The sequence below is a fragment of the Pristis pectinata genome, chromosome 1, assembly GCF_009764475.1.
Source record: "Pristis pectinata isolate sPriPec2 chromosome 1, sPriPec2.1.pri, whole genome shotgun sequence".
NCBI classification, from domain to species: domain Eukaryota; kingdom Metazoa; phylum Chordata; class Chondrichthyes; order Rhinopristiformes; family Pristidae; genus Pristis; species Pristis pectinata.
In genome coordinates this window covers 47,073,455-47,185,954 of record NC_067405.1, presented here as the reverse complement: position 1 = coordinate 47,185,954, position 112,500 = coordinate 47,073,455, and the positions used below count along the sequence as shown (strand labels likewise).

Genomic DNA, 112,500 nt, shown 5'->3' with positions numbered 1-112,500 from the left:
CTTTATCAAGCAAACTGCGGTTTTGTTTCAAAAGGAATTCTGTTCTTTGAGCAGATTTCGTTAAAACGATTCAATTAGTTATCAAACAGTTTAATTGCATTGAATGACATATTTCCCATGACTTCTTAAATTGCATTGCCAGCTTGTTTCATAAAATATTTCCCTTTACTGCCAATAATAAAAAATAAAGAACAACATTCTCCGAAATTCACAAAGTGATTGTTTTGCTTAAGATGAACCAGATTTCCTAAGTGTCAAGAACAATTTGTTGCTATCGTTCACAATGATAAGTAATGCAGATCAACCGGTTTTCTTTCTCATTTGGGCGTTCCCTCAATTTCTGCCTCAACCTAATGTCCTTTTCACCTAACAAGGAAACATATGGGAACTTTGTGTATTTCAAGGTCATTTAAAACATTTCGTTTAGGTCAAAAAGTTTGTAAGTTATTTTCTTGTACAAGTAAATATATCAACCGTTTGTAAATAAATGCTTTGGTTTCATGTAAGTTACCTCATTGTAGATAAAGAGCATAATAAATTAAAATAGCTTGTGTAAATGAGCATTTATTGACAAATTCAAAGTTTAAAAGAAAACTTTCTTCTCAAACATCGCTAAATTTTGCCAACCCATGAGGGATCCATTGCTACCTATTCTTCTAGTGGAATCCTATTTGCAATTAATCTGAAGGTAAATGTTTAAGTACATCTGCCTCATCTAAAATAAAATATTAAGTACAGGCGTTAAGTGAATAAAAGTACATCTGTGGGAAACTTAACTATCAAAAAGCAACATTCATGATGACGCTATAGCTGGAATAACATCCAAGCGTGTATTTTCATATCAATTGAAACAGAAAAGTTATTAGGAACCAATAATGTATGAACTTTACATGGGTTGTGACATTAAAGCTGGGCAAACGTTTCATTTGGTACTAAAAATAACTTAAAATCGACTATCCCATTGAAAATGTTCAAAGAGTTGGAACTATTGTTAAAAATATTAAGACTTTCAACCAAATATTTCAACATAACAATTTGAACAAATTCGACAATGATAACCAAGCCGAATTAAAATAACTTTCAATTATTTATCGTTGACTTTCCAACAACTCGGTCAATGAAGTAACAATGGCGAAATTGTTATTTCAAAACAATATTCAATTGACCATTGTAGGTTGAAAATGCAATTAAGGACCAACATACATAGTTGATTTTAGAACTACAATGCTTTTACAGCTGGCATCAGACATTCGCTCTCTGCATTTAGGTAGTGAATTTGACTTCTTTCCTCTGTGCCTTACCCTCACTCCTGCGCTTTGTGTCTCTCACTTAGTCCAAACCCACTTGCGTCACGTGGGCAATAGCGTGCGGGTGAAAGGTCAGGGCGCTCTGGCTGGTGGCGCGCTGTGCGGTTGGCAGCGCTGCTGTTGGCGGTGGAGGAAGCCGCTTGCAGTTCCAGGTGAGTGCATTACAGCAGCGGACGGGTTCTTTTGGCCTGATTCCTTAGGCTCGGCTGAATGAATGGTAGTTATTATGGAGGACCGGGGTGTGTCTCATGCGGCCTGGGACTTTACGGGTGACGCGTCTGCAGGAAGGTAGGCCTGAACTGAGAGATTCTCCTTTTCGGGTAGGGCCTGGCGCTGCTGCAGGCGTTGCAGGAGAGAGGGTGCTGGTAATGTGAACGTTGCTCTGGCTTGTGCCGGCCTGAATATTGGTGCAAAGTGCAAGAGCCTCTAGGCCTGTAGATGCTTTCCATTAAAATCTCTTGCTTTTGGTCTGTGGCTGGCAAAGATGATTGAGGCCCGTTTTGTGCTTGTAGATTGATGCAAGCAGTTTTCGTGAATGCACTGCACCGTTAGGAATTTTTGTTAATTGTCAGTTTCATTTTGTTTCAGATTAACGGCAAGTAAACTATAAAGACATTAAACCCTCAGGCGATTCTAAACTACTGCATGACAATTTTTGAGATGCGAGTTTTTCTAACGTTCACGCCAGATTTTAATCTCTCAATCAACACTACTACAACAATGCCATTTATCTCACTGATGTTTATCTGACCTGGGTGATTTTTTTTAAATTGCCTGCAGTGTTGCTGTTCTAGGAGAATGCTCCAAAAGCACTTAATTGGCTTGAATTAACTTGAGCTACTTTGAGTTCGCAAAAAGAACTATATAAATCAATGTTTGTTCTTTATGGTCTGAAAAAAAATGGGGTAACATTTAAGTCTATCCATTACATTTTGCTAATATAATGTACTTATTTGACAGCATTGTATTAACTGAGGTTTAATTTCCAGCACTTCAGAGCTTTTAAAAACTAACTTTCAGAATGTGGTGGCTAAAACTGTAATGTTATGTGGACTTTATAGGTATGCATTGCGTTTGATAGATGAATTTGCTAATTTTACAGGTTGAGTTACTTGTGTATCCTGATAAATTGATCAGATTATCCAAATCACAGTCAACTTGAGTAAACCAAAATGGGAGTAATGCTTTCTTGTTGGAGGGTAAGTGAGCAATTTTGTTATGGTTCAAATTATGTAAGATCTACAAGTTTTAAAACAAACTCTGGGTTATGTGATTTTCAGTCTAAATATCTAATGGTTTTGGAAAGTGATATATGTGGCAAAGTTGCAGATGTAATGGATCTGTAGTGGATGTTAAATTGTTTGTTAGTGTTTAATTCTTTTGCCTTATTAAAGCCAACATTATTACAACTTTTAAGAAAGAAAGTCAAGAGTGCTGAAATTATAATTTTTCCACAGCAGGAAAAATTCTTGCCTATAACCTCTTAAAGTGATTACTTTCCCTTGTCAAGAGGAACTAATATTCTTTAGATTGTCTGGAAAAATTAGCTTTCAAGTTAATCTAGTGAGTCCTTCTGGAACTTCATTGCAGTTTCAGACCATTGTGCAGAACAACTGACATGATCTCCATTTCCTGTTAAATCCAGGAAAAAATCAGGAGAGGGTTGGGAGAAATCTGTGGCTGTACATGATTTTCATTGATTTGAAGACCTTTCATTCTGTCTCTTGAGGCCCTGTGGAAGGTGCTGGCCAAATACCAATGCCCCCCAAAATTTATTAAGGTCTTAAGGTTTTTTCACGATGGATGATTGCTACCATTCTCTATATTGATTGGAGGGCAGACATCATACAAATTGGGGTTTAAAAGAAAAAGGGTGGTGTTAACTTCCCAACCCTTTTCTCCATCTTCCTAGTACTCATTTTTGCCATCATTAAAGACTGTGTCCCTACTTGAATTGAGGATGGATTGAGACTCTTCAGCCACTTGTCTCCAAATAAAAACCTGAATTTCCAAAGCAAACATCACTGATCTTCAAAAGGTTGACAATTTTGCCATCTTTCCATACACTGAAGATGACTCCTGTTTACACTGGACTCTTTTTGCATGGACGTGCCTTACCTTGGGATTCTCACTTAACGTTGTGAAGACCAAAGTGTTCTGTTGGCCTGCCTTGGGCCTTGCATGTGACCTGTCATAAATCATCATTGAGGCATTGATCTTGGGAGACAATTAGCACTTTGATAGTCATCTTAAAAGTGCTAACATCAAATTCAGCATGGGTTTCAATGCACAAATGGTTCCTCTGGATAAGTACTCTGCATTTTGACTTTGACCTGCAGAAGGAAATCAAGATCCAGGTTTACAATGTAGTCATGAAACCTACAATCTGTGAATGTGAAACCTGACGGATCTTCTGACAGTAATTTGGTGGTGCCTCACCAGACCTTTAATGATACTTCCAGAATATCCCATGCATCGTGGGAAAATTGCCACACTAATGGCAGCATTCTCACTGAAACCAGTGTTACCGACCATGATCCTCGCATATTAACTTCACTGGACTGCGCATTGTTTGTGAATGCCAGCTTTTCATTTCCCCAAAAGTGCTCTTTACTCCCTGTTCAGTGTCAGTGATCCCAATGGTGGTAAGCAGAAATGCTAAAAGGATGCACTGTAAGTGCATCACATGAAAACATGTGCAGGCATCAAAACCCAAGTCATTTGGCATCAATGGTGCCATCATGCAGAGGGACACTTCAGGAAGAATGCTGTCTTTGAAGCTGAAAAGTGAGAGAGAAGACAGGACAAGAAAGAACTCTGTGCCATTGGGGAGCTGACCTGTGAGGAAATGTCAATACCTTTTCTTGGTCAATTTGTTACTCTAACATCAGACTCCTGAGTCATCTCCGAACCTATAGGTAAATTTGCTGTTGAGATCGTCCTTGAATTGAGTTTCCTGACAAAGGCCTTGTAACAAAATCTAAAAGGTTAAAATTGTTATTGCTGCCAGGAATTCTCAGAAATATTCTGAATGCTATTTACAGATTTGCATTTTGAGGAATCTGATAAATGGGGCTTTTTTATGCTAAAGTGCGTTATGACTCTATATCAATTGTAGACTTGTTCTTGGGACCTGCGGTTCCCAAACATTAAAAATGGATTGAGATTTGCTCCTTTAAGTAGTAATTTTAACATTAAGCTTACTTTTAAGAAAAAAAAAGGCACTAATTTTACTTTAGGACGAAAGAGCTGACCTGAAATTCAGCATTTTAAGAAAAAAAAGTCCCATGGAGTTAAAATGGGTCACGGGTATAAAGAGACTGAGGTTTTGTAAAAGTGATTGCCTGAAGAAATTGATTTTTATGTCAGATCTATGGTAAGTTTGGCAAGCTATCTGTAGCAGAGATCAAAATGAAACTTCCCTACTGGAGGGAGGAGCCTCTGTGTTGTACATAGCAAGAAGCTAATCCATTAAAGGTCAGTGCTTTCTTGCACGGTTTATTTCCCCTAGAAGTTGCAGCAGTGATTCAATATGATCTTGTTTTGTTCTAAAGAGTAGCTTAGTTGAAGGTTAATGGATGAAACTTCATGATGGTTTGTTTGCAGCTTGCAACCCTTTTTGGAGATCTGGAGTCTGTGAACATATCTCTGCACATTGGCTTGATGTATTTGAAGCAATTACAATATAGTAGCATTGCAGTTGAGTGATAACAGCACTCTGATATAGCCTAGCAATCTACTAAGTTGTATCAAATACATTACATTAAAACAGAATTGGAATACAATTGAAAAGCATCAATGTCTGCACTGGATTTGGAAAAGGCAGTGTTACTCCCAACTTTGCAAAGCCTTCCTCATAAAGCTTCTAGTGACTAATGTCTAAATTGGAAGACTTGTCCCAGAGACCATTCAAACAACAGCTTGGCAGAGTTGTACTTCACAAAATCATTTCTGTTAGCAAACAATCTATCATAGTCTTGTGTACAATACAGACTTACCAGCAGAGGCATCCCAGCAATATACAGATAGGAAGAACTAGCAATGGGGCCTTCCAACATTTGTTGTGAAGCTTGATTGCATCAGGCTGATCACTGGTAAAGACACAAAGTGCCGGAGGAACTCAGCAGGTCAGGCAGCATCCATGGAGAGAAATAAACTGTCAACATTTTGGGCCGAGACCCTTCATCACGACCAGAAAGGAAGAGGGCAGAAGCCAGAATAAGAAGGTAGGGGGAGAAGCACATGCAGGCAGGTGATTGGTGAGTCCAGGTGAGAGGAGGAAGGTAGGTGGGTGTTCTGCCCTCTTCCTTTCCAGTCCCGATGAAGGGTCTCGGCCCAAAATGTCAACTGTTTATTTCCTCCATAGATGTTGCCTGACCTGCTGAGTTCCTCCAGCACTTCTTGTGTATTGCTCCAGATTCTAGCATCTGCACAATTTCTTGTGTCACCGGTAAAGAACCCTTCTTCTGATTACTCCTGAAATTTCCTACCCAAAAATTCTCCAAGATTGCCTTCACTAGAAGATATTCTGCAGTTCAAGAAGGCAGCTTGCCACCACATCTGAAAGGTCTAGAGCAGTCAGCTGTGGGCCACAGATGTTGCCTTTCATCATAATCCTTAAAAGAACAGATCTGATTTAGATCTAGAAAATAATTTCCCTAAAAAAAATTTAACTTAAAAGCTTGAAATTTCTAAAGCTAATTGATCTGTTACCGTGATAGAAATATTGTAAGTTAAATACAGACTATTGCAGCACAGAAATCCTTGGTCACTCTTCTGTCTTCACCAACATTCAACTTTCTTTTTGCAATACCTTCCGGTACAATATCAGGAGGTGCAATACCTGTCTCTTTATCTTTTCTCTTCCTGCTATAGAGGTTTCCAAATTCTCCTTGCAGGTGAAGCAGCAATTTGCATGCACTTCCAATTTAGCATACTACATTTGTTACCTGGAATGTAGTCTCCTCTGCATTGGAGAAACCAAGTGTAGATTGGATGACTGATCTGCTGAACACCTCCACTCTTTTCACAAAGATGATCCTGAGCATCCAACTTTATGTCACTTTAATTCTGTCTCTGTGTGAGACCCACTGATTTCTGCCTTTAGGCCATCTTTATATATTGTTCCAGTGAAGCCCATTGTTAGCTTGAGGAACAGCATCTCATCTGACTAGGTACAATATAGCCATCAGAACTGCCTTGTTGTGATAAAAAGACCATCCATTTGTAATAATAACTCAGTTTCCCCCTCCACACCCCCCCCCCACTGATCCTGCTAGACCCAATGGGCAGTTCTAGCATTTTGTTTGTTTTCATTTTTCTAGCATCTGCTATGCTTGTCTTTTTGCAACTATTCCTCGTGTCTCCATGTATTTCACTTTCAACTTATCTAATCCTTTTTTGTGGTTACCATTGAAACAATTCACTGCCCTATTAAAATGTACATTTTAAAGTGCAGCCACTCATTATATAAAGTTTCTTTTTCACATCATCTGAGCTTCTTTTACGAATATCCTTCTATGCGTAGATTTTGATTTCCATCCCATCATGTATTGGAAAGCATTTTACCTTGTGTAATCCATAAAGTATGATTTTAATACTTACCTAATTTTTGTTTGGCCTGTTAATTAGGACATTAGCCTAAATGACCTAGGGTCCTCCATTTTATCCTTAAAAAAAAACAAATGTAGTCATTATCCTTGGTTCCATTTTAGGAAATTTAGCCACCTTTGTCCTTTCCAAAATCTAGGTCCATAATTGACTTAAGTACTTCTAGTTAAAATTGACCTAGACACTTTTGTCCTTCTGTACCTCTATTTATATCTTGGTGCCAGTCGAAGCTGACGTACATTTCTAGCCTTTAAATTTAATTGCACAAAAAATTGAAAAATATCTTGTTTTGGTGATTGATGTTTTCCTTGGCCTCTGCAACACTGACCACTGCAGTATGTGACCTTCGCACGTTCATTTCTGAGATGAAGTGCACCTCTTTCTGTGCAACATGTAGACATCAGCAGATGTGTCAGTCAGATAGGTAATTCATTTTCATTATTGCTGTTTTTTGGAATATAATGTGATATGAAACATTTTTGGTGGCAGGAGAATTTACATTTGATCACATTGTAAGCTTGCAGGTAAACTAACCAGCTAAAATCTCCCCTTGAACTTCCACTCTCTGTCCTTCTCCATCCATTAACCATGTCACAACATTCCATCTACAGATCCTCATTTTTCCCTTAGTGTCTCTGTTATCTCCTTTCGTGGCTTCTTAGCATGTCCATTAAATTTCTCTCCTACTCCTTTTGACCCTATTCCTTCTACGCTGACCATCCAACTTCCTTATTTGTCTCCCATGTAACAGAACATAGAACAGTACAGCACAGAACAAGGCCCTTTGGCCCACAATATTGTGCCAACATAGCTTCCTACAGAATGCCCATATCCCTCCATCTTCCTCTCATTCATGTGCCCATCCAAGCCCCTCTTAAAAGCCCCCAATGAGTTTGCCTCCAGCATCCTTAGGCAATGCATTCCAGGCATCCACCACTCTGAGTAAAAACAAAAACTTATCCCTTGCATCTCTTCTGCAACTACCCCCTCTCACCTTAAATGCCTGCCCTCTAGTATTGGATCGCTCAATAATGGGGGGGGGGGGGGGGAGAGAGAGAGAGAATATTGCTTGGCCACCCTATATATAGAACATAGAACAGTACAGCACAATACAGGCCCTTTGGCCCACCATGTTGTGCTGACCTTTAAACCTCACCTAAGACTATCTAACCCCTTCCTCCTGCATATCCCTTTATTTTAAATTCCTCCATATGCTTATCTAGCAATCTCTTGAATTTGACAATGTACCTGCCTCCACCACTGCCCCAAGCAGTGCATGCCATGCCCCAACCACTCTCTGCTTAAAAAAAACCTTCATCTGATATCTCCCTTGAACCTCCCACCCGTTACTTTAAAGCCATGCCCTCTTGTATTGAGCATTGGTGCCCAAAAGATGCTGGCTGTCCACTCTATCTATTCCTCTTAATATCTTGTATACCTCTATCAGGTCTCCTCTCATCCTCCTCCTTTCCAAAGAGTAAAGCCCTAGCTCCCTTAACCCCTCCTCATAATGCATACTCTCTAAACCAGGCAGCATCCTGGTAAATCTTCTCTGCACCCTTTCCAACACTTCTACATCCTTCTTATAATGAGCCGACCAAAACTGGACACAGTACTTAAGTGTGGTCGAACCAGAGCTCTATAGAGCTGCATCATTGCCTCATAGCTCTTAAACTCGATCCCTTGACTTATGAAAGCTAACACCCCATAAGCTTTCTTAACTACCCTGTCCACCTGTGAGGCAGCTTTCAGGGATCTGTGGCTATGGACACCCATATCCCTTTGCTCCTCCACATTACCAAGAATCCTTCCATTAACTTTGTACTCTGCCTTGGAGTTTGTCCTTCCAAAGTGTACCACCTCACACTTCTCCGGATTGAAGTCCATCTGAACTTCATTAATAAAAATCATGAAAAGCAGAGGTCCCAGAACCGATCCTTGTGGGACACCGCTAGTCACAGCCCTCCAACCTGAATGCACTCCCTCCACCACAACCCTCTACTTTCTACAGGCAAGCCAATTCTGAATCCACACAGCCAAGCTTCCCTGGATCCCATGCCCTCTGACCTTCTGAAGAAGCCTACCATGTGGAACCTTGTCAAATGCCTTACTAAAATCCATGTAGACCACATTTACTGCACTACCCTCATCAATCTGTCTGGTCACCTCCTCAAAGAACACTACCAGGCTTGTGAGACATGATCTGCCCTTCACAAAACTATGCTGGCTGTCCCTGATCAGATTCTCTAAATGCCCATAGATCCTATCTCTAAGAATCCTTTCCAACAGCTTGCCCATTACAGACATAAGGCTCACTGGTCTATAATTCCTTGGACTATCCCTACTACCTTTTTTGAATAAGGGGATAACATTTGACAACCTTCAATCCTCCAGTACTATTCCCATGGACAACAAGGACTCAAAGATCCTAGCCAAAGGCTCAGCAATCTCCTCCCTCGCAGAGCAGCCTGCGGAGTATTCCGTCAGGCCCCAGGGACTTATCTGTCCTAATATTTTCTAACAACTTCAACACATCCTCTGTCTTGACAGCAACATGCTCTAGAACATTAACCTTACTTACACTGTCCTCAGTGTCATCAAGGCCCCTTCTCCTTGGTGAATACTGAAGAGAAGTATTCATTGAGGACCTCACCCACTTCCACAGCTTCCAGGCACATTTTCCCACCTTTATCCCTAATCGGTCCTACCTTTACTCATGTCATCCTTCTGTTCTTCACATAAATAAAAAATGTCTTGGGTTTTCCTTAACCCTACTCACCAAAGCCTTTTCATGTCCCCTTCTTGCTCTCCTCAGCCCCTTCTTAAGTTCCTTCCTTGCTACCCTATGTTTCTCAAGAGACCTATCTGATCCTTGCTGCCTAAACCTTATGTATGCTGCCGCCTTCCTCCTAACTAGTTGTTCCACCCCTCTTGTCAACCATGGTTCCTTCACCCTGCCATTTTTTCTCTGTCTCACCGGGACAAATTTATCCCAAACATCCTGCAAGAGATCCCTGAACAATGACCACATCTCCATAGTACATTTCCCTTCAAAAATGTCATCCCAATTCAGTTGCAAGTTCTAGCCTTATAGTCTCATAATTTGCCCTTCCCCAATTAAATATTTTCCTGTCCTTGTCCTTGACAATGCTAAATGTTAGGGAGCAGTGGTCACTGTCCCCCAAATGCTCACCCACTGAGAGAGTTATCACCTGACCTGGTTCATTACCTAATACTAGATCTAATATGGCATTCCCTCTAGTTGGCCTGTCAACATACTGTGACAGGAATCTGTCCTGGACACACTTAAACTCTGCCCCATCTAAACCTTTGGTACTAAGCAGGTGCCAATCAATATTTGGGAAGTTGAAGTCTCCCATGATAACAACCCTGTTATTTTTGCACTTCTCCAAAATCTGCCTCCCAATCTGCTCCTCAGTATCCTTGCTGCTACCAGGGGGCCTATAGAATACTCCCAGTAGAGTAACTGCTTTCTTGTTCCTAACTTCCACCCATACTGACTCTAGAGAGGATCCTGCTACATTATCCACCCTTTCTGCAGCTGTAATAGTATCCCTGACCAGTAATGCCACCCCTCATCCTCTTCTTTCCCCTCCTGCCCCCCCCCATCCCTTTTAAAACACTGAAATGTGGGAATATTCAGTATCCATTCCTACCCTGGTGATAGCCAAGTCTCTGCAAGAGCAACAATATCATAGCTCCATGTATTTATCCAAGCTCTCAGTTCATCACCCTTATTCCTGATGCTTCTTGCATTGAAGTAAATGCACTTTAGCCCACCCACCTTACTACTTTTATACCGTATACTCTGCTTCTCCTTCCTCAATGCCCCTCTATGTTAGATCTGGCTTCACTTCATGCACTTCTTCCACTGACCTATCCCTCCGGTTCCCATCCCTCTTGCAAATTAGTTTAAACCCTCCCTAACCACACTAGCAAACCTGCCTGCAAGGATATTGGTCCTCCTCGAGTTCAGGTGTAACCCATCCAATCTGTACAGGTCCCACCTTCCCCAGAAGAGATCCCAATGATTCAAAAATCTAAAACCTTGCCCCCTGCACCAACTCCTCAGCCATGCATTTATCTGCCATCTCCTCCTATTCTTACCTTCACTATCACGTGGCACTGGCAGCAATCCTGAGATTGCTACCCCTGAGATCCTGTTCTTCAGCCTTCTGCCTAGTTCCCTAAACTCACTTTTCAGGACCTCATCCCTCTTTCTACCTATGTTGTAGGTACCAACATGTACCATGACTTCTGGCTGCTTTCCCTCCTGCACAAGAATGCTGTGGACCTGATCAGAGACATCCTGGACCCTGGCACCTGGAGGCAACATACCATCCGGGATTCTCGCTCATGTCCACAGAACCTCCTGTCTGTTCCCCTGACTATCGCTATAGTCACTATCACTATTGCCCTCCTCTTCTCCCTTCCCTTCTGAGCAGCAGGACCAGTCCCAGTGCCAGAGACCTGGCTACTGCCACTCGATCCCTGTAGGTCATCCCCCTCAACAGTATCCAAAGCAGAATACCTGTTTTTGAGGGAAACAGCCTCTGGGGTCCTCTGCTCTGTCTGCCTGTTCCCTTTCTCTTTCTCTCCCCTGACAGTCACCCATCTATCTGCCTCCTGGACCCTAGAAGTACCTGCTCTGAGGGTGGGGTGACTGCCTCCCAATGCACGCATCTGCATAACTCTCTCCCTCCCTGATGCTTTGCAGTGTTTCAAGCTGCGACTCCAGCTCATCAATTCTGAGCCAAAGTTCCTCCAGCCTCAAGCACTTGCTGCAGATGTGGTCACTGTGCACCACAGCAGGGTCCACTAGCTCCCACATCATGCAGCTGCAGCACATTGCCTTGCCCTCCATCTGAACTATTTTTACCTAGGTGTGGTCTACTTAAAAGTTATAACAATAAACCTTACCTTTACTTACCAGCTACTCACCAGTGTTGTTGCAGATGGCCTCCGCCTCTTGGTGCCAAAGCCACTCACTCTAACTCTGTCCACCCTGACAATGGCTGCTTGAAAATGGCTGCTCCACTTGACAATACCTCCTTTTTACTGGCCCTTCTAAATTAGCCCGGACCTGTGAGGGACCCACTGCTCCTTCGTCTCTCAGCACCTGATGCCCCTCATAATTTTATCCACTTCAAACAGATCACACCTCTGCCACTCCAGAGAAGAGCCCAAGATTGTCCAGCCTCTCCTTATAGCACATGCCCTCTAATCCAGGCAGCATCCTAGTAAAACTCCTCTGCACTCTCTCTAAAGCCTCTATCCTTCCTATAGTGAGGTGAGCAGAATTGCATGCAATACTCTATAGAACTCTGGTTAAGCTGCATTTAGAGATGCATCATAACTTCTTGACTCCTATACTCGATACCTCGATTAATGAAAGCAAGCATTCCATAAGCCACCTTAACCACCCTATCTACCTGTGTAGCCCCTTTCACTGAGTCATGGATTTGCACCCCAAGGTGTCTCTGCTCTTCAACACTGTTAAGAGTCTTGCCCCTTAAGAGTGTACTGCCTCTTGACATTAGCCCCCACCAAGATGCAACACCTCACATTTATCTGGGTTTAACCCCATCTGCCATTTCTCTGCCCACATCTGCAACTGATCTATATCACACTGTATCTGTTGCCAGTCTTCTACACTATTCACAACTCCAGCAATCTTGATATCGTCTGCAAACCTGCTAACCCACCCATTGACATACTCATCCAGATCATTTATGTACATCACAAACAGCAGAGGTCCCAGTACAGATCCCTGCAGAACACCACTACTCACAGGCCTCCAGCCCAAATAAGTCCCTTCAACCAGCACCCTCTGTCTTCTGTGGGCAAGCCAGTTCTGGATCCACACAGCCAATTCTCTACTGACCCCATGCATCTGAACTTTCTTGATTAACCTATTATGTGGGACCTTGGCAAATGCCTTTCTGAAGTCCATATAGATGACATCTACAGCTCTACCTTCATCAATCTTTCTCGTCACCTTGTCAAAAAACTCAACCAGGTTAGTAAGACATGACTTGTCCTGCACAAAGCCATGCTGGCTTTCCCTAATCAAGTCATTAGATTCCAGATGCTTGTATGTCCTATCTCTCCGAATTTTCTCCAGCAATTTCCCTACAATATGATTTTGTTTTAGTCTCTGGTATTATCATCTTTCAAAATCTGGAATCATTATCTTTCATTGCAAAACAAAATCCTTTCTCACCGAGGGCAAAAACTCAAATTGGGATCATGTATGATGCAAAGTTGCAAAGAGGCTCCTTTGTTTTCAGACCTTTGACGAGAGGAACTGAGTTGATGGTTCTGCTCATTCAGTGGTCTGACATTTTGGAGATGATAGTGGGATCATGAGAATTGGTGATGAAGGAAAGTCAGGATGCATATGGTATCTGATGAATTGCTTACAGATTTGTCCCTGTAGGTTATAGCATATTGAGCGCCATCAATCCTTTGGGGACACCAGAGGTAATGGTGCAGATACAGAAAGAGATGTCATTGTACCCTCCCTTCTTGCTGGCAGCAGTCTAATGTTTGCAACCTTGGTGTCAGTTCACTCCCAATACGAGCTTCAGACTATATAGCTGTTACTAAGACCATCTATATACTTATATCATCTGTTCTTGGTTCATTATTGAAATTCTCGTTCATGCCCTTGCTTACTGTTCATTGATACCCTTTCACATCTCTCCAGTCTACTTTATTTTTCAATCTGCAACTGGGGTTTAGATAAAACTCTGCTGACATTACCCTAACGTGCACTCTGTACTGTTCACCCATCGTACTTTATCTCCCAGGTGATGCAATATCTTTATTTAAAATCCTAATTATAAATTCCTTCATGGCTCTGTGCCAACAACTCTGCTTTCAGCTTCTGCAGTAAATGAGTCTGCCTTTTTAAGGTGATGTGTTACCACAAAGAAACTTATTAAGGAATTTTGTGTTTGAATTGTATATGAACACAGAGATTTGCCAACATAGTAGAAATAAATTTGGCACATTCAGATTGGCAGACTAGAACAAGTGGTGCTAGAGCTCAAGACAATCTTTTGACATTGTATGGGGTTCAGGTGAGATGACAGCCAAAATAACCTAAATACCAGTTCCGAAGTGGCATAAGGATATATTTCCATGGATGCTATTTTCACTCTGTTGATTTCTTGGGTGAGAATTTTGCAGTGTGGGTTAAGGTGAAGTAGAATGAGCCTAAACTCACTCCACTTGGAAGTGGTATTAATCGGATATAAACCATTTTGAGGGCAATGACAGGATAGTTGTTGAAAGGCTACTTTCTCCAGCTGGAAGTAAAGAATGTGGAGGTGGGGAGGGAGGATTTGAGGAAAGTGGGTCACAGTCTCCATATGAGCATCAGCCATTTAGGCAATCTCTTCATGCGTTGTTATGAATCTTTTGGATTTTTGTGCCCAAGAGAGCTGTGGATGTTATTGAGTAAATTCAAGGCAGAGATGACAGGACATCAAGGGATTGCAGGATTGTGCAGGAAATAGATAACATAAAGGACGAGATGTGATATTGAATGGTGGAGCTTGTTCAAGGGGCTGCTTGTCCTACTCCTGCCTATATTTAAAGCTTTGTCAAAAAAAAGTGGGTTTTTTTAATCTCATTTTCTGTAATGCCTCCCTGGGTGTCAAATTTTGTTTGATAATGTTTTGCTGCTGCACCACAAGGCATTTTACCATGTTAAGCTGCTATATGAATATCACATTACAAAGAAAAGTAAAAAGAGGAGTAGGTCATCCAGCCCCTCAGGCCTGCTATGCCGTTCAACGAGGTCATGATTGATCTTCTACTCGATGCCACTTTCCTGTCCTTTATATCCCTTGATTCCTTTAATACCCAGAAATCTATCAATTTTTTCATTTGAATACAATCAATGACTGAACTTCCAGAGCATGCGGAAATAGAACATTCCAAAGAATTGCCATTTTGTTTGAAGTAAATAAATATCTCTTGAACCTAAATGGTCTGCCCCTTATTTCCAGATTGTGACTCCTAGCTCTCAACTCCTCAGCAAGGAAAAACATATTCCTGCATCTGCCCTCTTGAACTGACTTAAGAGTTTTGTATGTTTCAAGGAATTCATATCTCATTAACACCAGTGACTAGAAGCCTGGCCTCTCCTTGTATGATAGAGCTGCCATTTTGTTTTGTTTAGAGCTAATCTGGTAAATCTTCACTGCCCCCCCCGACCTCGCTCTCGCTTGCAAGTATATCCTGACTTGGGAAAAGAGACCAAGACTGCACGTGGTTTCACAAAAGCCCTACGTTACTGTTGTAAGATATCCTTGCCCTTGTACTCCAATCTTCTTGCAATAAAAACCAATGTGCCATTTGCCTTCCTTTCTTGCTGCACCTGTACATTTTTGCTGAGTGTATAACCCTACACTTTTCTACATTGTAGTCCATCTACCAAGTTGTTGCCCACTTACTTGGCCTGCCATTATCCCCTTGAAGCCTATTTGCATTGCATTTCAACTTGGAAATGTATTAAATCTCTTCAGCCAGTCCTTGAGTATGAGTAGTTGTGGTCCAAACATGGATCCTTGCAGCACCCCGATAGTCACAGCCTGCCAACCTGAGAAGTGCCTGTTTATTCCTACTGTTTTGTTACCCAGCTCTTAATCCATGCTGGTGTACTTTCCCAATTCCAGTGTGCTCTAACATTGTTCCCCAGTCTCTTGTGTGGGAGCTTTTCTTAAAAAAAATAATAATTCTGAAAATCCAAATAATACCACATTGATTCCTCCTCACTTACTCTAGTAGATGCATAGTCAAAAAGCTAAAATGGATGAGCCAAATGATAATTACCTTTTATATAAATCTGTGCTTCTGCTCAATTATATTTTCTAAATGTCTAGATATCACATTGTTTATAATAGATCCTAGCACCTTCCAGCTGCTGTTGTCAGGCTAACAGGTTGGTAATTCCCTGTTCTCTTAAATAATGGTGTAACATTTGCTACTCCAATCTGCAGGAGCCATTTCAGAATTTATAGAATTTTGGAAATGACAACTGCAACATTCATTTTAACTGCAGTCACCTCTTTCAAAATTCTGAGATATGGATCATCAGGTCCTGAGATTTATCAAGTTTCATGTTCATTTAACTTCAGTAGTTTTTTTTAACCTATGGTTATTTTCCTATATAGGTTTCTTTGTCATGCTTTGCTAAATTCTATTACACTCCCAATCTGCAGGCTTGATGCTTTTTCTGGCAACTTTTAAGCCTTTTCCTTGGGGTTAGTCCTATCTGTAAGTTCTCTTGTTATCCATGGTTGGACCACTTTTCCCTGTTGTATTTCTGGGCCTTTAGCGTAGTGGAGCTGAGCAGGTAAATGAATATATTTATTATTTATATTTTCTGTCACAACAAAACTTTTATTTTACTTTAATTTTTCTGCAACTGTGTTGCTTGTATGTTGAAATTTATTTACCTACCCCTTTTGTCCCAAGACTGGCTGATGTGTTAGAAAAAAGCATTTTTACAAAATGTACCTTTCACTAACTGTTCATTGGTTATTACCTATGTAGCATGTTTGCCCACAATAAAACTAAAATTTCCAACAGAATTCAATGATGACTCTTGGCCTTACTACTTGAGCCTGAGCAGTGACGTAAAATTATGGAAATTCACAGCAAAGGAGGTCATTTGGCCTCTTGTGTACATGGTAAAGAACAACTATTTGGCCTAATCATACTTCCCATCTCTTGGTTCATAGATATGCCAATTACAGCACTTCAAGTGCACATCCCAGTTGTTGCCTTCATAGGGCATGAAGACTTCTGGCTCTCCCAGCCTTTCTGGTAGAAAGTTTCAGACCCTCGCAACCCTCTCTGGTGAAAGCATTTCTCCCCATCTCAATTTCTACCTCTTCTGTTAAGATACTGTGTTTCTGCTTCTGAAACTTTGCCCTTTGGTCTCTTGCAGCTGTTCCAACTGTGGTATTTGGAAGAGCCATCTCATCTTTTTCTCAATAGAGCCTGCACAATATTCCTTTTTATATATTTCCAAGCTCCTTATAAATTTTGCTTGAATTGCTTCCAAACTTTTTACTCTAGATGGATTGTACTGTATGTATTAAGAAAACAAAACTGCTTGTTTGCCCTCTGTTTTCTTTGCCAATTTACTTAAAAATTTGTCCATTTATTACATAGCCTTCAACCAGTGGGAATAGTTTCTCATTTATTCTTGCTACAGAAAAAATGCAATTTTGACCATCTCCCTGTAAAATCCTCATAGCAGATGCATTTCAGAACTTGCCAAAGTTGTTGTTGTTGTGTAAGCCTTGATTGGGTTATCTTTTGAAGGTAACTTGACTCCTGAGCCTGACTTGAGCACCTCCGGCATGATTATTCTCAACACTGGTGCCCCATAAGGCTGTGTCCTTAGCCCCCTACTCTACTCCCTATACTCCCATGACTGTGTGGCCAGATTCTGCTCTATAAGTTTGCAGGTGATGCCACCATAGTGGGCAGTATCTCAAATAACCATGAGTCAAAGTAGAGGAAGGATATAGAGAGCTTGGTAACATGGTGTCATGTCAGCAAAATAAGAGCTGGTCATTGACTTCAGGAAAGGGGGCGGTGCACATGCTCCTGTCTGCGTCAACGATGCTGAGGTCGAGAGGTTGGGAGCTTCAAGTTCCTAGGAGTGAGCATGACCAATAGCCTGTCTTAGTCCAACCATATAGATGCTCACCAGCGCCTCTACTTCCTCAGGAGGCGAAAGAAATTTGGCATGTCCCCCTTTTTGATTTTTATCAATGCACCATAGAAGGCATCCTATCTGGATGCATCACGGGGCTTGGTATGGTAAGTGCTCTGCCCATGACCACAAGAAACTGCAGAGAGTTGTTGACACAGCTCAGCATATCATGGAAACTAGCCTCCCCTCCATGGACCCTGTCGATACCTCTCGCTGCCTCTGTAAAGAAGCCAGAATAATCAAAAACCCCACCCACCCTAGACATTCTCTCTTCTCCCTTCTTCCATCGGGCAGAAGATACAAAAGCCTGAAAGCACGTACCACCAGGCTCAAGGACAGCTTCTATCCCACTGTTATGAGACTATTCAATGGTTCCCTAGTACGATAAGATGGACTCTTGGCCTCATAATCTACCTTGATATGACCATGCACCTTTATTGTCTACCTGCACTGCACTTTCTCTGTAGCTGTTACACTTTATTCTGCATTCTGTATTGTTCTACCTTGTACTACCTCAATGCACTATGTAATGAATTAATCTGTTTGAACAGTATGCAAGACAAGTTTTTCACTGTACCTCAGTACATGTAACAATAATAAACCAATTCCAATTCGTGTCTGAAAACATGATCACAGAAAAGGTTACCAGATGTGTTTTTTCTCTTGTAGGGGGCAAGGAGGCCTTTTGTCGGCACAATTAACAGCCTTTAATTGAAGGTTAATTTAATGCATGGAGTCCAAATTGATGTTTTCTTGGTCAACGTGGCTTGGCTTTTTACTGATCAGCTGGTACCCATGTTGAAATTGGGTAGTTTGTCTTGCAACTAAATCATTTATTTAGATTGTGAATATAAGGTTTCACTATAATATGAAGCTGTGTTGATGCACTGTTATGTAAAAATATTTAAACCTGCATTTGTTTATGAAGTAGTGCAAAACTCCAGTTTTATCCATATTGCACAGAAGACCACTAAATAATTGAATTGATGCAGGCAAACTCTTAGACATTAGTCCAAAAAAGTTGTGGGATTTTGAAGGATGCAGAAAAAGATTTGATATTAAATGTTACAAGTGCTATAATTCTGGATTAAAATTGCTAACTAATGTGATCCCTGTGTTATGGGGGTGGGTGGTTGCGTTCATGGAAAATGGACTGTATCATGATTTTTCTGTAGTGCGAAGCCTTGTTGTCTGTGCAGGCGTACAGAAATGTCAGTTGAAGAAAAATTTGTTTTGATTTATGTGCTCTTATCACATAAATTCCATGAGTGAATTTTATTCTGTATCTCAATTTGAGTAGTGATTTGTCAGTTCTGTGGGAATTTGAGCCTAAATACTGTGTTTTGCTGAGGATAGGGATATTTGCATCATGTTATTTATAATTCATTTCTCTTTTTGTCATTTTGCCCCACGTATTTCCAATTTGAATTCCATTGTTTGCACTCAAAAATAGTAACCTATGTAAACATGTCACATATTCTCATGGCGTGAGAACGTAATTAAAGTTGTGTTTTGAATTTTGATTCTAACTTTGTGCATAGATATTTAAAGTCAAAGTATTAAAGTGCACCCCAAGTTAATGGGTAGCTATTTGATGTAAGAATGACCATGTACTGGAATGTTTAATAATGCTGGCATTTTTACAAGTGGTTGATCACAAGACAAGGGAGCAGAAGTAGGCCATTTGGCCCATCGAGTCTGCTCCAAAGAAAAGGGGGGTAAAAAAGAAAAGGAATGAGAAATGGGGGGGGGACAATGGGAAAAAAACTATTCTAACCCCAATTTCCAGCCTTATCCCCATATCCCTTGATACCTTGATTAATTGGATATCTATCTATCTCTTCCTTAAACGGCTCCAGTGATCTAGCCTCCACTGCTGTACGTGGCAAGGAATTCCATAAATTCACTACCCTCTGGCTAAAGAAATTTCTCCTCATCTCTGTTTTAAACCTGTACCCTCTAATTCTAAGATTGTGCCCTCTGGTCCTGGACTCACTCACCAAGGGAAACAGCTTGGCCACATCTACTCTGTCCAGTCCTTTCAACATCTTAAATGTTTCTGAGGTCCCCTCTCATTCTTCTATACTCCAGTGAGTACAGTCCAAGAGCCAACAAATGCTCATCATATGTAAGCCCTTTCATTCTGGGAATCATCCTCTTAAATCTCCTCTGAACCCACTCTAACATCAGCACATCCTTCCTAAGATATAAGGCCCAAAACTGTACACAGTATTCCAAATGAGGCCTCACTAGTGCCCCATAGAGCCTCATCAACACTTCCTTACTTTTATACACTATACCTTTCGAAATGAATGCCAACATAGCATTCGCTTTCCTTATTGCCAATCCGACCTGGTGGTTAACCTTTAGGGCATCCTGCACGAGTACCCCCAACTTCTCTATCCATGTTTTCATACTTGTTGTGTTTATGTTACAGTCATAATCCATAATTTGATACCAACACAATGATCCATTTTTAATGTTCCATTCTCAGCAAGCTGCTTGGGCAAATAACAAGATGCGAAAGGAGGAAGGATTTGCTGCATAATTTAAATTTGAGAAATGTTATTACTTCATGTTATTGGGTATTTTCTTTGTGGAGATACTCAACAGGTCAGGCAGCATTGGTGGTGAAGAATTAATGTTTGGGCTGATGAGCTTTCATTGGACTTGGCAGGTCAAGTACCATAATGTATTTTCATAAATGTTTTTATTTCAGATTTTCAGCATGCACTATATTTTTCTTGTGTTCTGTTGGTGTGACTAGTTTTTCAACAAACATCAAAAAACAATACATTCATATACAGTAAAACTGGTAATCCAGCACCCTTAGCACTTTGGTGGCTGACTTCCTGATTTTTTTTTTCCAAACTGTTGGATTTACTCCTAATAATACCCAGAACTTTCACTTTTTTTGCATGTTACATCATATAATCAATTTTCTAGTGCACAGTGAGTTTAAAAGGAGCTGAAAATATACAAGCACCCTGACTCTTACCTGTGTCCCATATTCCTGGGTCCAGCTGCACACCCAGCCTGTGGTCTCAGCCACATTCCAGATCCCTGGTTCTGGTTGCGCTCTGAACCCCTGGACCACATTCTAGACTACTGAGTGAGCTAGGTGCCGAATTATAAGGATTTCTGAACAATTGGATGCTGGATTATCAGAGTTTTACTTTAATATCATAAATACAAAATAAATCCATGCAAATGTTCTGTGGGAAATGTCTTAGAGTGGTGGCAGTTATATTTTGGATTTTAGTTCTATAGATTTTCTTTTTCTTGCAGAATTTAAGTTCTTTGTGGCAGCATGGACAATTTTTCTGAGTGCATATGTACACTTTTCCACTTTGTCTTGTGATGGTAAACATGGTGTTAATAAAAGTTGAATATACGCCCTAAATCAAGAATTAACATCCATAAACAATACTTGCTGCTTTTAAATTGTGTTAACTTAATTATCCTGGAAGGTATGGATATGATGTCCTTTTCATTTGTGCAGTATACTATTCATTTTATAAAGCTTGTTGTATTATTATTACATATCAAAATTACCTAGTTAACATCCATGTACATTCTTGATTCTATTCCATCACAAAAATATTAATATCTTTATTCATTGGGTGACTTGCCTTCAAATCCAAACCAACTGCTGAGGGGTCCCGCCTAGTGTAAAAGGAGCATAAACTTTTATAGTAATGAACTATATAAATAGCGTATTTATCTTTTGGACACATTTGTAGGAACATATTTTTGTATTTCTTTTGGATACAATTGTATGAATATGTGCTTTTGTATTTTTACATATCTTTTTTTTATCTTTAATGCAGGCAAAGCCTTCCACTGTAGAAATATTGGAAAAAATTGACAAGGTACAATCTTTCATTTTATCATTTTTTAATGTAAATGGTACAGTGGTGATGTAGTGGTTACTAACTGACAAGCAATCCAAATCCTGGAATTCAAATCTCAACCAGCAGCTCTAGAATTTGCATTCGGTCAATAATCTGGAATTAAAATAAAATTAAGTAATGATGTCCACAAAAATAGTGGATTGTCATCCAAAAGAAACCACATCCAGTTCACTGATATTCTTCCAGGGAGGTAATTTTCCATCCTTGCCCAGTCTAGCTCAAGTGTGATTGCAGACCTATCAATATGGTTGACTCTGAAATGGCTTAGCAAGCCAATCAATTCAAAGGCAATTGGGGTTGGTCAATATATGTCCTTGCAGTGAAGCCCACATCTTGGTTTCATTGTTGTTTTGATTTTGTGACTCGCAATAAGTTATGAAACTGAATTTAGTAAACCTGTTATGGGTTAATAGTAGAAAATATGAAAGTTACTCTTTGTCATTTAAAACTGTGCTCATTTGCTTTTGGTCTTCAGGCCTATTTGAGTAGAGCAGCAAGTGATTAGCTTGTGAAATATCACAAAGTTCACAAATGAAATGTCGCTGATAGGTTATGATATGGATATAAAATTAGTCCAACTCAGTCCAGTGGACTGTCAGATCATCCATTCACCAAAGTATACCAGACAATATTGCTTCGTATCTCCACTTTGAGTTTGGAGATTGTGCTGAAATCAATCATTCTTTTATTTGGGTTCTCTTTTAAAAACCATTTCTTCAAAAGTGCTTGGGGAGAGAAAATTTTGGGTTTTCACCAAAAATTGTTTATGTATAGAAAACAAGACAAATAAGATTTTAGGTGACATTATGCAAATAAGAAAAGCTTTTGAGTTTTATTGTTCTATACTATTGTTTAGACCCACCTTATCAATTATTAAGACATTAATGCTCTTGAACACAATTTAAAAAAAAATAAAATGGAGAGTAGTCAAACTTCAAACAATGTTGAAAAGAAGCTTTGGTGAAGCAACGAAATTTAGCTTGCTGGATTTGCAGTTGTTTTAGTGCTAATGAAGTTAGGTTGCAGAAACAGCTGATATTATAATAGAAGAGATTGCCATTTAACAAGTGTAAAAAAAAAAGGCTTCAGCTTCATCTATTTATAATTTGCGGTGGAGCATCCACAAATCCTAGGAAATATTGGGAGGAAACCTCAAGTAATTATGAAGAACTCTGAATGTAGCTAAACCTGAGATGCAGTTACTAGAGAAAGTAGGAAAGCCCACATGTGTTATTTTTTAAAAAAATGTGTATCTATATAATTATACATGCATGCATAATCAGTGGATCTAAATGTCTTTGTGTTTACCTACTGGATTGTGATTAGTAGTACTAAGTGGGGATGACAGAAAATGATTTTGTGGTTGGTTTGGTGATCTTTGGGTATTTGGTAACTTGTTTAGTGAATCAAGCTGGTTTTTGGTGGTGAGAAGTAGGCTGTGATAGAAATTGAAAGTGAGGATAAGAATTTTACAGTGAAAACCTTGGTGAAAGGGAAACAGTATATTTCTACAGATAAGGATAATGGCTAAGCAGGATTTGGTGTTGTTTGAAATGCAAGCAAACAGAGTTTGGGTTAATGGAAAATGAGAGTTAGCCAGGAAGAATTAGTTGGCTCTGTGGGTAACAAAAGAACGAGTGAGGTTTACAGTAACAAGTATGCTGACACAGAGAGCCCATGTCTTGGGGTTCTTTGGAGTGGATGTTTAACTTGGGATCTAAGACCACAGGGTTGAAGACAATATGGCCCAGGATTATGGCTAGGGAAGAGCAGTTGGGGAGGGAACAGAGTTTTGACAAGAACTCAAAATTATAACTCTGGTCTTCCCATTGTTTGAGCTCACCAGAACTGGAAGCTGGAAAATAATTGGAATAGAAGTAGTTAAGGTCAAAATAGGTGCTTCTGAAATTAAACAGACTGTTGTAACTCTATGATTAGAATCTTGATGTCATATCTTTGTGGGACTAATTTGTGATTGGTAATAAGGGCTAATACTAGATCTTTGGGGACTGGAGTAAACAGTAAGCAGAAAGAGAATAATTGAAAGAAATTCTTTGGAACAGGCTGATAGCAAAAGGTGGAACCAGGTTAATATAGCTCCACTCAGCTGGACAAAGGAGGATAATAGTATGATTAATTGTCAAATGTCAGTGAGACATCAAGAACAATGAGTAGTGGTTGTGGAATGAGGTTAGAGGAAGTAATTTGTCTTGACTGTGGGTTCTTTTAAGTGCTGTGGTGGGGCCAAAAACCTGATTGCATAGGTTGCAATAATGGGCATTGATTTAGGAGGTGACATTTTCAAGAACTTTAGAGAGCCAGGAATGTTGGAGATGCCCTACTGTGCTTCCAAATTGTAGCCTTGAGTTTTTTTTTAAATAGAAAAATGAAGGGGTGGAGCAGAACCAGAGGAGAGGAAACCACTTATTTGTGAGAGTACAGAAGTTAGGTGATCAATTGCTTATGGACTCTGAGAAGAGAGTGCAGTATGATACATGAGAGAGAGAAAAGAATTTGTACCTTGGACACAAACCTTGATGGAAATTTGGAAGGATAAAGGGAAGGAAGAATATGATTAAAACCAGCTGAACAATATCAATTATAGTAATAATCAAGACCATAAGCTTCTTACACTTGTGTGGAGGCAAGGGAGACTAGTTCCTGATAGTGAAGAAAAGAAACTTGATTATTTTTTTTCCATTCTGGGATATCCCAAGAGTAGTGAGCAGCTTTGCCAGATAGGAGAGGGGCTTGACGTGGTCCTGCCAGACCTGATGATGAATGACTAAAACATTTGTGTGTTGTTTAAATTGAGGTCTACACTCAGTGGCTTAATGTGTGGATAGATCAGTTTGCCCTTGACACCTTGCCCAAGAAGAGGGAATACAAACTAGAAAAATATCCAGAAATTTAAAGAAAAATGGATTAAATCATAGAATTTTTTTTGTCCTTCCCCTGTATTCTTCCACACCCTCACTCATGCCCTCAATGTGCTGGTCAATAATATAAGCAAAATAATTACTTGCTGTATTGAAGAACCCCGTTGGGAATTCAACATGAACTCTTGCAACTTTGCTACTGTTTAAAGAAAGTGGTAGGGAAATTTGTTATGGGTGGGGAGGAAGGAGTGGATAAAGATGAATGAAAGTGCACAAGGAAGAAGAAAATGAACATGCATGAGCTGCATGTTACTGTGGTATGAAAGGTTGAAAATGATGAAACCAGGAAGGGGAAAGAATCACCAGAATGAGGTTGCAACATTGAATTTTCAGTTTTCGATAAGCTATTTGTTAGGTCCTCTTTTGCAGATGAGGGGGCAATATGTACTTGAGGGAATTTGAAATACATTGGAACAGAAAATAGTTCCTTTAATCAACTCTAAAATAAAATTTGTGTAACTTTTAATTTTGATGCACCTCCATTTACAATTATTATTTTAGATAGTATACCGTTTCCATTTTCTCTAATTTAAGAATGCTGCAATCACAACTGTGGTAACAGTCCTTTCTTTTCTATTTGCATCCTTTATCATGCCCATCTTCATCCAATGTCTGCTGTCTAGCCAAGTGAATTTACTTGTTCTATTTTTATTTATCAAATTATTGTGTAGGAATTGTCTGCAATAGTTTTTTTTATTCTACTCCTGTACTACTACTATGAGCTCTCCAATGATTTACTCGATGGTTCTTTATTGCTTAAAAGCATGCTAACCTTCGGCAGCATCTTCCAAAGATGCTTCAGGTTTCACACGTACACTGATGATCCCATCTCTATCTCACCTCTACCACTCTGGATCACTCTAATATCTCAGATTTGTCATGCTGATTATCTGTTAGTGTTGAGTGAGTAGATATTTGTTAAAACTAACTATAGGAAGACTGAAGTTATTGTTTTTTGGTCCTTGCCAGAAATGTAGCCCCCGGCCTTCATTCCCATTCCAGGAAATCATATAAAGCTAAGTCAGACTGCTTGTGTTTTGTTTTGTAGAGCTTTGTTTTACTTGCATGTTTGCTCCATGAAGGCAGATTACTTCCACTAATGTTATAATCAGTTACTGACTTGTGTTTTGCTAGAACCGTCATCCATATCTTATCTCTAGAATGGGCTATTACAATGCTCGCCTGGCCAACCTCGCATCTTCCACCCTGTATAAAATTGTGTTCATTCAAACCTTTGCAGCTTGGACCTGGGCTTGCAACAAGGCTCATTTAATAATCGTGCCTGTGCATGCCGATCTATGCTTGGACAGCTCATCAATTTTAAAATCTTCATCTTTATGTCAATCCACTCCATGTTTATGTCCCAGACCGTCTCAATTACTTCCAGCTTTGCAAGCTACCTAGATATCTCTGATCCTCTAATTTTGTCCCCTTGGGCGTGCTTAATTTTACTTGCTCTACAACTGATGGCCTAAGCTGTCTCAGACTGATGCTCTATAATTTTATTTCTAAAGTGTACTCCACGTTCCTTTTCCATTCGTGCCCCACTCCCACCTCCCTGGATTCCCTATTTTCCCCCTTGCATCATAGATGTAAGTTTTAATTTAATTAAAACAACAAATATATTTTTGAAAAGTTAGATTGCCAGATGTTGTGATGTAGAATATTTTAAGTGTGCATTGGAAAAATTACAAGAGATTATCTTTTATTAGGAAAATTTCAGTACATTTGACAGGGAGTGGTGGGACTGCTCAAGTCTAATAGTACTTTTGGCACCAACAAAGATGTCAATTAGTACCTCTTTGTATATTACACTTTGATCCAGTCATCTGGAACAAACATTTTGGTGCATATTATGTTGAGTACAATAAACTGAATTTAGTTGTTTCTATTTATAGGAAATAAATACATTAGAAGAATTCAAGGAAAAGAATCAAAGACTTCAAAAGATCTGGGTTGGAAGACTGGTACTCTATTCATCCACTCTCTATATCGTAGCCTTTATAATTGTGTACTTATGGTGTTTTCCGGAAGAATGGACTGCACGACTAACCTTGGCACTTCCAGGATTTTTATTTCCTTTATTGTAAGTAATTATTGTTGGTTCAAATAGTTTGAAGAAAGGCATCTTGATTGTCTCTTTTGTTTTTATTGGTGCAACTTAAAATGATGTATAGTTAGAAAGGATGTTGTATTACACTAATGCTCAAGCCCATAAATGAATACCTGTTAATTGAATAGCTCATTGCATAAATTAAAGCATAGTTTTCAAAAAAAAAACAAACTAGGTTTAAGTAAATTGAAATGTTACTATCTGCAGCTGGGTCATTACATTCTTGCTGTTGGTCTCTTTCAAATCATAGTTGCCCAGATCATTTAAGATGATTACATAAGACTACTGCATTCAGTCAAGGCATTGTTGAACTTGTAAAAAAAAATCATTGCAATATTCTTTGTCTTATGCCAGCTAATTTAATTTTCTGGAAAGCTTATCACATGGTTCCTGTATCGAGGCTTCTCATCACTGTTATTTACATGGTTCTACACACTTGTAAATGCTTATATAATTAAGTTTGAACTATTTTTCTGAACAAGGTTATGTCAAATCAGTTTGGGTTTTGTCAGAGGAACTCTGCTCCAGATGTCATAATGGCCTTTATCCAAATAGGGACAAAAAAGCAGAGTGTGACTGCCCTTTAAGGCAGGGTTTATTGAGTGAGCTGCCAAGGAGGACAAATAAAACTGTAGATAGTGGGAATTGGGGAATTCCCTCCATTAGCTGAAGTTCTAACTGAAAAAGGGAAGATGATTGCTGAAGGCCAATCATTACAGCTACATGAGCTGCTTTGGGCCCACTTTTCTTCAGTTGCCTCCTCCTAAACCTTTCCTCTGTAATGTGACCAGTAATGGTACAATTTTCTGTTGATTGCAATGTTTGGTTCTAGTTTTAGTTCTACAGGGACTGAAGCAAGAGCTGAACAATGTTTCAGATCTGACCAGATGTGTGAGGCAACATTTGCTGCACACAGGTGCCAAGCAATTATAATCCCAACCACCTCTCCTTGATAGTTATAATTGTCGTCAACATCCTGGTGATCACCATTTGATGATTTAACAATCAGCTACACCAATATTATACCACATGTGCAGGTCAGGGCTCTGTATTTTGAAGGAAGTGACTCATTTCTTTGCTCTCCAGAACCCTTCCAATATCTACAAGATACAAGGCACTGTTGTGATGAAATACTTTCCATTGAATTTGGTTCTAACAACAGTCAGTTTGATATTATTTTGGGCAATCTTATTGGTAGCCCATCCACCACCTTAAATATTCATTCTCTCCAGTATTAGGAAAAAAACTGCAGTGTGTGCCATTTACAAATGCAGCAACTTCAAGGTATTTTTTTTGCTTTAGCACTTTCCATACTTGAACTCTGCAGTTACAGAAAGAAAAGACGGCAAGTGCATGGGAACCCAACCAGTGCCAAGTTTTCCTACAAATTGAACCATTATGATTTGAGTATTTTGTTTTCATTTCTACTGCGCAAACTCCTGGAATAACACAACTGGAGTACCTTTATCGTATAGTGGTTCAGGAAGATTCCTCAGCATCACCTTTTTAAGGTTAATTAGTGATGAGCAATAAATTTTGAATGCTTTCAGATATTCCCATATGTTGTGAATAAATCAAAACGCAAACATCTAAGATTTAGATTTGACAGAGCAGACTATTTCACTTAATGTATCTGGTACAATGGACCTTTTTTTTGAAGTAGTGTAGAGGCAAGCTTGTATTTTGTAATCCAAGTGAATTTAACATTTTCTTTAAATCACCACGGACTGCAGAATGTTTTTTTTCTTATTTAGTTTTCAAAAGAATCTTTCCTGCAAGGCATCTCTAATCTTTTATATTTGGAAGTAAAGCAAGGTCTTGTTTTAATCCAAGGTCTTGTTTTTATCTAAGCTCTTTATTGTAAGGTATTATAACTGTTAGCAATTTTGTTGTTTAGGTTTATTATATACATAAATAGTGAATGTATTGGACAGTAACCAGAATTCTCCCCAGTGACAACTATTTTCATCAACCTTCCAAGATGTGGCAATTTACTATTTATTCCTTCTCTCTACTTCAGTCTGAGGTTCTGAGAAATATGTGCCTTCCACGGGTTTAATAGCAGCATCTACTGCTCGCCACTAGCTACATTTCTTTGGAGTAAGAATTGATATTTCTCATGTATGGGTAACTATGAATTTATTGAATTAATCTTGACCTTGGAATAATGACATTTTCTGTCTTGTATAAAGAGTGAGGATTGAGGATGATCTAGGTAGATATATAACTTGCCATGTGTACCCTCTGGTTTAAAGTTTTTGATCCATTTCCATGAGTGTGCCAAACACTAGAACACGTGGCTCTCAGTGCAAAGCATGAATTATATCTTCAGTATTTGAATAAGCCTTATTCATTCAGTTTGAGAAATCTTCTTTTGTTTTTGGATAAATGTAAGTGATTGGATAATTATGACATCCAGAAAATCTTTTGGTCTTGACCATTTGCCCTGTTATGAGCACACACTTTAAGAGGAATAGGTTGTTTCAACCATTGAGCCTGCTCTGCCAATCATTAACATCATGGTTGATATTGTAATTTCAATGCCCCATTCCTGCCCATCCGCACTAATCTTTCATGCCCTTGCTTATCAAGAATCCATCTAACTCTACCTTAATGTTCAAAACTACTTCCACCACCCTTTGAAAAAGAGCGTCCCAGAGTCTTAAGACATTCAGAGGAAAAAAAAATTACCTTGTCTGTCTTTAACAGATGGCCCCTTTAAACTGCTAATGCATTAAAAATTTTTAAATGGGACCATTAACACAGTACTCCCAATGTGGTCTCATGAATGTCCTATGTTCCTAACATTCCTACTTCTGTATTCATTTCCTCTTTCAATAAACAATTACTAATTGTATTTGCTCATGAACCTGCTTGCAAATAATGCTCCAGGACACCCTGCAAATAATGCATCTCTGCATCACAGCTCTGTAAACTTTCACCATTTTGATATTTTTATTTTTCCTGCCAAATTGGGCAATTTCACATTTTTCTTATGTTATACTCTTTATCAGAACGTTACAAGTTTGCTTAACGTATTGTATCTCTTTATGGCCTCCTTGCATCTTTTTCACATCTTTATGTCATCAGCAGATTTAGCATCCATAGCTTTGCTGCATTTATCCAAATCGTTTAGCACCCATAACTTCGCTGCCTTTATCCAAATTGTAAAGATTGAGGACTCAGGATTGATTCCTATTGCACACCATTTTTGTACATTGCCAAGCAGAAACAGACTAGCTTATGCCTACTGTTTCTGATTAGCCAATCTGTCTTCTCTCCATGCCTGTACATTGGAGCTTTTATTTTCTGTTATGGCTTTGTCAGACACCTTTTGGAAAGTGCTGTATGGTGCATCTATGGGTTCCCCTTTATCCACAGCACATTCACTGCTTCAAAAAAAAACTCCAATAAATTGGGCAAACGTGCTTTCCCTTGTACAAACTGATTTTTTTTCTTACTTTGAATTTATCCAAGTAGCCTACTATAATGTCTAATAACTCCTTTAAATGTTTATGCAATAACAGATGTTAAACTAACTGGCTCCCCCTTTTTTGAAAAAAATAGATACATTTATTAATTTGCAATCTAGTAGTAGCTTTGCTGAATCTGGGGACTTTGGGGAAAATTAGAACTAAATCATCAACAATCTCACCAAATTATTTTCCCTCATTTCCCCATTCTAATAATGGATCTTTGACCTGAAATATCAACTGTTTCTCTTTCCACAGATGCTGCCTGGTCTGCTGAGTGTTTCCAGCATTTTCTGTTTTCATTGAGTTGCCAGTATCTGCAGTTTATTTGTCTTTAAAAAAAGGATCTTCTTAGTTGATATAAGACCCCAGAATGAAGTTCATCAGGACCAGTGACTTGTCAGCTTGTAGCTTCAATTAGATACTGTTCAATCTAATGTTTCTTCCAGAAGATTCTGCCCATTTAAATTAATAGGAAAATTCCTTTATTATATCCCAGTGAGTTACAAGATCCTTTTGTTTAAATTTGTTTTTTTATGCCTGATCTTTTCCACCCCATTTGTATGCATGTCTCACACAGCTTGTGTTTATTTTTAGGGTCTGGTTGATAAGAAAAGTTTTGATTTGGTTATTTTGCAGAAGAACTGAAAAGAACAGTGAGTTTTGTTTTTGCATCTTGGAATATACAGTCCTTTTAAAATGCAACATTTTTAGCACTAGATTTGCCATGAAAACTATGATTAACTGTTAACATTTCACTACAGGTGAAGCCCTAGAAGATTTAAAAATACAAAAGAAGAAGATAGTAAGTAACACTAAAATGATTTTCTATTCTTGAATCTTCCTTTGAAACCATGTCACTTTAGAGTCACTTGCTGTCCTGGTTATCAACTTAGGGTGATTATACGTAGAAAGCCACCAGATGGTTTATAAGCCAGTAATGGTAAATTTTCTTGTTAATCTCTGTTAACAGGGTATAAACTGTAACCTAAGCAATGTTTTGGCATATAGTGTGTGTGTGTCGATTAGTATATCGAGAATTTAACTGGTTCTTGACTGCTTTTTTTTAAAAAAAAAATTGCTTGCCAGATTTAAACAGCAATGGTCCTGCTATTAGGCTGATAATCAACATGTTCCCACACATTAGGTTATCCTGAAGATATCATCAACCATGATTGTCCACAAAGAAAATAAATCAATTTAACACTAAAGCAAGATAAGTGGGAGAAAAAGTGGAGTAAATTTGCCATTTTTAAAAGCAAAGAAATTGTAGTGCAAGATTAATACTTTTTGAATAGAATTTTTTACTATTAGATTTTGTCTTTCATTTGAATGAGAAATTTGGGGGTATTGTGATTAAAAGTGAGTAACCATGGGAGAAAAAGCTAAGCGTTTAACTGAACGATTGATCATATATTGGATTGATCTCTCAGTAGTTTTATAGTGGATGACATATATGTACTTGTGGTTCCACTTGTCACATTGTTTGTAATTTCAGTTTACTTAAATGGAAAAATGTTGTTATAATGAACATTGTTAGAGTTGCATTTGTCACCCGCTTGCACGCAAGTGCCCAGCTGTTGTGTTTATCTTGTAAATTGCAAAATCTGTTTCAAATACTGCAAGAATGACTGAATATTCTGTTTTAGTGGAATTATTTTGTTGGATTGATTCACTTAGTACTTGGATACTGGTCTCATAAAACTACCAAGCCCAATTAGGTCATGGATATTACCAGTGCAATAGCTCTGCTTAGATTGTAGATAGTTAGATTCATGAAACAGGCCCTTCAGCTCAACTTGTCCACGCCAACAATATGCCTATCTAAGCTAATCCCACGTCTGCATTTGGTCCATATCCCTCTAAATCTTTCCTATCTAGGCACCTGTCCAAATGTCTTTTAAATTTTGTAATTGTACCTGCCTCTATCACCACCTCTGGTAGCTCATTCCATTTACTGACCACCCTCTGTGGGGAAAAATCTTGCCCCTTGAATCCCCTTTAAATTCTTCTCCCTCACCTTCAAGCTATGCCCTTTAGTTTTAGACTCCTACCCTGGGAAAAATACTGTGACTATCTACTCTATCTATGCCCCACATAATTTTACAAATATCAAAGGTCATCCCTCAGTTTCCCCTTCACCAGGGAAAACAGTCCCAGCAAAATCCAATCACTCCTTGTAACTCAAGCCCTCCAATTCAGCCAATATTCCTGTCAATCTTGTCTGCACCCTCCCTAGCTTAATCATATCTTTCCTGTAGCATGGTGATTAGAACTGAACACAATACTCCATATGCAGCCTTAGCAACAGTTTGTGCAGCTGTAACATAACGTACCAACTCCTATACTCAGTGCCTTGGCCAATGAAAGCAAGCATGCCATATGCCTCCTTCACCACTGCGTGCTTGTGTCACCACTTTTAGCAAACTATGCACTTAAAGATCTCACTATTCAATAACACTCCCAAGGGCCCTTCCATTCATTGTTAGCCCTGGCCTGGGGTGCCTTCCCAAAATGCATCACTTTGCACTTGAGTTAAATTCCATCTGCCATTCTCTTGTCCACTTTACCAGTTGATCTAGATCATTTTTGTTACCTTGGACAACCTTCTTCACTGTCCACTATACCACCAATTTTGGTGTCACCTGCCAAGTTTCTATTCATGCTACCTACATTACCTTCCAAATCATTAATGTATATGAAAAATAAAGGACCTACCACTGATCTTTGCAGCATTGCACTGGTTACAAGTCTCTGATCTGAAAAGCAGCCCTCCACTACCACCCTCTGCCTCTTACCACCAAGACAATTTTGTATCCAATTGGTTCTCTCACCCTGGATCCCATGTATTCTGACCTTCTGGACTAGCCTCCATGTAGAACCATGTCAAAGGCCTTGCTAAAGTCCTTGTAGACAACGTCCACAGCTTTGTCCTTCTCACTGCTTTTGGTCACCTCAGCTGACTGCACTTAGTTTGAGGTTGGCTTTGATAGTTCAAGAGGGAAAGAGGTATGGTTCTGGGGACATTCGTGAAACTCCAGGGTTAGGTGATTGAAAGTGAGACTTCAGCAAGACTTTGAAAGAGGTAATTTTGTCAATCTTCACTGTTTAGTTGGAGCATGGTATTTACAGGATTAACCGAAGGCGTGAAGAACTTCAAGGCCACTGAGGAAAATGCCTCTCACAGTTATTGAGATTAATGCAAAATCAAGGTGGGATTTAAAGGCAAGGATAAGGGTGCAGGATGATTCATCTGAGCCTGGAGGTGAGGCCCAAATTTGATGCAGACTGTATTGTTTTTGGATGAATTGTAGTTTTGTGGAGACGAAGCTGGAAGGAGAGTGTAGGCAAAGCAGAGATTAGAGAGGAATGAAATGGGGGGGGGGAGGTGGAGAAAGCTGTAGAAATGAAAAATTAATGTGGGAAATGGTTCAGTTGAGATGGCAGGCAAATTAAACAATGGTTGTGGCAGATGTCAAAACAGCAGAAGTGTATCAGAAGGTGAAGCAGTTGATGGAGTGGAAAGCAAAGATGAAAAAGATTTTTTTTGTCCTTGATTTCCGATCCATCCTTTGCTCCATCATTATGAGAGAGGGAGGTTAACTGTTTGAAAGTCGAGCAAAATTGTATAAGTTTGATGTGGTCGAGCATGGTTACTTGGGGTACAAGTAAAGACCTGATTTTCATAAGTGGCCTGATTGAACTTGGCGAAGCAATGGAGGGGGAAAAGAAGGGACACTCATTTGGCATTCCTGCTCTGTAGTTATTTTTGCAGAGGTTTGGTGGAGTGTCAAAGATGAGTCTTCACAATTTGGATGCATTTTGCAATAACTGAGTCAACCCAGTAACCAACTGAGCCAAGGTGAAATTAAATCTTGTCTGCACTGAAATGGCAGCATTTGGAGCACTGCTGAGTTGGGAAACACAATTGACCACATGGTCATTCTTGTAAGATTGTCTATTAATGGATATTAGGCAAGGATAAGATTCAGTTGTGATTGTGATCTTTTGGAAGGAGAATACCCTGCCAGCATTCATCATTGGGTAATCAAGTGGATTATATCCATTTGCATTCAAGCTTCTGGGAACCATACCTTAACAGGTGGTAGTTAGGACAAGAGGACAGAAACTGACGATATATATGCCATTTTTATAGTTTCCAGTTGCTTGCCAGATACTGTACTGAGTGAAATGTTGAGGTTTCTAAAATATATGAAAATATGTATTTCTATTGCAAGTCTTTCATGCCTCTGGCATATACTGTTTAATAAAAAAATTGTTTTTGGATGAATTAATTTGGGTTTACTTTGGATGTAATACTGAATATTAAAGCTAAACTGGAGAGAGTAGTCCATAGATTTAAAAAAAAATGATTGGAAGCAGAATCGAATGGTGTTTGTGAACCAATGTACAGAATTAACATGGAGCAGATCCAATAACAAAGTGAAGATTTTTTAAAATCTAACAGCAGATTACTCTCTAGAAAAGAAAACTTTTGTTTATTTAATTCCTGTTAAAAATGTTGGCAAACTCAATTTCCCATCAAGTACTTTTCAGTAACTGAATGGCAGAACACTGGGTCAAATTTACAATTATTTTGTACAGCATTGCTTTAAGGTCATATGAGGTTGACTATCTCTGATGGAGCCCTGTAATTATTATAGAATTGTCCGGAAGAATAGAAGCAATGCTGGAAGTTCTGATTCTATGGTACAGATGTACCAAATTCGATCCACCACACACGTGCATTGAAATTTAAAATTCACATACATTTTTATATCTAGTGTCTCATCAATGATATTTTAGAAGGCGCTTATCTGCTTTGATGTAGTGTGCTGCCAGTGCCTCCCATCTGTCTTTCTGCCTAAATAGAGTCCTTTCTGCTTTGTACGAGGCCCATTAACAGATGTTCTATTCCTTTCTCTACATCAGTTTTATATTTTGTCGGTTCTTTGGGACATGTATATGCCCCTAAACTAATTCCAATCAGCATAAATTGAAGTAGATCAAACTGAATTTGTTCGGTTTTCAAACAGTTGATTCTGGCCCTGATTCGTGCAGGAACGGGTGTATTTTTAATTTGTTAATTTTGTCTTGCCTTACAAGAAAATTGCAGATTTCTCTCCACACTGATGCTTTGAGATTAACAGTAGAGCAAATGAGATATTGGCCCTTGTATGTCATTAAAGGAAATTTCATTGCTCCTTTTTGCCTTTATTGAGCTTTTGCAGCGCTTTGCACCAAGCTAATTGCTTCTGCTAATAAATAATCTAAAATCAATGCTGACAGCGGTTAATTGGCACACAGACTTTATTTCTTAAAGCACTCTGCTAATGACCTTCTTTAAATTAATAGCATTAAGTGCTATGAGGAAATAAATCTGAGGAATTGCCTGTCATTTACTGTCATGTCTAATAACTTTCAATAATGACTGCTGATAGATTTTTGTACATTCCATTATTGAAGTAGGTGCATGTAATTATTCTCCTCATTATATTTAAACAATTAGCAATATTTGGCATTTCTTTGCTATAAAGCCTTTAACTACAATTAACAAGCTTCTAGCTTTAGGAATATTTTGCTTCTTTGCATTTCTCTTGCAGATTCCTGTAAGTGAATGGTTTGCTCTTCTATCGCGGGGGAAAAAAAAAGTTACACATGGTGATTTTTTTTTCCCTGTGGGTTTGTACAAATTCCACTATTTACATTTTTGTCAAGTTATTTCAGTTTAGCTATTTAATTTTCATATTGTCAACTTCTCAAAGATTGGCTTCAAAAGTAGGTGATGTGGATGCAAATTTTGAAACCACTCCATTGTGCCTCCAGTGGTGTTTCATGTGGTATGGCCCACTTTTAAGCAGCTGATGTTAGACTGCTGTCTCGTTATTCCCAGCATTGGTATTAAATTCTCCCCACTGCTGGGCAGATTGCTAAGTGGTCGCTGTTAACACTGGAAATGTTGCATATCAAATTTGAGCACTGTTTGGTCCCATAAACTGTATGATCGCATTAACTATGGATTATGATAATTGGGTTTAGCAATGTTGGCTACAAGTCAAACTTTGGCATGGATACCAGGGACGAGGCTGTAGGTTCTTTTACTTCCACCTTAAGGATCAAAGACTTTTGCTTCAACATCTCAGTTGAAAAATGACACATCTGAAATTGCAGCAATCCTTGTTAAGTAAATTGGAGTTTCAGCCTGCTCTAAAATTTGGAGTGGTCGTTAAACCCAATTTTGTGATTCGGAGATGACAATGCTGTCAACAGAACCAGAACTGACACAAGTGGAATCCAAAATCGCAGAGATTTGAAGGTGGCTCTTAACCTAATTCTGTCTCTTGTGCCTAACAATACCCTCGCACCCATCCAGTTCTCGTAGCACACTGGATGCGGCTGGGAACCAGAAAGAAGCCCACACAGTCGCAGGAGAGAACAGGCAAATTACACACAAACAGCACCCTAGATCAGGATTGAACCCAGATCATTGGAGCTTTGTGAAGCAGCACTAACTGCTGCAACACCATGATGCCCCATTCATAAAACATTACCTTGCAGATTAATAATTTTCTAATTTTTTCCACTTAACACTAAATCTTGTATAGCCTTTTCCTTTGTGTTCCAAGGTAAATTGGAACTGGTCAGCACTGAAAGAGTGATGGTTGCTGCTGACCTCTGAAACTCGTTGAAAAGATTCAATGGATGCCATAGGATGTTTTGCTTTTTTTTAAAAACACCATTTGCTACGTGTTGTGTTTTTTTTTGAAGTATTTGGCATCCAGCAACTTTTGCTGCTAAGTTTGTTGAACAACCAGCATCGTATAAGATACTTATTAGCCACATGTACATCAAAACACAGTGAAATGCATCTTTTTACATACTGGGAATGTGCTGGGAGTAGCCCGCAAGTGTTGCCAATCTTTCAGCGCCAATCTTCCAGTGCCAACATAGCGTGTCCACCGCTCCTAACCTGTACGTCTTTGGAATGTGGGAGGAAACCGGAGCACTCGGAGGAAACCCACGCAGACACAGAACGTACAAACTCTTTACAGACAGTGGCGGGAATTGAAGCCTGGTCACCGGCACTGTAATAGCGTTACACTAACCGCTATCGTGTAAAGAAAAAGTGACCTCCAATTTATTAAGTATTTTATAAAGCTAAAGAAAATCTGGAACTTACTTGTGGATTTAAGTAAAACAAAATGAAAATATTACAAATGATTTATTTTAACTTTCGACAAATTTTGAAATAATTATTCTACTGTTCACATTTGCTCTAGCTTTTTGAAGTTGTTCAGTAATATTTAAAAGCTTGGTTACATCTCTAAGAATATTTTCTATTTCTTTTTAAAAAAAAGGAAAATATTTAACAAGTTGATGTTTGTGTCAAATTAATAATTATTGTTGATTTCCTTGACAAACACTCCAAAGGTAGGCCATGTGGTAGAGTACACTATAACAGCAGTTCCTGGATTTCTGCATTTTGCTGCATATTTGCCAGTGCCATGTTTACAGTTTGATGAATGATGAGGGTTTTTCATTCTTTATCAGTTGCAAATTCTAGGTCATTGATTTTACCTCTTGATGATATGCTTTTCTGTCTGAAAATTGAGGTCTTTCTATAAATCCATGGATTCTACTTAATTTTCCCTCCTCTCCATATGCTATATATCTAGTGCTGTTCCTTGGTTCCAACTTTGTTTCCATTGTTTAATCACTCTTGTGGAAATGTGTTGTTTCTAATTCCACCATTGCGTCCTTCAACAATATTGCTACTCATACAATTAATTCTTCATTCAGTTCCCCATAGTGTATTGTATTTTGTGTACAGCACTCAAATTTGGGAGACTGTATCCATATTACCCACGTGCACTTGTGTTATTATCTCATCTTTTAATCTGATTTTGTTACATATTAGTAACAATTTAATCATCTGAATTGTGCTGTCTGATAGCTAGTGGTTCCAAGGGAAAACTTGGCACATCAGCCATTTGTGCTTCAGTGTGCCTTAGACATGCTGATGGTCAAATACAGTATATATCATTCTGTCCACTGAGCCCAGGGGTGGAGCAGTGACATGCTGGAGAGAGAATCTGAATGTACTGTGTACCCAGCACTCACTTTCCCAACGAAGTCCAACCCCTGGGTGGGGGGGGACTGAAGCTGAGTGTTTTGCTATTGTAATGTTTTTAATTATTTGTTTCAGTGTGCCTTTTTAAACATTTTTTTAAATCATTTAAACCCATGTGAACTTATCAGAAATTTTAAAAACTATTTGAAAAATCCTTGGACAGCTGAACCGTTGAAAGCTGTCAGGCTGTTCCAGAGCAGAGCCTTGGGATAGGGTGCTTGAGGTTTTTATGCAACTTAGAGCCCACTTTCCTTGCCAGTGACCTATTGAGTGTGAGGTGTCAGTTCATTTGGCTGTCTGCATCTGCAAAAGTGAAAAGTTAATATTGGGGACTGTGAAAAGCAGGTCTGAGGAGCAGGCTGGGTCCTGGGCAATCCAGCCAACTATGTTTATTTTCATCCTTTGGTTTTGATCCCCCGGGTTTGAGGGTGGCTTGCTTCCACACTAGTTCTGTGGGCTCTGGGTGACTCAGTACTATGTGGGACCCACGGACTCCGCAACAGGTGAGACAGCTGTTGCTTGACCAGTTGTTTGGAGTGTTGTGTGCTATTTCCACAGTTTACACTTGGTCTGCATGTGCCCACTATAGAGGTGACAGTGATTTCCCAGATGCTCTATTTTGAGCTGTCAAGGGCCAGTGATTCCCAAGAACCATTTTTTCAAATAGTTGAGGAATGTCCTTCCATCGTGAGAATTTGTTGCTGTAACAGAACATGGAGTAGAACACCGTTTGGGTGCCTGGTGCAGGTCATGTGGCTTGCCCACTGGACCTAGTTGAGCATGATCCAAGTCTGTGCTGGGGAAATTGGCCTGGGTGATGCTGCTGACATGGTTCACCTATCCTGCTGGTGCTTTGAGGTGCCTAGTGTAGGTTAACTTTGCCTCCAAAGCACATGAGAGAGAGTGTGTGTTTGTGTCTGGGGGTGTGGGGAGTTGGTGGAGGGGGTGTTGGTCAGTGTAACATAGTAGGTTACGAACTTGGTGCTGGGTTTGAGATCTCATTCTTCGTACTGTCTCTTCCTTAGTTGGCTAAAGTCTATGGAGGCCTTTGAGAGATGGTTCTCAAAATATGGAAAAGTAATCCACCTCTTCCAGAGTCGTCACATCAATCTTGATTATTGTGAAGCAGATGGGTTCAAAAAAAAATCTTTACTACTGGCCATTTGGTGTAAGGCCTGGCCATTTGGTGTAAGGCCTAGCCATTTGTGTGCTTCAGTGAAAGAACAGACAGTGGTTTGCAGCTCTCCCTCTGAGAGTGCATTCTGAATGTGCATGAGAAGTACTTTCTGCATGCTGTAAATCAATGACTGGGGATGTGGTGATCTTGGTGGGAAGTGGTAGCAGCAAAGGTTAAACTGTTTCCCATTTGGTCTATAAATTAACTGCACTCCAGCAAGGAGCTTGCTTGAAGGTTGGTGCAGTGAGGCTGATTTGCTCCAACTTTCCTCCCAAAGATACAGCATTGCTTGACTCCAGTCTGCAGTGGGATTGAGTCTATGATGGATGTGTTGGTTAGGATCATCATTTGCATGTCATTGTGAAGCAGATGTAGAGTGGTAATGAACAGGCATTTTCTTGTTTCGTATAGTATTTTCTGTTCCCTAAGGGCTCTTTATCTTTTTGTAGAATAACTTGCGTATTTTCAGGGTAATTGTATCAAAGCTTCAAATTTCTTTATTAAAGATAGCAAAATAAACTTGGTTAAAATATGCGTGGTAAAATATGGTTGTATACTCATGCCTTTGTTGACTTTCAAATTCTTATAACCACTTTAAATTGCTGGCACTCTTCATGAAAACTGGAGAGAATGTCCTTAAAACTACAACAAAGATTTAACATTTTTTTGCAATTTTGAAGTTGTGACACTTTTACATTTCTTAAATCTATGTTCAAAGCAGTGCTGGAAACATTACAGAAGTGTTTCATAAATTGAAATGCAAAAGAATTTTGAAGTTTGCAGTAGATAATGCGTCAGAGCTTCAATTATGTATTCAATATGCATTGTGAAATCTTTGACGTGATGATATAAAACATTGTTTACCTTCAGTTATTAATATGTGGTGATTGAAACCATGTTCTGTAATATTTGATACAAGTATAAGACTATTATGTTATTCATTGGAAGTGTCTTCATGATTTATTCTATTACTTGCATTTGAAAATCACTGTCATGCCAGTTTGATACTAACCAATTATTTTACATTGGATAGAGGCAATGAAACTCAACGGAGAACCTTCTCAGTGTACTTGATGCCCATAAAAAAGAGGTGGCGACAGTTGAGATCCTTGCCACATCTTTTCTATGGGCATCAAGTACACCAAAGGCCTTATTGCTGCCCTCAATTCAACACATTTTACATGACTCAGCTGCACACTGAATAAAGTTACTGAAGTTGAGCTTTTAATTTGTATATATTAAAAAATATTGATTGTGGGGTGTACCAGTAAGAAGTGACATGGTTATTGTCGCTATATATTACATTGTAACCGTGAGAGAGTTTCCAGTGAAGACCCTGTTATGCTTTTTCCCCTTGAATCTTGTCATTTGCAGTTTGTCAATGCTAAAACTGCAAGAGAAATTTTATGATCAAAATGTATACTTCACTAATGTATGTTTCTAATGCATGTTTCTAAATAGCTTGAGGAGGTCATGGAAAAGGAGACATACAAGAATGCCAAACTAATCTTGGAGAGGTTTGACCCAGAATCCAAGAAAGCTAAAGTAAGTCTTTAAAACTAAACACTTCTGTAAATGGAACTCGAGAATTGGAAATAAGTGTATTTTTATCTTTAGGACTTGTTCAGCAAGGATACAAATAATAACTTCATGTTCTGATGATTCTGTTCAATGTATTTATTGTAAATTTAAGTGCAATCAAATATATTAAAATGAATTGATAGGTAAAATGGAAGTTTTGTGAAATTTCAAATTGCCCTACGAGTTTTAGAAGAGATTTTCTGTTTCTGCTGGGATATATTGGACTAGCCCAATATATTCAAAATGAGCCATTACCAATTTTTTTTCTAAAGTTTTATCAAGTGCTTTCTGAAAATCTATTAACACAACTTTATGACATTCCCTTTACCTATTTAATTGATAAAATCAAAAACTGGTTGAATTTGTCAGATGCAACTTTTTAATACATCTATGCTGACTGTCTTTCATTAACCGTTGCTCATTAATTTTATCTTCAATTGTTTATTTTGAAAGTTTACCCATTAAAAAAAAGTTATTATTTTTTGAACACTGGTGCTACATTGGCTACTTCCATGGCATAATTTGCATACTCAAGTGAGATTAAATAATTGTGGGCCAAACTTGTGCTATATCTATCTGAATTCATTCAGGTGCCTGGAGTTCATGTCTCCTGGGGTCACTGACCTGCCCACTTGTGGGCTGTTACTTTCTCCAATTATTTGAACCTATTTCAAGTGCATCTGGAATTCTCTAAAATAATGGTTTAATATGCAAGTCAATAATCAATTTTCTAGTCTGTCAAATATTAACATGATAAATTTTTGCATTATCTATAGAGAACTATGATTTGCCTTATTGCTTTATCCTAGTGTTTTTCTTAATTTTATTTGTGCTTTTCTCATTTCACATTGATATGTCATTTTAGATTTGCTGACTTTATTCACGGAACTTGATTCTTTGATCTCTTTTCATTTTCATAGCAATGTATTTATTGCATTTTGGCCACCATTTTTAAAAAAAAATCCTACTGCTGATTAATCAGTTGTTAACTTTCTGGCCAGTTAATTTTGGGCAGATCCTGGCTTATCTTTACTCTTTTCTTGCCAAGAATATCTGTATTTTAACACATTATCTTGTATTCAATCCAACTAATCACGTAACTATTTCTAATCTTTTTCTTTTTAAGTTGTTTGCCTAAATTTATTTCTCAGAACTAAATCTGGATGTACTCGTTTTCTATTTCTGAAGTAAATTGATCTAGGAAGTAGTCTCCATTACATTCGTAAGAATGCTTCCCATTTGGCTACACACCTTGTGCATTATCTTTTACTTTACTTTTTTTTCTTGTAGCTAATGTCACTTATCATTGGCTTACTCTCTCGCATCTCTCCTCTGTTTCATCTGCATTTCAAGGCAATCTATAATGCACATTGGAAATTATGCCATTTTATTTCCTATTTATTAGCACATCTTTCATATTACTGTGTTCTAGCACAATTCTTTCCTTTCCAGCTCTTCTGTGGTTCTTCTGACATCCATACTAAGCAAGATGATTTAACCATGTAGTTGCATTGCTGCCAGTTATTCTTTTTAAATCCTTCAGTTCTGCATACTTGTGGCACCTAATGCTGATTCCAAGTTTTTTCAGTACTCTTCCAGCAATGGTAATCTCTTGCTGTCTTGTCTTTATTTTAGCCTTTTTTGTATTAACATCACTACAGTGTACTCCATTGTTAGTTGTGGCTTTGCCTTGTACTTTCTTTCACTGATCCTCTCAACCTTTCTGGTTTTGATATCCCCTATTAAGGCAAAAAGGATTTCAGTTGCCTTTCCCTTAATAAATTAGTTTAAATCCGGCCTCTGCTCTATTTACACTCTAAGGATATCGATGCATGTTCATTTTAACTGGAGCCATCCTTCCTCCCTTCGAAAGTGGTTCCATTGTTTGAGAGATCCAAATACTTTCCTATGGCATCCTTAAAAGTGATGTTGCAAGTAGAGTCTACTGGTAATGAAGAAAATGGACATTTGAAAATGATGGCATAGGCTGATTTTTAGAACAGTACAGCATAATACAGGCCCTTCGGCCCAGAACGTTGTGCCGAATTATTTACAGGGCACATTTTGGGTGGACCATTTTGTCCTGGTTGTTAGGCTTGGGTGTTTGGCAAGTGTGCCTATCAAGAAAAGCAGTACATATTCCAAAAGTCCTGATCTGCCTCGTAGATGGTTGAAAGGCCTCAGTGAGTCAGGAGTTTTTACATTAAAGAACCCAACCTTTTCAGTGGTGTTAAGATAGCTGATTTGCGGTTTTGATCTTTAGTATTCTCCAGATTTTTTAATCATTTATGGGATATTTACATTTCTGGGAAAGCCTGCATTTATTGTTCATTGTTAATGACCTTGAGGAAATGGGGTGTGACTTATTGTAGAACTGTTGCAGTTCTGCTGATTGTGCTTTCACTGCTAGTGGGTGGGGAGCCCCAAGATTAGGATTTAGTGATGAAAGAACAGCAAAAATCAAGATAATCTGTGCTTTGCAACGAGACTTGAAGGCATTTGTGTTCCCAAGTATCTTCTGCCCATGACTGCAGAGCTCACAAGCTTGGAGGCTGCTATTGAAGATTAACAGCAGTCACTTTCTAGGTGATGTGTCCTGCTAAAGGTGGAACGATTAAACAATAAGTGTGCTGAATGGGGTGCCAGTCAAGCATGCAACTTTGTCATGGATGATGTCAAGCTGCTTGAGTGCATTGGTATTGGTTTATTATTGCTATGTGCACTGAGATACAGTGAAACACTGTGCCATCCAGGTAGGTTGTGCCATGCACAAGTACATCAAGGTAAGAAAAAGAAAACAATCAGAATATAGTGTTGCAGCTATTGGGAAAGTGCAGTGCAGGTAAAGTGCAAGGGCCGCATCGAGGTAGGTTGGGAGATCAAGAATTCATCTTTAGTATATGAGACGTCCATTCAAAAGCTTGAGAACAGTGGGATAGGAATTGTCCTCGAGTCTGGTGGTCTGTGCTTTTGTATTTTCTGCCCAATGGGAGAGGGGAGAAGAGAGTGACTAGGGTGGGAGGGGTCCTTCATTATGTTGGCTGCTTTCCCAAGGCAGTGGGAAGTGTATTCGGTCAATGGAGGGGAGGCTGGTTTTCATGATGGACTGGACTGAATTCACAACTCTGCAATTTCTTGCGGTCTTGGGTAGTGCAGTTGCCGTACCAAGCTGTGATGATAAAGGGCTTAGAATGCAGCCTTGCAGGACACTGATGTTAAGGATAATAGTGTAGGAAGTGTTGTTGCCTATCCTTTCTGATTGTGGTCTGTTGGTCAGGGAGTCAAGGATCCAGTTGCAGAGGGGGATGCTGAGTGTGGTGTAGGAGTTTATTTGGAATTGTGGCCTTGAAGGCAGAGCTATAGTCAATAAATAAGAGTCTGAAGTAGGTGTCTTTATTATCCAGATGTTTCAGAGATGAGTGTAGGGCCAGGGAGATGTCATGTGCCATGGACCTACTTCAGTGGGCGAATTGCAGTGGGTCGAGGCTGTCTGGGAGGCTGGAGTTAATGTGTGCCATGCCAGTCTCTCGAAGCACTTGATGGTGGACATCAGAGCCACGGGGTGGTAATCATTGTTTTTCTTTGGCACTGGGATGAAAGTGGTCTTAAAACAGATGGGAACTTCAAATTGGAGTCAGGAGAGGTTAAAGATGTCTGTGAATACTCCTGCCATCTGATCAGCACAGATTCTGAGGACATAGCCAGGGATTCCATCTGGTCCAGTCATTTTCTGCGGGTTCACTCTCTGAAGGCCGATCTGATGCCTGTGATGGTGACCATGGGTACAAATGGATCAAAGGCTGTTGGGGCGGGTGACGTCACTTCACTTGCCTTCTGTTCATAACAGCATAGAATGCATTGAGGGATGTGTTCTTGCCGAGCTTTGTCTTGTAGCCCATTGCAGCATGCAAGCCCTGCCACAATCGACAGGTGTTTGTGTAGCTAGTCTGGGACTTTGGTATTGTCTCTTGGCATCCCTGATGGCTTTGTGAAGGTAGTACCTAGATTTCCTGTGTAGGTCAGGAGCACCCAACTTGAACACCTCAAACCTGGACTTCATTAGGGAAAGGACCATTTAGTTCATCCATGGTTTCCAGTTGGGGAACACTCGAATTGACATCAGAGTGTTGTTTGAGGTGCACTCATCCAGGCAAATAGAGATTATTGCATCAAACATTTGATTTGTGGATAGTAGGATAGTGGAAAGTCTTTGGGATGTCAAGAGGTAAGTCAGCTGTGACCGATTATCCAGCCTCTAACCTGTGCCTATAACCTTAGTATTTATGTGGCTGTTGCAACTGAACATCTAGTGAATGGTGATTGCCCATTCCCACCAAGGTGCTAATGGTAGGGAACTCAGTGATGATAATGCCATTGAATATCAATGTTGGAGGGTTGGACTCCTTTGTCAGAAGTATTCTGGCATTGACACAAATGCTCCATGCCAATTATCAGTCCATGTCTGAATGGTGATACTGCCATTATCTGTCAAAGGATGTAGTTTCCTTCTGTCTTGTTAGAGACAGGCACAGAGGGAGTGAATGTTACTTTCCATGTTACTTAGGATCAGCCTAAGTCTTGATATTTTTTTAGCAATCAACTTGAAGGTCTCTGCTGCTTTATTGAGGAATCCCAAATGGAACTGAAAACTATAGTCTTCAGCCATTGATGAATGCTTCTCTCAACTAATATGTTGAAGTTTCCTTTAAATTTTGCTGAATCTGCAGAATTCCCAACAGACTAATCAGATAAAAATGATAATATCTTCACCTGTTGTCTTAAATTGTTTGGTTGGACTCTATTTTGTCCCAGGTGTTCCTTAACTATTAGTTGCCAAAACGAGTCTTGGTCACTCACCTTTAAGACAATGCATCGGCATAATCTCTCTTCCCCATTTTTAGTTGTGAATTTTGTGTTCTGGCAACAACGTTCTACCTTAGGCACATTCTTGCTTTTCTGTTATTGTCTGTGTTGTAGATGTCAAGATTAATACATCTGGTGCACAATTCTGGAAGTTTGAGGATCTTCTGCCTGGTTTTAATTTGCTTATTTCTTCAGTAGCTGATTACCCACTCATCTTTTCTCACTTCACTGTTGAATGACCTCTCTGTAGGTTATTAACTCCCCAACCTACATTTTGCGTAGAATACATGGTTGTTTTATGAACTTGGCTAAGTTCCACTTGAGACAGTCCTCTAGCACTTGATACTGTTACGTACAGCAACAAAAGAAACACCGAGTCATGTATAAGTGTTAAAAACCATTTTATTAACTGCTTATGACAATAAGAAAAATAAAAGTTAAAATGTTTAAAGTAAAAATGTTAGATATTAAACATTAACCCCCAAAACTAAGCTCTGTGTATGTGGCAAATTCCCAAACTCCAAGTCCAGGAATAGTTCTCAAAGTTCAGTTCAGCAAGCCACAAAGTGAGATGTGAGCACAGGCTTTGCAAAACCACCATTGACTGAAGAGAAAATGTAGAGAAAATAGAGACATTACGAAATCCAAATGTTCCACGATGGAACCCATATGACACCTCAGTCACTGATGATCTTCACTGCTTTGTTCTGAAGTATCTGCCACCCTGAAAAGCATTCGAATTGTGGCCGTCCACACAAATACCTGTTTCCTTCTACAGGACTCCACCACACTATTCCAAAAATTCATATGTGGATTGTCGTGACAGACACAGTTATTGTTTTTCATCCACCGATACAGAGACCAGCAGACAGTGTCTCTCTTCCTCCTCTCTCTTTCTGACTCTGACTGAACCAAAACGTCAGCACGTCGGATAACGCCACACGCACACAGGCATATGTACACGCACACATGTACTATGTCTTAAAGGGACATTCACCAAATAGCAACCTAATCCTTAACAATACTCAGTATGATGTACTGCATTTTGTTGACCTAGGGTGGTTTATGTTGTGTACACACCATGGGCCATCATTTTGATCACACCTGAAGACAGGTGGGTTCATTTTTTTCTGAACCTGTAACTTCATTTAAAGACTAAAATTTCTGCTTCAGTAACTGACTTTCTTGAGTTCTCTTGCCTCTTCGATCAAAAAATGAAAAGTAATTTATGTCTGTATGAATAGTTGGGGATGGGGGCAAAGTAATCCATTAACAAAGATTGGGTCAATTTTGTTTAGTGCATTCATACGCCAATTATACAATTATTAAGCAAAGATATCATTCACTGTGGCACAGTCCCTGGAAACCCTTTTAAACATGAAATATGAGAATAAAAGTATAGAAGGCCAATCAAATGTAATTAGAAATATTGCATTGCATTAATAGTCATGTCTTTGAATGTGTGTGCATTAAACTTAAATTTCATTTATACAACTGCTGAACTACTTGCAGAAATGTAATAAAATTGCAAATGCTAGAAATCAGAAATAAAAAAAAATGGATGAGTTGAAGTTCCAGAACAAGTGAGAGAATATTGGTAAAAGAAAACATCCATTCAGTAAATTTAATAGAATAATTAATCCACAGCATAGGTCTCCTATGCATAGACTATGGCCAAAGGGCCAGATTTGGCCTGCATCAACACTTGAGCTGTCTCAATGTGATATTTGCCTAGGTACATTTTGTGAAAAGCAAGACAGATCCAATCTGATAAATTACCATCCAATCAGTCTACTTGTAATGTGATGGAGGGTGTTTTTGACAGACCTGTTAAGAGGCGATGACTCCCCAATAATCCCCCTGCAACAACTTAAATTCTTACAGGGCTTCTCTGGGTGCATTCAGGGAGGGTGTATTTTGCATCTAGAACCAGGGATCTCAGTCTCAGAATGAATAGTTAATTTGTTTAGAACTGAGATGAGGAGATCTCTCTTCATTTAGAGGGTGGTGAATCTTTGCATTTGTGGAGGCCTAGCTGAGAATTCATTTAAAACTGAGATTGATGGGTTTCTGGATATTAAATTATTTGGAAATAATTCCCATTTTCCTGTGCTGAGCTAGAAGATCAGCCATGACTTTTGGCAAAGCAGGCTTGAATGGACAGATGGCCCTCTTCTGCTAATTTGATGGTTCTTAACCTGTTCACTGATGTCCAGTTCAGGGTTTCATCAGGACCAATTGACTCCAGACCTCATCACACCTTTGGTCCTTATGTGGACGAAAGAGCTGAATTTCAGAGGTGAGGTGAGTAACTACCCTTGATGTAAAGGCGTTAAGGAGCCCTGGTAACAAAACTCAATGGGCATCAAAGGTAAAACACTCCCATTGTTGGGTTTACATCTTGTATAAATGAAGATGGTTGTAGTTGGCAATTAGTTATCCAGGTTATTGAAGCATGTGAAGATGGTTGGGACTGAGATGCTATCCAAAAACTTGTATATTGTTCTCTTGGGGCCGGACAGTCACTTTCACCTTGCCCTTAACTCAACTGTTTGGTCCAGGGCTGTGATGAGGCATGTGTGTTCTTCATGAAATCTAAATGTGGCATTAGTGAGCAAGTTATTGGGAGTAAATGCAGCCAAAGGCCCTACAGAAGACAATTTCCTTCACTCTGCTGCTGATTTTAGGGTAGACTGGATGGTATTTAGCCAGATTTGGATGTGTTGTGCTTTTTGTGATCAGGAGGTACCTGGGCAGTTTTCAGTACTGTTGGGTAGATGTCAGTGTTGCAACTGTGCTGTAACTAGAAATGCAGCTAGTTTTAGAGAACGAGTCCTCAGTGCTTTAGCCAGATGTCCTTGCTGGAGAAGGACAGAAGAGAATTTTGGCAATGAATGCAGCTTTATGGAAGGAAAAGCACCAATCTGGAAGAAGATTGACAGCTCAAAATCTCCAGTAGCTGACCATTTTATCTAACTCTGAAGTGGGCCTCAACCACCTTTTAAGACCCAAGTCAGCATTCTTGTGGTTATTGAATGTGCAGTAGAACTTTCCACGAGTGACAACCAGCAAGTGCTAACATCAATGTCCGAATGCAGCAGCCTGTGTTTACCAATTCTACCCATGTTTGCAAATGCCAGCAAACTGACTCAACTTCTACCATGTCTTCTGCTTCAACCTGAAGGTGGCTGTCAGAAGTTTTAATGTCCTTTTTTTAAAAAAAAATCATATGACCTTTTTAATTTGGCACATGACTATAAATATTTTTTTAAAAATACATTCCCAAGAAAATTCATTCTGTTACAATAACATTTATGTTTACTTGCCCTAAGATGCAAGGATTTTTAACAATGGTTCAGCTGTTTTCTGGTACTAGTCTATACTTGTAGGAATTTAATTGAATATCAGCTGATATTCCAGGTGTCTGGAGTACTGGTCTGGGAATTTAATCACTGCACCATCATTCCTTGGCCTTGCCTTGGGTCATATGTGAAAGGCCTCATCCATGCCCTTATTACCATTAAACTTTGACGATTCCAACGTGCTCCTGGCTAGCCTCCCTTGTTTTACCCTTCATAAATTTGAGGTCATTTGAAACATTTCTGTCTTTGTTCTAACACTCTTAATAGTCTCTTAATAGTCTCTCGCACTATCACTGACCTCATCACCTCCAGAGACCTCCCCTCTAATGCCTCCAACCTCCTAGTTCCCCTACCCTGCACTGTCTGTTTCTACCTCCTACCCAAGATCCACAAACCCAACTGTCCCAGTATGCCCACTGAACTAGTGTCCTCGTATCTTGACTCCATTTTGTTCCCCCTTGGTCCAGTCCCTTCCCACCTACGTCCATGCCCTCCATCACTTCAATTTTCAGTTCCTCCACCCTGACTGCCTCTTTTTCACTCTGGATGTAGAGTTCCTGTACACTTCCATCCCCTATTAGGAAGGCCTTGATGCTCTCTGCTTCTTTCTTGACAATAGACCCAACCAGTTCCCCTCCATCGCCACCCTCCGCTGTCTGGCTGAACTGGTGCTCGCCTTCAACAACTTTTGGCTCCTCCCACTTCCACCAAGCTAAAGGTGTAGCTATGGGCCCCAGCTATGCCTGCCTCCTTTCGTCAGCTATGTGGAACAGTCCACGTTCCAAGCCTACACTGGTAACACTCCCCAACTCTTTCTCTTATTACATTGATGACTGCCTTGAGGCTGCTTCCTGTACCCGTGCTGAGCTCATCAATTTCATCAACTTTGCTTCCAACTTCCACCCTGCCCTCAAATTTACGTGGTCCATCTCTGACGCCTCTCTCCTTTTTCTGGATCTCTTGTCTCCATCTCCGGAGACAGATTAACCACTGACATCTTTTACAAACCCACTGACTTTCACTTCTTACCTTGACTTTCCCTCTTCCCATCCTGTCACTAGCAAGGATGCTATCCCCTTCTCCCAGTTCCTCTGCCTCTGCCGCATCTGTTCCCGTGATGAGGCTTTCCACTTTCATCTGAGATTTGTCCTCTTCCAGTAAATGGGGTTTCCCTTCCCTTCCACCATCAATGCTGCCCTCACCCACATCATTTCCCACATGTCTGCCTTCACCCCACCCCCACCCCTGACATAGCAGGGACAGGGTTCCCCTTGTCCTCATCTACCACTCCACAAGCCTCCACATCCAACACGTCATTCTCCGCAGCTTCTGCCACCTCCAACGGGATTCCACCACCAGGCACATCTCCCCATCCTGCTTTCCACAGGGATCATTCTCTGTGCAACTCACTTGTCCCTCCCCACTGATGACCCTCCTGGCACTTATCCCTGCAACTGCACTAAGTGCTATACCTGTCCCTACACCTCTCTCACCACCATTCAGGGCCCCCACAGTCCTTCCAGGTGAGGCAGCGCTTCACCTGTGAGTCCAAGGGTGTCACTTATTGCTCCTGGTGCAGCCTCCAACATCAGTAAGATCCAATGCAGATTGGGTAACCGCTTCATTGAGCACCTTTGCTCCATCAGCCGCAAAAGCAAGGATCTCCCAGTGGCCACCCACTTCAATTCCACTTCATACTGACATGTCTCTCCATGGCCTCTTACTGCCATGTTGAGGCCAGACACGGGTTGGAGGAAAAGCACCTCGTATTCCGCCTTGGTAGTCTCCAACCTGATGGCCTCAACATTGAGTTTTCTCTAACTTCCAGTAACCCCTCCCTCCTCTTCCCCCGCCCCCTCTTTATTCGCCCTCCTTACCCCCCCCCCCCCCCGTCTTCCCTCATTCCTGTGACCCCTTCCCCTTCCCCTGCCCTCATGACCTGACCATCTATTCCCCACCTTCCCTTTATTCCATGGTCCATTGCCCTAGCCTACCAGATTGCTTCTTTAGCCCTTTGCCTCTTCTACCTATCACCTCTCAGCTTCTTGCATCCACCCCCCCCCCCCCCCCCCCCCCCCCGCCCTTCTCACCTGGACTCGCCTGCATTCACTGTCACCTGCTTACATGTGCTCCTCCCCCTCCCCCTCCCCCGACCTTCCCATTTTGCCCTCTTTCTTTCCAGTCCTGATGAAGGGTCTTGACCTGAAACGTCAACTGTTTATTTCTCTCTGTAGATGCTGCCTGACCTGCTGAGTTCCTCCAGCACTTTTTGTGTGTGTTGCTCTGGATTCCAACAGCTACAGAATCTCTTGTGTCCAACACTTACCAGACCCCTTCATCTGTTACTTCCCAGTTAAGCAACACTCCATTCCTTGCCTTGTTTTCACATCCCTTCCCTATCTCCTGCAATCTGCAAACATTTAAAATAGATCCCCCATCCAATTCTGGTCTCTTGAGTATTTCAGAATTTAATTGCCCCATTATTCATAATTATGCTGTCGGTCTATAATTTACTTCTTTGATCTGATGTATAGGGCTACGGTTATCTTTTGATCAATTAGATATGAAATTATTTATTAATCTCTGTAGCCTGCTGCTTTTAATCAGTGTATAGTTAACAATGCAAGGTAAGAACTTGTGTGTACCTCATTTCTTACTGCTTCTACCACTATTTTGAAGTAGAACTGATCACTTGGTTGTTATTGGTCAAGGCTGAGAATCATCATCCCTTTACAGCTCTGATGCTGATAGCTCATACTATTTCATGGATGAACTAATAGATCAATTCTTCGCCTGTCCAATTTAGCACAATACAGCAATGTGTATTGCCATAGTGTGTGGGTATCTGAACAGTGCTTATCACTTCCAGCATTTCGCTGGGGATTGATGAGTTTGCCACAGGCTGTGTCACACCATTGAATGACTGGTTTGTGGGGCATCTCTTCCAATGCTAGCACCTGCTGGTGAGATTTTTATAAGAAGTTTGCAGGGTTGATAAGGCTGAGATTTGCCTTGACAACCCTGATGGGATGAATAGGTTTTTGCCAATAGATCCATCTGATTTTTGTTTTGGAACTGGGTGGCTTGTTTGACCATTTCAGAGTCAACCTTGTGGCATGGTACTGGAGTCAAATGAAGACCAGAATCTGTATGGGTGTCAGGCTTGCTTCCATGAAGAAAGAACATAAGTAAGCTCCTATATTTCTGTGACAATTTTCTGTTCTAATACTAGCCCACGAAATTGCCAATGACAAAAAAAATTAAGCTTGCAATGAATTATGCCCATTGTAGAATACCCTGAACATCTTAGACTAGGTGATCTTTTAGTGGTGAGTTAAGTTACAATTACAGCACAACAAATTATTTGCCCTAAAAAGCTAATTTTATGCATCTGAATTGTTTTCATAGTTGAAGATTTCAATATTTTTTTGTGTGATGTCTTTTTTTTAAAAGATGTTCTAGTCTCTGTTTCATACTTTGCATGTTTGAATAGTTAGTTGAAAATGCATTGATGCATTGTGGTTTCCTGTCTGAGATTTTCTCAATGTGATTTGCTACTAATCCAGCTTGAACATCAGACTTGCAGGATGCCAGGGATCCCAATAAATTGAAATGTGGCAGCAAAAATCCTCAGATAAAGGAACATGTTACCACAAAAATAGCTAGATCTTTGTGTGGATCTTTATTCCTGGTTAGTGAAAGTGCTGTTGCTTTAATACTGACTACAACAGTGTCAAACGTTGCAATTGTTTGATTAGATGTATCTTGATAACTGCATGCAGTTCCATTTGCCAATGTACATCTATAAAGGTGTCAGTAATAACCAAAATAAAAATGTAAGTAGTCAGAAGAGTGATGGATATGGTGATAATGGACCACAACTTTTAAACTAATAATGAGGGTTGCATCAATCAGTTCTGTTCTGATAATTTATGATTCTAAATACAATACTTCCTGCTTCAGGATAATAGACTTGTGTTATGATCATCTCAATGATAAGATGTGTAACAAAATGAATTACTTTTGGGGTACTTCAGCAATGTAATGAAATGAAAGACTTCTATATCAACAGTATCTCAAAAACAATGGTGGTAATACTTTTGGGGGTAATGATAATGGAAACAATGGGGGTAAATTTCATATCTTGTCCATCACTACAGATATTTTGATTTAAATAATTCAGATGAAGATGCAATTATGGAAGTTTCAGTATATGCGTCAACTCATTTAATTGTCTGAGCACCACTGTGTTGGTGGTGGAGGAAATATCTGGGATGGCTGGCATGCCAATCAATTGTGCTGCTGTGTCATGGATAGTGTCAAGCTGCTGAAGGGTTGTTGGCATTGCATCCGTCTAGGCAAGTGGAAAGTATTCGAAAGAAAGTCAAAAGTAGAGTTTATTGTCACATGCACAGATGCAATGAAAAACTAACTTACAGCAGCATCACAAGCACATTAGAGACAGAACATTCACAAGAAAAACATAAATTAAACATAAATTATACAAGAGTACAATTAGGACCAAAAAAATATAAAGTTCCTTGTTGTGCAAAGTGGTCATGGTGTTGCTATACAGAGATAGTGATCAGGGTTGTGCAGGTTGGTTAAAGGGAAGTAGCTGTTCTTGAACTTGGGTGTGGGACTTCTGTACCCCTTGCCCAATGGTGACTGCAAGAAGATGGCTTGGCCCGAATGGTGGGGATCTTTGGATTTCTTGAGGCAGCACCTCATAGGTACTAATGGTGGGGAGGGATGTGCCCGTGGTGGGAACTCAGCCCAATACGACTCTCTGCAGTCAGGGTGCTTTCAACAGTACATCTGTAGAAGTTTGTTAGTGTTCAGTGACATGTCAAAGTTCATTAACCTTCTAAGAAAGTAAAGACGCTGATGTGCCACCTTTGTGATTGCATCTGTGTGCTGGGCCCAGGACAGCTCATCTGATATGTTAATGCCCAGGAATTTAAAGCTGCCAGCCCTCTCAAGTGCTGATCCACCAGTGTAGACTGGTGCATGTTCACCCTCCTTCTCCATATTAAAGTCAACAATCAGTTCTTTAGTTTTATTGACATTAAGCAAGAGGTGGTTGTTGTAGCACCACTCAGCCAGGTTTGCTATCTCGCTCCTGTATGCTGACTCATCCCCACCAGTGATTTTGTCCAATGATAGTGGTGCCGTCAGTGAATTTGTATATGACATTGGAGCTGTGCTTAGCCATACAGTCTTATGGATAGGGTGTAGAGCAGGTAAAGCATGCAGCCTTGAGGTGCACTGGTGTGATGATCAGTGAGGAGGAGATGTTATAACCAATCTTCACTGATTGAAGACCACTGATGAGGAAGTTGAGGATCCAGTTGCCAGGAGAGGTACAGAGGCCTAGAAGTTTGATGATAAGTTTGGATGGGATAATTGTGTTGAGCAGCCTGATGTAGCTGTTCCTGTTGTCCAGATGGTTCAGAGCACAGTGAAGAGCCAGAGAAATCGCATCTGCTGTTGACCTGTTGTGGCAGTAGGCAAATTGAAGCAGATCCAGATCATCTGAGGCAGGAGTTGATTTGTGCCAAAACCAACCTTTCAAAGCACTTCATTAAGGTTAATGTAAGCGATACTGGACAGTAGTCATTGAGACAGGTCGCCATACTCCTCTTGGGCACGAGTACAATAGGTGCCTTTTTTGAAGCAGGTGGGAACCTCAAACTGCTGAAGCAAGAGGGTGAATATGTCCGTAAATACTCCAGCCAGTTGGTCCGCACAGATTTTTATTATTCGGCCAGGTACACCGTCAGGACCAGATACCTTTCATGTATTCATCTTAAAGGACGCCCAGATGTTGGTCATGGAGACTGAGATTATAGGGTGATCTGGAAATGTGGGGGCTCATGGGTATGTCATGGTTCTCTCCTATCAAAGTATGCATAAAAGGAATTGAGCTAATTTGAGAGTGATGGATCCTTGCCACTTGTGCTTCCTAATCTCGCCTTGTAGAAAGTTGTATTGTGCAAGCCCTGCTACAGCTGTCCGGTGTTCATCAGTGATTACAGTTTAGTCTGAAATTGCCTCTTTGCAATTACAGTGGCCTTCCAGAGGTTGTACCTGGACTTGTATGACTCTGGGTCGCCAGCCCTAAATGCCAAAGATCTAGCCCTCAGCAGGTTACAAATCTCCTGGCCCATCTGCGGCTTCTGGTTGAGGAAGACTTGGAATGTTTTTGTGGGTACACACTTATCCATGTATGTCCTTAAGTTGGTGATGACTGTGATGTATTCACTTGGGTCTGCTGATGAATCCTTGAATATGGTCTGGACCGGTCCAGTCCACCAGCTTGAAGCAATCCCAAATTCATTCCTCTGCCTCTCCCTTCCAGCTCTTTGTAGTCCTCTTCACCGGTGCTGCACTCTTCAGTTTCTGTCTACACAGGCAGAAATGGCAAAGCCCAACCAGCTGGTCACATTTACCAAAGTATGGGTGAGGGATGGAGCTGTAGGTGTTCTTGATGTTGGTATAGCAGTGGTTGAGTGTGTTGGGTCCTCAAGTGTTGCAGGTGATGTGTTGTTGATAGTTAGGCAGAGACTTCTTCAAGCTAGCCTGATTCAAGTCTTCGCCATGCTGTGACAGGCATCAGTGTACACTGGTTTGTTCTTGATTATGCTGTTTAGTTCCCCAAGTGCTAGCTTGATGTCTGCCTGAAGTGAGATGCAAACTACTTTCAGGATGATGGCAAAGAACTCTTGGTAGGTAGAATGGTCAGCACTTCACTGCCAGATGCTCCAGATCGGGGGGAAGCAGGAATGCCAAGACTGCCACGTCCCTGCAGCATGACAAGTTTATCATGAAGATGCCACACCTTTTCCCTTGTCTGATGTTGTAGTCTGGTCCATGCTGTGGATTGAAAAATCCTCTGGCTGGAGGTGCCATGTCAGAGTTGAGGGTGAGCCATGTCTCTGAAACAGTACACAGCAGTCTCTTTTGTCCTTCTGATAAAGCAATCTTGCTCTTCTATCTTGTGTTCCAACATTGGCCAGAAGGGTGCTAGGGAGGTGGGGTCTCGTACTCCTTTGCTTCAGTCTAACCTGAAGTTCTGGCTGGCAACTTTGTTTTCTGGCACAGTGGAGGCCTCCCTGATGTTTCCAGGTGCTGTGCTTGCTTTCTGGGTGGTCTTCTGAGTCTGTCTAGCATTTGTAAGATCACTAGTGCATTTAAATGGCTTAAAAACATTTTTTTTTACTTCAGTAGTTTCCACTGTAGTTTTCAGTTTTAAAAGGTCAGATCTTGAGGATATAGCTATATTCCTGTTAGCTGCCAGCAAATGTCTTCTCTCCAGTGCCATCTTTTGACACTTTTGATCAAGTTTTTAACTTGTGCCTTGTTGATAGTGGAAAGCCCTTGGGGTTTCAGGAGGAGTGTCAATTGCCACAGGATACCCAGCCTCTGAACTGTTCTTGTAGCCAAGATATGCAGCTGGTCCAGTCCAGACTGATAACCCAAGGATAGTGATGGTGGGGGACTTAGTGATGGAATGCCATTGAATGCCAAATGTAGGTGGTTGGACTCTTTGTTGGAGATGTTCGAAGTTTCTCCATTTCCATGGCGCAAATTTTACTCACCATTGAACATGCCTGAATGTTGTCGTGTACAGGCATGGGCTGCTTCATTTGCCAAGGGATTACAAATAGAATTGGATGTAATGGGGTTATTAGTGAACAGCTCCACTTCTGACCTGGTGGTGCATAAGTTTTATTGCTGAAGCAGCTCAAGTCTGTGCCTTGAAGTCTTTAATTACTTTCACAATGTTTGCTTTTTGTAGACTTGGATTAATGGAAATATCTCAAACGCTGAAGAAGTTGATTTTAGTCCAAGGGAATAATGCATTGGTTTAGTGTAATCTTTTAACTTGAATCCAATTCAAGTTGTATTCTAATTGTATATCAGGAACAAGAGGGCAGTTGGGAACAAAAGGGGTAAACAGTGTGTGGAGCTAGGTGATGTGAGTGAGGTCCTAAATGAAAACATTCCTGCCTTCACCAAGGAGAACAATGAAGGTAGTGAGTTCAGGGATGGGTAAGTGGATAATCTGGAGCAGATCAGTATTAAGGAGGAGATGTTAGATGTCATTGGCATGTAAGGGTTAATAAATCCATAGGGCCAGATGAGAGCTATCCCAGGATGCTATGGGAAGAAAGGAAGGATATAGCTGGGGCCCTGATGGAGATTTTTTTGCGTCTTTGTTCGCCATAGGTGAAGTGCCAAGAGACTGAAGGGTAGCTAATGTTGTTCCTTTAAGAAGGACAGCTGGGATAAGCTAGGTATGCCTGTGATAGGGAAGTTATTGGAGAAAATCCTAAGGGATAGCATTTGTATACATTTTGGAAAGGCAGGGAGATAACGTGGCTTTGTACAGGAGAAATCCTGCTTCACTAATTTGATTGAGTCTTTTGAGGTAACTGAGAAGATTGAAGACCGGGTGATAGATGTTGTGGGTGCAGAATTTAGAAAGGCATTTTACAAAGTGCCACATGGTAGGTTGATCCAGAAGGTAAAGTCACATGAGATCCAAGGCAAGCTGGCTAATGGATCCAAAATTAGCTTGGTGATGGAAGGCGAAGGGTTGTGCAGGAAGGATGCTATTCTGATTGGAAGTCTGTGACCAGTGGTATAGGGAATATGAATGTAGGGGGTATGACTAGTAAGTTTTTGTGGATGGCAAAAGTTGGTGGTGTTGTGGATAGTGAGGAAAGTTGTCCAAGTCTACAGCAGGATATAGGTCAGATGGAAAGTTGAATCGAACGTTGACAGTTGAAATTTAATCCCAACATGTGCAAAGTGAGGCATTTTGGGAAATATAACAGAGAACATAGAACAGTACAGCAGAGGAACAGGCCCTTTGGCCCATGATGTCCATGCTGACTGTGATGCCAACTCAAACTGCGCGGCTGCCTACATGTGGTCTATATCCCTCAATTCCCTGTCTATTTACCTGCCTACAAGCTTCTAAAACATTGCTACTGTATCTGCTTCCACCACCTTCCCTGGTTGTGTGATCCACGCACTTACCATTTGTCTTGTAAATATCCTTTAAACTTTCCCCCTCTCACCTTGACATTTCCATCCTAGGAAAAGGCTCTGACCATCTATCCTGTCCATGCCTCTCATAATTTTATACTTAGATCGGGTTGCCCCCTTGACTTCTGACATCCCAGAGAAAACATTCCAAGTTATCCATCCTCTCCTTGTAGCTAATGGTCTCCAATTTAGGCAACATCTTAGTGAAGCATAGGGCATATACAGTAAAATTTAGGGTATTAAGGAATATTCATGAACCAAGGGACCTTGGGGTTCAAGTTCCCACTTCCCTGAAAGTGGCAACACTAGTTGATAGGGTGATTGAGGGGTGGGGGTGGGGAAGCACAGGTCATGTATAGAATATAAAAGTTGCAGCATAATGCTTCAACTTTACAAGATGTTGGTTAGACCACAAGACCCCCACACAACAATTCAGGAACAGCTTCTCCCCCTGTTATCAGATTTCTGAACAGTCCTTGAATGCTACCTCATTATTCCTTTATTTTGCACTATTTAATTTGTAATTTATAGTAATTTTTAATGTGATTGCACTGTACTGCTGCTGCAAAACAACAAATTTCATGTCATTTCCCATAGTAGAGGTATTTAAAAACAAAAGGCATAGGGTGAAGATAAAAGGAAGGAGATTTAAAGGGGATTTAAGGATAAGAGTGGTCGATATCTGGAACTCGATGCCAGAGGAGGTGGTGGAATTGGCTACAATCACTACATTGAAGAGACATTTGAACATGCACGTAAATAGGCAAGGCATAGAGGGATATGGATCCAGCTTGGGCAAATGGGATTGGTGTAGATGGGCAAATAGTCGGCATGGATATGGTGAGCTGAAGGACCTGTTTCTGTGTTCTTTAATTAAATATTCTCCTCTTTGGATACATCACCTAATATTGGTAATTTTGATCCGTCCTAAAGTGTTGGAAGTAATATTGCAAGCCTAATTTTGTAAACAATATTTTGGTATTTTATCGTTATAGGAACTTGATCAGTTGACTTCTGGGATGCCAGCTACTCCGAAACCTGGTCAAGGTAAGCTCTAATGTTTAATGATATGCAGTATATTTTTTAAATAAATCAATGAACATCACCTTGTGATAATGAAGTGTAAGAAGTATATTACTGTTTCAAATGAGGCATTAAGTTGGAAAATACTTTTTTTTTCCCTTGAACACTTCCACATAAGTTTTGCAGCTTGCAAATGTCATCTCCTCCTCTCTGCCCTCCCCCCACCCAAGACCTCACCTGATCACAAATACTAATTTATTTTGCCAAATGATTATAAAAGGACAGCTTCATTCCTGCCTCATTTCTTTTGCTGAAACCCTCCTCCATGTCTGTATTGTCTCCAGGTTTGACTATACCAATATGAATTTGTGTAAATTCTAACTTGCCGTCCTGTCAGTTACATTCAGTTTTAAAATTCCTATCACTTTTTTCTTCCCAAATCCTTCCAGGGTCTTCCCTCCTGCTGAGCTTTCAAAGCTCCTCAGGCCCTATAATCTGTTCTGTGCTCTTCCAATTTTGCTGTCCCCAATTTCATTTGCCCATCCATTGTCTGCTGTACCTTCCTATGTCTTTGTGTCTGGATATCCTTACCCAAACAACTCTTCTTTTCTACCTCTTTGTCATGAACATTTTTAAAATAAAACTGCCAAGTTGAACAATTATCCATATATTTTCCTAAGCATCTTAATGCCAATTGTATTTTGATAACACTTGTGATGCACTTTTGGAATTTTGCATTAATATAAATGCAATTAATTACTGTTAAAACATTGTATTTGGGCACAGTGCTATTGCTGACTTTGTTTAAGCAACAAGGTCCCAAAAGCAGTATAAAAAAAAAGTTAACTTTAGGGAGTGTTATTCTTGTTTCTCTCAATGATTATCCACTGTGCAGCAATTCTGGATAACATTCTGTGTTTGTTGCAAACAGTTGGATATAGCAAATTGGAATTTCTAGCATGCTACCTTTTGGTGGGAAGTTAGCTTCCTCATTTTCTTGGAAGTCCTTGTCACTGTTCTCCACTTACGGATTACCAATATTAGGTACAACTACATTTTAAATGAAAAGCACAAGACTTGTATAAGGAAGCCAACTAGCACTTTGGAGTACTTAATCTAACAAAAGTTGAGGAATCAAGGGAGGAAAATTGGGAATACACCAAAATGGTGCCCTTGATTACAACATGAACGGCAGCTAGGTAGCTGGATGTCCCCATTATGTTGCTATGTGAAAGATGCTCAAAAGCCTAAGACAACCAGGTAATTCATTTAATCATTCTCAATTTAAATTACATAGCATTAAAATTGTTGTTCCTGTATTGAGGTAAGGAAATAAGTCAACAGCTAGGCCTTGGGTGACAAATCCCAAGTCCCAGCTCCTGATGGCCCTGTGAAGGATCTCCTATGTTGAAGACCTATCAATGGATTTTAAATACCTCCTGATGATCAGGAACATTAAAGCATTTCAAATAATTAAGTAATTAAAATAAATTTGGCTAGTTGAAATGAAAAACACAAAGTTGGAGTAAAATAAAGAAACTACTTGCCTACCCTTTTTTTAAAAAATTTGGCTACCTTCTTTAAGTCGGTGTGAAGCTGAGGGGCCAGATATGAAGTACAGCCAGCTCCTGAAGCCTGGTAGTTTGTGTTCTGCTGCTGGCTTTTGTAAGTAGCAGAGCAGAAGGTCAGATGAGCTAGCCTCAGTGGTATGATATCCTTTAGTAGTTCTCTTTGCTATTACCAGCCGGAGGTATGTGTGTTTCATCCCAAGTTTTTCAGTCCTAATCAAGTTTTGTTTGTCTAAAACATCATTAAATGCAACTTGGATGCTTTTTTCATTCTTATCATTGCCTAAGTAAAATATTTGCCTGACTTAAACTCTTTAATTATCTTTGCAAACATTCAGTTATTTTTAAAAATTAAAATCTAATCATTAAGAATGGATTATCATAATTAAACTTTATTTCGGTTCTTTGTTTTGCAATTTATTCTCCCCAACATGCACAACTCCAGGTAGGTTACCTCCTTTCACGCTTCTGCTGACATCTGGTTATGTTGGCAGGATGGTGGAAAATTTGTATAAAGACAAGTTTGTTTATTCTCTATCCCTTTCTGAGTAGCATAACCTATCCTCTGCTCAGCTAACAATGATTGTAGTAATTGAAAATTCACAGAATAGAGATTGAATCCAAGGCTTTGATCCTTCTAGATGTTCATTTAGATACCTTTCAACCAACCAGTTAAGTAGAGATGAGCCTTCTCCAAAATGAACTGTCATTTACTCAGCAAACAGTAATGCAAACTAAGTTTGTTTAAGAATTCATTTGAAATGCCTTCATGAGCTCCTGTTCATTGAACTTGTGACTAAATCGTAGCATCTCCTAAAGAAAAGTGGAATTCCTAGAGTGGTTGATAGCTGCACAATACAAATTGTGGGGGGGAAAAATCAATCCCAGTCACTGACAGCAGTGTGGTTTCCTGGATTGATTGGAAGGATTGGCCAGTCATTGCTGTTTGACCAGGGATGGTGATGTCACTGTAAAGCAGCAGTAACCTTTTGTGGTCTGATGATCTTCAGAATATTTGTTCACTCTGAATCAGAAATAATTCAATTCTGTTGGTGTTTCCTTCTGTCTTGGACAATTGGTTGCACATTTATTGTAAGACCAGTTTCTTTTTTTGCTCTGACAGTAGCTACCAGAGACTGCTGAAATGGTTTGCCTGGGGAGCATGAATTTACTTCAGTGAAGTATATGTAGACGCTTCTCTTAATTTCTAACTTCCATTGTTTTCATACCTAGAAAATCTTTCAAATGAGCTGAGAGTTTTTCAAAACATAAAATATATAATAGGATTTGAAAGAATATTAAAATTTGAAAATGTGGACAAAACTTTTTTTTAAAGCAGCATTAACATTTTTATTTTGTATTCAGCTCCCTCTGGGTTTGCTTTCATTTAGTAAGAAAAATCCTTTTAATATTCTCAATGGCTGCTTTATTCACTCAAATGTTCACTAGTCTCAATGTCTTGAAATGGCAGTAGAAAAGGTGCTGGCTTTAAAATCCTCTGGCTTATTTTTGAATCTCTCAGTGGCCTCTCCTCTTCCACAAACTTCATCCAGCACTACAGTTCTACAAGAATTCTGCAATTTTTCCCCTATCTCTTGTCATCTGTCCACCCTACTTCCTTCACCCCACTATTGACACATTTAACTGTCCATCTTGTATATCCCTGAAGCAGACATCTTTACCTTCCCATGTCATGTCAATACTTGCACCATTTTGCACAATTTACATGTTGTGAATTTAATCCAGGGTTTTGAGAGAAAAAAAATTAAATATGCTATCACAGCATGATGGCAAACCAGGAATATTGAAAGCAGTTCAACTTTTCATCTAAAGTAAATTAAGCAGATTGGAACAGTCGTAGAATACTGAATTTCATTTAGTACAGCAAATGAATCAAATACATTGGTGAAATATTCTTGGGTGCTTCACAGGAGCATTAGTTTGCATCCTTCCATATGTTGAGATGGATATATTGGTTTCAAGCTTCGAGGCCATTTCAACTGTATTTCGACTAAATTAGGCAATTCTGGTTAGCTACTAGAAGTATAATTGGCTAAGGATGCAGGATGATCTTTGGTTCTATGGCCCTGCTTACTACGCCTGCTATGTCACTGCTGAAATCACTTGATTGTCATGTTGCTACATCCCTACCACAGCCAGCGTTACCATTTGCTTCTATCATCAGCTGTAGTTTCCTACTTGTCATTGGTTTTCATAACCCAACCAAAATCCTTAAAATGAAGCTGTGTGACTTGGGAGAAAGCCGAGATGATTCATCTATTTGGCACCCTGGCTGAGCATGTTTGTGAACGATTCAGTCTTGTCTTTACCCCCTCATGCTGGGCCCTGCCATTGAGGATGGGGATGTTCTCATTAGCTGTTTAATTGCCTGTCACTTCTTGAATGGATGTGGTAGCATTGTAGAGCTTTGATCTATTCATTCACCGTGAAATTGCTTAGCTTGATTCTGCTGCCTTGGAGCTTCACTAGGCTGGCAACTCCATTTTTGGGTTTGCCAGATGCCACAATTGGCTTCTAAACTCAAGTGTTGAGCCATAGTTGATCCCTTGGCAATGGTAGGCAGGAGATTTACCAACCCTTGAGTTTGCTGCTGGTCCACATCATCACATCGGTGCCCAGATTTGAGCTGCCTTATCTTCTGAATCTCTCTCATCTATGCTATTTCACTGTTATACAGCAAAATACTAAATGCTGACAATCTTAGTTTGTTAACCTCAGGATATTTGTTATTTCTCCATACCTGTTTTATTAATCAGTGTAAACTGGTGGCTGCCTTTCCCATGAGCATATTAAATTATCCATCAAGAGAAATGTTGACTGTGCAATTGAACCAAAGAAGCAAAATTTGGGGAGACAAAGACTGCAGATGCTGGAATTCTGGAGCAATATACAAAAAATGCTGGAGGAACTCAGCAGGTCAGGCAGTATCTCTGGAGGGAAATGGACAGTCAACGTTTTGGGCTGAAACCCTTCGTCAGGACTTGAAAGGAAAAGGGCAGAAGCTGAATGGGGGGAGGGACACAAGCTAGCAGGTAATGGGTGAATCCAGGTGAGAGGGGGAAGATAGGAAAGGGGGAGTGGAAATGATTTGAGGAGTTGGGAAGTGATGGGTGGAAGAAGCAAAGGGGTGAAGAAGATGGATCTGGTGGAGGACGAAGTGTCTGAGAGGTCCGTGGCAGGTCGTGGAGAGTGATGCCCAGAGCTGTGGGAGAGAAAGAGACAGGGCAGCAAGTATCTGTGCACAGAGGTGAAGGTAGTGCGTAGAATACGACAGGACATGCAGTCACTGGAAAGCAAGTATCTGGGATCCTTGCTGGGGCCAAACTGGCCTGCCAGCTCATGTTCTTTTTTTTTTCTCCTCTTTCCCCCCCCACCCACCCGCATCCTTTTTATTCTGGTTTCTGCCCTCTTTCCATTCCTGCTGAAAGATCTCTACCTGAATTGTCAACTGTTCATTTCCCTCTATAGGTGCTGCCTGATCTACTGAGTTGCTCCAGCAATTTTTTTTTTGTGTTGCTCCAGATTTCCAGCATCTGCAGCCTTTCTTGTGTCTCCACTTTGCTGCTCCACTGCAAAGTCTCTTTGCAGTATGCATACCCTGAAAAAGTTTTCATCCTCTCTTTTGGGAGATCTGTGAGACCCTCTCACTGCTTCATCTCCCCCCCCGGAGATCTCTGCTGCTGTTCGACCATGTGCTCATACAGACTTGCTTCCACAGCCACGTGTCCTTGGGCACGTCTCTGCTGCCATCTTGTGCCACATGGCTTCCAGCTATGTTTCCAGGTCTCCCAGTTTGGCCCCAGCAAGAATTCCAGGTACTTGCCTTCCATTGACTGCTTCTGCCATATTCCAAGTGCTAAGCTACCCTCATCTCTGTGCAAATACCTGCTGTCCCTGTCGACTTCTCTCCCACAGCTCTGGGCCTCACTCTACGTCCTGCCACGGACCTCTCTGACACGGACCTCTCTGACACTTCATCCTTTGCGGGAACCACCTTCTTCCTCCTTTTACTTCCACCTATCACCTCCCAACTTCTCATATCATTCCCCCTCCCCCACCTACCCTCCCCCTCTCAGCTGGATTCACCTATCACCTACCAGCTTGTGCTCCTCCCCCTCTCCCCACCTTTATTCTGGCTTCTGCCCTGTTTCTTTCTAGTCCTGATGAAGGGTCTTGGCCCAAAATGTCAACTGTTTGTTTCCCTCCATAAATTGCTGCCTGACCTGCTGACTTTCACCAGGATTTTTTTTTCTCCTGAAGCAAAATTTGGGAACTTTTTCCATGGTGGTGTTGAGTCTTTCTGCAGATGTCTAACCTTTTTGTGTGTTTCCTGAGATTTGTTTTTTTTCCAGATTTTCAGCGTCTGCAATTTTTTTGATTTTTGTTGACATTAACCTTGTGGATGTCTGCTTTGACTTCTCAGCTTTGATTGAAACTTGGTTAACTCTGGCAACACCATGCTGTTTACCAAAGCCTCCCTGTATGGTTTTATTTTCCATCACCAGTCTACCTGTATTGCTGTGGTAAGGACTTTGTCTGTCACTCTTCTGTTGACTCCATGCTCCACTCCATCACTTCAGCAAATTGCATTTGATTTTTGGAACCTGGTCTACCCTGAGCTTTCATGGGAGGTTGTCTGTTCTGTGTTGCTCATTCCTTGACCTCGATGGTTTCAATCTATGCTCCCTGTCGATCATTATTGCTGATCCATGTAAGTGGCTAATTCCTAAACTTCCAATCTTCAACAACACCCAAACTTTTGAATTACTGACAAACCTGTAAGACTACATTACTTAAATTCATAAATCATCCACATCTTCTTACCCCTTTACAACCCCAGCTCATGACATGCCTGTCCGTGGGGAGGCAGCAGGGGTGCGTGGTATGATCTCCCCAAAAGTTTTACCACTGTACTCTGAGGTATTTGATATGAAACTTCTGGACCTACTGATTTTCTCAAAGCAGTTTGATGCCGTGATTACTTGAACTTGTAGATGATCCAAAACCTCTTAACAGTACTTTGACAGGAAGAATAGAAAAATAACACATTTTAACTGTTGGTGCAGAGTGGAATCTTGGTGTACTCACTCATGAGATGCAGAAAATAAACTTGCAGATACTGAAAACAATTGATGGCAAATGGCTCAACCGGCTACCGGTTTGAGCACCTGCACTCCTTCCGCCGTGGCCATCTGGAGCACTCAGTTGCTAGTCAGATTAATTCCCCTCCCCATTCCCACACCGACCTGCCTGTACTCGGCCTCCACTTCCAGGGTGAGGCCAAATGTAAGCTAGAGGAACTGCACCTCGTATTCCGCCTGGGTAGTCTGCTATCTGTCAGCACGGAGATTTGAATTCTCCAGTTTTGGGTTGTGTCCTGTGTCCCCCATCATCCTCCTTCTTTCTCTTCCTCCACCTACTCCATCTGCCCATCACCCACTCACCTCCTACCAGATCCCCTCCCCCACTGTTGCTATGTGCCTTCCCCACCTCCTTGGTTCCATGCTCCACCTTCCTCTCCTATCAGATTCCATCATCTTCAACCTTTTGCTTTTACCTATCACCCCCAATCGCTATTTCCACTCTTCCCTCCTCCACCTGCCTATCATCCCTCCTCACCTGGATCTATCTATTGCTTGTCAGCTCTTGCTCCACCCTTTCCCTGTGCCTCTTTATCTGCTCTCTACTTTCAGTCTGGATGAAAGGTCTCAACTCAACCTTGACTGTCCTTTTTTCCCTCCACAAATGCTGCCCGACCCACTGAGCTCCTCCAGCATCTTGTGTGTTGCTCCATATTCCAGCATCTGCAGTCTCTTGTGTCCACTAATAACTAAGCATGTGCTCCTTCAACATCTACCCTCTTTTTTTAATATAAAAAAAGCAAGCTATTTAGCTTTAACTCTAGTTTAATCAGAATTTTGTGTGGATAAAAATGAGTGGAATTAGACCAAGGGAATTGAGATGTGGGCCAGACCAAAGTAGCATTTGCCAACGGTGCCAATAATCTTGGGTGATGAGAAGAACAAACGAGGGGCAATTGACCTGCTGCCCACAAACTGACACACTAATTGTTTGAGGTGGTAGTGAGCTGCCACCTACAGCTGCAGTTCATGTAGAGAAGGTACTTCTGTGGTGCTAATGAGTAAGGAATTCCATGATCATGACCCAAGGGTGATGAAGAAAAGATTATATATTTCCTGGTTAATAAGGTTTGTGACCTGAAGAGAAACTTTGTATTCTTTTGTATCTGTACCCCCTTTCTGTTTTGAGCTTGTATGGGTTACAGATTTAGGTGGTGCTTTTGAAGAGGCCTTACTGTGGTTTTTGATGGTAAGTGAGGCAGCCACAATGTAACAATGGAAGGTGAACATGTCCATTATGGCTTATTGGATGCAAAACAAGTGAATTGCTTTGATTTGGATTGTGTTAAGCTGCTTTAATTGAATTGTGTTGGAGCTGAACTCAAAGGGAAATGTGCCTTTTTAGGTGCAGCACAGAAACTGGCCCTTTGGACCAACTGGTCTGTGCCAACCAAGACTCCCATCTAGTCCCATTAGCCTGCATTTGGCCCATATTCCTCTAAACCTTTCCCATCCATGTACCTATCTAGGTACCTTTTTTTAAATGTTGTTAATGTACCTGCCTCAACCACTTCCTCATTTCATATACTGACTACCCTCTGGGTGGAAAAAGTTGCCTCTCAGGTTCCTATTAAATCTCTCCCCTTTCACCTTAAACCTTTGCCCTCTAGTTCTTGATTCCCTAACCCTGGGAAAAAGACTGGACATTGACCCCTCATGATTTTGTATACCTCTATAAGATCACCCCTCAATATCTTCCATACCAATGAAAAAAGTTCTAACTACTCAACCTCTCTCCATAACTCAGTCCCTCAAGTCCCAGCAACATCCTCGTAAATCTCCTCTGCACTCTTTCCACCTTCTTGGCATTTTTCCTATAGCAGGGAACTCAACAACTCAACACTCTGTTCCAAATGTGGCTTCACTAACGTCTTATACAACTGCAACATAACATCCCAACTTCTTCACCACCCTGTCTACCTGTGATGCCATTTTCAGCGAACCACTTGTACTCCTGGGTCCCTCTGTTCTATAACACTCCCCAGAACCCTACTGTTGACTGTGAATGTCCTACCCTGATTTGTCTTCCCAAAATATAACACCTTGCACATAACCAAATTAAACTCAATTTGCCATTCCTTGGTCTACTTACCCAGCTGATCAAGATCACTCTAAATCCTGATAACCATCTTCACTGTCAATGACACCACCTATTTTAGTATCACCTGCAAACTTGCGAACCATGCCTTGTGCATTCTCATCTAAATCATTGATATAGATGACGCATAGCAATGAGCCTAGCACTGACTCATGGGGAACACCACTAGTTACAGGCCTCCAGTCTGAAAAATAACCTTCCACCATCACCATCAAGCCATTTGTGAGATGCTAGAAATGTCATAGGTAGGAGGACAGATATTTGCCTGTGAACTGTTCTGTTACTGGCAATATTTATATGGCTGGTCCTATTGATTTTCAAGTGCAAGCTCATCCCCAATATGTGACTTCTACATATCAATATCTGGTAGGGGGTATGTAGCAGTAGTTGATAGCTTTTGAACACTGGGGAGATGATTTGACAATCTTGTGACTGTTGGTCATTACCTTGGACTTCTGTGACAGAACTATTTCTTGCCATATCACCCCATGCCTGAATGTTATCTAGGTTTTGTTGGATGTAGCTATGGACTGCTTAAATATCTGAAATGTGCACATAAAACTGAACACTCTTCGATCTTCAGTGACCATCTCCATCTTGGACTTAATCTTGACCATCTCCAACTTGATCTTCCTCCATCACAAAATAGTAGCTAAAGATGGTTGGGTATCTTCTCTTGGGGCTGAACTGATTGGTCTCTAACAACTACCACAGACTTCCTTTCTGGTAGGTATGACTGCAGCCATTGAAGAGTATTCTCCTTGACTTTGATTTTACTTGGGCTTCTTTGCAAATAGTCCCTGGCTTACTGCTGAGGGCAGTTACTTTCCATTTTGAATTTGGTTCTTTTGTCCATGTTTGCATCAGGTCTATAAAAAGATTTGGGACTTAAATTGAGCAGTGGTTAGCAGCTTAATGGTGATTAAGTGATGGTTAGTAGCACTGACTATGTCTCCTCCCATAATTCTGGTAGAGTTAATTTTGGCCCAGTAATTGACTGGCTTGGATTTGTCCTGCTTTTTGTGGATATTCATACTAATTGGGTATTGCCTTTATCTAGTTATTAACCCATGATTACAAATACTGATTTTTTTTTTAAAATGTTTTTAAAATTCCTTGATGGGTGTGAGTTTAAATTATGAATAGAAACTGCAGTTGGAAGAAGGGCGAATTTTCTAGAAAGAACTGTTTAGCAAGAGGGCATGTACTCTAATTTGTAATTGCAACTTAAATTCTTTAAAAATTTGTTTATGAATGATTTTTATAACCTAAGCAATTGTTCAGCTCCAAAGCATGCATCGTAAATGATATAATGGTAAAAAATCATCCAGAAGTGTGAAAGTGACACATTTTCAGTAAGAATAAGTTGCCTGTTGCTGAAAGTCTAAGCTAATAAAGTTTTGAGTTTCATCAGATGAAGTGTAACTATTTGCAGTAGGTCAGTGTCCAATGCAGTTAAAAAGGATTCTAAATTTTCTTCCTCCAGAACTTCGTCAAAGGACATCAGCTCAAGTAGCATCCACTCCACCAAACCTCAAGCAGGGAAATCCACAAACTCTGCCGATTGCCTCGCCTGTTCTACAGAGCACATCAGCTCCTGGTGGCCCACCAGAAAAGACCGCTCATTCAGTTTTACAGACACCTGTACTATCGAAGCGGACAATGCCTCCAGCTACCCCAATTCCTGTAATGGGTAAACAAAATACTTGGCTTTAATCATAGTTTTTAATACCATCCTGGATTACCAATAAGATTGTTTTTATATAAATGAAGGCCATTTTATTTTCTGCACTTTCAGAGATAGATATCTGATAAATGATGCTTCCATATTTAATTAGCCCATTAGTAATTCACAGCTGGTGTCTCTTATCTTTTATAGACCAGGACTAAGCTTGTTAAAATGTTACATAGCTACTGTTGGCACGCTAGTGTAGTGGTTAGCGTAACACTGTTACAGCACCAGCGACCCCGGGTTCAATTTTGGCCACTGACTGTAAGAAGTTTGTACTTTCTCCCCATGACTGCATGGGTTTCTTCCAGGTGCTCTGGTTTCCTCCCACATTCTAAAAAGACACACGGGTTAGGAAGTTGTGGGCATGCTATGTTGGCACTGGAAGCATGGCAACACTTGCGAGCTGCCCCCAGAACATTCTATTGCAAAAGATGCATTTCACTTTGTGTTTCAATGTATATTTTACTAATAAAGATCTTAATCTTTATATTAAAAAAAAAATGACAGTACAAGTTCATTGGCAAAATGGTAAGCTGCTTTGGCTTCCTGTGTTTTTTTAACAAAAAAATGAACAGTTTTGAATGAACTTGCAAGTTATTTTTGCTCATTGAATTCATGAACTGTTTTTTTTGTACTTTTCCCTTATGTTTTCCACATCATTCAACAGACCTAAAATCAATTAAATACAAAAATGTTGAACCACTGGGCTTCCATATGGTAGTAAATTAATAACCAGCAGGTATCTGAGGGCTTGCCAAGATTTGCAAAATTGACCAGTCATCTTGCAATAATTACTCCTGATGTTTAATTACATTAATTACTCTTGGCCTGAATAGCAGGAAAAATTGTTAGGCCAGTTTCAGGAGGAATTCAAGTGCTTAAATTGTGCTTCCTTGTGAAACAGTTTCACATCTGGCAAAAGCTTGAAGCAGTAGTAAATGTTTGTATTTATGCACTGTAGAACAGTGCATTTCCCTACAAGTATTCCAAATCTATAGGAATGTGGGAAGATGGTTGACGATATCTTATTGCTGTGCAAACTGTCTGAATTTCAAGATAACAAATTTATTTTAAAGTCTTTAAATGTATGGGGCTTATTTAACTAAAAAATAACTTGTGGAATTACTGTAAATTTATCTCATTCCTAAAGCCAAGGGGCTAGGAGAATGAAATGTTATGAAAGGTTAAAACAAGATACACAAGTAAAACATTAAAGAATCTTGCACCAAATTGTTTTAGTTTAGTTAAATGGACATTTACATCAATGTAGTTGAAACATGATTTTGAGAAGTTATTGTTCTTCAACCCTGCATTTATCTTCTTGATTGTAGGTGTTCATCCTCCAGGTCCTCCCCTAGCAAGACCAATCCTCCCTCGAGACCGGGGAGCAGTTGATAGAGTTATTGAATATTTGGTTGGTGATGGCCCACAGAACAGGTGAATTTCAAGAATTACTTGAATACATGGGGAATTGGTAGCATGTCATTACAGTACATAAAGTAGGAATTCAATATTACACTGATAACTTGATTTCAATTTAGCCTGGTTCATCCAGTATCTCAAGGGCAATTGCACATCTGAAATTACTATTAATAGTGTGTTTTAGTGGCTTACATTTTGTTTTTTTAATATTTTACAGATATGCACTTATTTGTCAGCAGTGTTTTTCTCATAATGGCATGGCCTTGAAAGAAGAATTTGAATATGTTGGTAAGAAGTGCAATGAACTACAAATTTTCAAACTGGGTGTGGGGGGCGGGTGCGTGGTGCCTGAGTTTATTACTTATTCTTAAAAGTAACTACTGTTTATACTCATGGAGAAAGGTTGAAGAAATCGTGTAACGAATCCTTTTTTTCATAATACCATTCTTCAGATGATTTATCTTCAACTTAATGCTTAACATTTAACAGCATGACTATTATATGATCCTCAACATCGTGGAAAACACTGACCAGAAACCTAATTTGAGCAGCTGCTGAAATATTGTGGTGACAAAAGTTAGGTCAGAAGTTATTCTGTGGCAAGTGATTTGCCTCCTGACTCGTATCTTTTGTAAATAGTGAAAAGGCTTGAGTCAAAAGTGTGACAGAATATCTTTAAGCTGCCTTGGATGAACGCATTTTCAACAGTGCGCAAGAAGCTTCACTCCATCCATCTACCATCCTAAATGTTTACCTGTTCCACCACTGACTAACCGTTGCTGGAGTGTGTACCATATACAAAATGCCCTGCAGAATTTGTGTGCATTTAAATTGATACATTTGGATGAATTGAGAGTGAAATCTCTAGACTCCGGTGTTGACTTGGGCTGAATTGCCTGTCTTCACTGTAAAAGATGTCATATTGTTCATAGCAGATAGCGAGGAAAAAATCTAGACTTTAAGCTCAAAAGAAGTCCTCAAAACTGAGTTTGTGGAAACGCATAGTAAATGATACAGCTGCGTGTGAGTGTACATGTTACCTCAGAATGTTTGTTTACCTTTTTCAAATTGCAAGAACATTGATTTACTATTTTAAGAACAGAGAAACGGCTATTGACCAATTGCATTTGGCAACCTTGTCTTGATCATTGCTAACTAATCCTAACCAATTTTCACTATTTGTTTACAGGATGTGTACATTACTGACGATACTGGTATTCATTGTCCAATCCTAATTGCCCCTGAGCTGAGATGGCATTTAAGAGTTATAAGTGAAGCAGATGAGTTTTTTTTTTACAACAATCCAATAACATTATTGTAACTGAGACATTTTCTTAAATTTCATTTATTTCAATTATTTAAATTTATCCAGTTGGATTAGAATTTATGCCTCTGCGTCACTGATTTGGAATTCTGGCTGAAAAAGTCTTATTCCCAGTTCATGTTTGAGTTTCAGTGCTAACTTTTGCAGGGTATTAAAATGTGGAACCATTGTAGCTGAACCTGGTAACAGCCTTCTCCAGTATGTACAAGTAAACATTTCTAATAGAGTTGCAAGAACCCAAACTTTTCTCTGCCTAACCCAGGGTGTTGAGACCAGTTGTAAAGCTCATTCCTTCATGCTGTCACACAAACTAATTTAGGAGATTGAGTATCAAATGTGGAATTTGCTTTGACACTCTACTACCTGTTAGGCTACAGGGTTGCTTGTTAAATCACCTGCACTTTAACACTTGATCTCTGAATAAGATTTTACAATTGGGTAACATGAACAAAGCTGATTTGAAAATACACCATAGTAATTTTATTTTACATGCATCACATTTTTTGAAATTGTGTAGGGAGCTCTGTGTCATCTTACAAAGGTGACCTACCTGAATACACCATTATTTGGACAAACATCTTGCAGTACTGCTGTTATCAATGGAGCAATGTTGAAGACCATAACCACATTTTGATAATTCAGACTCATAAATCAGGCCTACTCGATGTCAGTTTTTCCTAATTTTCTAGGGTGGCATGCATGAAGACATTCTAGGGTGGAAATGATCTTGACAGCATGAGCAGTACACCACTGAGAAGCTTGTTCAGATGTTACTAGCTAGAGGAAATGTATTAATTCAAAGCTTGGATAGCTGGAAAAAGAAACCTGGCTCTGTCACAGTTAGTGCATGGATTTTTACTTGCACTTGGTATGCAGACTCTTGAGCATTTTCCTGGATGTGCCTCTTAATGCAGCTGATAATTTTTGATAATGATTCTATTGTACATCTCAAGTTAATGCACTATGGCAAGTAGTTTTAGATGAGGTCAGTGGAAAGAGGAAAATTGCAAAGAAAGTTTAAGATCTATAATTGTCCAAAATTAAGTATTATTCCTTCCATAATTAATTTCATGGAGCCACAGATTTATTTTTCACAAGGAACAACAGCAAAAAAAAAATTGTTTAACCAGAAATGTGCAGTTTTTAAAAATGTATACTAGTTTAGCCATTTCATTAAATTGTCTGACTTGGAAGGGAGAGAAACTTTTTTCCCTTCCAGCTGTTTGAACTCCTACTGCTGCATACTTGGGCAATTGATAGGTTTCCAGTTGTGGGTTGGAAAAGAAATCACCTATATTCTATGGAGCTCACTATTCGGCTCATGATTTATCAGCATCTTTCTACAAAATGTGGAAAGACCCAAATTGTGTGACTTTATGGAGGGAAAATTGCTTAAGTGTACTGGCTTTGACCTACCAACACCAAGTTTACCAATCACAAAGATGATGATTGGAATTTCTTTAACTATAGTCAACATTTCCAGGAATAATGACCAGATTATCTGCTTTAGTGTTATTTGAAGGATGTGTTTTGGCTAGCATGTTGGGAAAAGCACCTATACTCTCAGTTCTATGGAATCTTTAATGTCCATCAGAGGGAAGGCTATTCTAAGTAAAGGCATTTAGTCCAGTGATGCTGTATACGCTTTCAAACTGCTTGATAAGGAAGTACAAGTATGTGTTAAAACTTATCCCCTTAGCTTTCTTTTTGTGGGTCTGATTATTCTCAGTTCATGGTTTCTTTCTAAAATTGCTTCCTACTCATCTCTCATTGCTTCCATTGACTGAGTGCCACTGCACAAAAAGGTCTTTGTAAATTAAGACATTGTTTCTTCTGGAAAATTTGTGCTAAACATGTGCTGAGTAACGATAACAAACATAATTGATTGGATCTCTTTGTGTGATTTTTGGCTGGTTCCATTATAATTGTGGAATGTCTATTGGGCCAGTGACTAATTCTCCAGTTTTCTGCAATGTGGTGAAATCCTCATTCACACTTCTACTTCTGAACAATAACTCCTGAAGAGCCTTCCTTGTTCTTATCCCTTTGTAAACTGACATATTTGGATAATCTCAAGTGTTTAATTTCTGTTGTCCTGCTCACCTCCGTTCCTCCGATCTATATTGGCTGCTGGTTGAACAGCATCTTGATTTTTGGATCTCTCATCCTTGTCTTGAAATATCCCATGGCCGTTTGTGACCATACCTTCACCTGCCAATGATGAAGTTCACCTTTTTTTTTTCCTCTTCACTCTCCTTTCTTCCTAAACCAAGCTTTTCAATATGTCCCAATGTCTCTTTATGGGATCAATTTTTGTTTGATACTGATCCTGTGAAACACAGTCAAAATTGAGTTTATTGTCATGTATGCACTGATGCAATGAAAAACTTACTTGCAGCAATATCACAGGCACATAACAATATTGATGTATTGCTATGATAAAGACTTTGTAAATATGTTGTTGTGAACTATGCCTTTCAGCTTGTGATGCTAAAATCGGCCTGTTATAATAGCTTCAAATCATGTTTACAATGTCTGCAATGTTTGTTTTAAATCAAAATGCAACCTTGATTCCATAGTTTACATAATTATGCTGAAGAGAGTAAAGATGCAGCTACTGGTAGTGAGTAGGTGATGCCTGGATTAGAACTTAAAAGTTTGAATATTGTAAGGAAAAGGTGAAGGTTTTTGAAGCTCTTGGGAAGAAGGACTTTAAGAATGCCATGCAAGATGCAGTGCTTGCAATTTTGAGGTTTTGGGGAGGGGCTGGTTTGCAGATAGAATAGAATTTGTACCAAATTTCAATTGTCAGATATTTAATTTTAATGTCCATTCAACATTTTCTTACTTTCCCTGCTGTTTAGTTGCGCACTTCTTCTGCCATCCTTTCTAAAAGGATAATCACAGCTGTGTATTAGTCTTTGTGAACAAGCAGCAAGCTCTGAGCTCTCCTGTATATCATAGTAGGCACAACCTTTCAAAGGAGTGGTGCCAAGGTGTTCACATTCATATCACACCCTGTCAAACAATAGTTCTATCATTTGGAGCTTTCCATTAAATGCTCTGTTTATATGCTGTAGTTCCAAACACTCAAAGTACTAATGGATTTTGTAGATTTTCGTGGCTTAACTGATTTGAGATGTCTCTTGTAGAGTGTTTTTAAAAATACTATGTGTTTTAGCTGCATAAAGTTTATTTGTTTTCTTCACTAGCATTTAGATGTGCATACTGTTTCTTTCTTAATCCGGCACGGAAAACAAGGCCTCAGGCTCCAAGACTTACAGAATTCAATTTTGAAAGAAGAACACCACCTGATTCCCCAGGCTCAATTCGTTCTCCAGCTGTGGTACGTGATGATCCAATTGATAATGGTAAGCACATAAACAGTTCAAAACAAACATGTTTCAAATATTGACAGATGGGTTGCATTAAATGAAGGGCATGTTACTCAATGTTCAAAAGCTATGTAAAATTACAATATTTTATTAATTGTGCTATACTTTGCAAGTGTATCATTCTCAACTCTATTGTAAAATAACATAGACTGCTATAAATGTATGTCTTTAGTTACCTATATGTAATGCTTATAGTTTGAGTAGGTGACAGGCAAAGATTCTGAAATTAGAAAATGCTGGAAACACTCAGTAAGTCAGGCAGCATTCTTAGGAAGAGAAACAGAGTTAATGTTTTGTCAGAATTGGAAAAGTGAGAAAACAATTGTTTCTCTTTCCTGGTTCTGATTAAAAGTCCATGACTTGAAATGTTGATTTTGTTTCTTTCCATAAATGTTGCCTAACTTGCAGACTGTTTCTTGCATTTTCTATTTTTTTGCAGTTTTGTTTGGATTTTCAATGACAAAGACACAAAGGGCCAAATGACTGCCTTCTATGCCATTCTGATTCAACGTTAAATCTTTATTTCCTCTCCAGGGGGGTGGGGGGAAGAAAAGCAAGGTTTTGAGAAACAGACTAATTATAGAAGAATGCAGTGGACAAGATCTTGCTGAGGGAGGGGCATGTACATTTTCTCTGCATCCTTCATTTCAAAATATTTTTAGTATATGACTTGCTGGAAATTTGGTAAGCAAAGGCCTGAATGGTATCTCATGCGTGAGATTTAAAAACAAAAAGGAGGGCCAAACTAGAGAGAAAGATTGTATTGAAAGAAGATGAGGGGAAAAAAGACAATGTTTTAAAAAAAAATTATTCCACAATGAAATACTTTTGAAATGTCAGCACAATTCTAATGTTGAAAGGAACAGTTAATTTTGCCCACAGTAAGTTCCCACAGACAATGGTGAAATGTTACTGGAATATTTGATTTTAAATGTTAATTAAGAGATTAGTCTTGGCCATGGCTCGAGAACTCCCAAATACTTGAAACATTAGGATCTTTTAGACACACTGAAGAGGCAGAGCCCAATTAAACATTTTATCTCAGGTGAAACCACAGATTGTGCTGCACTCCTTTAGTGTTGCACACGTACTAATAGAGGGTATGTTTTCAAATCTCTTGAACCTTCTGGAAGTAAGGGCATCACTACAGAGCCACAGCTGACATTGTCTCCCATACATTCAGCTGGGATTCGCCCTTTGGCTCTGTTTCAATCTCACAACTATGTTGTGAGTTCATTATCTCTGTTTGTATTATGCTGTTCATTTTAAGACAAAATATGGGTGGTTTATATATTTTTTCAATTTGGACTATTGCCACCAATAGAACGGGTTAGTTCAATTAGAGGGTAGCGTACTGGCTGCCTATTGGCCAGTTTTCGGGCTGTTGGGGGAGGGGGGTGGGGTTGTTTTTACGTTTTTTTTCTTCTGGGCTAAACTACAAATTTTTCTAAATTGTCGTCATATCCATTTCCTCTTTGAATATTTTTTTTACTTCTTCCTGTTGGTAAGACTTGGAAATATTAAGATTAACCCTTTACATACCATATCTTTGGATAAAACTATTAAAATGGATAAGACTATTAATTTTATTTCATGGAATGTTAATGGCTTAAATAATCCACTTAAACGTAAGAAGATTTTTAAAGTTTTTCATAGACTAAATGCTCAGATTATTTTCATTCAGGAGACTCACATCAGGAAGAAAGATAATCAATGTTTTTTTAGATTTTGGAGGGGTCAACAGTTCCATTCGAATTCACAAGCAAAGGTGAAAGGAGCTTCTATTTTTATAGACTCCTCAATTTCGTTTGTTCATCATGAGACAATATCAGACCCAAATGGTAGATTTTTATTAATCACTGGTCTGCTTCATAATAAAAAAAAGTTGTTATGGTTAATGTTTATGCACCCAATGTAGATCACCCTGAATTTTTTAAACATCTATTTGCATTTTTTTCCTAATTTAAATGAATACACTTTGATTATGGGTGGAGATTTTAACTGTTGTCTAAACCCTTCCATGGATAGACAATGGCGATTTAATCCTTCTCTATTACAAGACTCGGATTTCATCCAATTTATCAAAGAACAGATCTCATTTTTCTTTTTAACTAATTTTACTGAAGAAATTTCCAGTGGGTTAATATGGGATACTTTTAAAGCATATATCCGTGGTCAAATTATTTCATATTCCGCTGGCTTGAAAAAACAAACTAATAATGAAATACATATATTGGTTGACAAGATTAAAGAAATCGATAAAAAATATTCTGATACTCCGAATCTGGAGCTTTTTAAAAAGAGAGCAGAACTCCAATTACAACATAGTTTATTATTAACATCTTCAATTGAAAATCTACTACTTAAAAACAAGAGTCAATTTTATATACATGGTGACAAATCCGGTAAATTATTGGCCAACCAATTGAAAGCTACTTTATCTAAACGTCAGATTAATAAAATTTGTAAACCAGATGGTACTTACACGATAGATCCTGTTCAAATCAACAAATCCTTTCAAGAATTTTATTCTTCTTTATACCAATCAGAATCCCCTGAGGATCTTACATCAATGTATGAATTTTTAAGAGATCTGAAGATTCCCCAACTATCTTTAAATGAACGTTCTGCATTAGATACTCCCATTTCGGAGGAAGAAATAAAGGAAGTAATATTTTCAATGAACTCGGGTGAAGCACCCGGCCCTGACGGATATACAGCTGAATTTTTTAAAATCCTTTTCTGATATTCTTGTTCCCTGGTTAGCCAAAATTTTTAAAGATGCCCTATCAGTGGGTAAACTACCACAATCTTTCTATGAAGCAACTATTTCTTTAATTCTTAAAAAGGATAAAGATCCCATTGATTGTGCATCTTATAGACCTATTTCTTTATTAAATGTAGATTCAAAAATATTTTCCAAAATATCTCCCGCAAATTATCTCTGAAGACCAGACAGGATTTATTCAGAATCGTTATTTACATTTTAATATCAGGAGATTAATGAATATTATATATAATCCTTCATCCCAAATTTCAGAATGTGTTGTTTCACTAGATGCTGAAAAGGCATTTGACAGAGTCGAATGGGAATATCTATTCACTACACTTCAAAAATTTAATTTTAGCCCTAAATTTATATCTGTGATTAAGATGATTTATTATATACCTATGGCTTCAATACTTATAATCAAAGATCTCCTTTGTTTAGGCTTTTTCGAGGTACTAGACAAGGTTGCCTGTTAAGCCCTTTATTATTTGATATCGCTTTAGAACCCTTGGCTATTGCACTTCGGGACTCTTCAAATGTATGTGGCATTACTCGCGGACAGATGATTCATAAGATATCTCTCTAGGCCGATGACCTGTTACTTTATATTTCTAATCCAGATGAATCTATTCCCGCAGTACTATCACTACTAGATCAGTTTAGTGTTTTTTCTGGCTATAGATTAAATCTTAATAAGAGCAAACTTTTTCCATTGAATATGCAAACCCCAATTTATAGCCAATTACCTTTTAGATTGGTAACTGACTATTTTATGTATTTAGGTGTTAAAATTATCAAGAAACATAAGGACTTATTTAAAGCTAATCTATTGCCTTTAATTGACCATGTTAAACAATCATTTACTAAGTGGTCTCCACTGTCTTTATCATTGGTAGGCCGAATTAATGTGATTAAGATGAATATTTTACCAAAATTTTTATATTTATTTCAAGCGATTCCAATTTTTGTCCTGAAATCTTTTTTTGACACAATTGATTCTAAAATTTGTTCATATATTTGGCAGAATAAAAACCCAAGGTTAAGTAAGAAATATTTACAAAAATTAAAAAAGGATGGTGGTTTGGCCTTGCCTAACTTTAGATTATACTATTGGACAATTAATATTAGATATTTAATTTTTTGGATACAAGATTCTGATGTAATTCAATGCCCCAAATGGGTATGCCTTGAGAACCGATCAGTTCCTGACTTTTCATTAGTTTCTATTTTAGGTGCTTCTCTCCCTTTTGTACTTACCAAGTTAAGTAAACATACAACTAACCCAATTGTTAAACATACAATACGAATATGGTTTCAATTTCGTAAATTTTTTGGATTGAATAAATTTAATTTGTCAAGTCCCATTCAATCTAATTTTTTCTTTCACCCATCTGGAGCTGACTCGGCTTTTTCCATATGGAAAAGGAAGGGAATAGTATGTTTTCGGGATCTATTCATTGATAACTGTTTTTCATCTTTTGAACAATTGTCTAATAAATATAATTTGCCTAGATCACACTTTTTTCGATATTTGCAGATTAGAAATTTTTTAAAAACTATACCCTCTTTTCCGACACCTTACAAAATTGAAACTATGGAAAAAATTTTAGGTCTTAATCCTTATCAGAAGGGCTTGATAGCAATAGTTTATGATTTAATTATGAAAATACGTCTAGAATCGTTAGACCAAATTAAGAATGAATGGGAAAGTGAACTCCAGACATCTATACCTATAGAGACTTGGAAGAAAATTCTTCATTTAGTCAATACATCTTCAATGTGTGCCAGACACTCGTTGATACAGTTTAAGGTAGTCCACAGGACCCATATGTCCAAAGGTAAGTTAGCTCGTTTCTATAACCATATAAATCCTATATGTGATAGATGTAAATCGAATGTGGCTTCTTTGACACATATGTTTTGGTCCTGTCCTCTTCTGGAAAAACATTGGAAAGACATTTTTAACATTATTTCAAACGTATTGAAGATTGATTTACAACCTCACCCTATTACTGCAATTTTTGGACTACAGAGGATAGAGTTTGGCCATTTATCTCCTTCCACTAACTGTATGATTGCTTTTGTTACATTAATGGCCAAACGATCCATTTTGCTTAAGTGGAAGGATCCAATACCCCCTACTACTTTTCAATGGTTTTCTCAAACTATATCATGTTTAAACTTGGAAAAAATTAGGAGTGGTACTGTTGATCCTTCGCTTAAATTTGAAGATATTTGGAGTCCATTTATTCAATATTTTCACTTGATGTAGATCCCCTTTCAATAACTTTCCAACTTGGAGGAACGGACTTGACGACATAATATTGTTTTGTTTCTACTGAGAAAGTTTAGCCCAGTTTTTTTTTCCTTCCCTTTTTTTGTTTGTTTTTCTTTTGAAAAGTTTTTTTTTGTTTAGTTTATATTGTCTATAATTTTTTTTATTGATTTGGGTTTTTTAAAATTTATATAATCTTTCTCTTTCCTTTCTTTTATATTATATTCATTTACTAAGAGATCGTTGGATCTACAGATTTTTTTATATTATTGTTTTTTATGATTATATATGCTATGATTGTTATCCTGATCTCTTTGTATTACATGTATAAATATTGATGCTTATATATCAATCTGTATTAATTTGAAAACTAATAAAAAGATTGAAAAAGAAAGAAAGCTGGGATAGTATTGAATTTTAAGGTCAGTTTATAGAGTATATGGTTTAGCCAGATAAGTTATTATTGGTCTTGTGTTGAGTTTAACAGTTCTTGCACCATTCTGACTTGATCTCCAATCTGCAGATGCACAATTTATTGGAATTGTGGCAACAGCTGTAAATCTATAGTAGTGTGAGATATATTGTACATTTTCTAAATCCTCTGTTATTTAAAAGCAATAAATTGGTACTTTGGCCTTTTTTCCATTGTGTAACATCACATGGAAAGTATCCAATTTCTCCTCAATCTGTCATTGGTCCATTCTTCTTGATGCACTTTACTACTCAGAAATTTTAAGATGCAGTGGTTTGTAATATAAAAATGGTATAATTTGATATACCTAAGTGGCCTAAAAGTGATGTTTTTCTGTGGAATTCATGTTTTCAGGCAAGATATATTAGTGATGTACATGCATTTCAATGGGATATAGCTTGCATCTAGTTGGTTGTTGAGCAGAATTATAGCCAGCTTTTTAGTTAGGCCACATTGTTTCCTACAACTCCTTTTACATCTCTTGTGTAGATGTTTCATGGTTAAATAGCTAAAAAGTGTAAATTTTAATTAGAGACAATTCTTAATTGTGATATTCTGCAACACCAGTATGAGGAGTTGCATATTAACTTGTCAATTATGGCATCTCTATTAATCCAGTTAAGTCTTGTATCAAACATTCCATTCTGTCAAACCTTTCAAAGGCCTTGCACCTAAAAGTGTGGTTTGGGGTTTTAAAAAAATTGTATTTGCATATGCCAGGGAAAAAATTAGTGGCCAAGTGAAATAAATCCTTACCTTGGTAAATTATAAAATAACCAATAATCTAAACCTGAGTGAATCCAAAAATACTAGAACTTACCAAGTAAGAATGAGTAATGACAGAACAATGGAACTGGAGATTTTTTTTAAGAGTGCAAGTAACCACAACATTGGCCTTAACCACAAAACCACAAAAATGCTGTTTTTTAAGAAAACTAAACATCTATCTTCCTCATTAAGTGTATGCACTGGAATTGTCATTTATGTGTCTTTTAATTTACTTTACACATTAATATTAAATAAGCAATAACATTAGAAATTTCTTTCTGCAGTGCTGTCAGGAGCCTGGGCCTGTTGAAAGTTTACCCTTTTGCCATGTATTAGGAAATACAACTTTTCTGTCCTGAGAGAATAGGAAAAGCATTAATTATAGGAGATTAAAAATTAGATTTCTGTCCTGAAGCCGCAATGCCTAGATTATATTACAACGAACTATATACCATGATAATCAGGAGTTCCAGCTCCTGGAAAGAAATTGTAAAAGGAGGACCTTCATTGTGGCAGTTGCAGTCTTCAGAAGAACTAGATTATCAGAGTGCACAGTGATGAAATCAAACAAAATACTTAAATTACTGAGGTACTGATGGCCAGAGGAGAAGGGAAAATAACTTGTGTACTTAAACCTTTTAAATGAACTTCTGAACTAATGTTGCTTAGAATAATGCTTGCTTTTCCTGTGGAGCAGTAATGTTTGCACAGAGTCCAAGGGATATGTTTGGCTATCTTGTAGCTATTGCCTCTCATGGTTTCAACAGGAACCACAAATACTGTGGGAGCAAAGATTGTGGGGTGTGCATTACTTAACTGGGAAGAAAGGAACTAAATTACTTGCATCTTTCACAAGTTTTATGAAATAGTAAGAGAATAGTATAATGTGTATCTATACCCACGAATGAAATTTTTAAAAAACTTGTTTGTATTAGTAAGGTGTCTAATGTTTTCACATCACTCCTGTGAGTGTGTGGCAAACCTAATTATCTGTGGCAAAACGAATAGGTGGCAACCATTCAGGAATAGATTCCTAATTAATTAAAATTATTTAAATTATTTTTCATATTCTAGAACAAAGTGAGGAAGCTGGAGATCAAAGTGTCACATCCTTTCATAATAGCAGACAAGATGAGAGTGGAAAAGAAGAATCTACTCCAGTGGAGGTTCAGCTAAGACATGACCAAGAAGTGGAGCATGACGATCAACCAAAAGAAAATGAAACGGATATTGAAATGAGTAAGGATGAAGAGTCTGCTGTTAATACACAATAGCAAAGTTGTCTACAACTCTGCATGTAGCTAGAGGTTTAATATATTATCCGTAACAACATACCAATTGATTGTGCCAGATTACCAATACAATAAATTATACTGATTAGGCAAAACAGTAAAAGGTTTAACTATTGTAAGTAGTAATAAGTCTTTCTGAAGAAAAATCTAGAAATACTCTATGTATTTTGATTTTTTTTGTGATAAATCTGTAAATTATCTATGGTATTAAATAGCAAAGGCTGCTTTATTGCTTGTCAGGTCACAGAATACCATTTAGTTGTTGGATATTCATATGTTCAATGACCTACAAAATTAAAAGTAAGAATCCAATCATAATTTAAAATTGGTTGACCCTTTAATCCCTTTACACTTTAGGATTTGATGCAAGATGCACTTGGATTGGAGTCATTCTTTTTTTTATATTTTAAAGACTGTTTAATTTATAAGGCTTTAAAATCTTGCAAGTTTGAAGCTGGATTAGGTAAAAGTGTTTAATTGAAAATAAACTACCGTGTCTGTGTGTGTTTATGAAACTTGATGTTTACAGTCAGCAATGAAAAACTAGCTTTTATATTTTTAAACATGAAATGGGATAGTGGGATTAGCTAGTCCTTTCTATATTTAATATTTAAAAGTTCATTTGGATAATGTGTTCTTTGTCAGTAGAGGGTAAATTCACATACTGTTGTAAAGGAGGTACAATGCAGGTTTTTCTGAAGTTTACATGAGACATTATTGTATTACAGGGACTAATATAGTGGTCCAGAGATACCCTGGTACTTTTTGGTGTGGCTGCATTTTTTGTTTACGAACTGCCAATTCAGAAATGTGTGCTGTGTTTTAATATTTTGAAAGCTAAATAAATTATAGTTATTGCATCAACTAAGTGCTTTATATAGAATACTGAAATATTGCTTTGCTTCATGTAAAAAAAAACAATGCTTTACAAAAAAAATAAGATGCTGTCTCCTTCATGTACACTTTCGACATCCAAAAACACATGATTTCAGTCCTCGAACAAAAGCATAATTTTAATATGTATGTCTTGGTTTAAAAAATGGGCAATGCTCCTCAAATTTGCATTAAAGTTGAACACTGGAGTACATTTGTCTGAATGGCTACTGCTCAGTACTGGTAATGTATATTTAGTTTCTTTTATTCTGTTTATGAGATGCTAAGAACTATTTCTGGCATGAATCTTTTGTTAAAAAAAGAAAGCTCCTTTAAAACTATGCTTTGCATTGGTGGTTGAATTTGACTTCTACTAGAAAGCCTTGAGCTAAATTTCCATATGAATGCATTTAGACTTTTGAAAAAGCAAAAATTTATTTTGTTATTGTGCTGTGGGATTGTGAGGGAAAACTATCAATTTTCATCTGTGTCTAATGTGCCCATACTTTTGAGCCAAACCATACTGCTGTCTCAACCCAAACAGCAGCATTTAACAGCTTGCAGATTCTACAGGTTTTTTGAAGAGCAAGATGCAAGGTCATCGTATATTCATTGTAAGATGGTTCTAACTTCACACGGGAAGACTGAGATTATCTTTATTCAATAAATAGAATATAATCAGGGGTTCAAATATTACATTTCAAAGCTGTGATGTTGAGAAATTTATAATCTGCCTGGGGGAAAACTGTATAATATCTTTTCCATGTATGTGAATGAAGTCTTGCTGTCACATCCTGTTGCCCCCTCAGAAAAGAATGTTTACTATAGATGCTTTCTCTGGTATATTGTACATGCAGTAATAATGGCCCAGATTTTGTTGCTTATACTACCACAAAATTGAGTTTTTGCCATCAGTGCACCATGAAGCTCACAGGATCCTTGAGATTTTAATACATGTGGCAATTAATGTGGTAATGCTGAAGTTGTGAGCTGCAATTTTCAAACTTCTCCAACAGAATCAAGGGAAATCGGTTACACCAACATGAACTTAAGTTAATTACACAATAGACTTGTAACAAAATACCCTCAATGTAATGCTTTTTTTTGCATGAGGTGTGAATGAGTTTATAATGGTTTATTAAGAAGAAATTACTGATTAACAAACTTGCTAGCCCCAAGATCTCACTTGTATGAATTGTAATTCCCTTGCACATTTCAAAACATATTAGATTTTAATTTTAAAATGATTTGATATTTCAGCTTCCACCTTAATTGTTTGTCTGTTTTAATCTTCGGCTAACACTTTGAAAACATTTAAAAAGTTAATTAAACACTTGTGCTTTTTGCTTCCTGGCTTGCTGTCTTCAAATTCTTTAATGTGATTGGCTGCTCGGTCAGTTTGCTAATCCAGCTGATAGACACCAGGGATAATTTTGAATCTTACACTTGACCCCATTTGAAATCTGCGCACAGACTGCAAGACCTTTTGTGGACTGCTTTCTTCAAGGTCAGCAACTGCAACTAGAACTGGCAACAGATTCAGGGTCATTGTATGTAAGATAAATATAGAAAATTGGTGCTTTTGTCTACTAATAATGACTTTTTTTCTGTGGAATAAAGGTATCTGGCTAGCATTTATTGCCCAACTATGGATAATTATCTTGAACTGCCATAGACTGTGTTGAAGATACACCCCACTTAAGGGCACCAAGGGAGTTCAATCCACCAGTTTTTTATGCTGCATACTTTTACTTGGCTATTTCAGAGGCAGTACTGTAGGTCTGTAGTCACTTTTAAACCAGACTGGTAAAAGGTGGGTGGGGTAGCTTTGTTCACAAAAGGGCATTAGTAAACCAAAAGGATTTATGATGATATGGTTATAGTTTTTAAACTGTCAAAAATGTTTTCTTAATTCCAGATTATTTTAAAATTTACTGTCTGTGGTGGGATTTGAACTCCCCTCTGCATCGTTAGTTCAGTAACATGATTACTGTGCTGCTGTAGCTTGGAATTTCACACACACAATGGTAGTTCTTAGATCTGAGAATTATTATAACTTGTCTTATTAACATTGTAAATGATTGTGGTGTTTCATTTTGGTCTCCAGTACCACAGGAACATAAGTAGGCCACTTAGCCCTTCAGGCCTGCCCTGCCATGTCGCTTAATATGATCATGGCTGATCTACCCCAGGCCTCAACTCCTCCTCTGTACCAAATCCCCATAGCCCTCAATCCCCTGATCTTTCAACAATTTATCTACCTCCACTTTTAATGAACTGTCCATCACAACTCTTTGGGGGTAGAGAATTCTAGACCTAAGTTTTAAAAGACTGACCTCTATCTTGAAACCATGTCCCCTTGTTTGAGATGCTCCCACTAATGCAAACATTTTGACATCTACCTTGTCCTGCCCCTGAACAACTTGTTTCAATAAGTTCACCCCTTGTTCTTCTAAACTCTAAAGAGCCTCTTATGACGGGACAATCCTTTCATTCCAGGAATTAGCATGGGGAATCTCTTTTGGACTGCCTCTGTTGCAATTGTATCCTTTCATGGGATGGGGATCAAAATTGTGCACAATACCCCAGGTGTGGCCTCACCAACACTCTGTACAATTGTAATAAAACTTTCCTGTTTCTAAACTCCAAACTCCTCTTTACAATAAAAGCCAACATTCCATTTTCTCTGTTAATTACTTGCTGCACTTGCTTGCTAACTTTTTGTGATGCATGCACAAGAGCACCCAAATCCTTTTACTTATTTGCAGTCTCTTTCCATTTAGATAAACTGTATTTTGATTCCTCTTATCAAAGTACATGAATTCTTTCCCATGTTAAACTACATTTGCCAAGTTGTTGCCTGCTCATGCTATCTATATCTTGCAAGTCACACTTGCCCTTTCACCTGTTTTCCCAAGAACTGTAATCACTTTGCATTTTTCATTAAGCATATTGCTTTTTCATTTTTTAAATGTAATATCCCCATTCCTGCCACCCACTGCAAAAAAGTAAATCTTGTAAATTTAACTTATAACAGTTCATGAATGTTTCAGAGGGGGTTGTCTACTTTGTATTAGAGACTTCCCATATCAAATATTGTGCAGGTTGGATGTGACATCACTCACTGTATGCTGACCACTGGGTAAAGCAGCATTTAAACTTCAGTTTTTTTTCCCCTATTGCACCCACCTTCTAATCTCTGAGCAAACTTGCCTATTCATGTGGAAATTTAGAGCTCCATTGCTCATAATTATCAATGATTAATTTGGAACAATTTAACATTGTTTTTTTTCATAGCTTTTGCAGTAGAAGCTTGGAAGCTCTTGGTCTTATTTCAAACACTGGTAGTACAGCATGTACAAAACAATTTTTCTTGCATTAGCCCATTTTTTTCTGTGCTTTTTTTCACAATCCTGCATCATTTTCTGATTAAATATTACATGTTAAAGTATACGAAAATCCATCAATTACAATATTTTGCAAATACCTATGTAGTGTATTATGGTTTACTACCTGTATTCATAATGTGATTCAGCTTAAATATTTTGTCAACTGGTTATGTGACCCTTTTCAGCACCTTAATCATATTTCAGTTACATATCACACATCTCTCTACCAGTTGCAAGGTTGCTATATTTCAAACAACACATCTGCTGTGGACTGAGCACTAATTGGCAGTTCAGCGAAGTCATTCGTATTTCCTTGGCACATATGTTATTTGGTCCATCAAGTCTATGCTGAATGTCAGATCACTCTCATTAACCCACTTTTATATCCCTGAAACTTTTCTCTAGCCCCAACCTGACACCCACCTACAGTGGGAGGAATTTACTGCAGCCAGTTTTTGGGATGTGGGAGGAAACCAGAGCACCCAGAGGAAACTCATGCAATCACATGGAAAATGAGCAAACTCCAAATAGATGGCACTGGATATCAGGTTTAAATCTGAGCCAGCAGCATTATCTTCAAGACCACATTCTTTTTTAAGTCTGTACTACCTTTGTTTTGCTATCTAGTCATTCAAAAAGTAATTTCAAGTTTAACATAGTCAAAATCCAAAAGAGCACCTGAAGTTACCTAATATAGGTAGAATGAAGCACAAACAGGGCATTTGCTATTCTAAAAACTCTCCTTAACTTTAGTTCAACAAATTTACCTATTATCACCAGGATCTATATGTAATTAATATGAATTTTAGTATGTATTTACTACAACACAAGAAATCTTACCTGCACAGGAAGTCTATGCCTTCTCCCAACAGAGGAGTTCCATTCCCCCTCCTTATTTCCTCTTAGCCCTACAACCTACAATGTAGTGTTCCAGCTTTGGTTGTGCTACATTTATTGAGGTGATATACAAACATTAGATTTGACCATTAAGCAGCTGGGATGGCAAGCATAGAATGGGCAGGACTGATTGTTATCAGACAAGAGCTGCTGGCGGTGTTAAGTGTGGATGGTAGAGTCAAGTAAACTGAGGGGCCCTGTGATGAGCTCTACTTCAGACCTTCCTGTCCCCACTAATTAAGAAGTCAACTCTTGAAATTAGATCTGTTCTTTACCTTCCATCGTTCCCCTTCCCCATCCCAGACCCAACCTGCTCCCAACCCTCACCTTACTTAATTGTAGGTATCCTGTGCTTGAATTGGAAGGTGTGTTACAGAGGGGACGCTGTTTAGGTGATTGTGAAATGAACTAGGGTATTGCAGGGGTATGGTCTCTATTGTAATGCTGAAAGGGGTAGAGTGAGTACAGATGGATTTTATGTGATGCTACCAAGCTGGAAATGGTGTAAGTGGCAGAGCAAAATCCATTAAATGTGGAGGCTGGTGGGTTGGAAATGGGAGGTGAGGATAGGAGGAACCTTGTCAAGGTTTTGGAACAGTACAGCACAGAACAGGCCTTTTGGCCCATGATGTTCTGCCAAACTAATTAAACCAATGACTCCTAATTAATCTAATCCCTCTTCCCTGTATATTGACCATATCCCTCCCTCCTCTGCATATTTGTGTGCCTACCTAAGAGTCTCTTAAATGCGTCTATGCTATCTGCCTCTACCACCACCTCTGGCAGTGCATTCAAAGTCCCCACTATTCTCTGTGTAAAAAAAAAACTTGCCTCGCACATCTCCTTTGTATTTCTCCCTCTCTCGCCTTAAGTACTTGACATTTAAATCCTGGGGGGAAAAAAATACTAGTTGTCTACGCCTCACGTAATTTTATAAACTTCTATCAAATTTCCCCTTAGCCTCTGCCGCTCTAGAGAAAACAACCCCAACTTCTACAACCTCTCCTCATAGCACATGTCCTCCAAACCAGGCAGCAGCCTTGTAAACCACCTCTGCACCCTCTCCAAAGCCTCCCCATCCTTCTTATAATGAGGCAATCAGAATTGAACACAATACTCTAAATGTGGTCTAACCAGAGTTTTATAAAGCTGCCACATAACTTTTTGTCTCTTGAACTTATTGCCTCGACTGATGAAGGCAAGCAGGCCATACGCCACCATTACCACCCTATCAGCTTGTGTGACCACTTTATGGGAGCCATGTACCTAAACCCCAAGTTTTGGGAAGGATTAAGAGCAATGTAGGAAAGGAAAAGGTAATCCACGTCAACCACATTAGAAGGAAATATTCGAAGAAGAAAGTTTGCACTCACTCTCCCCCTCCCAAGCACCACTGACTTTCTGAACCCCCCCCCCACCTGTTTGATTCTTAACCACTCTTTCCTTCACCCCAATTTCCAGGATCCAAAATTGAAGTGAAAATTGATTCGCATTTCCTACGTTACACTCTTCTGACTGATGCTGCAGATTTGATGACTTATAAATCTGCAGGTACATCTCTTACTTTGAATGCAGTTTTATGAATGTAGGTTAATTTTCTCCCCGTCTTTGTACAGTTGACCCAGTGCCCCTCTAGAGGTGATTTTATTGATTTCAAGTGTAGCACTTGCACAGGTGTCCCTCATTATGATAGACTTGGAGAAGGAAACTTAATGTCAGAGTTTACTAGTAAGTTTATTTAAAACGAAAAAGTTGGCTATCAATTCTAACGTTGCTTTTATATTTTTAAAAGAAGAGTTTTCATAAGCCTTCGTTTAGGTTGACAAGTATCTCACTTTTACTCGACTGCAGGATTTTGCCACTTAATGTTTCTTCATAATTGCTTGCCCTAATATTTCTGCATAGTAATTTTAAGAACTTTAATTATCATCTATTATTTTAATTGTTTGTATTAAAGATTTCATAAAAGGTACTTGGTGAATTTTCTTTCTAATTTACTATATTTTGCAGAGTTTAGCTAGAACTTGTTAAAACATCTAATTTTATCTACCCTTTTTTTTAAGAAAGATAAATTTAACAGGGATGTGCATCAACTCCATTACTTGAGAGAGATACCAACACCAAACATGTCCAAATTCTGTTTCCATCTGGGAAAAAATAATCCAGAGCTTCAGTCTTGCATACCACTTTTTCCCTACAGGGAATACAGATTTTGGTGGAAGCTGTCTTCAAAGGATGAAGTAGGATAAGGACTTCCTGTCACGACTAGTGAATAAGTATTAGAGTCATTTGGGATTTTTGTTCCTCAGAGGTCAGGTCCTAGACTGATCAGGCTTGGTTCTGTTCCAACGTGCTGACGAAGTGATAAAAGGAATGTAACAAGTACTGATTTTTAAAATTAGTGTTTTGTAAACTTAATAATATCACTAACCAAGGATTTTGAATTACTTGTATTTGAAGTTCTTGATCAACCAACAATGATTCTCTGTAACATGATGGTAATCTGGACGTTAGAATCTGCCAGGTAATTTGCATGGGTGATTTACTAGAAACTATTGATAATAATCTGAGCAGCCGACTAATGATGAGGATTCTCAGTGGCGTTGATGGTTTGCAGCATGTTTGTGCCTTTAGATTTTTCTGGCATTGATTTAAAGAATACAGTCCTATTATATTTCCATTGAAGCAGTCAGAAAGCAGAGTGCCTTGGTGCCAACATTGACCATAGGTAAGCAATGATTCCTGAGATGGTGGCATTGTAGCATGAGGAAAGATTGGGTTGGTCAAGTCAGAGTTCACTAGAATTTAGACAAGTGTATATGACAATGAACTATTCTGAATCTGAGGTGAGAGGAGATCTCATTGAAATATACAAAATTCTGGCAGTGATTGACAGACTGGATACAGGGAGCCCAAAATCAGTGGTCACTGTTTTATGTGGTAAGACTTTTAGGGCAGAGATGAAAAGAAATTCCTTCATTCTGATCATCTCTGCCTCATGAAGGCCATGAATGTCAAGTTGCTGAGTATATTTAGGAGAGAGAGATTACAAGACATGGGGAAGGAGTGAGAATATGGTATGGAGATAGAAGATAATGGTGGAGCAGGGTCAAAGGGCTGAATAGTCCACTGTTTTTCTGTGTTTCACTGTGGTAGCTAGATACATTTTTTTTCTTTTTTATAAAAAAAACAAGTTAATTTTGACAAAGACACAAGTTGTCTACCCCAATATACTTTAGCCTCAAGAATTACTTGCATCTCTGATGGTCATGAGAAATTACTGGATTCTCGATACAACAAAGGAATTTTTGTTTGTGTGAATCATTGCAGATGCCCATTTGTGCTCTAAATAGTTATGGTGATGGAACAAAAATATCTTCTGAGAAACTGAAAGTGAATTGGAAAGATGAGTAGGTGGCTATGTGCTGAATCCCCTCCCTTAAATGCACTGCATAACATTTATTCATTAAGAAGCCATCTATGGTTGCAGCTGCTGCCTCACCAGCCTACATAAAAAATGGCCAAGGTTAATATGGCATAGGCACGAATAGTTGCAGCAATTTCATAAGCACACGAGAAATACAAGGATAATATCTTGTCTATATGAGGGAATTATGATACTTATTACATATTTTACCTTTTCAGAAATGTAATGAGTTATCAGAACATCTGAGTGGGTTGTGGATCAATGAAGGAAGTTGTATTGCATGACATACAGTAGAGTCAAAAGGACATGGCACAGAAATAGGCCCTTTGGCCCACCGACTCAGTGCCAACCATCAACTTCCCATTTACATTTATTCTACCCTAATCACATTTTTTATCCTCACATTCTCATTGATTCCATCCAGATTCTACCAGTTACCCACAGATCCAGAGCAAATTACAGTGGCCATTTAACCTACCAACCAGCTCATCTTGGGATATGGGAGGAAATCTAGAGTTCAAAATGAGAGAAATAATTTTGCAAATATTAAATTGTAACTGAGTTGGGAATATACAAATTATTTATTCATATTATTGATTTCTGAACACTCCTGTGAAAGGAAAAGCATAAAACTGCAGGCACTGGACATCTGGGAGTCATCAATGCCATCCTCCCACAAAATGCTGGAAAAACAGTAGATCAGACAGCAAGTTTGGAGAGGGAAACAGTTAATCTTTCAGGCTGATAACCTTTCAATGGAACTAGGTTATGGCCTGCCTTTGTTTCTCTTTATGCAGAGATGTCTAACCTGGGCACTTCCAGCATTCTATTCCAGTCCAGTGAAGCTGATATTTGAGAATCATTGCCTCAGTGCTGGTGACATTGGCTTTGGCATAAATGCATGGCAATGTAGTAGTTTTCCCAGGTAATATGGAGGATTTTCTGGAAGCATGGTAGGTGATACCTCTCCAGGCTCTTTAGGTACCTTCAATATCTCCAGTTTCCCATTTTCGAAGGATAGAGATGACAACCAAACATATTCCTGAATCTTAGTCATTCTGTAGATCACGGTCAATGAAGATGCACCGAAGCAGATTTCCAAAGAAGATGCACTGAAGATGAGATTCAACACAGGCTTTAATACTTGCTGTTGGGAAAAGTATCTACTTAGATGCTTGATTGTCTCCAAGGTCTGCCCCTCCATGTCAAATTGTAGAGGGTAATGTGTAGGTTGACAAAGGACCTTGGTCTTCTTTGATGGGTGAGAGTTCCAGGCCTCGGTAAGTTTCTGCAAAAAGATCTGGTCGCAACTATTAAGCCACCCTTGGCGTGTACAAGGATGGCAGTCATCGATGCTATCCTCCCAGTCACTGAAGAAATAAGATGTACCCTCAAGCAGACCAAAACCAAAATGTCATATCAGGTAAAATCTTCAAACTTGAGGTGAGGAACTGACACTGAAGCTCCACAAACTCATTCCTTGGTAATGGACCACTGTGAAGATTCCAGGGGGTTTGAGGAATGCCAGCACTGTTACTATAAGGCAGTGGATAACTTAGTGTGGAAATCATCGAGGCATTACCCTGTTTTTGAATGAAGGAAAAATTTCCACCAGTATTCACCTGAAATTACTTAAATGAAAACAGGAAAATTATGAATAGCATCATGGATATGAAAAATGAAAAGACCTATTGGTCCACCCAGGCTCCACTACAGAAATTTGATTGTCTTGTGCATCACAATAAATATACTTCCCCATTTGTTAGGCAAATGCCTGAATGAAGCAAAATAAAAGATTTATACCCCAGGATTGAAACTAGACCAAGAGACCACTCTGACCCTGAATAATGATGTACTTATTTCTTGGACAAGGTGATCTTGGCTCCACACAGATAAAGGTCTATCTTTTGCTTGAAGGAGCTTAGTGAATTAATGTTCACTATGTGAGTCACCATCTAGTTCCACACAACATGAATTTCCAGGAGAAGAAATGACTGGCTGGTATCTAACCCAGTTTTATCTTTTATCTGATCCAGACTCTTTTTTTCTCCATAAACTATTTATTTAAAGCAAAAACGTATTTTAAATAAAATCCTTCATCATCTTGTATATCTCAATCAGTGATTCCAAATCTATGCTTTTCTAAAGTATAGAGAAAGTCTTTGTAACTAATTATATAAGTGGTGAATTAATTTTGTGGTGGTCCTTTTCTAAGTGATTGAGAGATGGATAGCAAAATGTTATTAATAGGACAGAGAGCCTATGAAGGGTTATTAAAAGATTATGTGAGTGGACAAAGATCTGACAAATTGACTATAATGTGGGAAAATGTGAAATTGTACATCTTAGCAAAATATATTTAAAAATCATGTTATCTAAATGGTGATAGATTCCAGAGCTCTGAGATGCAGAGGGATCTGGATAATCCAGTGCATGATTCACAAAAGCCTACTATGCAGGTAAGGTAAGTCATTAGGAAAATCAACAGAATGTTGGAGTTTATTGCTAGGGAATTGAATACAAAAGTGGGAAAGTTGTGCTTCAGATATATTGGCATGACCAACATCAGGAGTAGTAGGTCTCTGGTCTCTTTATTTAAGGAAGGATGTTAATGCATTGGAAGCTGTTCGAGGATGGTTTACTAGACACATAACTGCAATGGTCATGTTACCTTATGAGAAAAGGTTTGACAGGCTGGATTTGTTTCTGCTTGAGTTGAGAAGACTGAGAGACGACTTGATAGAAATGTGTATGATGCTGAGAGGTCTTGACAGGTTGAATGTGGGGAGGATATTTCCTGTCATGGGTGAAATTAGAACTAGGGGATCGGGTTCAATTCTGGCCACTGTCTGTAAGGAGTTTGTATGTTCTCCCCATGTCTGCGTGGGTTTGCTCCGGGTGCTCCGGTTTTCTCCCACATTCCAAAAGGTTTGGAAGTTGTGGGCATGCTATGTTGGCGCCTGAAGTGTGGCGACACTTGCGGGCTGCCCCCAGAACACACTACTCAGAAGATGCATTTCACTGTGTGTTTCGATGTATATGTGACTAATAAAGATATCTGACTATTTAAAAAGTCACCATTTCGGATGCAGATGAGGTGAAATTATTTCCCTCAGTGTTTTAAGTCTCTGAGGAACTCTCTTCCTCAGAGGGCACCGGAAGCGGAGTCTTACAATATTTTAACGCAGAGGTAGATTCTTGATAAGCAAAGAGATGAAAGTTAAATATAGGTAGACTGGGATGCATATTCAAGATTAGAGTCAGATAAGTATTGATTTTATTAAATGACGGAGCAAGCTTGAATGGCTAAGTGGCCTGGTCATGCTTCTGATTGGTGTGTTCATGTGCCACTCACCATATGGCGAGACCGAAGCTGGACCGCATTCTGGCTGAGGCTTGAACAAAGCTTTGAATGGGGGCTAGTTTATGTATATCACCCTGTAATACAAATTACCTTTCTATTTGTCTAGCATTGGTCCTAAACCTTGGGATACTGTGTCACATAGACCTCCCTCTCTGTCTCTAGATGCTTTAGTGCTTTTCATTGAAAAGACATGTATATGTTTAGCACTTGTCCTGACATCCATAATGATGTACTTTTTCCACTTGTACATTTTTCTGTCATGAGTTCAACCACCCAACCACCCTCTCTCAGCTCTGCTAAATGTGGCCTTCATTCATTATGTTTGTAGGTACCTTTGCAATCTTTTCAACAAAACCTATCCAAATACTTTTGTTTAGATAATTAATAGTAAAAATCAACAACCATTGCAAGAGTAAAATGAAATTACTTGTACATGTTGTGACATGGACTGTATGTTTTGCCACAGGAAGTTACTGAAGCATGGATTGTAATGTTTCAGATCAAACTAGGTAAGTACTTAAAAGGATTATGAATAAAGAAAAAGATCAATGGTTCCATTGGAAGTCACCAGTTGAAAGTCAAATACTGGCACAATGGCATACATGGTGATCTGCTTTGCTGCAATTTCATGAATACTCAATAAAAATGAGTCCAACTGGAACATCCCAAGGCATCATCAAGTGCACTAATCCCATTTTCTCTTCAAAGAAAGAGCTTTACACCTGAGCCTGATCCCTCATTCATAGATATACTTTTCTAGCAGGAGAAAATTATGTAGCAATTGATTAGTGACATTCATTGGTGGCATTGTGGATCGTGTAGAAGATTGCCAAAGGATACAGCAGGATAAAGATCCATTGCAGATATGGACCGAGAAATGGCAGATGGAGTTCAACCCGGCCAAGTGTGAGGCGATGCACTTTGGCAGATCAAATGTAAAGGGGACAGTACACAGTTAATGGCAGCATTGGCATACAGAGAGATCTTGGGGTCCAAGTCCATAACTCCCTGAAAGTGGCTGCACAAGTTGATAGGGTAATAAAGAAGGCATATGGCATGCTTGCCTTTATTAGTTGAGGCATCCAGTTCAAGAGTCAGGGAGATGTTGCAGCTTTATAAAACGCTAGTTAGGCCACATCTGGAGTATTGCATTAAATTGTGATCGCCCATTATAGGAAGGATGTGGAGGCTTTGGAGAAGAGGTTTACCAGGATGCTGCCTGGATTAGAGGGCGTGTGCTATGAGGAGAGGTTGGACAAACTTGGGTTGTTTTCTCTGGAACAGTAGAGGCTGACCGGAGACCTAATAGAAGTTTTTAAGATTATGAAAGGCATAGATAGACAACCAGTATCTTTTTCCCAGGGTTGAAATGTCCAATATTAGAGGGCATGCATTTAAGGCGAGAGGGGGTAAATTTAAGTGAGAAGTGCGGGCACGTTTCTTACACGGAGAGTGGTGGGTGCCTGGAATGCACTGGCAGGGGTGGTAGTGGAGGCAAATACGATAGAGGTGTTCAAGAGGCTTTTAGATAGGCACATGAATATGCAGAGAATGGAGAGATATGGGCATTGTTTAGGCAGAAGTGATTAGTTAGGCATTTAATTGCTAGTTTAACTAGTTTGGCACAACATCGTGGCCGAAGGGCCTGTTCCTGTGCTGTACTGTTCTATGTTCTATAATTGAGAAATGTTTATTTCTTCCCCACCTCTGGCCTGTGTGCAGCAAGATCAAGTTATGATGCCCTTCCATTTCCCCAACTTAGTGAAGTCAAAGATTTGTCTTGGGGAAAATATTACCTTTTAATCAAGCATTTCCATTTGGAAACTGTTCATAAGTTCTCTATTCCACAGGCTGGGAGAGTTTTAAAATAAAAAGCACACTAGGCATGAGTCTGCTGTTCAAGATGGCTATCTGGTGTCCCTGGAATATCGTAGATGTGGAACGAGGCAGAAGAGTTGCCTATTTGCAAGGGATGTCTTCATTTAACTTTCTTTGCAAACTTTGAACATCAAAATTCCACCTGTTGGTCCTCATAAGAATAGATTCTGTTTTGCAGGGAATTTTGATGGATGGATAATGGTGGAGATGAGGAGAAGGTTTTGTGTTAAATGGCTAATCTCAGTTTAGCTTCATATCAAAATAAACTGGCATTTATTCATCTGATACAGATGTAGGAGGACATGTACTGTACAAGTTTCACTATAATATGTACTTAATGATATTCAGCTTGTTAAGGGATCTGTATTTGTACGGTACTTTTCCAACTCCATTTTATTCAGTTATTTTCAAGCTGTTTTGAGTGGTTATCATTTTACAAACTGAGTACATCAAAAAGTATCTATTTATACTTCTATTACCAGTAGTTCAAATGAAGAAAATTGGATTAATAGTTGAATGAAGCTGAAAATAACAATAATGTCATTTTTAGGAAACTCATTTGGAACCAAAGTACCAAGTTGACCACTGATTTCTAAATTGGTACTCATATTAAGGTAAAAGGCACATATTTGGGACATCAAAAAAAGTATGGCTGGTAACTTGATGTGAGACCAAATTACAGTTGAAAGCAATTTGCATTGTCAACAATGCTTAAACTGTACTTTCTTAATGTAGAAAATTTAGATTGTGTTTTGTGAATATGGTTTGAATCCAATGTACAGTAAATATTTACTGCGGAAGATCCATATGGTTTCATCAAAAGATGATGCTTAGTGTGCTGGATAGACAAAGCTTGCTCAAAGCAAGCAACAGTTTAAAGTGTTTTGCATAAACTTATTATCATATCCTTCTTGTGTAAAAACTACTTGGAGAAAGGTAATTAATTTGTTATTTGTACTGAATGTGTAGGTTAAGATGCAGTTACACTTGTAGCAAAAGTGATTTGATACTCTTCACTCTGGGGACAGGTACAAAAGCTGCAGCATTTATGACGCTCAGCCTTTAAGAATCTAGTCAGCTACATGCTCATAAAGAGAGATTTAGTCCCTGATGAGAACATTATAGTGTCTGCATCCCTCTCTCTATATATTGAGCCTAAATAGAAATTGCCTTGTGATGTATTACCATTATCCAAGTACCATTTGGTATATTAGAGTATTAAAGGTCAAGTGATAAGGTTGAGCATTTTTGCATAATATGCAGAGGTACATGAGATACAATGGCAATAATTCTTCCTTTTTATAATCCATCTGTAAACAGTGTGCTTAATCTTCAGGACACAAGGGATAAATCTGACAAATTAAAAATAGGGTTTTGTATAATAGTACTGGTTAACCATCAGCGCTAAGCTATTACATCTCAGGAAACACTGAAATTTGTGTGGTAAAAGAGCTTGGAATAGTGTTACCATACGTGGAAATGAGCAGATTATCTAATTATACTATGTGTAAATGAATTACAAAAGTGTTAGAAATACCTTGTAAATTATAAACAAACCACAGTTGGAAAATCTAAATAAAGCTGGTTGGTTTTTTCAGTTTGTGGGGAAAAAAATCACTTTTTTGTGGAGTTTCTTCTAAATGTTTTGGAAAACTTTTTTCAAAGTTCCACATACCACTATGCCATAATTATATCTTGTATATGATATAACATGAGTTCATAGCTCAGACCTTTGTTACAAGAAAAAAACATTTACTGTTGATTCATTGCCCCATTGTAGCTTTGCAGTCCATGTGGTGGTGCTTTATAATGTGACAGTGTTACCCTATACTTCTTAACTGTTTTATTTTCATTAGCAAAGCTATTCTGTTGTGAGTTTTTTTTTCAACCTCATTGATCATTTAAGACAGAATTAAATGATGCTGGTCTCCTTTAACCTTGTGTACTTGACTCTTTGACTCCATGCTGCTGAAAAGGATTGTCATTTTTACACTTCATCTTGGAATAGGCAATTACTTTGGGCATTGTATCTTTAAGTTCAGAATAATACATGTAAAGCAATTAACACACTGATGTTCACTTTTAATATTGGTTCCAGCATGAGGAATGTGTTTTTTCAAAGCAGAGGTGGGGTGTGGAGGTGTGGGGTAGTGGATGGAAAAAGAATGCACAACTCCAGCAAAAGGAAGGTGAAATTAATATTTTTTGGTTCATATGCGATAAACACAGTATTTTTCTGTCTTGAAGTCTTTACCAGATTGGAAAAAAATGTGTTTAAGTTACATTCCAGGATTTGAACGACTAATTTAGGCAGTCACTTCATTGCATTCCGAGGGGAGCATGGCATTGTCATTACAATATACAACTGGTTTGACTCTAATATTAAGTTGAAGTAATCTTTGACTTCTAAGGTGGATATAAAGATTCCATTGTACTTTAATATAATAAAGTTCTACCTGCATCTTGGTCAATATTATTTCGCTGAACAAAACCAAAAAATAGATTGTTTGGTCAGTCATCTCATTGGTGTTTTGGGAGTGTGCAGAAGTGACTGTTACGTTTGCCCATATTATAATATTGGGCATAGTTCAAAAGAAATTTCAAGTGTTTTGGGATAACTCAGGTCATTAAAGGTTAGTTCAATTAATTTTTTTAATCAACCTTGGGTAGATTAAAAAGTTACCTTTTTTATACACTTGTGTAAATATATGTGCTTTCTTAAAACTAAATGGCAAGAAGTGGGGAAAATAATTGATCCTTTTGATATTTGCATCTTTCTTTCTTCATCAGATACTGCCAAAAAATAATTAAAAAAATGAGCTACCTGGTGAACTTTTTGAATGCATAGTTTCATTCAGAGCTTCTTTCGAAGCTGAACCATTAGTGCTGCCCTTCCAGAACTTGCTACCTGTTTAAACAAAGAAGTTCAAAATAATTTGAAGTGATAGCTGAGGTAAATGTTAACAGTACATAACAAAATATACAGACTTCTTTTACAATTTCTTTCTGATGTTTCATTTGTTGGTGAAACATACATTAACCAATAAATTATTTTCAGGAAAGCTACACAATAAAAATTTTTAAGTATTTTATTTTTGTATAAATATCCAAGTGAGCCATATTTTATATTTATATCCATATGTTCGTATTGGAAACTGCACCCTAATAGCTTGCATCTTTTTTGATTTATTAATGATGTGCCAGATATTCTGGATGAACATAGAGTCTTATCGTTCCTGTATGCATTTTATTTGATTTGTGGGATTTGACCACCAATGTTTTTACTTCCTGCTTGCTGCTAACTAGTGGTTCTTATTTAGCTGTTTATTGTTGGTATTAGAATATGAATGAAGTGGAATTAGAACCAATCAAGAACAAATGTGGTGCAAACACTTGTGCAATTTTGACCAAATGCTTGCACTAGAATTATTTTATAAATTTTAGCCAACCTCCCAAGGCAGCCCTCTGGTTTATGTTAGTTATAGTATCATTGCTTTAGCCAAAGTGAAGAAAGTAACCAACATTTTTATTCTGCGGTATTCTGGAGTTTTTAGAATTGAGTTCTCTGTTAAGTTCTTTTATGTATCTGTTGCTCTGATTATGCATTCCATTACTGCATTCTCAGTTTTTTTAAAATCTCATTTTGTTTAAGATCCAAGATGCACAGTGGATGATGGGCAATTGTGGCAATTTAAGGTAGGTGCCTAACACAGATAGTGGGGGAGGAGGTTGATTTTTGTACACATGGCTCCCTTCCTTTGTAGCATTCTAATGAGGTTTTGCCATTTAACATTAAAAGCCCGTTTACTCCTACCCATTGTAGCTGGACGGATGAATAGCCAGCACAGCTGCACAATCAACTACCCTGAAAATAAATCATTCTTTAGACTTCTAAGTATTAATTGATTAACCACAGATCATCTAATTATTCTCATTCTTCCTTTCTCTCTGAGGTTTACTGACAACAACATTATCTGAATTTTTTTTAAAAACGCTGATTCTGGTAAGTTTTTGAATTTTGTTCTCCAGCTTCAAATTGTTTTAAAAGACCGATAAGTAATATTACAACATGAAGAGAAACAATCCTCTGATTATATTGATATATCCTATTCAAGATTTCCAAATTAGTTGGACTGTTAACATTAGCTCCCAAATTGGAAGCAATGATACTGATCTAACGTTGGGTTGGAATGTAGGTGACAAACTCCACGGCCTGCTGCAAGAACACTGCGCTATATACTCACTCCTCGTCAATTTTCTTTCAAGTTATGATCTAGTTTACTTTTGAAGGCCACCATTGATTCTGACTCCACCCTCCCAGATGCTAACCAGTCTGTGTAAAAATAATGTATTTCCTCTTCGTCACTGCTATCAGATTTCTGAACCAATCACCTCTTTAACATTTCCTTCCCGGTGGTGCTGCCACATTCTCAAACCTTTAATTGTACCTCTTCCATTACTGTCACTTTAGCATTTCTTTTTGCACTACTTCAGCTTGCACTGCTATACTCTGCACCATTCTGCTGTTTTGCGCACATCACTGTATTTATTGTTGTATTTATTATTACCATGTAAACTGTTTACTCTGAGAGCTTAACACAAGCAAGGAATTTCATTGCACCCTGGTGTATATGACAATAACCTAAATTAACTAACTAACTAATTGCACCTTTGGTTCTTTTGTCAACCATTTTAAATCTGTGCTCACTAATGGGAAAAGTTTCTCTTTCTTTAAATCTCTTTATATTGAAAACTCCTCTCAACATTTCTCCCAATATTTTCTGCTTTAAATGGAATCATCCCAATTTCTCCTGCTTTTCCCCACTATTTAAGTCCCTCTTCACTGTAATTGTTCTAATAAATTATTGCCGTCCCCTTTCCAAGGCCTTCAATTCCTTCTGAAACTGTGGTGACCAGAATTGGATGCAAAACTCCTGTTGTGGCCAAACAAACATTCTATAAAGTTTCATGTTGTGTTTTTCAGTTTTGCACTTTATGCTTCTGCTTATAAAACGTAAGGTCCTGGATGTTTTTTCAATGATATTCTGAAGCAATCTGGGCACTTTCAATGATTTATCCACATATAAGCTAGGTCTCCCTGCTCCTGCACCCACTTTAGAATTGTACCCTTTTTATCATATTGAGTCTCCTCATTCTTCTTTCAGGCTTTGTCAAAATGATCACAATTCTGTCACCTGTAAAAATTGTCCTTTAATCAAGCATTTTGCAGAAAAACCTGGGAGAAACAATTGTAACTGTACAGTTAATGATGAAAATATTGCTAAATGGGTGATAAGAGCTAGGTTCCAGTTAAAATAGAAGGAAAACACTTGCTCACAGGAACTGAAAAATGGGAGATTCCTTAATGCAATTATAGGCAGATATCAAAGACTTGACAACAGCATAAGGCCATAAAATGAACACATCAGGAACTGAGCCAATGTCAAGCAGTTTATAGAAATGAGAAATAAAGCATCTTCCTCCTGACCCTATAAACAAGTTCTCACACACTCCACTCTCTCTCCTTCCCCCACATGTTGAGTGAATTACAGTTATCAGATCCTTAAAGCATTTCTTGTCCATCCCATCCCTTCCCAAACCAATTAGGAATGTTACTAGGCATCTCTCCTCCTTTTCTCAACTCTTAGTTGAGCAAGTTATTGAATATCATTCCTCCCGCTCCACACTCCTCATGGTTACAGCACAGAAGGAGGCCATTCAGCCCATCCTGTATGTGCTGGCTTTCTGCCATCCCCCAGCCTCCTCTCCACAGACTTGCAAAAAATTATCCTCTCCTTATATATACACAATTACTTCTCGAAAACAACAGTGTAACCTGCATCCACAATAAGTCAGAGTACTATAGCACAGAAACGGGCCCTTCGGCCCATCTAGTCCTTGCTGACCTGGTTTTCTGTCGAGTCCCATCCACCTGCACCCAGACCATATCCTTCCTACCCTCTCCCATGCATGTACCTATCCAAACTTAAATGTTACAATTGTACGCACATCTACCACTACCGCTGGCAGCTTGTTCCACACTCGCACCACCTTCTGAGTCTCAGATTCCTCTTAAATATTTCACCTTTCACCCTAAACCTATGACCTCTAGTTCTAGTCTCACGCAACCTGAGGGGAAAAAGCCTGCATGCATTCACCCTATGCATACCCCTCATAATTTTGTATACCTCTATAAGATCTCCCCTCATTCTCCTGCACTCCAGGAATAAAGTCCAAATCTATTCAACCTTTCCCTATAACTCAGGCCCCGGCAACATCCTTGTAAATTTTCTCTGCACTCTTTCAAGCTTATTGATATCTTTCCTGTAGGTAGGTGATCAGAACTGCACACAATACTCTAAATTCGGCCTCACCAACGTCTTGTACAACTTCAACATAACATCCCAACTCCTGTACTCAATGCCCTGATTTATGAAGGCCAATGTGCAGAAAGCTCTCTTTACGACCCTATCTACCTGTGATGACACTTTCAAGGAATTATGGATCTGTATTCCCAGGTCCCTTTGTTCTGCCACACACCTCAGAGCCCTACCATTCACTGTGTAAGTCTTGCCCTGGTTTGTCCTCCCCTCCCAAAGTGCAACATCTCACACTTGTCTGCATTAAATTCCATCCGCCATTTTTCAGCCCACTTTCCTTGCTGGTCAAGGTCACGCTGCAAGCTTTGTAGCCTTCCTTGCTGTCCACTATGCCCCCAATCTTGGTGTCATCTGCAAATTTGCTGATCCAGTTTACCACATTATCATCTAAATCATTAATATAGATAATAAACAACAAAGGACCCAGCACTGATCCCTGCTGCACACCACTAGTGACAGGTTTCCAGTCAGAGAGACAACCATCTACTACCACTCTCTGGTTTCTCCTGCTAAGGCAATGTTGAATCCAATTGACTACTTCATCCTGAATGCCAAGCAACTTAACCTTCCAGACCAGCCTCCTCTGCCAGACTTTGTCAAAGGCTTTGCTAAAGTCCATGTGGACAACATACACTGCCTTTCCTTCATCAACCTTCTTGGTAAGCTCCTTGAAAAACTCTATAAGATTGGTTAGACATTACCTACCATGCACAAAGGCATGTTGACTATCCATAATCATGCTCTGTCTTTCCAAGTACTTACATATTCTGTCCTTGGAATACCTTACAATAATTTACCCATGACTAACATCAGGCTCACTGGCCTATAATTTCCCGGCTTATTCTTAGACCCCTTTCTTGAACAATGGAAGAACATTAGTTATCCTCCAGTCCTCTGGCACCTCACCCATGGCTAAGGACATTTTAAATATCTCTGCCAGGGCCCCTGCAATTTCTTCACTAGCCTCCCACAAGGTCTGAGCGACACCTTGTCAAGCCCTGGAGATCCACCTTAATTCACCTCAAGACAGCCAGCACCTCCTCTTCTGTAATCCGGATACAGTCCATGACCTCACTACTCTTTTGCCTAAGTTCTTATAGTTTCTGTGTCTGTCTCCAGAGTAAATATGGATGCAAAGAATTTATTTAAGATCTCCCCCATCTCTTTTGGCTCCATGCCTAGATGACCATGCTGATCTTCAAGACGACCAATTTTGTCCCTTGCTACCCTTTTGCTCTTAATATAGCTATAGAAACTATATTAAGTGTAGGCAATGCTTTTCAGATTCCAATCTCACAGTGCATAAAAAAGCTTTTCCTGATGTCACTATTAATTCTCTTCCCCTTTATACCCGTGGTAGTCCTTGACCCCTCCAAGAGGAGCAGCCTGCCACAATCCATTCTGACCAACACTCTCACCATTTTATATGTTTCTATCAGATCTCCCTTCAGCCTTCAATACTCTAAAGAGAACAGACTCTGCTTCTCTAAACTATCCTTGTACCTGTCATCCCTCATCCCAGGAAACATTCCCCTGAATCTCCTCAGAGCCCTTTCCAGAGCCTTTACAACCTTTCTACAATGAGGTGACTGTAATTTAACTCGATATTCTAGCTGATTTGGGATAGTGCTTCAGTAATGTTCAGCGTAACTTCCATATTTTATACTCTGTACCCCTATTGATAATGCCCAAGATTGTGTATGTATCATTAACAGCTTTCTGAAGTTGCCCCGCCACTTCCAATGATTTGTGCACTCACATGCTCAGGTCCCTTTGCTCCTGCTTCCTTTTTATAACAGTATTCTTTATATTTCCTCTCATTCTTGTATCACCTCACATTTCTCTGCATTAAATTTCATCTGCCATTCTTCAGCCCATTCTAACCTGCTGCAATTTATCAATATCCTCTTTGCACTTCACAATACTGCCAAGTTGTGTGTTATCTGTAAACTTAGATATTGTGGCCTGCATTAAAATAGATCAATAAAAGCAATGTCCCTAACACCAATCCTTGGGGAATGCCAATATTCACCTTCTTCCAGTCTGAAAACAACCATTCACCATGACCATATGTTGTCTGTTACCAAGTCAACTTCATACCATGCGACCCAAGTCAACTTTGCTGATATGCCTATTATGCAACACCTTATCAAAAGCCTTCTGGAAGTCCTTGTACACCACATTGGTTTCTTTATCCTCATCAATTCTATCAGTTATCTCATCAAAAATTCTATCAAATTAGTCAAACACAATTTGCCCTTAACAAGTCCATGTTGGCTTGCCTTAATTATTCCATTTTCCTCCAGGTGACTATTAATCCTGCAGTGGATCAATGTTTCTTAAAACTTTCCCACCACTAAAGTTAAACTGAGTTGTCTGTAGTTCTGAGGCTTATCCTTGCACCCTTTTTTGAATAAATCACCATGCGGACATATGTTACGTCATTTGCATATTTGGTAATTATGCCCCATACACTCAAGTCCAAGTCATTAATATATGTTGAGAAGAGTAGGTACTGGTACAGACTCTGAAGAATTCCACTGTACACTTCCCATCTGTCTAAGAAACAGCCTCCTTCTCTGTTATCTCGTACTTGCCCAATTTTCTATCCATTCTGCTGGATGCTTTTAATGCATGGCCTTCAATATTGATGTCAAACCTGTTGTGTGGCACCTTTCAGATGTCTTTTGGCAGTCCATGTCATCATCTTTATTTCCCTCATCAGCTTCTCTGTTATTTAATTAGACATAATTTGTCCCTAACAGATGCATGCTGGTTATCTTTAACCAATCCCTTCGTCCTTTGTTTTGAACCAGGGTGTAACACTTGAAGTTTCCAGTCCTCTGGCACCTCTTCTGAATCTGTACAGATTTGGAGCATTATGGTTGGGGATTTTTTACCTTGGTGTGTTCAATATCCTTTCAATTATTCTGAACTTGATGATCTTGTGATCATTTGTTGCTTCTCCACTGATGTTTGCACCACTTGGCCTGGCTCATTTCCCAGAACCATTCAGTTAAGCTGCATTTTCCATAGGGCTTCAAATGTACTGATCAAGGCAATTCTCCTTAATGTATTTCAGAAACTCTCCCTCTCTTTGCCCCTTGTGTTATTGCTTTTCCAATCATTCTCCACTATTGCAGTCACTTATCAGTACTCTATGGCTTTTACTCATCTCTGCATTTTCCAGTACATTTGCTGCGCAGTGTAATCACACTTCTTCTGTTTGAGAATCCTAAACAGATTTTGTCTTTGATCATTTCAGGATATCCTCTCTCACCAGCACTGCAATATTATCCTTAATCAATACTTCCCCTCCTTCTCCTTTCTCCTCTTCCCTTTCTTATCTTTACTTAACACCTTGTATCCAGGAATATTTACAACTCATTCCTGTTCTTTCATTAGTCAACTCTATCATTTTATCAACATCTTAATCCCACATGGTTAAGTGCACCTTCAGCTCACCAACCTTGTTTAATATGCCCGAGGTTTACAGTCCATACCTATAAACACATCATAAACTTCTCTGTACTTTTTTTTTTCACTTTCTTCACAGGTCTTCACTCATAATCCTTATTCGTGTATCGTGGTTCCTTCTCTGATAATGATTCCATTATGAAATCTTGATATTTGTTTTCCAGTCACTTCGTGGCCTCCTTTCCACCCACCACTCACACCCCAACGCTGCAACTTCTTCGTTCCTACAAGAGTTCTGGATCTCTGTGCTTTTCCAGCTCTGGCCCCTTGTCCATCATTGATTCCATCACTGATTCCATCACTAATGACCATAGTTGGCCTATTGCCCCTTAATTTGGTGAATTTTCAGAACACTCAAATCCTTTCTCTCTTTCCATCCACATGGAGTGGTATTCCTTAAGGCTTCTCTTCCCATTTCCTCACCCCACTCCTGACCACTACCACATTTTCTAAAGGTTGTGAGGTCATGGTATGGCTGTACAAGGAAAATTTTATTCAATTTTCATCACCCTGCTATAGGGAAGATGTTATTAAACTGGAAAGAGTGCAGAAAAGATTTACAAGCATGTTGCCAGGACTTGAGGGACTGAGTTATAGGGAGAGGTTGGACAGGCTAGGACTTTATTCCTTGGAGCATAGGAGACTGAGGGGTGATCTCAGAGATGTGTATAAAATTATGAGAGACATAGATAGGGTAAATGAACTCAGTCTTTTTCGCAGTGTTGGGAAATCAAGAACTAGAGGGCATAGGTTTAAGGTGAGGGGGGGAAAGATTTCATAGGAACTTGAGGGGCAACTTTTTTACACAAAGTGTAGTATGTATGTGGAATCAGCTACCAGGGGAAGTGGTTGAGGCAGGTACAATAACAACTTTTAAAAGACAGTTGGAGAAGTACATGGATTGGAAAGGTTTAGAAGGTTATGGGCCAAACACTGGCAAATGGGACTAGCTCGGATGGGGCATTTTGGTCAACGTGAACCAGTTGGGCCGAAGGGCCTGTTTCCATGCTGAGTGACTCTATGACTGTAGATATAATTCAAAGCAATATGAAATATGCAAGCATGTTACTTTTCATATTTACTTTTGAATTCAACATTTGTGCATTCTATATGCATTAGCAATGCTAAATCACCATTTGAAATGAGAAAACTAACCTCACCATTTTTAAGAAGCTCAAATTTAGGTACAGCCAATATAAACGTGAGGTTCTCATCATGACATGGCTCAATTGACCTCTGCCTTTCACAGTGGAAATAGCATGTGCAGAAGTAACATAAATTTAACAGCTGGCATTGTAGTTTCAGTCTTGAGCCCAAAAAAGAGAGACTAGGTGATTGGTTATTATTGCAAAGCTGAACTATAGGATGAAAAAAGCATAAAGTGTTCCTTGAGCTATTCCAGTATTGTTGCATCTCCGTAATTTAAGTAAAGGTTGTGAGTACAGTATATGTTGTTACCTCAAGGCATCTTAACACTTAGTTACATGGCATTAACGAATGTATACTTTTCAAACAGATGCATTATCTGAGTTGGATGACTGTTTTTAATGATTCTTTGTCTAATGCTACTTAACTATTATTTTAAATTTATCCATTAGAGTAGAAAGAGTGCCAATAAATAACCTACTTTGTGACTACTTTGCTAACTGACCACTTTACAGCAAAAGCTTAATTACAATTCCTTAAATTAGTGACATGGAAGCTTGTATGTGAAATGTGTCCCTCTATCTATGGAGATTCAGGTCAGCAGCAGAATTGAAATTAGTATAGTTCTGGAGGTAAATCTAAATCAAAGTAGATATCACACAGTCTGAATAAAGTTGATGGCTAAAATTGGTTGCAAGGATCAGCTTCTGTTGCAAAAGCCAAAAGCCTGATCTTGATGCAGAACCAGTGGATGTTATCAGTCATCTAGTACTGGATCTTAGACATGCAGCCCAATAGTAGAGAACTAGCTGAGGAAGGCTTAAAGAGAGCTGGGTATCTTTGGCACATAGAAATTGGTCATCATGTATCTGTATATTATATTTCCATATATATATCAGCAAGAGGAATCCAGTTAAGCATAAGGAACAGAAGCTTTTGCTGGAGATGCAATGACTGTGTTATGAAAGATATGAATGAAGCCATATGAGAGAAGTCACATGGGACTGGCTAGTAAAGGAGAGGGTGAAAAGTCATGATTAATTAATAATTTTGATGATTAACTTTGAATAGATTTTAGGACTGAATAACTTGTTGCCAAGATGGAGCCTTCTGGAAGAAAACTTGTATTTTTAAATGAATAGAGTAAATGGAGGGAGAGTGGTGGGCTCCATCTCATGCTGGCAGAAACAAGAAAACGAGAAATTGATATGGACAATTATTTGGGCAGTGTTATTGAATTTTAATTTTAAAGGGGAAAGAGCAAGTGAAAAGAATGCACTCCACCAAGGAATATGTTTCTAAGTAAATATGGTATGGTTAGGGAGAATGAAGCACCAAAAGAAAACAGCAGTAAAACAGAGTGAAGAAGCTTTTTTTCCACCAAGCTATGGAATTCAAATCATATGTTGAACAAAAAATAATAAAAATGTTCAGAATGAAGTTGAATATCAATGTAGAGATTTATTTGGACCATTAACATAAAACAGGTGGTGATGTGACTTGGAGAAATTGTTACACAGATTGGTACAGCATGTAAACAGGCCCTTCAGCCCGTTGCTTCTGCACCAACCATCACACACCCATTTACGGTAATTCCATTATTCCCCATGCTTGCCCATCAGCTTCCCCAACTGAATCCTCCTCCCACCTAGCAGCTATGGGGGCAACTTATAGTGGCAAGTTAACCTGACAATCAGCACATTTTTGGCATATGGGAAGAAACCAGAACACCCAGGATAAACCCACGCTCTTGCAGAGAGAAAGTGCAAACTCCACAGACAACCCAAGGACAAGATCGAAGCTGTATCTGGAGCTGTGAGGCAGCAGCACTACCTGCTGTGCCCCCCTACTTCCCAATACATCTGCATATCTGTAGAAAGAATTAACACACGTGAAATGCTGACAATTAATTTTATTAAAAGCAGATAATTATTAATAAGTTTTGTTGGAGCAGATTAAGATAAAAGGGGAGAGGAGAAAAATTTTATCACCCTGTTGTAAAAAATATATTAATTGGGGTGTGGTGCTTCAGTTACTGAGATAGTGGCTGGGAAAATGGAAAAAAATTGAAATCATTTTTGTTTCATTTACTTCCATGCTGCCTAATTGCATTTCCACATAACAGATTAGGGGGGTTAATTAAAACTACATAAATTTAGGAACTTCACTATATAGTCTCACAAGTTGCTTTCCCATTCTGATATGAGCGCCATAATTGTCAACATTTTACACTAAATAGGGGTAAATAAAGTGCAGAAAAGTGAATATCTATGAGTTGCTTATCTAACAATCGAAATGAATATTTGGAAATATATAGTATGTAGACAACGTTTAATTTTGAAATTAGATTGTAGTCACTGACAATGTTTGAACTATTTGTTTCATACTTTGTTTTATACATCAGTAGATAACTATATATTGTAAAAGGTTCTGTTATTGCAAAATTCATAAATTAGGGGCCTACTTTTGTGAAATAACTGCTGCAGATATTGCAGTGGTCCTGGTACAAAAGATATGCTAATTTAGAACTATTATTAATAAATAGAATTAAATAGGTAATTGTTATGGCATAACTGATATTTGAAAGAATTTTGGGCCATATTGTTGATGTGACCATGAGTTATTGTGTACTATATGATGGTTGTCAGAGGTTATAATGTAGAATGTTATTGATTCAGCTCTTATCTTAATTTACTTGTATGCCAGTTCCCATTGCCTTTATTATGGTATCTGATTGATATATAATACTGATATCTGATGTTTTCTGCTCCATCGGACTAAAATTTGTAGAAATCTTTTATTTATGGTTCGAAAATCTTTTGGATGAAAAAGCCATAAGTGTTCTATACAACCTGTTTAGTAATCTCTAACAAGGGAGATTGAAATCCTGGGAAACAATTTTCTGAAGAAATGAAATCGTATGCCCTTCTGAACCCTTGGGGGGAAATAATGTGCCTATTTGTTTGGATATGAAATAGTAGATCAGAATAACTCAAAGACAAGGACACCCAAATATTCACAATTTGTTGTGCAAAATAGAAAGCAATGTTAACTATTGTATTTGGTGTCTTATTACAGAAAAGAACAGATCATACAATTTACATAGTGCTTTACATTGCTCTGCGAAACTAAATAACTTTGATACTTTTTATGTAAATCTACTTTAGCATATACCAGCATTTGTTTTTTAAAATGTATCCTCATTCTTAACATTGGAGGTTGAAAGAAGAGCCTGGATTGGGAAGGTTACAAAGCAGAAAATGCAACCTGTTGATTTTCCAGACCCTGGCTCTTCACAAATGCAGTTCTGAATACCCTCAGTTCCACTCACACATTTAAAATTATGTAGCCCAAAGTGCTTCTTTTCTGTTTATTTAAGGCATGCTTGTTAAAGTTTCAGTTTTGTAGAGATTTTAAAGTATGGAACTACATTTTCAATTATTTGACTGCCTGTAGTTCCAAATACAAGAAGATCCGATTCTAAATCACGAACAGCACTAAGCAAGCTGGTTAAAGAGGCAAAGTGTTTCTTCTTGAGGTGTTGTCCTCCAGTAAGGGCTCTGTTTATTCCATGTCAAAGGCATGTAGGGTTTTGACTGTAAGAAGTGGAAGGTATCATCCCTCTTCAATTCATTGTATGGCTGGGTAATTGTGTGGATGTGCTATTAGGTTACTAAGTTACCAGGAAATTCAAATGATGCTGTTTCCACACAACTCCACATATAAATTCCAAGTAAGCCAAACCTGCTGAACATGATGTACTAAAAATAACCAAACAGGAAGTATTATTTTAAAAAGACAGTAGCTTCAGTCACTTTCAAGCGGTAAATGTTTAATTGCTCGTCAAACTTCCCAATGATACCCATTGATTAAGAAACACCATATATTGTGGTACTGAGGCTGGATTTGTTACAATATTAGCTAACTCACTGAGGATGAAAGCCAAGGAACATCTGGACTTTTCAGGCTGCAAAGGTTATTTTCCTTATCGGGTGCGAATTCTTTCTGACCGAGACCACTGCTTAATATTGCACATGAATAGCTGTAGGATAAATATATAGAAGCAGATCTAACCGTGA

General features: G+C 38.9%; 1 protein-coding gene across 2 annotated transcripts; it reads left to right on the top strand.

Annotated features, from left to right (window-relative positions):
• Positions 1-1,232: 1,232 nt before the first annotated feature.
• lnpa (limb and neural patterns a) lies at positions 1,233-85,810 on the top strand. 2 transcript variants are annotated; one of them, XM_052026822.1, is made up of 13 exons: positions 1,233-1,459; positions 2,410-2,506; positions 21,510-21,551; positions 26,431-26,618; positions 30,716-30,774; positions 30,883-30,923; positions 40,888-40,971; positions 59,285-59,336; positions 69,627-69,833; positions 71,204-71,309; positions 71,512-71,582; positions 75,831-75,989; positions 83,373-85,810. In XM_052026822.1, the coding sequence occupies exons 2-13, from the start codon at positions 2,480-2,482 to the stop codon at positions 83,570-83,572; spliced, it is 1,236 nt and encodes a 411-aa protein (XP_051882782.1). In that variant the 5' UTR covers positions 1,233-1,459; positions 2,410-2,479; the 3' UTR covers positions 83,573-85,810. The 2 variants fall into 2 exon arrangements, with proteins under 2 accessions (XP_051882782.1, XP_051882772.1); XM_052026812.1 differs by having other exon boundaries at positions 1,458-1,595.
• Positions 85,811-112,500: the final 26,690 nt, after the last annotated feature.

Coding starts and splice junctions, on each gene's coding strand:
- lnpa (XM_052026822.1), top strand. CDS start 2,480: ATGGGAGTAATGCTTTCTTGTTGGAGG. Junction 59,337..69,626: donor TACTCCGAAACCTGGTCAAG/GTAAGCTCTAAT, acceptor TTCTTCCTCCAG/AACTTCGTCAAAGGACATCA. Junction 71,310..71,511: donor GGTGATGGCCCACAGAACAG/GTGAATTTCAAG, acceptor AATATTTTACAG/ATATGCACTTATTTGTCAGC.